This window comes from Cajanus cajan, chromosome 7 (genome assembly GCF_000230855.2).
Source record: "Cajanus cajan strain Asha chromosome 7, NIPB_CcT2T_4, whole genome shotgun sequence".
NCBI classification, from domain to species: domain Eukaryota; kingdom Viridiplantae; phylum Streptophyta; class Magnoliopsida; order Fabales; family Fabaceae; genus Cajanus; species Cajanus cajan.
In genome coordinates, this window is record NC_138523.1 from 59,141,058 (window position 1) to 59,255,851 (window position 114,794).

At 29.3% G+C, this 114,794-nt stretch overlaps 9 protein-coding genes and 1 pseudogene across 14 annotated transcripts in view; 4 read left to right on the plus strand and 6 right to left on the minus strand.

Moving 5' to 3' along the window:
• Nucleotides 1-5,171: 5,171 nt before the first annotated feature.
• On the minus strand, nucleotides 5,172-11,426 carry LOC109796798 (protein indeterminate-domain 4, chloroplastic). Of its 3 annotated transcripts, none has more exons than XM_020356600.3 (4): nucleotides 10,754-11,425; nucleotides 10,016-10,412; nucleotides 6,693-7,863; nucleotides 5,172-5,413 (listed from the first exon to the last, which is right to left on the minus strand). In XM_020356600.3, exons 1-3 carry the CDS (start codon nucleotides 10,905-10,907, stop codon nucleotides 6,735-6,737), a joined length of 1,680 nt encoding a protein of 559 aa, XP_020212189.1. In that variant the 5' UTR covers nucleotides 10,908-11,425; the 3' UTR covers nucleotides 5,172-5,413; nucleotides 6,693-6,734. The 3 variants fall into 3 exon arrangements, with proteins under 3 accessions (XP_020212189.1, XP_029126590.1, XP_082916438.1); XM_029270757.2 differs by lacking the exon at nucleotides 10,754-11,425 and adding an exon at nucleotides 10,565-10,745; XM_083060312.1 differs by lacking the exon at nucleotides 5,172-5,413 and adding an exon at nucleotides 6,132-6,354 and having other exon boundaries at nucleotides 10,754-11,426.
• A 14,748-nt stretch (nucleotides 11,427-26,174) lies between these two features.
• Nucleotides 26,175-27,985, minus strand: LOC109796164 (soyasapogenol B glucuronide galactosyltransferase pseudogene; annotated as a pseudogene).
• Nucleotides 27,986-41,799: 13,814 nt separating this feature from the next.
• LOC109796163 (soyasapogenol B glucuronide galactosyltransferase) lies at nucleotides 41,800-43,590 on the minus strand. The gene has a single exon (XM_020355822.3). It carries the CDS (start codon nucleotides 43,538-43,540, stop codon nucleotides 41,972-41,974), a length of 1,569 nt encoding a protein of 522 aa, XP_020211411.3. The 5' UTR covers nucleotides 43,541-43,590; the 3' UTR covers nucleotides 41,800-41,971.
• A 10,837-nt stretch (nucleotides 43,591-54,427) lies between these two features.
• Nucleotides 54,428-64,583, plus strand: ARC3 (GTP binding protein). Of its 3 annotated transcripts, none has more exons than XM_083060315.1 (16): nucleotides 54,432-54,837; nucleotides 56,957-57,015; nucleotides 57,373-57,437; nucleotides 58,245-58,379; nucleotides 58,687-58,735; nucleotides 59,031-59,143; nucleotides 59,223-59,294; nucleotides 59,428-59,538; nucleotides 59,800-59,981; nucleotides 60,384-60,662; nucleotides 60,768-60,847; nucleotides 60,959-61,344; nucleotides 62,479-62,583; nucleotides 62,704-62,841; nucleotides 63,127-63,298; nucleotides 64,285-64,583. In XM_083060315.1, the coding sequence occupies exons 1-16, from the start codon at nucleotides 54,518-54,520 to the stop codon at nucleotides 64,317-64,319; spliced, it is 2,301 nt and encodes a 766-aa protein (XP_082916441.1). In that variant the 5' UTR covers nucleotides 54,432-54,517; the 3' UTR covers nucleotides 64,320-64,583. The 3 variants fall into 3 exon arrangements, 2 of the variants coding, with proteins under 2 accessions (XP_082916441.1, XP_082916440.1); XM_083060314.1 differs by having other exon boundaries at nucleotides 54,433-54,837; nucleotides 63,127-63,293; XR_014428033.1 differs by lacking the exons at nucleotides 63,127-63,298; nucleotides 64,285-64,583 and having other exon boundaries at nucleotides 54,428-54,837; nucleotides 60,959-61,354.
• Nucleotides 64,584-67,213: 2,630 nt separating this feature from the next.
• Nucleotides 67,214-71,793, minus strand: LOC109798019 (uncharacterized protein At4g15970). The gene is made up of 4 exons (XM_020358206.3): nucleotides 71,182-71,793; nucleotides 69,529-69,894; nucleotides 68,069-68,550; nucleotides 67,214-67,947 (listed from the first exon to the last, which is right to left on the minus strand). The coding sequence occupies exons 1-4, from the start codon at nucleotides 71,410-71,412 to the stop codon at nucleotides 67,896-67,898; spliced, it is 1,131 nt and encodes a 376-aa protein (XP_020213795.1). The 5' UTR covers nucleotides 71,413-71,793; the 3' UTR covers nucleotides 67,214-67,895.
• A 7,637-nt stretch (nucleotides 71,794-79,430) lies between these two features.
• Nucleotides 79,431-95,954, plus strand: LOC109796070 (Sec23/Sec24 protein transport family protein). The gene is made up of 25 exons (XM_020355697.3): nucleotides 79,431-79,589; nucleotides 79,763-80,735; nucleotides 81,736-81,969; nucleotides 82,226-82,300; nucleotides 82,853-82,951; nucleotides 83,466-83,577; nucleotides 84,751-84,878; nucleotides 86,124-86,243; nucleotides 87,065-87,145; nucleotides 87,807-87,884; nucleotides 88,019-88,111; nucleotides 88,899-88,953; nucleotides 89,694-89,770; nucleotides 90,145-90,216; nucleotides 90,345-90,428; nucleotides 90,988-91,107; nucleotides 91,196-91,264; nucleotides 92,171-92,248; nucleotides 92,395-92,533; nucleotides 92,759-92,923; nucleotides 93,462-93,607; nucleotides 93,914-94,093; nucleotides 94,373-94,461; nucleotides 94,585-94,616; nucleotides 95,607-95,954. Exons 2-25 carry the CDS (start codon nucleotides 79,863-79,865, stop codon nucleotides 95,714-95,716), a joined length of 3,309 nt encoding a protein of 1,102 aa, XP_020211286.1. The 5' UTR covers nucleotides 79,431-79,589; nucleotides 79,763-79,862; the 3' UTR covers nucleotides 95,717-95,954.
• A 1,700-nt stretch (nucleotides 95,955-97,654) lies between these two features.
• Nucleotides 97,655-99,814, minus strand: LOC109797348 (kinesin-like protein). The gene is made up of 6 exons (XM_020357358.2): nucleotides 99,465-99,814; nucleotides 99,319-99,367; nucleotides 99,116-99,167; nucleotides 98,702-98,859; nucleotides 98,436-98,549; nucleotides 97,655-98,112 (listed from the first exon to the last, which is right to left on the minus strand). The coding sequence occupies exons 1-6, from the start codon at nucleotides 99,755-99,757 to the stop codon at nucleotides 97,954-97,956; spliced, it is 825 nt and encodes a 274-aa protein (XP_020212947.1). The 5' UTR covers nucleotides 99,758-99,814; the 3' UTR covers nucleotides 97,655-97,953.
• Nucleotides 99,815-100,116: 302 nt separating this feature from the next.
• LOC109796595 (mitochondrial pyruvate carrier 1) lies at nucleotides 100,117-102,603 on the plus strand. 2 transcript variants are annotated; one of them, XM_020356290.3, is made up of 5 exons: nucleotides 100,117-100,276; nucleotides 101,228-101,338; nucleotides 101,459-101,513; nucleotides 101,607-101,742; nucleotides 102,286-102,603. In XM_020356290.3, the coding sequence occupies exons 2-5, from the start codon at nucleotides 101,246-101,248 to the stop codon at nucleotides 102,323-102,325; spliced, it is 324 nt and encodes a 107-aa protein (XP_020211879.1). In that variant the 5' UTR covers nucleotides 100,117-100,276; nucleotides 101,228-101,245; the 3' UTR covers nucleotides 102,326-102,603. The 2 variants fall into 2 exon arrangements, with proteins under 2 accessions (XP_020211879.1, XP_082916442.1); XM_083060316.1 differs by lacking the exon at nucleotides 100,117-100,276 and adding an exon at nucleotides 100,410-100,432.
• Nucleotides 102,604-104,651: 2,048 nt separating this feature from the next.
• On the plus strand, nucleotides 104,652-109,750 carry LOC109796594 (uncharacterized). The gene is made up of 7 exons (XM_020356289.3): nucleotides 104,652-104,898; nucleotides 104,991-105,037; nucleotides 105,107-105,233; nucleotides 105,329-105,509; nucleotides 108,257-108,386; nucleotides 108,995-109,168; nucleotides 109,268-109,750. The coding sequence occupies exons 1-7, from the start codon at nucleotides 104,721-104,723 to the stop codon at nucleotides 109,424-109,426; spliced, it is 996 nt and encodes a 331-aa protein (XP_020211878.1). The 5' UTR covers nucleotides 104,652-104,720; the 3' UTR covers nucleotides 109,427-109,750.
• A 3,442-nt stretch (nucleotides 109,751-113,192) lies between these two features.
• Nucleotides 113,193-114,794, minus strand: part of LOC109797602 (myb family transcription factor MOF1) — a 4,162-nt gene continuing 2,560 nt past the window's right edge. Inside the window, exon 6 of the mRNA XM_020357696.3 lies at nucleotides 113,193-113,745. Within this exon, the coding sequence (XP_020213285.1) occupies nucleotides 113,458-113,745 (288 nt within the window). The 3' untranslated portion in view covers nucleotides 113,193-113,457. The remainder of the gene's footprint in view (nucleotides 113,746-114,794) is intronic.

A 114,794-nucleotide genomic window follows, 5' to 3' on the forward strand; every position in this document is an offset into this window, starting at 1 on the left:
CTTATAAGTAACATTTAATAATAACCATTAAATTTTTATTGGTTGGTAATGTATCGTATAATCATTAAATTCTTGTAAAATATACTTTAATTATAGAATTATATTTCTATAATTTTGTGATATTTTTTTATCTAACTATATATAATGTTAAGACTAATATATAGCGTTAAAAATTTATATATTGCGTTAAAAATTCGGATTGATATAGTCTTGTCGTATATGTTACTGGGTCTTAATCATGCTTAAGTTAAATGTGAAATCTGTAAATATTATATTTCACACTATTTTGTTCACTTAATCATTAATGCACGAATATTCCACGTCACAAGTAATGATAATTTTCCAAATTACAAGTTGAATACTTTTTAAAATCTCAATCCTCAACTATTCAAAATATATTTTAGAACTACTGAAACATCAGATTTGGAATATATTAAGGTAAACTCAGATTAGTTTAATATGTTGGCCAAATGGCAGTGTTGCTTAGCCTATGTTTGGTTCCATCATGTTGACCCACTTAGTACTAATTGCAACATAAAAATAAAAAATATATATATATATAAAAGCCTCTAATGTGGTGAATAGTGGTTTGGCTAAAATAAAGCAAGAATAAGTTTAAAGACAAACTTGATTCAATATCTTAAATGTGAAAGTTACAATTATGCCGCTTATGGGTGTGATTTTTTGTGCCTTCCAACTCTCTAAACTCTTGCTTTTTTTTTTTTTATAAATAATTTTCTATTTATTAAAAAGTGAAATAAAGAGGAAAAAAATAGGGGTGGGTTTGATAAAAAAAAAAATCTCTATTTTTTTTCTTCAAACAAACAATGATAATTAGTATTTTCTATCTTATAACATTTTTCTTCATTTCTTTTTTCTATATTTTACTCGACTTGGTTTTTGTAGTATTGAGATTTGTCTAACTGGGTTTTAGGGTACAAAACAAATGGATTTTTGTGGTGATTGTAATTCAATTTATACGTATATTGACAAAAATGTCATTTTTAAATTAATATTATATTATTATTTTAATAATATTTAAATAAAAGTATTTCTTTTTAAAAGTTATGCATCTAAACGGATTTTTATTTACAGCAATGTTATTTCTTTCACCATATTTTTATATTATTTTTACGCTCTCCTTTTCAGAGAGATTTTGTTAAAATTTTCTTTCCTCCTTTGTTTAAAAAAAATGCTGGTTATGTAAAAAGAGTCTTCGAGAAATATTAGAATACTTTCGATCTTATTAATTTTTTTTAAATGACAACATATTACGGGCCTGCATTTTATTTAATATTTTTTTTTCATGATATGTAATTTTTAATAAATTTTATTAATAAGTAAAAGTAGTGTAATTTTAGAACTTCTTTTATTGTTTTAGCATTTTATTTGATCCTTTTTATAAGAATCAAATTAGAAATATGGAGAATTAAATTAGCAACAACGCTTAATCTAAATAGTATTATACTCAATTTTATCAAGTAGAATTTTAGATTTAAATTTTGTTGATAGAAAAAATTTATTTAAGAAAGTAACTCTATTAAAGATGATTAGTTAAATTCTTTGATAGAAATTAATCATCCACAAAATTATAGTTATAAAAATAATTAAAAAAATTTTAAGAATCAATAAAAAAAAAATTGTTGCATTAGTTATCTTTTCAAAGTGATATTTTTGAGTTCAATAAATAGTAACTTGGATACATTAATATCTTTAATCTAACTTTATGTAGAGAGAAATTTAGAAATCTTAATTTTCTTCCCTCACATGCATACATAATTAATAAAAATTAAAGCATACATCATTAATTAGAGAACTTAAAATAATTAAACTCAATAAAGTAATAAACTAACATGTCGATGTCATTGATTTGGTGAAATTAATTAGTTGGCTTAAACCAAGTTTGCAAAAACTTCAATGCACTTTTGAACATGTTTCCCTATTGTTTTCTTCACGTTCTGCTACCACTCACTACCTACCAACCAACTTCGCCGCTCTCACTTTCAGCGTCACTCTCATTGTGCTGCCATTATCCACATGGTTTCTGTGTAAAACATAACAGGGGAAACTTTTTAAACTTGACCAAGATTATTCAAAAACCCATATGGATTCAAATTCAACAAAAGAAAATTAGTTAAGTATTTTTTTTTAAATATCTACTAACATTATTGAAGAAACAAAAGGTTTAATCTGCTTTGAACAAAGCTATGTTTGCAGGTGATCGGTAGATTAATGTCACACGACATAAAAAGACTGTGCATGCACCCACAAGCAAAAGTCAAAGGTACGTTGGGAGAAATATTATGTAGAAGTTCTTTTGCATAATGTTTTTTTTTTTCTAAAAAAATATTTTTAACTTTAAACTAATTTTAATGTACGGAAAATCTTATTTTATTTATTTTTTCCTGTAACTACTTTTAAAGAAACTCATTCAAACAAGCATAAAGACAAGACCAAATTGTTTTTTTTTATTTTATGGTGTTCTACTTCATAATCTAAAATCAAAACAGCTTGCCTCTTTTAATTTTTACTACATAATAAATACATATTAGTTATTAGTTAGTTATCAGTGTCCAAATTAATTAAAAGTTACGTAAAACTTTAGAATATAATTAATAAATAAATAAAATGATATTTAGAACTTTGAAAATGACAAAGAAATCAAATTAAACAAATTTTTACTAAAAAAAATTGACACTTGAAAAGTGAGGGAGTATTAGTTACTCCTTCTCCTCGTTTATTTTTTATGTTTTAGCTTTTTTTCTTAATTTATTTTGATGTTTGACACATTTCAATTAATATTAACTAGCCTTTTCTATTTATATTATCATTTAACAACTGTTATTCCTACTTCATAATTACGTAATCTTGTTAAAAACATCAAATAAGGATATTTTAGATTTAACATATTAATGTTAAATATTTTTTTGAAGAATCTGTAAAAATTTTAAACATTAAAAAACTCTTGTGGTAAGAAGGAAATACTCACTTCATACAATTTTTTTTATGTTTTAGACTTTCTATTTTATTTCAAATTTTTGAAATTTTATACGTTTCAATTAATATTAATTTATTTTTTCTTCATGTGTCTCTATTTAATAATTGTTATTTTTATTCTATAATTATTCTTGTTATAAATATTAAATGAGGATAATTTTTACTTAACATACTAATATTAAATAGTTTTATAATTTGTGGAAAATCATAAAAATCAAAAGTACTACATCTATTCTTTTATATAATAGCCATTTAAAGTTATTTTGCATATCAAAAAGTGTAATCAACTTGTCTATTTTCTATAAAATGATTTTGAATTTTTTTTATTATATTCTCTTTCATTTTGTTTCATCATAAATGCATATTGGTGGAGATATGTAAATTAAATATAAAAAAAGTGTAATTAATAATATAATAATTAATTTTATCTTAAAAATTAAAAATAACAAATTAATAAAAATAAAATTTTACTAAAAAATTGAAGGAAAAAAAAAAGAGAGTAAGAGTATATGACTACTATTCAAGAAAGGCAGGCGATAAGAGGGACATGCATCCCAAGTCCAATTAATGAAGAGACAGAAGACAGGTTGACCCAAAAGACTATATTTTTTTGGGGTCAAAAGTCAAAACTCAAAAGACTATTAAGTTGTCGTAGGTACACTATTTTCAGACCGAATACTCTACAATGTAAGTAATGTAATGACCCAAAGCTAAGAACCTCTACACATTAACATTGATTATTCCAATTCCGACCGGAGAATCAAATCAATCAATGAATTGGAGCTGTGTCTATTCAACTCACAAAATTAATTAAGCATAGAGAGAACTAGCTGAACCATTTAAAAATATAATGAAAATTAGTTTGAACCATTTTTCTTTAATTCAAGAAAAGACGTTTTTAGCCAAAAGGAACGACGCCCACGTATAAGCAAGATATGAGTGTTATTTTTAATATCTTCGTGTGTTTTTCTAAATGCATCACTTCATGTAGCATAGCTCGGGTTAGGTCAAGTTCCAAGAAAAAATGTTTAAATCAATGAATTGAATTCAAGTTTTTTTTTTTTTCTTCCTATTCGAACCCCTGACCTTACTTAAGCGTGGATCAACCTCTACCACTGAACCACACACTTGGGGTTGAATTGAATTCAAGTTGAGTTAGATAGGATTTATATTATCATTTTTTTAACTAAATCAAATTCATGTTAAGTTGGATGAGGTCATCGGATATGGTATATATTTATATTTTTAAAATATTGTAAACTTAATTAAAATATATAAACAATTTATGTAAACACAAATTATAATATATGATAAGATTGTTGATTTTTACTTAAAAATTACAATAGGATAATTTTTAATTAGTTCACTGTTTAAAAATTGTATACTATAACAAGTAACAATGCATGAAAGCTATAATTACAAAATTATAATGTATGATAAGGTTGTTGATTTTTACTTAAAAGTTAAAATAGGATAATTTTTACTTAGTTGACTGTTAAAAGTTTGTATAGTATAACAAGTAACAATGCACGAAAGCTAATTATCAAGAAAAATAAAAGTAGTGAGATAATTTCCTATTAAATATTTATATTTTCAAATAAAATTTAAAGGTATTCATTATAAAACTAATATAAAATTGAAAGAATAAAGATAACAAATAATGATGATGTCAAATCAAGTTGAGATCAACGCATTTAGAAATTATAATCCGATAATAATCAATTATATCACCTGCCTTAGATCTAAACGTACCATCCCGAGTGTACTTAATTCAACTATTTTATTTTATTACGTTAGGTTGGTTAAATTCACAGATTTAATTATCTGAATCACTATTTTCTGTTAACTTACAAGTGATATTTGATAGATAAATATTAATTTATTTTAATATATATATATATATATATATACATATATATACTTATTTTTACAGGTAAAAAATATATATACGTAATCATTACTAATTCGGTCACAATTCCATATATGCTGCGGTTAAACGAGGGTACCACAACTCAATAATGAACTTAGTTTTAAAAACATTGGTAAGAATTGAAGCATGTGACACAACGGGACCATCACGCTCTGAAGATGTCCATGCCCAATTATGCAGAAAAGGCCAAAGTATATATGAACAAAGTCATTACTGGCAGTCAAATTTAAATATAAGTAAAGCATTGTCGTCCAATAACAAAATCTATTAAATTAATCCATGAAAATCTTGAAGCTAATTTGTTTTATAATCCGAATAAACTTATAGAAAGGTAGGGACAAGGAAAAAGCAGAAATCAAGTTTGTAAGGGAGTTGAAGAAGCCTAATCTTGAAGCCTAATTTGCTTGCGCTAGCTATTAGTAAATTGCAGAAACTTCCACATTAGATGAGCTAGAGAGTCAAGTTTCAATGAACCATTTGAAATCCCTGCAAAAAAAAGCCAAACCAAAAACAATTGTGAATTTCATTGTTGCCAAAACTGAAAAGACGGATCCAAAAACTTGATACTTAATTACTCAGCTAAACTAGCACCTAATCGAGTTGGCCTATATATAGCGCGACAAACAGTAGACTTTTATCTTCTAACAACAACATAGTTTCAAACTGAAGAAGGATAATTAAAATACTATAGCTATCAAATTAGAGGACATGGCAGTGAAATGAATAAATATTAATAGTTAAATTTCATTATAGTTAATTAAAATTAAAGTACATAAGTTAGGTGAGTTTTTTTTTTATTAAAAAAAACACGTTATTTTTTAAGTGAATATATGATTTTATAAAAAAAATATTTTGATTCTGTACATATAACTGTATGAATTAAATTTATTTCTTTTGCTCCAATAAAAAATGAATTTCTCAAAAATAATATATATAAAGCATATAAGGTGGATTCTTATTAATGTGAGAATTTAGACCAATAGATATGAATCATTAAATGATCAAGATTGAATAATGAATGCACATGACTTATTTAAATAGTCACGTGACTATAACTATAATTATAATTTTTATATTATTTATAAAAGTAAAATATTCCCATCATATATATAAAGGAGAATTTAACATGTATCTTTATCACCATTAATAAAAATTAAGATTAATCAAATATAACATCAAAACAAGACATTAAAAAAAAGTAAACTCGATCAAATAAAACTTGCAACCATATATTTACTATGATGCAGCAACTAAACCTTAGGGCAAAACTTCTAATATAAAATTAAAAAAACGAAATGAATAGATCAAACATTCTCTGCAAGCTTTTAAAAAAATGATATATATATGACGTGGCAACAAGATGTTGATAAGAGCAGGTATTGGTTCAGTCACCCTCCACCAGTTTGGCACTCGTGACTCTCTCTTCTCTGCCAACCCAAAATATATCCAAAAATGAAAAAAAATGAAAAGGAGAAGACAATAGAAGAAACAAAGTACTGCATAACGTCGCTGTCCGCCCCATGCAAGACAACTTGTCAGAGCACACACTCTTTCCTCAGATTCTGAACAAAGAGAAAAAAAAAAAAAAAAGTAGTAGCATCTTTCCAACACTCATGAGTCACGGTTCAGGACCAATAACAAAACACGAAAAACTCAATCCCTAATCACCACTATCAAGAAAACCCTTCTTTAATCATCACAATAATCATTCCACAGCATGCATGTCACTAATTAATTAATATTATATTTTTTGTGGTTGACGTACCTTTGTTTGTACTTTGTTGGCATCAGATAAAGATGATTTTTCTCACTGAAAATTCCCCCCACCACCTCCAAAAGATTGACCTGACGGCGCAGTATTATTATTATTATTTCTTTCTGCCTCCAAAGAACTCAAGTTGAAGCCATGTTCTCTCTGCGGAACCCCTCCATTCCCACTCATGCTTCTCACTATCTGACCCACTCCCAGAAAATCGCGGGTGAGTCTATCAGATCCTCCAATGCTACTACTACTCATTGCATGCACTTTCGGGTCTTTATTGTTGCCATGATCATATGCTTCAAATCCCGCGACAGAAAACCCTCCTGAAGAACCACCTTCGAAAATGGAAGAATTTCCACCAACAGCGAACGAGTTCATTAGGTCTTGAAGGTTACTATTACTCTGTTCATTTACGTTCACGTTCCCTCCGAAAATTCCACCATAGTTGGCAGCAGCAACCAGTGGCCTGTGTTCAGATTTCGAACCACTGCTGGAAGAAGCACTTCCGAAGCTTTTCAACAAAGAAGCGGTGCTGTTGCTTGAAGTTGCACCCATTTGAGCAGCTTTCTGAAGCAGTGCAGTTGCGGACATGTGAGCGATGGCATTGCCACTGTTGTTGGTGTTGCTGTTGCTGAAGAGAGAAGGAACACTCGAAGTTGTGAAGAAGTTTGTGCCCTCATTGTTGTTGTTGCCACCTCCATTTGCACTATTGAAGTGCTCAGGAATGGTGTTGGTGGTGTTGTTTGTGAGGAAGGGAAGGTTGAAAGGAGAACTGGTCATGCTGTTGTGGTGGTTGTTGCTGATGTGGTCAGATAACTGCATTAACCCTTGTTGGAACGGTTTGTTTGGGACCAAACCTTGTTGTTCTGGGTGGTAGTTTTGGTTCGGTTCGGACATGAAAAAAGGTTGCTGTGAGGGTCTGAAGGGTGAACCGAGGATGTGGTCGAATTGACCGGTTCGACCGGTGGCGCCGCCTAGGCGAAGTAGTTCGGTTTGCTGAGTACTAGGGTCTTGCATGTTTGAGATCTGAGAACCCACCTGAGATAGGTTTAAGGCCATGTTGGTGGTTCCGAATAAGTGGTTTCCAATGCCACCACCAAGGTTTGGGGGTTGTCTTGCACTCTCTTGAGCCAGTGCATCGCAGAATGCCCTGTGGGTGATGAAACTGTCTCTCCTGCAGTCATGGTATTACAAATGATTAGTAATCTTATAAAGTTGAGTAATTAAAAAACATCATAATTATGATTTTTTAAATTATTATTACGAGAGTTAGTAATCTTATAATAGTTCAATGATATAGTGTAAATTTCTACTATGTGTGTATTATAATTAAATTTTAATTAGACGGTGTTAGTTAGTAATATACTCCTTAACATATTTATTTTAACAAGTTATTTATTATTTATTAAAAATTATAAAATTATAAGTGAGATTTTTTTATTTTTTAATTTTAAATAAATTTTAATTTATATAAACAACATATTTAAAATATTGTATTGGTAGTATTTTTCTTCTGATTAATATTGTTTAGATGTCTCATGTTACTAGATTTAATTAATTGTACATATTCACGTGAAAGTGTTACACTATTACTTAGGGGACAAAAGATATATGATTACTATAATAATAAGATGAAGAAGAAAACTCAAAGGAAAATAAATTATTTGAATATAGTTGTTGAAACTCAAAACTTATCGTGGGGTTTAGACCTTAATTTGCAAATATTAAAAGAAGAAAAAAAATATTAAATTGTCAAGCTGAGTTGTACGAAGAAGCATAAGTTTATCATCCAAAATTCATTAATTGAACCAAGTTTTGCTAATTAATTATAGGAATTAATAATTTTGTTTATCATTACTACAGAGAGAGAGAGGTTTTTTTTTCTTAGACGATTTTTAACATTAACTTAAAATTTAAAAAAGTTACATGAAATCATTCACTTTAGAAATACTATAACAATGATATTAATTTAAAGGGGATACGTATCCTATATTATACATAGATTACTAGAATTAGAACTCAACTTTTTCCAAGTAAAAGACAATAAAAATCTTAATCACAAAATCACTTAAAAATATTAACATCCAAATATAAGAATAAAAGCCTTAATTAACCCGAGGACAAGCATTTGCGTGTATTTATGAAACGAGTAATTGGAAAAAATAATAATGTGATAGCTCTACAAGCGAATGAGAAGATAACTAAAAATTTTCCAAAAGGATGCACAGCAAGTAGGTGGAATAATTTCACTAGAACTTGATAAAAAGATTAATGAATCAATTAAGAAGTGCAGTGTGAGTTGTGAAGGACTTCAGGGTCTGGTCTGGGTGTTCATTAAATGGAACCGAAGAATATATGTATTGAATGTTGAGATAGAAAAAAGAGTTGATCGTGGGATTGTGCTCAAACAGGACTGAGTTTGACTCCAATGCTTTCTAAATTGTCAACAAGGATGTGCCCACTTTGTGTTTAATCATTAACATTTATTAGGTACTGCAGATCTCTGATCGATGTGAATTCAGCATGACCACTCGCTCCCACCAAATTAAACTTCAAATCGTGTGGAAGAGAAAGAAAAATAGTACTACTTCATAGAAAGAGAGAGAGATGATTTACTTGATTAGGTCCTAAAGTTATCATGAAAAGGAGCACCTGCAAGAGCACAGTACTGAACACATCTAGCCAATCCAGAAGAAAACAAAGCTGCTAACAACATATCACACACAAACACACACCCACACTCTCTCTCTTCTCTTCATGGCATAGCAACACGTGAATAACAAAAAAAAAGAAGAGGAAATGGGAGATAAAAAACAGCGTTGTTTCCAAGGTGAAATGGGAAAGCAGGAGTGTTTTTTCCATTTGCTTTATGCCTTTAGATGGAGAGAGAAAGAGAGAGGGTGCTGTTCCTCCGTGTGTTTGTTCTGAAAGCCCTATGACCAAGGCAGTTTCCAGAGATCATTCACGTGGGGGGATGTTTCCTTCCATTTCACATCCAAAGATGACAAAGGAAACCATACGAGAGAGAAGGAACCAACGAGAGTGGAAAGAATCTTAATCAATCAATACCAAGGAAACCAGACACAGTAGATTAAAAAAGCATCTAAGCCATTTTCCTCACTATAGCCACACTGTGTGTGTGTGACTGTGTGTCTTGAACAAGAATCTAATATAAGCCTCAAGCCAAACACTGTTCACCTTCTTCTGTTTATGGCCATTTCTGGCTGTGTTAGGCTAAAATTAGAATAATAAGCAAAAATGCTATTTAGTGAAATAAGTGTTTGGAAAAAGGGTAACATATATGCTAATTGAATTGCATGTGTTACCTGGAGAAGAGGGTGCCACAGTCACATCTGTATTCTCTGGTGCCACAAGTCTTAGAATGGGCTTTCCAATCGGATTGAACAGCATACTTCTTAGAGCACTTGTCACACTTCCACTTCTTCTCACCATGTTTGCGAGAGTAGTGTTTCTTAATCCCTGTGAGGTCTCCAAGAGCCCTTGAAGGGTCATGGTGGACGCATGTGGGCTCAGGACACAGATAAACCTTTCTCTTTGGCTCTTTTGTAGTCTTCTGCTTAAGCTTCCAAGGCAGGTTGTGTCCTCTTCTGTGTAGCTGTAGATTTTGCTCCCTTTGGAACCCTTTGTTGCACACCTCACATATAAACCTGTTTGTTGCCATTAGGGTCTTGGGAGATAGTGCTATCACCTCCGCATCTGGATCTGTTACCATGGAAAAATGCCAAACAACAAATTATTAGAAAATTAATTAATTTACACAAGGTAAAAAAAAATGAAAACAAACAAACAAAACAAAACCTGGAAAAATCATATTCAGAAAGCTTCAATACAAAGATTTCCAAAGACATACATACCCGTTTAATTTCAGTTTCATCTGTCCGTTTCACAAATTAGGGTTCCCTTGGGAATTCATATATACCAAATGAAAAAAAAAAAATTGGAATAAAATCTATGAAAGGGGGCAAAAATTGTATCATTGATATAGGAAACGGTTCATTTAGAGATTAGATCTTAATTTCTGATAAAATATTGAAGATACTTGCATGGTGTTCCTGGTTGGTTTCTCTTTTTCTTCTGGGGTGGTGGTGCAGCTGGAGGTGTTGATGAAGGTGGGGTCAAGGAATGCTGTTGCTTCATCTGGTTCTGATCCTCTTCTCTAAATCCAAAAAGCGATGCTGAGGAAGATGATGCCGCCATCTCTTATAGCAAGTCCTATGTATGGTAATTAATTAACCTTCTTCTGCTTCAGCTGGGAGTGTGTTTTTTCTCCTTGAACCTCAAAACTCTATCAGAATTCTGGAAAACCCACATGCAATTTGAGTCCTCCTCAATTCACACCCCCAATCTCAGAAAAAAAAAGCAATAGAATGAATACTGGCAGATTAACAGCAAAAGAAAAATCTAGAGGGAGATAGGACAGAGAGAGATATTGAAGAGGAAGAAATTAACAATAGAAAACATTCAACCCCTCCATATGAGATTTTCCTCCTGAGGTTGGCTTGTTATAAAGGAGAAATGAGAAATTTGAGATGGTATTAATACTTCTCAGTTTCTTCACTGATTTGTTGTCATGCAGATACACCAACACATATACACACAACATTTTCCTTCTATCTCTTATTTCCTTTTTCTTTTATTATTCCCTGCCTTATTTTCCTCTTGAAAAGTTTTTCCAGATTTTGCTCACTTCTCTCTTGTCATAAATGAAATTTTTACAAAATGGAAAATTAATGAGAGAGAGAGGGTAAGGCCTACGGGTCGGTGGACCCAATCCTTAGCCACATAACGACATAGTATGTGTGAAAGCAGCATGAAACAGCTACACCACTCTCTCTCTCTCTCTATCTCTTATTTCGTATCTTCTTACTCACTCCCAGACAAACTTTCACTCATCACCCAGCCCCACTGGACCTCACACAAATTTCAAAAGGACAATCAATGAAACTCTCAAACCATAGAGAGAACACAAAATAAAGAATCACACAAACAAGTTAAACATACTAAGCAAATGAAAATAATAGTTAACAAGTATATGGTATATAATATGTATATATAGATGTTTTGTTTTTCTTGGTTTCATATATATATACATGGTAGGTTTGGTTTGTAAAGTGAAAAACAAAACACCTGATGGTTGATTGGGTGAGGGGTGAATGACACTGTTCGTCTGAAATTCAGCGGAGGCAGAGTGTACTGTACTGTTACCGTTTAGGGTCACTGACATGGAAAGGGCAAAAAAGGATTCTGAAACTCTATGTGCTGTGTTTGGCTGACTTGGGTTGAGGTCCTTCTTCCCTTCTGTTGTTGTTGTTGCATGCAAATGATGCAATGCAGTGGCTGGCTGGTCCTTCCCAAGAGTCACATCAAGGGAAGGGTAGTTTCGTCATTTCACTCAAAAGTAAGGAAAATCACAATCAGAAGACCCAAGAATGGACCTAATCCAACCACTATGGATAAACAAATCACAAGGAATTTTTTTAGAATCAGAGTGCACTTGCTAAGCTCACGGTCTGTCGCTTGAAACCGTGAGACAGCTGAATTCTAGACCGTGGATCAAAATCACTGTCAACTATGCACCTTTTTTCTGAGATATTACCATGGAATAGAATAAAGTGAAATGTGTGCTTTTCGGGAATTATGAGGTCTTTTGAAAGGGATAGTTAATAATATTATTATTGTGTTTTTTATAATTATTTTGTTCAAGACCGTTTTTATTCCATTTCTTTGCTGTCTTTTCTTTAAACATTATTATTTTATTAATATGAAATAAGTTTCAATAAAACAGCCAATTGTTTTCAAAGAATGACAGGTTAACCATAAAGAATTATGATTTTTGACATTGATATTAACAAGAGATAAAGTCAAATTTTGCCAGTCAAGTTTATGCCAAGGATTTCTATAATTTTAAGCATGTTGTCTAACTACTTCATATTGTAGCCTTATCTTTTTAAATACTGCATAATAACACAATAATAATATAATTGAGCCTAGCTATTTATGGAGAGACATTATATATTGGTTATGAAAGATTAGTCGGTTAAATCTACTGATTAAAATTTACAGATTAAAAGGTTGTTTACTCATCTAACAATAAATTTCTCTTTTTCAAAAAAAAAAAATTCCCTTGACAAGTTTTTAATTTTTTACTTTTTTTTTTTGATTGAGGAAGACAAGGTTGTAACACAATACTTGCTATTCATGTTTTTTTTTTAAAAAAAAAAACCAAATACATCATATAGAAACTAAAGAAATTTTACAATCAAAACACAATTAACTATAATTATACTAAGGTTATTTAAATTTCGAATGTTTAGTTTCATAATTAATTTGGCCTCCTTTCCTTAATATACACAAATAGGTATATATATATATTCAAACAATTGACAAGCATATAAACAGGCAAACATAACTTTGGTTTAGACACCTAATTTCTAGACTTGAAACCCATTTGGAAGTTGGTGAAATTATAGTGTTGCTGATATGGATATTAATCTTAACATCAATCAATCTGTATTTTATTTTATATAATTTGATTAATTTTTAGGTTGATCATATGAGAAGGGACCCCAGAACAAATTAAATTAATAAATTTTATTGTGCAAGGAAGTCCCAATCATCGTTTTCTTTGTTGGTTTGCATTTTGTTGCCATTCTTTTCGACAAAGATCCAAAGTACAAGAAACCAAACGAAAAACTTTAAAGAATAATGGTGTGTAATATAAAAGGATAGGAGCCTGCATCCATAACAGTACTGCTCTCTGCTTAGTCTTTAAGTCTTTAAAATATTCAAGCATAGGATACAAAAACAGTCAAACAAAATAACTAATGCTTGTTTTTTAAAAATATCTTTTAGTTTAAAAATATATTCATATTCAAACAAGAAACGTTTTATTCAACACCTAGGTCAGCAATATATAAGAAGTAAAACCAACAGTTACAAAAACATTGAAGAAAGACATACACATACATATATAGAGATGTTATTAAACGCCAAGTACCAACACATTGCACACATATATAATTGACACAACTATGCGAGTATATGAATTGAAACCAGTATTTATCAATGAAAAGCATTTAGAGACAAGGACTCTGGTGAGACTCTTTTAGACTTTTAGTGACAACTCATAGTTCATGCTGCTACACGAAGACCTTCATCAGAAGGACATGCACGCCCCCAATATGATTTTCAACGGGCGGCGGCATTTTCTCGTCACAAAAATTAGCATTGTCTTTTCTCAGTTTCTACCTGTCCTCATACCAACTACAATCCAAACACATTCATCACGTACATGACTAAGTATTGAAAAAGGTCAAATACTGTGTTGTTATTCTGGCTTTAAATGTAATAGGAGCTAGCTAAGAATCTAGAACTAAGGGGAAGAATATTTTGAAGCCTCACTAGTCTCTTTGTCTTTGGAGATGATAATTTATTATATACAAACTCAAAATAGTTAAAAATAAATAAAAATGAACCCAATCCATGAGTTGTCAGGTAAATATGTTAGGCTTAGAGACTCAATCGAGTTTGTTGGTCGAAATCCATCTTACGAAAATATTAATTACGGGAAGTGTAAATAAATAAGTATAAAATTGGAGTGAAACTTTTGAGTTTAAATTAAAATGAAAGATATAACATATTTTAAAACAGGTTAAATTACTTAATAGGTCTTGAACTATTTAAGAATTTTTAAATAGATATCTCTAAATTATAAATAATAAAAATTGGATTTTTGATCATGTAATTTTTTTTATTGAGTTCTTACTGTCTTTAAAATTATCACAAATACAATTTAGAAACCTAATCAATAAATTTAGTTTAAGAACCTATTTGAAAAATCTCAAATAGTCCAGTTGTCCACTTAGTAATTTATTTTTTAAAATATAAAATTATTCAACCTAAAAAAGTGTGAAATTAATTTTAGCATAGAAATTTTGGTGAAATGGAGGAAGAAAATAAACTATAGATTACATCAAATTTTAAATATATAAGTTGGACCTATTCTATAAAATTAAAAACTAAGTCTAATTTACATATTATCTATCAAATATTTTTTTTATAAGTTTAGCCTGATCTTTTTAAAAATTTTGATCTATTAGTCTATTTAAAAATTTATTTTACATTAATAATATTAAATAAATTAATAAATTTAATTTTAAATAAGTCAATACAAAACTATATTTAAATAGGTGTGCAAGTCTCTTTTAATTTTTGTGATAAAAAAAATAGCTCACTATATTATTATTAAATTTAGAGTTTAAAATAAAAATAAAAAATTATTGTAAAGGAGCCAACCCATGCATACTCATGTACACTAATGTACCCTCACGCACATATAATGGAAGAATATAATCTTATTCAAAAAAAAAATGTAAAATATTTAAGTTAATAAAAATGTCAAAAATAATAATAATTTAATTTTGTATTACAAATTTATTTGTTTATTATATTATTAATAATATAATATGTATATTATTTTTATTATATTATATAAATAAATAGGACTAGCCTACTGGGTCACTTTTTTAATAAATTTAAGTTCAATCTTTTTAAGTAAATAGATTTTTAAAAAAATCTAAATCTGACTTTTATTAAACAGATTAAATCATAGGTTTTTATTTAAGACCTAACATATTCTTATCTCTAGATAACATATACTACTATGTAGATTTACTAGCATAAAATTATTCTAATTTAATCAATAGGGTTGAGTTCAAGTTTGAGAATATAATTGAATCAAATACTTTGACAAATAATTTTATTATCCATAATAGTCTTATTGGCAGGACAAGAAGATTTAAAAAGTTAAAAGTACGAGAACTCCAAAGACTATAAAGAATTTAAAAACATAAATGTAGAGATTAAAAATATTTATTTAAAATAAAGACTAAAAAAAGTAAGCAAAATTATAAGAATTAAAAAAATATTTTAACTTATTATTTTTAATTTTTTAATATGTCTGGTCTCAAATTCTAATAATAATAAATTCTTAATCTCAAATTTAGAAAAAGAAGAATATCCCTCAATTTGTTAATTGTTGAGTTTAAATTTTTTATATTTTGATTATGATAAATCTTATTAACAAAACTCATAAGTCTTATGACCGATGAGTTTGTTTAATATATCTAAAATATCAATTAAAATAATCTCAATATTAATTCAAAATAACTCTTAAAAGATGGATGAAAAATAATAAACTTAAACCAAATAAAATAAAATCAATATAACATAAATAGTGGAAATCTTTAAAAGATTATGAAGTTAATTTGTATATCTTGAACTCTAAAAATTCATTTGAGTAAACTTTAGTGATTGTAAAAAACTTAAAGATGTATCTATATTTTTCGTAAAGAAATAAAAAATTTATATAAATTAGATCATGTGCAAAATTACAAAAGAAATCTTTACAAATCAGCACCTATCATCTTTTTTAGTCACATTGACAAATTCAACCACCGCAACTGACCAAATCATAATCACCACACCCCTGCAATTGAGAGTCCATTTAGAAAAATAATAATAAGGGAGCCAATAAAAGATATAAGGGACAGACAATTGCATGATGTATTTATGTATTTAAGCAATGGTGGTATTTCACTGTTCATCCACAAGCTCACCAACGCTGGAAAGGAATGTAAAAACCTTGATTGGAGCAGGGAGCATTTGAAAAAGTATAATCTGCAGGAAGCTGAAGTTTGAAAAATATAATTCATTTTCAATTATTTGTGCATGTATTTGTTGCAATTCGAGTTGATACGGGTTTAGATTCGAAAGAGTGGATATCTTGGGATACAGGTTCAAGACAAACTGAAATGGAAACCATAATATGGGGAAAGAAGAGAAATACACATATAGACTCGTGAAAATGAAAAGAAAAAAAAATTAGAATAACTTTTGTATGGATGAAAGGATTAGAAAGAGATCACAAACGAGAGAAGATGAAGCGGGAAATAGATTTTAGACAAAAGCAAAACATTTAGGTTACAACCATTAAAGTCTAATGGTGAAGGTTGACTTACAATACACAATGTTTTAGTTTCGTTTCGTTATTATAATTTTAGTGAATAAAAAATTAAAAAAGAAATTACACAATTATAATATTAAGTAGGCCAAAAAAATAATTTTGAAATTGAATCTAACGTGGGCCTGCACTTTTTTTTATCCATTCTAACATGTTGTTTTTACTTTTTTCAACAGTTTAACAGCAAGCGTTGGTGGGCTTTGTTTCAATGGCAGGTTCAGGTTTTGGTGGATTTAAAAATTTAAAATCAAATCTGCTCTTTACAATTCATATAAAATTGAATTTTTAATCCACTCTATCAGATTTATCTAGTCAAATTCACAAAAAAGAAATTTTATTTTTTATCTTAATTATAAGTAATAAGTAAAAAATTATAAATTAAGATAATTAATTAATATGAATATTTTTAACTAATTCTACTATAAATTTAAATTTTAATTATTTAAAATATATCTCTTATTTTAATTAGTTATAATATTTAATATCGATTATAAATAAATATATAACAAATAAAAATAAAAATAAATAAAAATAAGTAATTTTAAAAATTATAAATTATTACTTATAATTAAAAATTAATTTATTACTTATAATTAAAATTAAAAATTTACTTTTTTTTTTACGATTTCAGATTGGACATCGTGTTCAGGCCCAACCCAAGAAAAAAGATAGCGGATGGGAATTCCAAATAATGGGGAGAGAGAAAGTTTGTCAACGAGGAGAGGAAGAATGGGAATGAGTTGAAAGAAGAGAATTTCATTCTCAATTTTATCCTTCCAAGCTGAACTATCTGATTAGAAACTATTACATCCAACTACACATGATACATTGGATACAAAGTGTACTCCTTTGGTTATTTTCACAACTTTAATTTTCATCTCTTTTTTTTTTGTTACAATATTTATAAAATATTAATTTTTATTATATTGTTATCCATTTATGATAGAACAAGAATATTATTAAAAAAAAATAAGAGAGATTTTTTTTTGGCATTTTAAGTTGTATATGATCACTATAGGCAACAAATACTCCCTTATATAATTACGTATTGAGTGTTGCAAACTTGAGATCATTAATTAAAGTAAAATAATTTTATTTTTGTTGATTTACATGTTAATGATAATTAATATAAAAAATAAGAAATATATCAAAAGTTTCATAATCATTTTTATAAAATCTAAAGGAATTTGATGAAGTCGAGATATCTCTTAACCAAAAGATAGAATATAATTTTTAAGATAACATGACTCATTTAAGTAACAAAATAACTAGTCTTTCACAATATATATTTTTTCATCTGTATGAACCTGTATATTAATCCTCAAAGAATTTGATGATAGTGACAATAATAATAATGGTAATGACAATGACGACAGCAATGGATGTAATGATATTGATAACAGTAATGATGATGACAATTATGATAAACAATCATGATGTTAGTGTATGTGATAGTTTTATTTTTAAGCTTTTAATCTAAATTGACTATATTATGAAATTTCTTATTTTAAACATCCTTTATATATGTGTATAAGTTATCACCACTTATATTGGATTTCACATTATTTAAACTTTTCTGAATATATTATCCAAAATTTTGATATTAATACATGTTTAAAAATCATATTATACGTTAAAACAAATAATGTAATGAACTACTAATAATTTTGAAATAATGTGAAATGTAATATCACATAATTCAATGATTAGAACAATTAAATTTACATTATACAAAAAAAAATTGATAAAGATATAATATTTAATGTAATTCTTTAAACTTAGTTTAGAGTTTAGGATTTAAAAACCTATACAAAATTTTATATTTTTTATAATGTAAATTTATTAAATAACATTTTTAAAAGTTAAAATTATGTAAAATTTGATATACATAATATTGAGTATAATATTTTATGATTGAATTTTACACACACACACACACACATATATATATATATATATATATATATATATATATTGTTTAAATTTGAAAGAAAAGATATTTAAATCAAAAAAATTAATTGAGTGATTTTTTAAATGTAATGGGTATTGCTTTGGAGGCATGCCGTCAAGACACCCTAGGGGTGGTGTATGTTTATTTATTTATTTATTATTTCCATGTTGTAACCAAAAAGAAATAGTATGATTTTGATAACTGGACTAAACTGGTACGTTAGATTAATTTGACTAAAAACTGATCTTTAATTAATTGTATTGACCTCAAAATTCATTTTACATCAAATTAATCAAAAATCGATATAATAGATTTAAATTTAGGTAAATTGGTTTGAACCGGTTCGATTAAAATATGTTTTTTAATTTTTAAACTTCAATTTAAAAGATTTTTAATAAAAAGACATATTTAAAAAAATTATAAATTAGACCTTATTTTTAATATTTATTTTATAAATATATTTTAGTCATTTATATTAATTTGTAATTTTTAATATTTTTATTTTTTATAATTTATAGTATATTAAATTAATACCCTTTATTTTAAATATAAACTTGTTGTTATTAATGGATATTATTATATTTTATTAAAATTAAAATTTAAATATTATATTGCATTAAATTTTAAGAAATTATAAATAATGTTTTATTTTAATTTTTAAGATTATAAAATCATGATATTATATTTATTTAATATTATTTCTATATTAATAGTTATTATTATTATTTCATTAATATTTATTTAATCATAGTTCAATCACTATTAAATTTTAAACTAATATATAAATCAATTTAATAACCAGTTTAATTTTAAAAGCATTGCAAAATAGCCAATTTTTTGTTTAACCAATTTCCTGAATCAATTCTGTCAAGTTCAAGCTGGAAGACTCTGAATAAAAATCAAGTTAAAGTTCGATTGGATTATCACTTGACTGTATATTCATAATTAAAAAATAGTGAGAAAGTAAAATAAAAGGAAAGATAATATATATATATATATATATATATATATATATAATTCTATAAGTTTATTTTATTTTTTATTGTTATTTATCGAATATTTCGACAAACTAATAGCATGTGACATATTTTTTTCAACTCCACTAATCCATTAACCAAAAAAAAATTTATTTTATTTGTATTAAATTTGATAATCAAATATGATTAAAAACAATGTTAAAAAAATTTAGTAATAAATTAAATTATTCAAATTTTAATGAGACATATATGTTGTTAATAAGCTCATAAAAAAATTAAAATAATTTATAATACAATTAAAAATAAGTCTTTCAATAACAATAAAATAAATATGTAATAGTAATACAATGACAAATAAATTTTAATAAGGAAATAATTCACAAATAAAATACCCATAAGTCATTAGATAAAAGGCAAGGAATCCCTCACTAGTCACTCTACCCCTGTTTAACTCGTTTAATTAACAGATTAGATTATTGAAAGGTTGAAATTGAAAAGTATAAAACTTCTTAGATAGTTATGTAGGTCAACCCATATTGAATCCGTTAATTCTTGTAATATGCTTTTGTGGTTGACCTTATGAAGTTTCAACAACTTTAGCTCTTCAATTAAATCTTTCAAATTGTTGAAAAGAACCACCAACTTGGAATGCTTTCTTTGCAGCATCACTCGGAGTTTTCACTCTCCTTCTCATTTCTTCGCCACCTCATTCCCAAACTCATTCAAGTTTCTCCATTCTTTTGCTCCAATTTTTGGTACCCATGACTGTCTTGTAATGATCCACGTAAGCCCTTCAAATCGTAAAAGCTTTTGAACAATGAACCGCAGCTCTTTTACTCTGATTCTCTCATCATCATCAATTCATGTAAGTGTAGCCATTTGTTGCCCTAAGCCAATCCAGTAGCTGCGAACGTGACATCTCCAACTTGTGGGGCAACCCCGGAAGCTGAAAAGTCTCAACATCCTTCTTGTGAGGTGCAAACTGTTCAGTGCATAGTGAGAAAAGTAACTCGCACCGACATAAACCAGCCTTGGAATACCCAATTCAGCAATAGCATCAACACTCCAAGGGTAGAACATGTCAGTGACTATGAAATCTGGTTTCGTGTCACGGAACACTTGTCTCGGAATTGTCCTTCGAGACTGGACACTGGACAGTCCCTCCATGATGTCTTAAGAGTGGTTTCCACTCCTTGTGTAAACTTGATAATAATATGGGTTCGAATGGAGCGACTGCGACTACAATCACGGTCGATGGAGCTTTGGAAAACAGCAACGTTTGCTCGTGTGGCAACTACAGTGACATTCACTCACAAGTGTCAATTTAGTCCATGTTCAGAGGATTAACATATGCAGCTTTCCATAAAAACTCTATTTATTTTAACCTCATTTAGTGGAGGAGTTAAAATCTTCTGACTCACACAACTTCAAATAAAAATGGGGCTAGTTCGAAGGGGTTTATCCTCTATTTGTGACATTATTTTTTTTTCTTTTAAATAAAAAATAACAAAAAAAACTCTTGTTAATTTATTTTTATTTATTTTATATAATAATTTAGTTTTGTGTGTAAGATTTTACAAATAACATATGATGCTATATAATTTTTTAAATATAAATTTATATCCCTTTTTATTATCTTTTTAAAATTAAACAAGTCATTAAATTAAGATACTAGTTTAAGGTTGAATGATTCAACCATAATTCTATTCTAAAAGTTGTGTAAATTAATTAGACTATTCTCTTAGCATAACATAATTAAATATTAAACTTTTTTTTATACGACACATAAACAACAACATAAATCAATGATCTTTATCTTTTTTAACAATTTTCAACTAATTTTTTTTATGTTTATGAACTTTTTCTTTCCTTGTTTGTTTTATTTTTAAAACCACTAGAAAGTCAAAAGTAAAAAAAAATGAATTTAACATTATTTTTTATTCTATTTTATATATAAATAATAAATTGGCAATCATTAACTTTAATTTAAATCAATTTTTTACATAAAATAAATAATATTCATATGATGGTACACAATAGAATATATGTTAACAAAATCAAGCACTTAAAATAAAATACAAGATTTTAAAAGACAATACAATTTTACAAGAATTTAAATAAGCTTTTTTATATATTTTCATCCAATCATAAATTATATTTTATGATAAAATTATTTATTTTTATAATAATTACTTTAAAATTTGTATATTATTTAAAATAATTTTAAATCGATGATATAAATTTTTTTACATTAAAAATATATATATATATAAAAAAAAAAAAGTTAAGCTCATTTTACAAATTATCATATGTCTCCCATCTCCTAACTATCAAATTAAGAAATTTTACAAGATTTTCAAATGAAATGCAATTTTACAAAAATTTAAAAATTATTTTATTATTTAAAATAATATGACTAATTAGTATGCAAGATCATGACTCATTATTATATATAGGTCAAACTTAACTATTCTATAATTTTTTATCTGTTTAATTGGTATAAGCTATGATAGTTAATTATGGTAAGTTGTGTAAGTTATGTTAGTTAATTGCATAATTTTGATCCTTATGCAATTTTGAATGTAATTATTAATTAATTGATGATTATTCTATGTTAGTTGATGTTTTTATCTCAATTTTATAAATAAATAAAAAAACAATGTGGTTGTCTTAATTTTGGTTATAATAATAAAATTTTAAATATTAATATTGATTAAACAGATTAATTAATGTATGGAGTAAGTTAATTTGTATAATAGATTACGATCATTTTTTAATAATTAATTTATTATTTTTATATTAAAAAAAATTAACTTACGTACTAGTCCTAGTCCTAAGGATTTCATAAACTTTTTAACTCTGTAGACTTTTTTATAAGTGGGCCTTTTAGCCTAGTGTTGTTTTTGACGCTAGCCCATGTAGGTCAGGGCTTTAAAGAGTGAACTGGGTTCATTTGACTGGTCAACATTCATGGTGAAGAGTCTCGCGATGTCCACTATGTGAGTTATGTGACTAGTTGATATAAAGGGAAGAAAAATAGCCTTTAGCATTTCAGCTTCACCAATCAACCTATATGTCCTACCTAATCCACCAAGGTAAAAAATAGGTGGAGCAAGTTAATTCGTCAGATTAATTATATAATTTATTTCTAACACTAATATTTAATTTGTGTAAAAATAAATTTATATTCTTATATAATTAAAATATAATAATATGTAGATGTTTATACATAAAATTAGTAACGTGTTTGAAATAAAATAATTAATCAATAATTTTTTATTGATTTTTTTTAGAGTTTTTTTTTTGTGACAATATTTTAGTAGGTATTGATAGATCAATTTGCTATCATGTCATTTTATAACCTATCAATCCATTACTAAATGAGTAGTTTATATTTTTTATCTCACATTTTGTCAGTAAAATAACTCACTTTATCATATTTAAAGTTAATTGATATCATATATATATGAATGAATTAATCTATTTTATCTTTCAATCATATAATAAGAAGACTTGATTCCTCATTTTTCAAAAAGGCACACATAAAAAATTGGAAACAAAAAAAAAAATTATTTGTATACAAAATTAGGAGTAATTATTTAAGGTTTCGAGATTGTACCAATATTTTATATGTTTTAACTCTATAATAACCTCTTTAATTATTTAAAAATATTACATTATCAGTCCTTAAATTTTATATTAATCTATCTTAATTATTTTAAAAAAATTAATATGACTTTTATAAAAATTATAAATGTTAAAGAAGTATAAATTGCTATTTAAAAAAAGAGAGTAAAGAATATCGGTGTAATTTTGCGAACTTCAGAAAGTGTCACTTTAATTTTCTCCGATTATTTTGTATCAGAAATCTATATCAAGAGAATGCAAGTTAACTTTATCTAATTAAATAACTTCCCACTTTTAACTCATTATACTTTATTTTTGAGATAAAAAGTGTTATAAGAAATTAATATTTACTAAATGTTGAGAATAATATTCTTAATAATATATAGTACTCTCCGAATATCATTCATAAGAATGTATTTAAATATGTGAAATAAACGCCCCCTAAAGAATTTGTTTATATCAATGAGGTTGAGATACTTCATATTTATATATAATAAAATGTTTAAAAATTATTAATATTTATTAAATTAATCAATATTACGTTCATTTCTTAAATCTTAAGATCATTTTTTTTATTATTTAAAATTTTAAAAATAAAATTATCTAAAATATATATACCAAATCAAACGCTTTCATGCATAAAAATATTTTTTATAAATATAAAAAAATTATCTAAAAAAATAATTTATATATAATGGGATAAACATGAATCACATTCATTATTTATATTAATGAAGTTGAGATATTTCATATTTATATATAATAAAATATTTAAAAATTATTAATATTTATTAGATTAATTAATATTATGTTTAGTTGTTAAATCTTAAGATCATTTTTTTATTATTTAAATTAAAAATAAAATTATGTAAAATATATATACCAAATCAAACGCTCTCATGCATCAAATATTTATAAATAATTTTGTACTGTCTCAGTCGGATCCCGATTTGATACACTTTACAGGTTTTGATCCAATGAATCTTGAATATGAGTCTTCTCGGTTGGCAGGCGATCTAACCTCTCACATGGGTAAGATTAGTCGGACCGCGATCTCACCCACCCCTGGACGAACTCGGCCTGGGTATGGTCGGCCAAGGTACGCTCGGCCATGGTGAGATCGGTCAGGCTGTGCTCGACCATGATGAGATCGGCCAAGCTGTGCTCGGCCATGGTAAGATCGGTCAGGGTGTGCTCAGTCATGGTGAGATCGGCCAGGTGTGCTCGGTCATGATGAGCTCGGCCAGGGTATGGTCGGCCAAAGTCAGAGTGGGTCTCACCCTTTGGACTGGTCCGAGAATCAAGGATGAAAAACCTATCTTTGATAATCAAATATTCTCAAGGAAAATCGTTATGAAAATTCTCGCGCTCACAAGGCCCAGGTGGCCCATGAACATAAAAGTATAAAACCTAAAACTCTAGAGTTAAGACGACAGATTACACTTTTGAATGTTCTGACTTTGGAGACCTGACTTAGGAGAAGAACCCTAGACACTTCCTTGACCGGAACAAATTTATTATGACAATATAAAAATCGGTACATGCGAGAATTTCTTGCAACGTCTTTTTTCGTTGGTAGCTACCGACCCAAAAGATGCTTGCTTAGTGCTAACACAGTAATAAGTTATAGTTAATAAAGTAAATTAAATGAAACCCCACAAATACATGGCCAAGGTATCCCAGCAGGCACATCTCTTTTATGGTGTAACTTTTCACACCTTAATTATAATATTACAATATCCATGAAAAGCACTGGTGAGTGGCTAGTTTAATTTCGCAAGTAGTAGAATATTTAATTTCACAAGTAAGCAAACCTAAGGAAATACCCGAAGCTTCACAACTAGTATCTTTCATAACTTGCAATTAAATCCAAATTATTTGAGTGGAAGAAATACACACCTATCTGTATTCATATATATATTTTTTATAAATATAAAAAAAAATCAATCGAAAGTTAAATAAATGAAGAGAGAAAATAAAATTTGACTAGAAATAGAAGAAAAAAAATCAAATTGACACCTGTGATTTTCTGAAAGTTACCGTTAAAAGATAAGTAAGTAGCAGGGATCACTTATGGGACATGTTAGAATACGTTTATGACTTTATATGTTAAACCGAAGGGATTTAGTTTCATCGATTAATAAGTGTGTGAGTTGTTTAAAAAAATATTATTTAATTAAAACCTTATTAAAATGACCACATGTCCACCACTACAATCCAAACAAACATGCGTTAAGAGTTAAACAGGTAAAAAAAATGACAATTAAAAATTCTATTATATACCAAAAGATGACTATTATTAATTATTATAATTTATAAAGGAGGCCATTTCTTCCATAAACCGAGAGGGTGCTTCTAGGTGGAAGAAATTATTCTATCCTTTATGCCTGTCCCTCCAATTACATAGTATCACGTCATGAATATAGCTACGTTATTTTAATTTAGATTTAAAATAAAATTAACAAACTTTCACGTAACCTCTTATTCATTCTTACTCATGTTCTTCTTTTTCTGACTCATTCATGGAGTTTTACGTTTTCGTTAAACGGGAGAATCTTCAAATTTACTGTTCGTCGTAAAATACGTTAGTATGATCTTTACTACTGGAATGATTAATTAGATTAGGATCATGGTTGTTAGAATTCAATAATTTGCTGTCAGAGGGAAATATTCAATCAGTTTGGTTGCTACGTGTGATATATGTATGTATATAAACGAAAATAACCCACTCAGAATGCATAAACAAGAAATGTGTGTTTGGATAAATATATGAAAATTCAGATCCAAATGTATGCATTAACAATGAACACGTATCAAAAAGGAAATAGATGGTGTTGATCTGTCTGACATCAGCAGCAATTAATATTTAATTTATTTCTGATTCAATGGTTTGACTTGTTTTGCTGGTGGAATTCAATTAACGGGAATCACAAAACTATGAAAGAAAAAAACAGAAAATTACGTTAAAAAATTGCAAGAAACTCGATGGAAGCTTTGAACTATAAAAGGAAAACGAAACGGAAGAGTGACATAACCCATAACTTGTTCAATACTAGCTTCAGACGTAAATTAAAGTGACGTGACTAAATAAATGAGTTGGGTGTAAAGGGTGGAACAGGAATCATGGACAGAACTAGGAGACACAAGATTTTCATCCGCCTACGCCAGTGGCTCCTCCATTTTGCGATTAACCTTTTGAAGTTTCAACGACCTTAGCTCTTCAATTAACTCTTTCAAGCTGTTGTAAGAAGAGCCACCAACCTGGATTGCTTTCTTTGCAGCAACACTCATCGCTTTCACTCTCTTTCTTATTTCTAAAGACTCTTCTCCACCACTCATCAACAAAGCAATTGCCTTTCCTATGTCTTCCCTCTTTACTATCTCATCTCCTAACCCATTCCACTCTCTCCATTTCTTTGCTCCAATCGGCACTCCAATTTTGAGGACATCCACCAGCAACTTTTCATTGAAAAACTGCTCCGCAAAAAGAGGCCAAGTCACCAAGGGTAAACCTGCATCAACACTTTCAATAACTGTATTCATCCCACAATGAGTCACCACAGCTCCAACGGCTGGATGCTCCAGAATGAGAAGTTGTGGTGCCCAACCCCATATTAGATAACCCTTGTTGCTCGCTTGCACCCTCTTCTCAAACTCCTCCACAAAACCCTTTGCTTCACGTTCATCAACTTTCCTAACAACCCATAAGAAATCATGGCCTGAATCTTCAAGGGCATGGGCTATTTCCACAAGTTGTGTGCTGGGGAAGTTGTTCATGCTACCAAAACACACGTACAAAACAGAATCCTCTTTCTTAGAATCAAGCCATGCAAGCCAACCTTCTTTTCCTTTTTCTTCTTCTTCTTCTTCCTTGGCGTGTCCCCTACCAGCCTTATCCGAAGCATCTTGGTTCACCCATGACGAAATCGGTCCCACGTTCCAACTCTTAGTCCCCATGATCTTCTTGTAATGTTCCTCGTAAACTCCTTCAAACTCACGAAAGCTTTTGAACACTGATCCGTAGCTCTTTTTCGCTGATTCTTTCACCGCCTTCATCAAATACTCGTACTGATGATTCGGGTTTCTAAACCGAATAGGTAGCTGCGAACGTATCATCTCGATCTCGTGGGGCAACCCGGGAAGCAGAAAACTCTCATCATCCGAACCTACCTTGTTGTGAGGCTCAAATCTTTCGAGAGAGTCCATTGCGCAGTGAGCAAAGTAAGTCCCACCCATATAAATCAGCCTCGGAATATCTAACTCAGCGGCAACTTCGACACTCCAAACATAGAACATGTCGGTGACTATGAAATCAGGTTTCATGTCACGGAAGGCTTGTCGGAATTGTAGTTCCAAAATGGACATCCCCTCCACAATTTTGGAGGTCATATCTTTAGGAGTGGAAGCATTGATGCTTTCCATTCCTTCAGGCAAACCAGGTATTTGTGGAAACTTGATAGTATGGGTTCGAATGGAGCTGCCGCGGCTGGAATCACGGTCGATGGAACTTTGAAAAATTGCAGCGTTTGCTGGTGTGGTGATTATGGTGACATCCACACCGTGCATGGCGAAGATCCTGGCTATCTCCACCACAGGGACCAGATGACTGGGTGTTATAAGGGGAAGAAAAATAGCCTTTAGTATTTCGGATTCACCTTCAACACCAAAGGACTCCATGATCGTTATTCTAGGGTGGAGAATGGTCTTTGCTGGTGTCATACTCTTTATATATATATATAATCAGGGATGCCATTCAGAATAGGAAATTCCTTTGGTGCCCCTCGTCATTAAGGGATGGGATGCACTGGTCTATTATTGCCACGTGTGTTCAATTGTCCCGAGAATATTTGGAAGTCTACAAACGAAGCTTCTTTTTTTTTTTTTTTTTTTTTTTTTTTTTTTTTAAATAAAGGACACAGTATCTTTCTGGTTTTTTTTATGCTCTCTTGCTTGTGCTGTATTTGTTTGTTTTTTAATCTATCTGTGTTTCTCCATGTTTGCATATCTCATGTATGATTCTGTTTCTATCTTTTCTTTTATTTATTTATTTATTTTCTCTTCTCTTTATTAAAAATGGGGTGCACATTTATTAAAAAAAATTTAAATAATATGAGTTTTTTTTAAACGAAAAAACTTAGGTACAATTCATTTATTTGCGGTGAGCGTTATTTTCTTATTAGAGTGAGTTTTTCTTAGCATGTGTATAAGTATATTAATGAAATCAATATTAAATATAAATATATATTATTAATTTTTTGATTGGATTTATTCAATCCAATTTTAAACATCTCTAGTTTGAAATGTTAGTTATGCATTTCATACGCACACAACAATATAAACTGAGTAGAAAATTTGAAAGGTAGAAATATATTTAAATACAACAATGATACCGGTATGTTTAAAATAAAATCTGAATTTATATTTAATTCAAAATAACTAAATTAATTAAATCATTTCAAGGTGTAAGATATCATCTAAAGACTTTACAAGTCAGGGTAATAATCCTGAAAATGAAAAAGAATTATTCAATTTTCATCATGCGTTTTTAAACAATGTGATCAAGATAATATTTGATATTTTTAAATCAAGATTTATAATTTTTAAGTTAGCATCTCCATTTTTATCTGAGACACAAGTGAAACTTGTATTAGGTTATGCAGCACTACATAATTTTTTTTGTAAATAAATATTATTTGGATGAATTTCTAATTGAACTGATGGATGAACCTTCATATTCAACATTATTCATTAATAAAAATTATAATTTTAAATTTATTATTTAAACCCAGAAACAAAAGCGAAAAGATAATAATACTAAAAAATAAATATTTACTAAAAATGTTGAGAATAATATTCTTGATAATAAATAGTACTTTCTGAATATCATTCATAAACGCACCCCGAGAAATTTAAATATGTGAAATAAACGCACCCTAAGGAATTTATTTCTCCCATGTATACTCTGTCTGTGGAGTCTAGAACCTGATTATACAGAACCTTAATTAAGCATATATATCCGTATATATTATATATCATTGTATAAAAAAAATTATATATACCCTCAGCAAAGATTAAATCTTCAGTTAAGATTAATAATCCTCCGATCACAGTCCTCTAGTGTCGAAGGTCAAGCTGAAGGCTCCTTTTCTTCCCATTGTATCCACTAGACACCGACACCTAATTCCCTTTCCCATATGTTCAATTTAATCACATGACAATTATATTATTGTAGAATTAGGTAAATTCAACACCGTACACTTTTAAATCTATCAAATTAGTAATAACAAAAAAAAATTTATAAATAAGAATTTGGATGAATCGGATCACAAGAGCTCGTAGATCAAGATAAATCTCAAAACTTTGTAAAAACTTATATATATATATATATATATGATAAAAGTCAAATGCACGTGCTTTTCAATTATGAATTTGTTTCTTGTGAACTAAATCAATCTCAAAAAAAATTATATAATACTTAGAAGTTGTAACATCATTTAATTAATTCGTGTGATAACAATCAAATCAAATTTGGTGTTCTTTATTATTATTAAACCCAATAATCGTGTAATATTTTTCCTATAATCAACACAGGCGCGTTGATTTTTTTTTTTTTATGGGTAAATTACATTTTTTTTCTCTTAAGATTATATAATACTTGTCAGTTGTAACATCATTTAATTCATTCGTGTGGATACTATCAAATCAAATTTTGGTGTTTCTTTTTAATATTTTTCCTATAATCAACACAGGCGCGTTGATTTTTTTTAATGGGTAAATTTTAATTTTTTGTCTTAAGATATGTGTATTACAATATTTTTTATGTTAAAAATTACATCGAGATATAAATTATAATATTATATATTATAATATAGATATATATATATATATATTAATTTAGATTATATATATTAATAAAGTTCAAAAATTTTGTGTCTCTATATTATATTTAATAAAAATATTTAAAAATTACTAATATTTGTTAAATTAATTTATGTTGTGTTTAGATCTTAGATGTTAAAGTCTCCTATTAATATAGTCAATTTTTAATATTATTTTTATTAATTTAAAATCTAAAAATAAAATTATTTAAAAATATATACATTAAATCAGACTATTGTCTTTATATATGTTATAAATTATAAAAAAAAATCAACATTTTATTTTATATATAATTATAATAACTTTGATAATAAAATTTAAAGTATATTATTAAATAAAATATTAACATGAAAAAATATTATTTAAATGGTTTTAAATAGAATATTTAAATAAAAATTATAATTTTAAAATTGTTGTATAATTTTAAGAAAAGTAACTCCATAAATAAAAAATATATTTTCGTATAATATGGTTAAAAATATTTTTAAAATTTGAAATTTTTAAATGATTAAATTAAAACTTATTTTAAAAAAAAATTATGTGATTTTAATAAAAGGATTATCATTTAAACATAACTTATGTCATATCTTATTAGTTAATATTAAATATAAATTATATAATATAATAATACTATCTGATTTATTATGATGGTGTATATCAAATATTAGATATAATTAAAGTTTACTTTTGTCTTATTCTATTTTTATATCATATTCTATCTTATACGACTAATAATAAATGGGTCCTAATAAATTAAATTATATATTTTGATATAATAAAAATAAAAATAAAAAGTAATACTTTCATCTCTCGTAAAAAAATAATGTAATTTATTACACACCACAATGGAACACTTGCTTACACACAAGTTAGAGAACTAGGGAAGGGGGAAGAAAGGGGCAGCTTTGGTCTGCTGAAGGCCGTGCTCCGTACGTCTTGCTTACTGATCCAGCTAGCGGATCCCTCACCAGATGCTATGCTGAATTGGAAATATTTATGTATTGATTCATTATTTCAAATCTATTTATCTGTTCAGTATTCAACGCAGAGTGCACTGATAAAAAAATTAACAGATGTCGAGTTAGTTTGCCATGCGTCTTTGCGCATGTCTACTTAAATATTCACAATTATTTGGGACCAGTCAATCTACCAATTTTTTTTATTTATATAATTCTATTCCTGGATCTACGCATTATCAACATTTTAGTGTTGTATTTAGTTTAAGATTATTTTTTATTATTTAAAAATAAATTTATATATATATATCAAATCAAACTCTCATACATCAAATATTTATAAATAATTTATTATGACAATATAAAAATCAGTACGTCAATGGAATATGCGAGAATTTCTTCCCACGTCTTTCTTCGTTGGTAGCTACCGACCCAAAAGATGCTTCCTTAGTGCTAACAAAGTAATAAGTAATAGTTAACAGAGTAAATTAAATGGAACCCCACAAATATATGGCCAAGGTATCCCAGGCACATCTCTTTTATGGTTTAACTTTTCACACCTTAATTATTGTTTTATTAAGTAGATAGTAGCTAAAAAATCTTTGGTGAAATGTAGGGCTGACCTAAATATAAGGTTGGTCAAGCTCTAGTTTTAGATTTTTAAAATATATTTTTTTTTACTTATAAAATTTAATAAATCGGTTGTATCAATATTAACTTTGATTTATTGATCATTTCTAAGTCTAATATTATAAGGACTGGGGTTTAATCATTATATTATATTTTTTTGTTAAAATTTCTTTTTTTATGGATGATTGTTGATTTTTTTATCACTCTCTCATATTTAAAAATACTCAACTTCAAAACTCGCTTTAAGCTTTAAAATATGTTGGGCTAGCCCTGGTGAAGTGAACCCTAAGAAAATCTAGCCGCTATCCTGACCTAGAACATTCAACAATGAGAAAAACCTAACTTTCACCAGTCCCCTTTTTCCTTATTTATGTGGGTCTCATATACGTGATACTGATCTTTGATCCTTATTCCCTAAAATGCGCGCGAATCCCTCTCTGTAATGAGCCTATGAACTATATTTATAATCGTAATCAAACCTGCACAAAAATCACGGGAATTATAACCTTGATTAGTTTTATCAGAATTCACTCGTTAATATGTTGATGACTGACCTAAAGTTTGGGTTTCTCAATCGGATGGGGTTTTTACTTTCCATCTATTCCACACTTGCTTCCAAGGTTATCATTTGGAGTGGGGTCTCCGTCGTGTCGTCCGACCATCCTCTTCAATAATGATCCTTTAGTCCCCCACCTAGGTATGACTTCCTTTCTTGCCACATTCCTTCTATATATTAGTTGGTAGTACTAGGTACTGGCAAAAAACTTGAAGCTTTATTTATTTTAACCATGGAAGAAACTGCGAATAATGTCCAACTGTATCCTTGGGAGAAGCCACATGTATTAAAAATCCACTCTATTTGTTGTACATGGGACTATATGAATGACTTGAGGAGGGAGCATATGTGTTTACACGAGAAGGTAGAGAAAAAGATATCATATGCGAACCCTGTGTAGATAAGGAACTTGTGTGTATTGTCCCTCAATCGAGCAATGAAGTATTTACATTTTGTTATGAAACATTGATCACTAAGTTAAAGGTTAGGTGGCCGCTAACGGGGTACAAATACGATGTGTTAAGTGCCTTGAATGTTGCCCAACACAACTCCATCCCAACAGTTGGGCATTTGTTACAGCATTTGAAGTGTTGTGTTCAGGCTCCTCCATTTTGTGGTTGGTCTTTTGAAGTTTCAATGACCTTAGCTCTTCAATTAACTCTTTCAAGCTGCTGTAAGAAGAGCCACCAACCTAGATTGCTTTCTTTGCAGCAACACTCATCGCTTTCGCTCTCTTTCTTATTTCTAAAGACTCTTCTCCACCACTCATCAACAAAGCAATTGCCTTTCCTATGTCTTCCCTCTCCACTATCTCATCTCCTAACTCATTCCACTCTCTCCATTTCTTTGCTCCAACCGGCACTCCAAAAATTTTAAACTAATATATAATTATAAAAAAAATTAACATTTTAAAATCATGATATTATATTTATTTAATATTATTTTTATATTAATAATAATTATTATTATTTCATTAATATTTATTTAATCATAGTTCAATCACTATTAAATTTTAAACTAATATATCAATTTAATAACCAGTTTAATTTTAAAAGCATTGCAAAATAGCCAATTTTTTGTTTAACTAATTTCCTAAATCAATTCTGTCAATTTCAAGCTGGAAGACTCTGAATAAAAATCAAGTTAAAGTTTGATTGGATTATCACTTGAGTGTATATTCATAATTAAAAAATAGTGAGAAAGTAAAATAAAAGGAAAGATAATATATATATATATATATATTTATATATATATATATATATATATATATATATATATATATATATATATATATATATATATATATATATAACTCTATAAGCAGTGTTTTAAAACCCGGACCGACCCGGCCGGTCGGACCGGTTTGACCGGGAATCGGTGGTCTAGTCGGTCCGAATCTGAAGTTGGATCGGTTATGCAGTCGACCCGTTTCAAACCGGATTGAACCGGTTAATTTTTCGGTTCAACCTGTGAACCAGTGGGTCAAACCGGTTCAACCACTTTTTTTTTTAATTTTTTTTAAAAAAATTTTAAGGGACCATAAATCACAAAAATAATAATGAAAATTGAATCTCTTAATGAAAAAGCAAGGAGTCTTATTAAATATAATAATGAGTATTTGTTATAATATATTTATTTGCAATATATACAACTTAAATAACTTTTATAGTATATTATTAATTTTAAATTATATATTTAATAATTCAATATCTATGTAAATATTACATATATTATTTTGTGATATTAATTGCAAGCATATTATATATGTACATATTATTTATATTTTTAATTTGTATTAATATACCGTTTAATATGTAATTTTTTTTATGTATTTTTTTACAAAATAAAAATAAAAATAATTTTAAATAAGAAAAATTTAAATTTAAAATAAGATATGAATTTATTAAAATTTATAAGTATAAATATATTTAATATGAATATTTTTTAATAAAAATAAATAAAAATCGAGTCATGCGGTTCAATCAGTGACCCACCGGTTCAACCTTTGACCCACTGACCCAATACCTTAACCGGTTCAATGATCGGTCCGGTTTTTAAAACTATGTCTATAAGTATATTTTATTTTTTTATTGTTATTTATCCACGATGGAATATTTCAACAAACTAAATAGCTTGTGACATTTTTTTCAACTCCACTAATCCATTAACCAAAAAAAAATTATTTGTGTTAAATTTTCTTTAAATTTTATAATCAAATATGATTAAAAACAATGTTAAAAAATTAGTAATAAATCAAATTATTCAAATTTTAATGAGACATGTTGTTAACAAGCTCATAAAAAATTAAAATAATTTATAATATAATTAAAAATAAGTCTTTCAATAACAATAAAATAAATATGTTACAAATAAATCTTAATAAGGAAATAATTCACAAATAAAATACCCATAAGTCATTAGATAAAAGGCAAGGAATCCCTCACTAGTCACTACCCGTGTTTAACTAGTTTAGTTAACAGGTTAGATTATTGAAAGGTTGAAATTGAAAAATATAAAACTTCTTACAGTTATGTTGGTCAACCCATATTGAATCCATTAATTCTTGTAATATGCTTTGTGGTTGACCTTATGAAGTTTCAACAACTTTATCTCTTCAATTAAATCTTTCAAATTGTTGAAAAGAGCCACCAACTTGGATTGCTTTCTTTGCAGCATCACTCAGAGTTTTCACTATCCTTCTCATTTCTTTACCACCTCATTTCCAAACTCATTCAAGTTTCTCCATTCTTTTGCCCCAACCGAAACAGGTCCTACGTTCCAATTTTTGGTACCCATATGCATGACTGTCTTGTAATGATCCTCGTAAGCCCCTTCAAACTCGTAAAAGCTTTAGAACAGTGAACCATAGCTCTTTTTCTCTGATTCTCTCATCATCATCTTCATATTAAGTGTAGCCATTTGTTGCCCCCTAAGCCAATCCGGTAGCTGCGAACGTGACATCTCCAACTTGTGGGGCAACCCCGGAAACTGAAAAATCTCAACATATATCCTTCTTGTGATGTGCAAACTGTTCAGTGCACAATGAGAAAAGTAACTGACACGATATAAAATAGTCTTAATCTTAGGATAATAAATTTAAGATTAATTTAACTCTATAAAATTAGTTCAATATTCGAGGGTAGAATATGCCGGTGACTATGAAATCCGGTTTCATGTCAACGAACATTTGTCGGAATTGTCCTTCGAGACTGGACACTGGACAGTCCCAGTCCCTGGATGATTTTTGAGGCCATGTCTTGAGGAGTGGTAGCATTGAGGGAAAGTTGATAACAGCAGCGTTTGCTGGTATGGCAACTACAGTGACATTCACTCACCAGTGCGATTGGGTCCATGTTCCAGAGGATTAACCTAGCTATGCGGCTTTCCATAAAAACTCTATTTATTTTAACCTCATTTAATGGAGGAGTTTAAAATCTCCTGACTCACACAACTTCAAATAAAAATGGGGCTAGTTCGACAGGATTTGTCCTTTATTTGTCACATTTTTTTTCTTTTAAACAAAAAATAACAAGAAAAACTTTTGTTAACTTATTTTTATCTATTTTATATAATAATTTATTTCTGCATGTAAAATTTTATAAATAAAGTATGATGGTATATACTTTTTTAAGCATAAATTTATATCCCTTTTTGTTATATTTTTAAAAACACTAGAAAGTCAAAAGTATAAAAAAAATGAATTTAACATTATTTTTATTCTATTTTATATACAAATAATAAATTCTCATATTACTAACTTTAATTTAAATCAATTTTTTTTATATAAATATAAATAATATTCATATGATGGTACATAATAAAAGATATCTTAACAAAATTAACCACGTAAAATAAAATACAAGATTTTAAAAGACAATACAATTTTACAAGAATTTAAATAATTCTTTTTATATATTTTCATCCAATCATAGATTATAATTTATGATAAAATTATTTATTTTTATAATAATTAATTTAAAAATTATATTTATTATTTAAAATAATTTTAAATCAACGATATACATTTTTTTACAATAAATATATATATATATATATATATAAAAGTTAAGTTCATTTTACAAATTATTGTATGTCTCTCATCTCCTAACTATCAAATTAAGAAATTTTACAAAATTTTTAAATGCAACGTAATTTTACAAAAATTTAAAAATTATATTTATTATTTAAAATAATATAACTAATTTGTATGCAAGATCATGACTCAATGTTATAGGTCAAACTTAAATATTTTATAATTTTCCATCGATTTAATTGGTATAAGCTATGATAATTAATTATGATAACTTGTGTAAGTTATGTTAGTTAATTGCATAATTTTGATCCTTATGCAATTTTGAATGTAATTGTTAAGTAATTGATGATTATTCTATGTTAGTTAATGTTTTTATCTTAATTTTATTAAAAAAATGTGGTTGTCTAAATTTGGTTAAAATATTATTTTGTTTTGAAATAAATTTATCTTAATTTAAAGATTTGTTTAAAAAAATGAAAAATAATTTATGGAATATAATTTAAAGATTTATTTAAAAAAAATTAAAAAAAAATATTCCATAAAATAGATTAATTAATGTATGGAGTAAGTTAATTTATATAGTAGATTACGATAATTTTTTAATAGAATTAATTTATTATTTTTATTAAAAAAATTAACTTACGTACTAGTCCTAGTCCTAAGGATTTTATAAACTTTTTAACCCTGTAGACTTTTTATAAGTGGGCCTTTTAGCCTAGTGACTTTGTTTTTGACGCTAGCCCATGTAGGTCAAGGCTTTAAAGAGTGAACTGGGCTCATTTGACTGGTCAACATTCATGGTGAAGAGTCTCGCCGTGTACACTACGTGAATTAGGTGACTAGTTGATATAAAGGGAAGAAAAATAGCCTTTAGCATTTCAGTTTCACCTTCAACACTAAGGGAAAAGCACTCCATCATATTTTTTCTAGAATGGACTATGATTGCAGGATTATTAACAGGGGTTATAATTACACCAGTGTAACTTTTACTAAATATTATACCGCTCAATAACTTTATATTTATTGTAAATTTTGTAAATTCAACCGTTAGATTGAAAGTTCATATCACTTTATATGTGTATATCAAATTTAGTTAAAATTGAATAACAACTTGAAGGTAATCAAAGTATTTATATTTTAATGTATTTTGAAATGAATATATTACATCAATTTTATTTTATAAGAATGAAGTATCAAATCATCTTAGATTAATATAAAATTTTATATATATGATCTAAGAGATATGAACTTTCAATCTATCGGTTAAATTTACAAAATTCATATTTAATATAAAGTTATTGAGTAGTGTAATACTTAATAAAAGTTACACCGGTGTAATTATAACTCCCTCATATATATATATATATATATATATATATATATATATATATATATATATATATATAGATGATGTACTTATTCTAATAATAAGTATTTATATTTAGATTATTTAATAATTTATATTTTACATCAAATTTCAACGATCTAATCGTTGAATTAAAAGTTTTTAATACATAGTTTAAGAAAGAGAGAAAGAAAGAAAGAGGTCAACTTAGTAGTAAAAATTTATTGATACCCAATATTTTTATGTTGTATTACATTATTGTTTGTTGTCATTGTAAAAAAAAATTAAAAAATCGAAGGATCATAGTAAAATAATTTATAATTATTATAAACTTAGGATCTCATCATTTAAGCAAAGGAGAAGAAATAAAATTGAAAGAGAATAATAAAAAAAATTATAATTAATGTAAAAGATAGTTAAAAAATAAATAAAAACTGGTACGAAAAATAGGTTGAATTTGTTATGTCAACTCCACTTGATTTGTCAAAATTAGTGAGAGAGGTTAGGAACGAATCAACCTATGTATCCTACTTAACCCACCAAGATGAAAGTAGGTTGAGGGAGTTGACTCATCAAATTAATTATATAACTTATTTCTCACACTAATAATCAATTTCTATATAAATAAATTTATGTTCTTATATAATTAAAATAGAATAATATGTGGATGTTTACGTATAAAATGAGTAACGTGTTTGAAATAAAATAATTAATCAACATGTTTTAAATATTTTTCTTTTATTTTAATTTTTTTTCGGGGTTTTTTTGTTACAATTTTTTTAGTAGGTATTGATAGGTCAATTTATCATCCTATCATTTTATAACCTATCATTTTATAACCTATCAATTCACTGCAAAATGAGATAGTTTATATTTTCTATCTCATATTTCATCAGTAAAATAACTTCCTCTATTATACTTAAAATAAATCGATATCATATAAATTAATCTATTTTGTTACCTTTACTTTCAATCATATAGTAAAAAGACTTTATTCCTCATTTTTTAGAAAGGCACACATAAAAAATTGGAAACAAAAAAAATTATTCATCTGTATTCAAAGTTAGAGTAATTATTTTAGTAAATTACATACCCACTTTTAAGGTTTCCAGATTGTACAAATATTTTATATGTTTTAACTGTATAATAACCTCTTTAATTATTTAAAAATATTACATCTTATATTAATATCTCTCTTAATTATTTAAAAAATATTTAATATGATTTTTATAAAAATTATAAATGTTAAAGAAGTAGTAATTGCTATTAAAAAAATGTAAAGAATATTGGTGTAATTTTGCAAACTTCATAAAGTGTCACCTTAATTTACTCCGATTATTTTGTATAGATATCTATATCATATCAACAGAATGCAAGTTAATTTTATCTAATTAAAGAACTTCCCACTTTTAACTTATTATATTTTATTTTATTTTTATTTTTGAATTAAAAGTTGTTCTAAGAAATCAATATTTACTAAATGTTGAGAATAATATTCTTAATAATACATAGTACTCTCCGAATATCATTCATAAGAATGTGTTTAAATATGTGAAATAAATCGCACCTTAATGGTGTGTTTGGATGAGGAATTTATATAGGATAATTCATTTATTTGAAGAATTTCAAATTTCTTGAGGTGAAATGCTTTCTTTGGATGAGGAATTTACAGAGAATTTGAAATTCAAGCGTAAAATAGTAGAATTTCAAATTCTCTTAAAAATGGGAGAATTTGAAATTCCTCATATTTGTTTTTCTTATTTCACTTATATATTTTATTTTATCTTTTCATTCTTTTAATTATTTTGGATATTCAAAAATATTTTTAAAATTGTTAAATATTATCTAATATTAATTTTTAAAATTATTAAATATTTAAAAATGGATTAATATTTATTTTTATAAAATTTAATTTAAAAATCTTAACATATAAATATATTTTTAAAATCAATTTTACTAGATGGAATAAAATTATCATATTCAACCTAACAATTTAAAATTTAAGAAATTTAAATTGACTCATCCAAACAAAATATTTTAAAAATGATAGAAATTGAAATCAAAGTAATTCAAATACCAAAAATTTAAAATTCCTTAAATTTGTAAAATTTCTCATCCAAACACACTATAAGGAATTTGTTTCTCCTTGTCTGTGGAGTCTGGACCCTGAGTATACCGAAGCTTAATACGCATATATATGCGTATATATTATATATATCATTATATAAAAAAAAATTATATATACCTAGCAAAGATTAAATTGTCAGTTAAGATTAATAATCCTCCAATCACAGTTTTCTTCCCATTGTATCAACTAGACACCGACACCCAATTCCCTTTCCCATATATTCAATTTAACCACATGACAATAATATTATTGTAGAATTAGGTAAACTCAACACCGTGCACTTTCAAATCTATATCAAATTAGTAACAACAAAAAGAATAATAAATAAGAGTTTAGGTAAATCGAATCACAAGAACTCAGGTCAGATAAATCTCAACTTTGTAAAAACTTACATATCTGTGATAAAAATCAAATGCACGTTCTTTTCAATTATGAATTTGTTTCTTTTCAACTAAATCAATCTTTAAAAAAAATTATATAATACTTGCAAGTTGTAACATCATTTAATTCATTCGTGTGGATAACAATCAAATCAAATTTTTGTGTTTTTTTATTTATTATTAAACCTAATAATCCGGTAATATTTTTCCTATAATCAACACAGGCGCGTTGATTTTTTTTAATGGGTAAATTACATTTTCTTCTCTTGAGATATAAGTATTATAGTATTTTTTATGTTAAAAATTACTTCGAGATATAAATTACAATATTATATATTATAATGTATATAAGTCATGAAGTTATAAGGATAGTCAATTTTTAATATTATTTTTTATTATTTTAAAATTTTAAGAAAAAAATTATTTAAAAAATATATATATCGAATTAAACTATCGTCTTTTCATATATGTTATAAATTATAAAAAAAATTAACATTTTATTTTATATAATATTATAATAACTTTGATAATAAAATTTAAAGTATATTACTAAATAAAATATATATTACTAAATAAAATATTAACATGAAAAAATATTATTTAAATGATTTTAAATAGGATATTTAAATAATAATTATAATTTTAAAAGTGTTGTATAATTTTAAGAAAAGTAACTCCATAAATAAAAAATATTTTCGTATAATATGGTTAAAAATATTTTTTTAATTTGAAATTTTTAAATAATTAAATTAAAACCTATTTTTTTAAAAAAACTACGTGTTTTTAATAAAAAAAGATTATTATTTAAACATAACTTATGTCATATCTTATTTGTTAATATTAAATATAAATTATATAATATGATAATATTATCTTATTTATTATGATAATGTATATAAAAAATTAGATACAATTAAAGTTTATTTTTATTTTATTTTATTTTATATCATATTCTATCTTACACGATTAATAAATGGGTTCTAATAAATTAAATTATATATTTTAATATAACAAAAAAGTAATACTTTTATCTCTCGTAAAAAAACAATGTAATTTACTAAATATTTTATTTATTCACATGTCCCAGACCACAATGGAACACTTGCTTACACCACAATGGAAATATTTATCTATGGATAACAGATGTCAAGTTCGTTTGCCATGCGTCATGTCTACTTAAATATACACAATTATTTAGGACCAGTGAATTAATTCCAATCTGTACGCAATCTACCAATTTTTCTCAACACCAAAAAAATACAAAACAACACCAAAAAAAATCTACCAATTTTTCTATTTATACAATTCTATCCCTGGACCTACACAAGCTTAAGCAAATAAGAGATTAAAATTTGGCGACAAACTGATATCATCGGTTAAAATAACATATCGAAATGTTTTGACTATACTGATATATAAAGAAAGAGAAAGGAAAAAATGAAATTAACTTTTTGTAAAGATACCTTATTCTATAATTCACTGTGTGTATATTAAATTTTAATTATCAAATAGTTAAATTAATGTTTTGACCTGTTTTGTTGATGGAATTCAATTAACGGGAATCACAAAACTATGAAAGCAAAAAACAGAAAATTAGGTAAAAAAATTGCAAGAAAACCCGATGGAAGCTTTGAACTATAAAAAGAAACGGAAAAGTGACATAACCCATAACTTTTTCAATACTAGCTTCAGACGTAAATTAAAGTGACGTGACTAAATAAATGAGTTGGGTGTAAACGGTGGAACAGGAATCATGGACAGAACTATTACAATTTTGCCTACGCCAGTGGCTCCTCCATTTTGCGGTTGGCCTTTTGAAGTTTCAACGACCTTAGCTCTTCAATTAACTCTTTCAAGCTGTTGTAAGAAGAGCCACCAACCTGGATTGCTTTTTTTGCAGCAACACTCATCGCTTTCGCTCTCTTTCTTATTTCTAAAGACTCTTCTCCACCGCTCATCAACAAAGCAATTGCCTTTCCTATGTCTTCCCTCTTCACTATCTCATCTCCTAACTCATTCCAATCTCTCCATTTCTTTGCTCCAACCGGCACTCCAATTTTGAGCACATCCACCAGCAACTTTTCATTGAAAAACTGCTCCGAAAAAAGAGGCCAAGTCACCAAGGGTAAACCTGCATCAACACTTTCAATAACGGTATTCATCCCACAATGAGTCACCACAGCTCCAATGGCTGGATGCTCCAGTATGAGAAGCTGTGGGGCCCAACCCCATATTAGATAACCCTTGTTGCTCGCTTGCACCCTCTTCTCAAACTCCTCCACAAAACCCTTTGCTTCACCTTCATCAACTTTCCTAACTACCCATAAGAAATCATGGCCTGAATCTTCAAGGGCATGGGCTATTTCCACAAGTTGTGCGCTGGGGAAGTTGTTCATGCTACCAAAACACACGTACAAAACAGAATCCTCTTTCTTAGAATCAAGCCATGCGAGCCAACCTTCTTTTCCTTTTTCTTCTTCTTCTTCTTCTTCTTCTTCCTTGGCGTGTCCCCTACCAGCCTTATCCGAAGCATCTTGGTTCACCCATGACGAAATCGGTCCCACGTTCCAACTCTTAGTCCCCATGATCTTCTTGTAATGTTCCTCGTAATCTCCTTCAAACTCATGAAAGCTTTTCAACACTGATCCGTAGCTCTTTTTCTCTGATTCTTTCACCGCCTTCATCAAATAACCGAACTGATGATTCGGGTTTCTAAACCGAATCGGTAGCTGCGAACGTATCATCTCGATCTGGTGGGGCAACCCGGGAAGCAGAAAACTCTCATCATCCGAACCTACCTTGTTGTGAGGCTCAAATCTTTCGAGGGAGTCCATTGCGCAGTGAGCAAAGTAAGTCCCACCCACATAAATCAACCTCGGAATTTCTAACTCAGCGGCAACTTCGACACTCCAAGGATAAAACATGTCGGAAACTATGAAGTCAGGTTTCATGTCACGGAAGGCTTGTCGGAATTGTCGTTCCAAAATGGACATCCCCTCCACGATTTTGGAGGTCATATCTTTAGGAGTGGAAGCATTGATGCTTTCCATTCCTTCAGGCAAACCAGATATTTGTGGAAACTTGATGGTATGGGTTCGGATGGGGCGGCCGCGGCTGGAATCACGGTCGATGGAACTTTGAAAAATTGCAGCGTTTGCTGGTGTGGCGATTATGGTCACATCCACACCATGCATGGCGAAGATCCTGGCTATGTCCACCACAGGTACCAGATGACTGGGTGTTATAAAGGGAAGAAAAACAGCCTTTAGTATTTCGGATTCACCTTCAACCCCAGAGGACTCCATGATCGTTATTCTAGGATGAAGAATGGTCTTTGCTGGTGTCATACTCTGTTTATATATATATATATATGATCAGGGATGCGATTCAGAATAGGAAATTCCTTTGGTGCCCCTCGTCATTAAGGGATGCAGATGCAGCGGTCTATTATTGCCATGTGTGTTCAATTGTCGTGAGAATATTTGGAAATGTAAAAAGAAGCTTTTTTCTTTTTCTTTATAAAGGACAAATATCTTTCTGATTTTTTTATGCTCTCTTGCTTGTGCTGTATTTGTTAGTTTTTTAATCTCTTTCTATGTTTCTCGAAGTTTGCATATCTCATGTATGATTCTGTTTCTATCTTTTCTTTTATTTATTTATTTTATCTTCCCTTTATTAAAAGTGGGGTGCACATTTATTAAAAAAAAATCCAAATGATATGTTTTTTTCTAAAACAAAAAGAAGTTAAGTACAATTCATTTAAATACGGTTGGCATTATTTTTATTAGAGAATGAATTTTTTCTTAATAACATATATAAATGTATATTAGTGAAACTTATATTAAATGTAAGTGCATATTGTTGAGATCAAATTTTAATTATGATTGGATAATAATATTAATTACACATAAAGAATTGTACTAAGTTTTTTATCTTATACATAAGTGTACATTAATGAACCATGAACTAAATTTTAAGTAAAATTTTAAATTTGATTAGAACAAATGCATCTAACTATCTAAACATTTATATTAAATTTTATTCGTGTACATGTGATAAAATGTCCTTACATTTTTTTTTATATGTGATCGATGTTAGTTTTTAAAAAAAGTTAAATTAAAATTTTATCTCAGTAATATGCACTTACATTTAATACATATATCATTGTTAAATATTTACTCATGTAATTGAATTAAAACTTTAATTCTAATCAGAAAATAATTATTTTTTTTTGAACGGCAAATGTTAATGATTAGTTTGTTAGTGGGGAGATTTGAACCCACACCCTCTTAGTCACTTAACCCTATATCCCTCTCCCCAAACCACTTGGACCACCCTTATCACTCCGAAAACAATATTAATTAATCTAAAAAATTATATCTAAATTTTATTTTTATATATATTATTAAGATAAAACTATAACTTTAATTAAAAGTTAATATTAATTACACCTAAAACAATTTTACCTAAATTTTATCATATTGACTAATGTCTAAATGCACCTTGGAACACACTACAGCAAGTTTTATAAAAACGTAATTAACATCAACATCAATAATTAGCCGGTTAGCCCTGATCCAAGTGGCCTAGAATATTCAATTAAGGCATTTAAACATTTGCTTTTATAATATATTACAATATTGTAGTATTTAATTTAGGTAATCATAATTTTTTAAGAAATACATCAAAATTTTATAGTATTCAATTAAAAAAAATTTACTTTAAAAAAGTTTTTTAGTATTAAAAAATATAAAATTTTTATCAATATTAATATATAATTTATCAATATTTATTTTTAAATTATTAAATATTTAAAATTATTTTTAAATTATTAAATATTATCTATTGTTAAAATTTTAAATTCTAAAATTTTAACAAATATTTATTTTTAATAAAATTTAATATCAAAATATCAAAATTTTAAACATATTAAAATATATTTTGATAATCTTGCCCATTAATGAATATAATAAATTTGAACATATTATTTAAATTTAATAATATGAAAGAAAAAAATTATAGATACATAAAAGAGAAATGTTACTAGCATGAAATCATAATAATTATTTATTAAAAGATTAAGAAAAATATTAATTTATTTTCTTTATTCAAAATTTACTGTTTATATTTTTTTATTAATTATATTTATTTTTAAAAAATCATATTATTTTGTGAAATCTCGTAAAATCCTTTCAGACATTATAAATTTTTAAAATATAAATTTATTAAAATTTATATTACAACATTTTGATCATAAAAATATTTTTAATTTTTTCAAAGTCAACACTTTTCTACAGAATCTTTTTAAAAAATCTTAAAAATTATAAAGTTTTTAGAAAATCTTTTACAATTCACAAAAAAAAAAAATTCTAAAATAATCTTATAAAATTTCATTCCAATACATTTTCTTATTAATTTCATATAAGGTTACACCTATTAATTTATCTTCTTCAAGGTCAAAAACCACGACTATATTTTATTATGCAAGGGTAGTGGTTGTGAATAATTTATTAACAATATTCGAGTCTTAGACATATGAACATTCTGTTTAGAAGGTGAACCACTCCCTGTTTATACTTAAATATAAAAGGATACATAGATTGATAATCGCTTCACCCGTAACAATGAATTACTTCTAATTCTTCAAATTATTAATTATTTAACCTCAATTTTAATTTTATTTTAAAATTTTCAAATAAAATATAAATACACAAATGACCCAATTTAGTGGTATACGTAATTAAGGTGCATGTGGAGTCGGCGGGATTCAGCAATTGCAGTTCACGTGTTCATGAAGGACTGAAGGAGTGCTCCCTATAAGTAAATTACATTTTAATGTAGCATTAAATTTATTAATGTAATATTTATATAAACATTTAAATAATTTTTCTTTCTTATATGATTTTATTAGTAAGACTTCATATAAATAGTTTATAAAACATTATTTAATAAAATTATATATATATATATATATATATATATATATATATATGAAAATGATAAATATGTATAAATAGATAAGATCTGAATGACACAAGAGTGTGGACCTAAATGATTGTCTAGATTTTATTATTATAAAGGGAACAAAATTTGAAAAGAATGCTTACCAAATTTAATAATTACGTGAATATGTATATCACGTAAAGCTTGAGTTAGAGCTTTGCAATTTTGCGAATTTGCGTCACTCACTTCCCCCATTTGGACGAGTGTGCGAAAGATCGATTTGAAACGGGGTGTTTATAGGGTAGTTCGGTTTCTTTTTCTTTAAAAGTTATCTATCTTTTTCGGTAACTACTTTGATTTTTTTTTATTTATCATTATACATTTTTATTTAAAAAATTAGAAAAAAATATTTTTTAATTAAATTTAAGAACTCGAAATTAGGGATGACAAAAATACCCGTACTTGCGAATATCTGTGGGTAAAATTCATTACAGATAATAAATGAGTGGGCTAATTGAGTACCCGCGAATAATGGGGATGAATAATTTTTTACCCGTTTATAAATGGGGCGGGGGCGAGTATGATGGTATTCATACCCGCGGGTACCCGTTTAATAACATTTCTTAAATATCCTAATTATTCTTGTATCAATTAGATGGATAATTTGATTAATTTTCTAGCTTTGATTGGACCAATAAGATTTATGTATTTTAAGTTGTTTACTTTCGTTTGGAATTATGAGATTGAATTATTGTAGCTTTGTGATACGAGACTTTCACTTACTTGTGAGATTGATGTATTTTAAGTTATTGATTATCTTGTTTTTTTGTTATTATTTCAACAAAATTAGCGTTAATTACAAGTTCAAAATTAACATTAAATTTTAATTTTTAATATTTCAATGACATTAAATATAAACTTGAAATTATTTATAATTAATTTTTTTAATTTTTAAAAAAAAATTATAAATATCCATGGATATTCATGGATATCCACGGGTATTCAAGAAATTCATGGATACCTGCGTGGATATGGGGCAGATATGGAGCTAATTTTCATCTAGCGGGGCAGGGACGGGTTTACTATTACCCGCCCCCACAGGACCCCATTGTCATCCCTACTTGAAACTAATTGATTAATAATAATACCAATTAGATCAATATATTTTTATTATTTTATTTTTAATAGAGGCACGAAGTACTTCGATTCCACTAGTTTGAATTAAAAAATGTGATTTAATTTGAAAGAATTATACATTTAAATCAAACTAAATTAAATTTTTTAATTTGGTTTGAATTGATTTTGTTGTTTTTTTTTAATATTTAAAAAATTAATTAAAAATATATAATATTATATTATTTATTTAAGATTATATGTCAAAAAATAAAATAAAACATACAAATACTAAAATATTTTGATTTTTTAATATATTTAATATTGATTTTTATTTTATTATTTTAGTAAAAATATTATTTTAATATAATTTGTTAGCATATTAAATATTTTTGTATGTGTATAGTTTATCGCTTAAAATAAATATTTTTGAAAATGATTAATAATTTATATTTTTTATTCTTGTACATGATAGATCTCAGATTCTCATGTCAAACAATTATAGATTGTTGGCTTTATATTAAGGATGCATCCACACTTTTCACATGACAAGGCTATGGATAGTGCTCGCTTTGATCAACGAAGTATTCTTATAGGCTGAGGAGTGTTTGGCCTCGGGAATACATTATTCTATGATTAAGTTTTTCTCACCATTATATGACAATGAAAAAATCTTGAATGTATTTAAATAATCGAATCTTTAACGATAACATTTTCTCATTTATATATACATGCATTTCACTACAAAAAAATATTTTACTTAAAGGTGTACCAAACTCTCTAAACACCCGTTAACTTAAGTTTTGAAGTTGTTTTTTAGGTAAAACCATGACCACTGCTTGCAATCTTGTGAATCGAGGATCAAGGCCTTTAGATTAAAGATTATAATTAAATTTAGTAACTTACAAATTTATAAAATATCTTTTAATTATCAGTGTATATTTAGAAAGAATAAATACCTTTCAGTAGCTTACAATTTTATAAAAAATATCTTTTATATTATGTGTCAAACTATTAATTTATAACTTTCCACCAATTTTTGACTTTTAGAATCAGTTTACAATTTTTTGTTTGAATTTATTTAATTTAGGTTTAAACACTTATGATTTGAAATGCTAATTATGCATTTTGTACACATACAACAATGTAAGATAGAGTGAAAATTTTAAAAGATAAAAATAATATAATCTAAGAGTAAATAATTTTTAATCTAACAGTTAAATTTACAAAATTTATATTTAATATAAGATTATTAAGTAATATAATACTTAATAAAATTTACACTAATATTATTATAACCATTATATATATAAAAAGACGGCCTTGGCCGATCACATATATAAAATCTTGTCTACTATGGTTGTTGTGTCTTTATCGTTGGGTTCCAAGAAAAGGTCGATAATATCCGTCCTTGGCAACATTGTCTCTCATGTTTGTTGTGTTTATGCATGTATATTTCTTTTGCCGTCTAAGCTCAAACATTATTATATGTGAAAAATTAATATTTATACACTATATAAGATACTGAAAAAATGGCTGTACGTTGTCTCTAAGTCTGTAACAATAGTATCTTAATACCCGTATAATATAGTACTATATATATTGGTCGTGTATGAAAATCAAGCATATTTATACTATACATATAAGGTACTTTACCGTGTATTATATTAATACGTAGTGCTGTTGTCTCTAACAATTGTAAATTAATACCAACGTAGATTATAGGTGATATGGTCAAATAACTTTGTCTTTTATTTGTAAAATTAAAAATTTAATCCTTTAATTTATATATTTTAGAATTACAGTGACCATATTAAAATTTAAATTTAAGATTGTGTATATATTATTTTAACTTTTATTATTAAGTTACTTTATATATATATATAACTTTACTATTAATTCGATTTTAATAATTGTATTTTTACTTTATATATATATATATATATATAAACATAATTATTAGAATGATTAATTTTTTAAATCGATTTTAAAGTTTTGAAGGATTAGTCATTAACTATGAGCCGACATATCTTTAATCGAAAAAATAATAATAATACTGTCTGTTAATAGGTCCCAATCTCCCAGCTAAGTAGCATCCCTCGTGACACCGACACTCTGTTCGACTGTTTCGTTTCCTGATTTTTCCTGCTGTCGAAGCTCCAACGTTGTGAAGTGAGCAATGTTCATTGTTCAATTTTTTTTATATAATTTAAAACTACACTGATTTTAATCATTAATATTATAAATAAATTAAATATACACTATTATATGTTTTAAATTATTTTATGTATAATTATTATAAAAAAATATTATTTATTAAAGTATCATTATTTATATAATAAAATAATATGTTCTTAAATATTATTAGTATTTTATATATAACTATCATACATTTAAATATGTTTTTAGTCTCTATAAAATTATATAATGATCGTACTTGTAATCCTATTGCTTGTTTATAATGCCTTTGCTTATTTAAATTATGTTGTTTACTTTATTTGTTCTCTCTTAATTAACTAGACATAATTCTTAATATCGATTAGTTATATTTTAATCATGTTCAATTGGTCTGTCTTGATAAAACATTGTCATTGATGAGAGTAAGAATGTGGAGTTATGATTGTTAATTAAGCTATAACTTCTTTAATTGAAATATTCAAGTATACATATCCACTTTCTTTTTTTAGACTTTAGAATACAAGTGAGTTAAGTGACATCCTTTTAGATAATTCCTGAGTGTTTTATTTGATAACGTGTCTATATACCTTTTGGAAGAGATAAAATTTTTATATGTGGATTAAAATCATTCATTGATGAAAGGTTAGGAGTATGAATCATTACTAAAAACTTAAGAGACGTTTGGTACGTGTAATGTTTTTATATTCTTGAAAATTATAAAGTGGGAATCTTAGTTTCATATGTTTGATAACTATTTATAAAAAAAATCCTAAGAGTGTAATTTATTTGGAACCATTTTTATCCAACTTTTTCATAAAAAAAATTTCCATGAAAGAGGTGAGAATTGAGAATTCAACTTTTTCAAGTTAAAAAAAAAGTTTAATGGATATAAAAAATCATAGTATTAAAAAAAAAAACATAAAGCTATCTCCTTCTCTCTCTCATTCTATTTCTCTTTCTCACTTACCCTCCCACTATCTCTCTCCCTACCCCCATCTAGTTCTCTTTCTTCCTCTCGTTCACTCTCTTCCTCTCTACCTTTCCATCTCTCTCCCTCTCCCTTTGTTGTTGTTTTTTTTTTACATTTCATTATTTTTTAATCTTGTCAATTTTAATAATATTAATAAAGTCTGTCTAATAAAAAAAATAAAGTCTACTTTATTTTTATAGTTTAATAGTATTAATTAACATTTTTTAATTAATTGATTAATTTGAATGAAATGAAATATATATTCTTATCCTTCTTAATTATCATGTAACATTTTTTTGTTAAATTTTGTATTTAAATAAATTTTTAACTATAAATTTTATTTTATTTTAAATAGTTTAATGTTATATTTGTAATAAGATTCGAGTAGATAAATATATCTAATAAGCATATCTTAGTAAATGATATTTTTGCAAAAAAACATGTATATTTTTAAGAATATACAATTGTGCAATTAAACATGAAAATCTTTAATTCCTAAAAAATCCTATATATGAATATTCCTATAAATTTTTTATGAGTAACCAAATATATTTTAGTTATTTATAAGAATTATAATTCCCAATATTTGTAATTTCTAGATATAGAAAAACTTCTTCATTACCGAACGCTCCCTTAGTGTAAATTAAATACCATGCTTGTTGTCATTTCCCTAATTCTAGCAAAGTGTTTGGGTGACTTGAGGAAGAAATAAAAGAACTTTTAAAAAATAGTTATTATGCTTTGTTGGCTATTTTTGGAAGTACTTGTGTTGAGAATTAAAGAAGGTAAAGGGGTGTGAAGCTAAGTATAGATCACCATTAGTATTACTTTTATATATCTAAAGACAAATACTCAATTACAAAATAGGTATACATTATCATTTACTGTTAAACTTTCACTTTCAACCTCTTTTATTTTAGTTTTATAAAATAAATAATAATTATACATTCCATTAATTATATATACTAGACTTGTATCCGTGCGTTGCACGAAAAATAAATTATTATAGTCAATAAATTTTTTTAATAATTAATATATATAAAATTGTGAAAATTATTTGAACTCAACGCAACATGAAGAAAAATATCTGAATATACAAATGAAACGATAATGATAAACGACTGAAAACATGATAATATGATGTATTAAGAAAACTAAATTGCATTGTGTCTCAGCTTCAAAAACATTAACATATACACAATATGAGCTAATGCATGAACCTGAAGAAAAAAAAAACCTTATAATTAACTTATAAGATGTGTAATATTAAAATGCTATAAAGATGTAGTAATTCAAATAGAAAGGAAACAAAATTAAATTTTTACCTCGTAAAGTAATTATGTAATGACTCTTGAACACATCCATCATGGAAAATAAACTTTGTGAAATGCTTGAAAAATTGGTAAAATTAGAACTAAAGTAGACATGTTTTCCTTTTATAATGTTATTATAAAAAAAAATGCAAGTTACCTATATCAGAGTCTGAAAGATATTGAGTTTTTTTTAAGAAAGATATTGAGTTGTATGATTTGGTTAAAAAGAAAAAATTGAAAGATTTGAATCAGACTAATTTCATTTATTTTAAAAGAAGGTTATTATTTGAATTATAATAGGTAAAAATAATTAAAAGAATAAAGGAAAAAAATACATTAGCTTCTAAAAAAATAACATGCGTGCAGAAAAATTTATCGATGTCTTTACGAAGATCATTGATTCATTGTAATTGATTATGAAAACAATATCTTTACTAATCATATATTTTTTTGGTGAAGATGAAAATTTAAAACAAAAGCAAAAACAAAAATTACATTATCCAACAATGAAATTTATAACTATTATAATTTATGAAAAAAAATCCTCTTCATCCACGAAAATCATCTCCAAGGAATTTGTTTGCAATGGATTCTTAAACTCTGACAGTCTTCACAATCTTATTATATGAACTTTTATCTTTCAGTCAATTCTCTCCGCTGCAATGTTCTTTAGTAATGTAAACCTCTGAGTCATATCCTTTAAAAAGAAGATGAAAGTAACAAGGATAAATTTTTTAATAATATCTTTACTAATCATATTTTTTTTTTGGTGAAGATGAAAATTTATAATAGAAGAAAAAACGAAAATTACACTATACAACAATGAAATTTATAACTGTTATAATTTATGAAAAAAAAAAATCTCTTCATCCATCAAAATCATTTCCAAAGAATTTGTTTGCAATGGATTCTTAAACTCTGGCAGCCTCTACAATCTTATTATACGAACTCTTATCTTCTAGTCAATTTTCTCCGCTGCAATGTCCTTTAGTAATGTAAACCTCTTAGCCATGTCCTTTAAAAAGAAGATAAAATTAAAAAGGATAATTTTTTTAATAATATATTCACTGTACATCAACATTGAAACAACCAACCTTTAAAATTAATACTTCATACAAGCTTACCTAAAAAGTGGTTTTCTTATGATTGATAGAGAAAGTGTGAATCCTCATATTAGAAGTACAAAAGTACCCAAATCAGAAAGTGGACAATGTATATATGAAAAAAGTATTTTTAGAAATAGGAAGTATGATGGAACTGAACAATCAGAATAAAGTTTTAAAAAGAAAAATGCTTTAAAAATTAAAGGATAGTTGAGATCAATTGGCATTGAAAAACTGCAACCAATACATAGGAAATAAATATTCATAATTGCTTCTTTGAGTGGAAGACAAAATGCAAGCAATTTGATGAAAAACGTATAAAGCATAGAAGAAGAGGGATGGTTTTTCTTTTGTATAAAGCAAAGAAAAAGATGAAGGGTTTTTCTTATGTTCAAAATTTATTAAAATAAAAAATAAAATTTAGAATAATTATGATAAGATAAAATTACATAAGTACCCTTATTTTGAGCGGGAAAAAAGAATCGCATACTTCATTATTTTTATTATAATAAAGATAAAGATAAAGATAAAGATAAAAATACTAATAGATAAAGGGAATATTTCTTCCTGTAATCGTTTTTTGTCTTTCCCTCTCATCTATAAATGGATTATTGTGATACCCATTACGAGGGAGATATCATATATGTAACGGTTTTTTGTCTTTACTTTTTAGTAGACCGTTATACTCTTCAGATTAAGAATGACAATCTAACCCGGTCCCGTGAATACCTGTCTGAACTCACCCCGATTTGGACGGAAAAAAACCCGTGTTGACCGGCTTTGAATTTTTCCCGATTGATAAAATTGGAGACGGGAGCGGGGACAAAGATGTAAATACTCGCCTTGTCTTGCCATCGCCCCGTTTAATAATATAATTAAAAATTTATTCTTATTTATATATAAACCAAAATTAGACACCTTTTATATGTAAAAATTTGTATTACCTTGTTTTTATTTTTTATTTTTTTTCATATTTATTAGAAATAAAAAAAGTCCAAAAGCAGGGGTGCGGGTGGGGTGAGAAAACTCGAACCTCGTCGAGTACTCAAATTTTACCCTAGCGAATATCAGGAGCGGAGACAGTTCAAATCTACAGGGAGAGACGGGAAACATAAAACCCGCCTCATTGTAATACCTACCTCAAATGTTAAAAAAATATATTTTTATTCTCTCTGAATAACCACCCATAACTATCTAATATCATATATATATATATATATATATATAATTGTAAATGTTTTGACCTCTCTAATATGTATAGAGAAAAATAATACATTTTTTCCATTCATATATATTGAGTATGTGTATTTAATATTATAAAATTATATTATGAATTAATAAAAATTATTTTTAAATTACAAAATAATTATTATAAAAATAAATAAAGAATTCAATGACCATATAAAAAATCTTTAACATTATATAGTATTATTATAAATAATCAACCTTAGTACTAATATTATAATTAAAATAAAAAATTCACTCCTTAGTAAAATACATGTTATCAATTAAATTAAAAAAAGGTTTCTAAATATGTATTTGTTTTTTTTAATATATTTTTATTGTTTTCGCCCATAAAGGCATAAACAAGTCTATTTGCAATTTTGTTTATATTCGCCCACAATCCCCATCGCGGGACAGAGAAACATCCATTGCTCACTAATGGAAGCCTTATCTCTTGTACCACCTGTGCACCTATTATAAATGGAGCTTTCTGCATTCTCGAGCTTCAAAGCAGTTTCTAATGTTTCGTTATTCCCGTTTTCTTCCAATCAAGTTTGGTACCGAAGTTCTCTTCTTCTTCGACGCCGCGACTATGGCTTATGCTGGAGTCCCAACTCAAAACCGTTTGTTCGGATCAGGATGTGCTCGGAGAAAGGTTCTTCGTCGAACGGTTACGGCGGAATCGAGACCGGAGAACCGAAATCTGACTTCGTCGAAGTGATTGGCATTGGCTCTCGGAAGGACGCTGTTTTTGATTTCTGCCTGAGCTCGTCGTTTCAGTTACCGTCACTGCGGTTTTGGTAATCGTCTCGTCTAGTTTCATTCATCGTTTTAGTTTATTTATTTTAATTTATGTATTGTAAATTTCAAACTGTTGCGATTTTCGTGAATATTCTGCTTTGCTTGAACGCATTCGAGTTTTGGATTGATTTTTGGTGATAATCCTTGAGTGTACGGAACCGCAGCGTAAGGGAGGGCTCAATTAGCAACAAAGCTTTTCTACAGCGTGAGGCTTATTTGGTAAAGTGAAAAATCGCGTAGAACAATTGTGTTTGATATAAATTATTTGTAGATAATTAGGTTTCTAACTTCTATAGTTGTAAAGAATTATAAATCAGTGTGGTGTTGTTTCTGTCGTGCCATAACATTGTGATGATTTTCTAGCTGGTGCCGTGTGATGAGAAGTTGTCTGACAATTTGTTATTGTTCTATCACTGCTTTTACTGATTTCGTTGACAGGTTTTTGAGCTTCTGTCGATGGTGGAAAACATTAATACTTGTTTTGCTTTTGTCTTGAGTGTTTAAACATTATGATTCGTTTATGCTCTTGATGGTTAAACATCGGTAGCTTTTGCCTTACATGATGGTTAAGCCTTTCTCTTTCATGTCTCATCATGATGTTGATGGTTCTAACATAGTGGTTAAGTATGAAGGTTCTTATGCTTATGTGGTTAAGCTCGTTGGATTTACTTATGCTCTTGATAGTTAAGCATTTGTAGATTTTGCCTGTAGGTGGTTAAGCACTTAAGCTTAGCGTTGTTGGTATTCTTGGCCTGGGTGCGGGGTGCCTTTCATATTAGCCAATGTATTTCTGGTATTATCCATTTCTGAATACATCTGTTAGGTTTTGTTTGTTACTTTGTTTCAAGATATAAGAAATTATAACTGGGAAAGTGAACTTGGGAATATTACATTTCCATATTTGGTTTAAGTTTTGAAAAAACATATATAGGTATTGTTAATTCCCTGAAATGGAAGTTGAGCATCTCACATTCCAATGGGAATGGAATTTACCTTTTTAGTATAACTACTTATCCCGCTTCATTCTTCCACAATTATTTTTACAAATTTTAAATAAATATTTTTTTTTCTAGAAATTACTAAATACCAACCAAACATGTTAATGACTAATATTTCTTGGTAGAATATTCCGAGGAATGTGATTTTTGGAAATATAATATCATACGTTGAAATAAACGCCCCCTTGATACCTTAGTTATAAGCGCTCAATGAACCTAGAGAGGCTACCCTCACCTTTTGCAATGGAGCTATCATTTTTGACACATTTTTTATGCAAGAAAAAAAAAGAATGCAATGAAAACTATTAGAGGAAACGTTTTTTGATCGACAACTCCTGTATCTTGTTCAGCACTAATTATGACAATACCGGTATATTTATTGACAAATGCTATGTTGTAAATGCAGATTTTTATGTTTAATTTTTTATGTTGTGCAAGTATTATTTTTTTTAATGTAACACTTGAAGGGAATATAGATCAATACAAGTAGAAGTTCACTCTTTTGCACAGTTCAAAATTAAGAATTTGCTAGCTTGTTTCATTTGTTTAGTGGTGGAACACATGTATCTTTTAAGGGTGTTTGGGTGGAACACGTTTCTTTGCACTAAATTTATCATGTGATAAAAATTATGCTATTGGCTTCTCTTTGGTCTTTTTCTGCTTCTGCCCAGCACTGTTTCGATGGAATGGAATGCCATCTCCAATGTGTAGAGAGATTGGGCCACCTTGTTTTATTCATTATTGTTTTTATATTTATTTTCCTTTTTTTAATGCTTTGGATGATACCTTTCCTCCTTTGTTGTACTTTCCTTTTCCCCCCTCATTAATAGTTTCTTTTGTTTAAAAATAATTATTTACCAAAAAAATAGTATGCTTCGATAAGTGCATGGTCTTGCTGTGATAGATATTCTGGAATTTAAATTTGTTTTTACTTTTCATGTTTGCATTTTGAATTTCTTTTAAGATAGCCATCTTCTGCAGGAATGTCCTTATGAAAGAATCACAAGAGGTGCTTCGATAAGTGCATGGTCTTGCTGTGATAGATATTCTGGAATTTAAATTTGTTTTTACTTTTCGTGTTTGCATTTTGAATTTCTTTTAAGATAGCCATCTTCTGCAGGAATGTCCTTATGAAAGAATCACAAGAGGTGCAATTACAACAAAGGTCAATTGAAGAAGGTTTTCCTTTGATTTAATATTACAGTGATTATTTTTTAGCCTATAATTATACTCTATCTAGTTTAACATAGAATCATGTACTGGCGGATCTTGTACGGGCATATTTTTGTGATATCTATTATCTAAGTTGATAGAAAAATGTTAAATTGCTATTATGTTCTTTATTAATTTTTTTATTATAATATGCAATGCACTACCAAACATTAAGTTAGTTTTTAATGAAAAGAGAATAGAGAAAGAAAATGGGGGAAAGTGGCTTGTTTAGCATGAATTTCAAATCAAATATTCATACATATCCCTTGTTGTTCTCTGTGGATATAAGGTACTGATATTTTGGGTTGGGGTCATCTTTTGCAGAATCTCATCCAAGAATTGTCAAATCTCCAGTATTTTTGAAGTCATGCTCAAAGACTATTGTCCTTGTTTGTACATTCCTTACCTTCAAACTCTTGAAGTAAAATCTTTGTTTCAATAGTGATCATTTTCATCCATGGGTGTCCAAGTGACCTGGTTTGCTTTATCCATTTCAGCTGATGATTTTGTGAAGCATGCATTAGCCAACTGAGATACTTCAATTCATTATTCATCACCATAGAGTAAATAAATAATTTGATCAAATGAAATTCTGTCATTATGACGAGTTCGAATAATGGAAATGATCGAATAATATTGATGAAATAAGAGGATAACAGGAAATAGAAAGCAAAATTTGATAGAAGAATATCTATCAGCCCAAGCCTAATGGCCTCCCACACCAGAGAAGATTCTCGGTGATCTCACTTTCTCCACATAACAAAAAATAATATCCCCCCACTCACCCTCACCTCCCTTATTCCTTATAACCAACTCAATACATGTCATTTACTCCCTTTTCTGCCAGCTCAGCCCCCCTATTCTGTTTTTTACGTCTCCTATAATAAACATGCAAAACCTTGGGTCCATTTTCCACATTTTTGTATCAGGTGGCCCAAGTCTCCCTCTTGATTCCTATCACATTATGTGTTCTTTTTAGATATTGTAAAGCTATTTTCACCACAAAAAAAAAAGATATTGTAAAACTGGTTGGCATGGCTAAATGTTATATTCCGTGTATGGTTAAATATTTTATGCAAAATAAATCATTAGATGCATGATTCTAGCTAGAATTCATCAAAATAGTTTGACTGTGTGTGGCCTTCATCTCACCCCCCCCCCCCCCCCCCGCCCCCCTCCCCTTTTTTCCTCTTTAGGTGGCCAGTGCAGGATATGGCTTGTACCACACTGTTGCAGCTGATATTTTTGAAACTGTAAGGTCCAGGAATGGATTAACAGTTGCTATAGTTTTGAAGCCATTTAGATTTGAAGGGCTTAGACGACAAGATGAGGTATCTTTGATGCTTTGATTTATATACTTTGTTATTGTAATGATGTAAGAAATCACAACTACAAAACAATAATCTTTCATGTTTTTTAAACATTTCCACTTGCAATATGATAAATATTTATGTGGGTTTAACATCTTATCAATTATGATTACTTAGGAAAATTCCATTGAAGGTTATTGGTTATCTTAATTTTTTTAACTTTATGATTGCCTATGATTCCTTGACTAATGTTAATGTGTTGCTATTAAATCATTTTTGAGATCATTTAGTCTGTATGAGATGTTTATCTGGTGACATAAATTCTCAGGTGAAAGTCTTGATGCAGAAACTTAAGGAGAACACCAATTTACTTATTGGTGAGTTATACTTCATATGCTTGCTTGTTAAAAATATTACTGACAAACTTCTTATCTGGCTCATTGGTTTTTTTCCAATTAGTAGAATTTAATACATGATGGGAAGCTTTTCTTTTTCTGGAAAGTACATTTAGTTATTCTAATTCTAATGTCTAAAAAATGTCATTAAAAGGCTGATTTATGATACAGAACTGATCAGACAGTACAAAGTTTCTCTCCTACTTAGGCTCTTCGGGTGGCCTATAAAAACTATAAAAATTGCTCATTTCTGTTGATTTATAAAATTATGATACAGAAATTGATATTGATGCACTGCTCGAGAAAGACTTGTTGACTCTAGATGAGGCCATGAAGACTGCTAATGATGCAGTTTTGCTAGCTATTAAGGCTGTCTCTGTTCTAAAATCTGTAAGTTTAATTTTCTAGTATACTTCTGGCTATTAGTTTTATAGAATTATTGTATGGTTACAGATGGAAAGTTTTGCAGGAGGTGCACAGGAAATTTATAGATAGATTGAATGATAGCATGAAAGAGGCCAGGACTTCAGAAATTAATGGAGTAGGTTTCCATGATTTTTATTTGCCCTGTTAGTTTCAAACTTGAATATCAACGTGCTCTTTTTTAATCCACTTTTCATATTTCCACTTCCTTTCACCTGATTCATTTGTAAAACTGATGTTATTGTGTACAGATATTGAAATCCTATAAAGAAGCAGGGATTGGATTTGGAGCTGCATATAATTTCGAAGCTTCAATTTTGCAGTCTATATTTGATAGTCCTTTCCTGGGTGTTAGTTTGAAGGTATGACCTTTTCCATATGCATGCATGATAGGTATTTTTTCTTCAATGACGGTTCACAAAACTTTTCAAAACACATTGATGTTGTTATTAAATGCAATTGTTGTTGCTAAATCCTTTTTCAGAATAATTGACCCCTCTCGGCCATCAGTGTACTGCCCTTTATTTAATGTTTATTTTAAACATTTAGCTATCACTTTTCTAGTTGAGTTATGGTTCTTTTTCCTGTCTGGATAAACTTATTGTAATCACTATTTTGTTCAGGATCCAAATAGCATAGTTATATGCGTTGTTGCGTGTTCAGTGCCCATCAATGATAGTGATATAGCAATCTTTCTGCGAACTTTCCGTCAAACAACAGAATACACAAATGATATTATAATATCAACAGTACATGACCCTACTGTTGAGCCAAACCTGCTCATAACAACAGTACTTACACTCGGGTAAGTTTTTTATTTATTATTTTTTTTATTAAACTGTCTTTTGTGGATATAGAAGAAATTTATCATGACAAAAAGGAAGGAAAGTTAGGTAAATATCTTAAAGATATGAATATTTGTTGGTATTTTTTTTTTCAGTGTTAGGACTTGTGAAAACAGTGTTTTTTTGTTTTTTTTGCATTTTTTACATCTAGACATGAGAGTTCCTTTGATTTAGATGGAACTAACTTCCTTATTGACATAAATATCATGTAATTACTAATATCATGTATTGACATAAAGACTTATTAGCTGACTCAATTTTGAAGTGCAAACAATCTTGAATTACTAATAATTTCCTTTATCTGTATATTTTTTCGTATTCCCTGGATTATTTCTGCTAAGTTTCTCTTGTCATATAATTAGTTGTTCAGATGTGCAACGGTCTTCCCAGAATGTTGGTATACTGTCCAGACTTGCCATGCGTTTTCCTCTTATTTTTAACTTCTGGGGAAGACATAATCAGCAACAAGTTGGCACTGGGAAACAGACTGAAGTATTTCCTCATGAAGTGATGAGTTCTGATGACATTGACAAGAATACAAATAAAATTGCTACTGAGAACATGGATAACAATCTTGACAAATATTATGTAGAGTTGGAGCCACCAATGAGCAACAGCAGCTCAAAGTTGTCTGCATCAAGGTTTTCTCTCTTACTTTCTCTTTTTTTTTTGTTCTTTTTATTTTATTAAGAAAAATTTATCCTGCTGCGTCACTTGTTCTTATTTTTGCTTCCGAACTGCAATAGGGATTCTGGGAAGAATGAAGAAGTTTTATTTGACACCACATCCAGTTATAACATCCTTTATGACTCTATTACTGAAGGAGGTAATTTTGAGAACCAAAAAAGGTCTTTACTTTGTGTAGGTGCACTTAACAATTGTTGAGTAATTTCTTTCTCTGTTGTCTGTTGTTCAATTTCAAATCAATTCGCATTAGGTGACTCTGTTTTTCAAAGGGAACAACTTGAGAACTGGAATCTAGGTCCTGGATTTGAGGTGGCAAAGGAGTGGGCCCAAGAAAAAGCAGCTGATGCGACACCCATTGTTGATAACCTAAGCATCTTCCACCTTCCTGTTGGTGTGAGGTCTTCAGAAGGGTTGAAAGACTGTTTGGAAATCTCCTTTATAACCAAACAGCATGAGCTGGATACTGATAATGATTTGAAAGCACAAACATTAAATGGAGGTATGTCTCCTTGGAGTGCAGCGACTGATGCAGGTTTGGAAGCAGTGGTGGAATTTGCATCTTCAATTTTGAAAGGAAAGAATGCTAATAAATTAAAGAAACATGGAGTTCTATCTGTTCGTGCTGCGTCCATGTTGGTAATAATGAGTTAGTGACTCTGAATTTTGTTGATGATATATATTCTTGCATGTATTACTGAAAGAGAAACTGAGGCATGTTCTATTACTAGTGGTATTTGAGGGAAATGTCTTGCGTTATATATCAATAATGTGACACTTTAACAAGAGACAATTCTCCAAAATTAGATATGCATCATGTTGACATATTAGACTTTAGTTGCTCTATATGTACTTTTCTTGAGATATCTTCTTTTCAACTATCTTTGTTTGGATTTAATTTTAATTGCTAACTTGTGCAATTTATTGAAGTTCTTCATAATAGAATAAAAAGAGGGATCAAATAAACTGTAGCTTCGATACTAGCTCAAATTAATCTTGTTCAATTTTTGAAATCAGGCTATCAAGTTTGAGCTCCACTTTCTATTTACTGAAGTATGAAAGTACACATTTGAAAGTTTTTACCAACTGTACTTAAATATGCCTCGTGCTGGTTATATTAATTTGGCTTAAGTAACTAGTAGAAAGGTGAACTTCAAGTTTTTGGATATTATGGAATGTGTTGGGTTGGGTGTATTTCTTCAGTTCCTAAAGATTGTGGTTCATAGAACTGGATTTCGTTTTTTGCATGACAACATAGCTTTCCTAAGAAATGACCCCCGGACTGTAATACCTCTGGTGTTTATCTGGCGCTAGGCAAATCCAAGCTTTTTATGAGATCAAAGTATTCTTAAATGAATAACTAACATGTACTTTGTTTCAGTGAGATTTGTTAAAGTTTATTTATGATGATACTTATAAGCTATAACTATCATTGCTTCTTTACTTCTAAAACTATATTTTGATGTGGCATACTTTCATAGTTGGGTTATTGATTTTTTTTGTCCCTGGAAATTTTCAAATTATGGTTTTGTTCCCAAATTTAACTAACAGTTTTTGTCCATATATTTTTGAAAGCACTCAAACTATTGTCTCCATACCTAACAAAGTTTGCCTATTTAAAAGAAATATAGGGACTAAAACCAATGTTTTAAAAGTCAAGGATAAAAGCTAAAATTTGAAAAAATTTCAGAGACGAAAACAATATTAATCCTTAATAGTTTATTGCAATCTTTAAGTCATAAGGATTTTAAGTTTACTTTTTTTTTTGTACAGGAGGCAGAACGTGACGTGTCAAAAAAGTGGAGTCCTGTTGTGGAAATGCAATATAGGGGAGGAAGATACAAGGGACGATGCCAAGGAGGTCTTCCTGAAGGGAAGGTAAATTCTTAAAAATCTATAATAACAAGCAGGCTAGTCTTGGGAAGTCTTTTTTTTTTTTTCCCTTACACAGCTACATGCTAAAGATAACAACTATGTTAAATGAAAATTTACAACCAGGGGCGTCTTGTTCTCAGAGATGGAAGTATATATGATGGTTTATGGCGCTATGGGAAGAGATCTGGTCCTGGTACATTCTATTTCAAAAATGGAGACATGTTTCAAGGATCATGGAGGGATGATGTTATACACGGCAAGGTTTGTACTATTTTTTGTAGTTGATTGTACATCCTATAGCTAAAAGAAAGTGATTTTGGTCACTGTATCTATCCAATTATTAGTAATGGCCGCCTTCATCTTTGTACACCAATTTTCAAAATTTGATGATAATTGTGGGCATGCGGCTTATTGATTATGTAATCATATGGTTGATATAAGTGTGGTATTGTAAATGATTTAATAGATTACACAAAAATCTTTGACGGGGCATTAAAAAAATTCTATTATTGAATTGGATTGTAAATGTGGGTGTTGATTATGCAGGGTTGGTTTTATTTTCACACGGGTGATCGGTGGTTTGCAAACTTTTGGAAGGGAAAGGCTAATGGTGAGGGACGGTTCTACACAAAGTCTGGTGATGCCTTCTTTGGCAATTTCAAAGATGGATGGCGCCATGGGCAGTTTCTTTGTATTAATGCGAATGGGACAAGGTTGGGTAGTTCTCTGTCTCTCAATTATAAAAAAATAAATAAATGCTTGGGTAGTCTAGTCTTATTCTATTGTTGACATATGCTTTTTAATTTTAACGTCATGCTGATTATGTTTACATTAGAAAGGAAAGAGAAATGTTGGATGAACCTCAGTTTCAATGTGATAACTAAGGGCCTTAATTAAAAAAATTAACAATATTAATCAATTAATTCTACTTTATCATATATACCATATGTTTTGTTCATCTTACAATTATTTTCATATATTTTATTAAATATTTGTCTTTTCAATATTTTTATTGATAAAAATATGTTTTGTATTATTGAGATCTTTATTTGGAAATGAATATTCGGTGAGAAGTCAATAAGAAAATAAACTCATGTTGCATTGGATGAGTGCATTACGCAAGTTAGGGTAACACCTATAATATTATAGAAAAGAAGATAGAATTTTGTTTTCTAATCTAGGGTACGCAGAAAAATTCTGTAAAATCCCTCCCGCTAAGGAGAGCAAAGAAGATGGGAGGTAGTCCAACCTCTAAGTAGAGGAAATGTGAAAAAAAAAACTATAGGCAAAACAATAAGGAGAGGTCATTAAGTTGTCTATACACATGATCTCACATAATATTAGTCATTTAATACATGTACTGAACTACTGATGTAGCTTATCCCACTTAGTAGGAAAATGTTTGCTTGTTGCGTACTTTATACTTATTTAGTAAAAATAGAAGTTCAATTCTATAATTGTTTATCATAAAAAGTAAGTTCTAATTTTTAGAGGCAAAATTCTTGCAATGCATTCTTAATCATAAACTTGTGATTGACTTCTCCGAATCTCCATCATTGCATATTTGAAATGTCAAAATTTTAAATATTCTACCTGTTTTGCACTTGTGAAAGGACACATGCATTATATGAATTTTGTACAAACCATACCAATATTAATGTTTGTGACCGACTTGACTTGTGTGTGTAACTGCTATATGAACAGGTACACTGAAATTTGGGAACATGGTGTTCTTGTAGATAGCAAGCATTTAGACAAATGACTGAAGTGGACAAATATGGTATCCAAATTTATGATTAATGTGAATCTTATACTAATCTTGTCTCATTTTTTTTAATCTTTGTTTTATATTTCTCTTTTTGTGTTATGTAATGACTGTTTTGTCGGTATGCTTTGTGTTTATTGTCTATAATTTTTGCCACGAAACCAATCTGCTGTGTAACTCCCCATCTGTATCACAATTCATATTTTGGGTTTTTTAAGTACTTCAGAACATTTGGGAATTCGGAAAATAAAATTTTATAAAAGCATACTCATAAAAAATAATAGTAAAAAGAAAATTGAATTCAAATATAAAAATATACATTAGAAAGAGGTATTTTTGGGTGTACATGTGTGAAATATTAAGGAGTGAGATTATCTCACGTGGGAGCAAGATTACTCGCTCTCATGTGGGAGCAAGATTACTCGCTCTCATGTACCTCGATATACACTTGATTATGAATGAGGAGGGGATGTGCTCTTGAAACCTATATGTTCTCCTCTTGGAGGTCTTAGAAAAAGAGGGTGAGAAGAGGAACATAAATATGATCAATTTTTTAATAATCCCTTTTTAAAACAATTTTTTTTTTTAATAAGTAAAACAAAATATAATTAAGCATAATAAAAAAAATCTCTCCAAATAACCCTATATCAAAAACATATTTTTGTTTACCAAAAAAATTATAAAAAAAAAACATATTTTCACAAATTTTAATAATTAAATGAAAATTCACACTTAATTATTTAAAAGTCTCTATATTATTTTCTAAACACATTTAATTAATTAAAAATATTTTATTATTTTTAGAAAACTTGAAATATTACAAAAAATATGAAAAAAAATTAAGAGTGTCCATTAGAATAAAAAGAAGAAAAATAATTTTTTTTATATAATCATATATTATTTACAACATTTCATGCACATTGTTCAATTAACTAGTTAAACTCCCAAAATAAAATGATTACTTTGATTTGCTTTTATATATGTGCGTATACCCCCCACGTATATATGATCATTTTCGAACTAAATTAATCCAATTAAAACCATGTTAGTTTGCTATTGATTCTGGTGCGTAGGTGAAGTACGAGAATATTCAAAATGTTATTATATGATACACGCGGTAAAAAAAAAAAAAAAAGATTACGAAAACGATCCGAGTTTAATTAATTTTGTTAAATACTCTACCTTCTTTATTATAAAAAAATTGATTTTATGCATATTAAATAAATTATTTAATTACATTAAATTTTACTAATCACATTATTTTTCTCAAATTATCGTTGTTATAAATGTCGCAAAAAAATTGTGCAACTAAAAAATCATACGTTAAAAGAAAAATATTTTTAAAAAAATTATTAAATAAAGAAAAATAGTTATAATTTATTTATATTTAATAAAAAAAATGTGTATTTTTTGCTCCTTATAATAGAAAAGAGAGAGAATATCATTTTAACTTAAATGATGTTGCATACAAGCAAACAAAAGAAGAATAAAAACACACGGTCCATGTTGAATAACATAATGAATCATCATTATGTTTCAAATTGTGAGACCATTGCTCAAAGATGACTTTTGTTTCATCATCTTGTTTGATTTCTATCTAAACATGCAATCAATCTAAATCAATTAAATTGGTTTAGTATTTGGAGACCTTATTTTTCTAAACATCTAATTAATATTTATTACTTTTTTCATTTATTTTTTTATATCATATATATTATATTTATATTTTTCTCTCATCTCACTCACTGGATGTTAAATGAAGTTTTGAATGTCTATATTTTAAGTTCATTAGGTTGGTCTAAAAGGATAAACATTCATAAAAAAATCACACAGCAAATTTCACACACATACACAACAAAAAGAAAGTACACAGGAGTAATGAGAATTTTTTTTTCCTACATGTATAATATATTGTTTTAATACTATATTATTAAATAAAATCTTTTGTTGGACCAACTAAATAAGGTAGTGGACCCATATTGGATAATAAAATACATAAATTTACTAATAAATTTAAAAAATAATAATGAAAATTTTTTAGGTAGACAAATTTTAGTTATACTTATGGGAAATAAAAGAATGTGAGAGTAATGAAAAGAAATTATAGTATAAGTTAAATTATATTTTTAGTTTTTCTATTTTTATTAATTTACACTTTTGGTCTCTCTATTTTAAAATAGAGATATTTGATCCTCTAAGTTTAAAAATATAAAATTTAAGTCTTTTAATCAAATTGAATTTCTTAATAGTTAAATTTTAACATTTACTCATATACTTGAGTGATGTGATATTTACTAACATGATATTTAAAAATAAAAATAAAAACTAAAAAAATATGTAAATAAGATTTTTACAAATGAAGATCTGTTGTATGTTATTTTTGAATTTTTGTATGTATGTAACATTATTAAATTTTAGATCATTTAAGTCGTAACATATCATTAAATAATGTTAAATTTGTCAAAATTTAACGACCAAAACATTAAATTAGCAATAAAATAAATAAAAAAATTATTTTTAAAAACAACAAATTTAAATATCTCTATTTTAAAATAGAAGGACAAAAATTATAAATTGAAAAAAAAAATAAAGGACAAAAAATGGAATTTAATTTAAAGTATAAAAATGTGTATAACTCTAAATCTACCTATTTCAACCTATTTAGAAGTGGACATGGTTTGTGACAAAAGCAAGCATATTTAAAATAAGTGTAAATTCATCCATATTTAGGAGAGAAGATATTTTTTTAAAACAATAAAATTATTTAACTTTTTTTTTTACAAATAGTAAGAGAAAGATAGAAAGAGATATAAGATAAATAAATAAAAATAAAAAAGATAAATGGTATGACGAAGAGGGAGAAAGATAAAGAAAAAAAAATTGCAAGAATAAGATACTGTCCCAATTCAAAATACGAATTTCATCCATACCAACTTCTCCGAAAAACACTTTTAGCTGGTTCCCTTGACCACATGTATGTCTGTCTGCATACCTTCCCTCCGAGGAACTACAGAATTTAAAAGCATTCAATTTGGTCAAGAGCAGGGACAGGTAGGAGTCACTAACAGCATAATTAGTAAATGTGCTACAGAGCAAAGAAACGGAAGCAGAGCAATGGTTCAAGGCAGAAATCAGCCATCAACATGAAACATCACTTTCAACTATTATCTTCCAACTCGTTATCTTCGATTTCTAAACTAGTTAAAGACGGATTGGGTTTCTCTGTTTATGTACTTCTTCATTTGGGGGAAGCGATGAAGACATGGTGGGTGTTGAGGATCGAAAATAGTTCCACTAGAACATAATGTTGCACAAAATTGTGCAAAGCACAGAAAAATTGCACTAGGAAACACAAAAAATCAACGAATAGAACAGCATGTTACATCTTTCACATTGCCTGAGTGAGTTTTTACGCGGAAAGATTCTTCCTTCAAATTTTGGTTTAGCAAAATTGATTTTCTTACTCAAACCTTTACCAAACCTTTCATCCAAGAGCATTGCTGAACTCCCACATTTAAGTCAGAGAAATGTAACACATGCAATGAATACTTCATTCTTGAACACTCTTCTCTGGTGAATCAAGGTACCTGAGAGAATCAAGGCTGAGGAGAAATTTCACCCCATTAAGAACCAAGAAATTATGTCAGAGTGTAATTTCAGAAAAATAAGCAAAAAAAAAAGAAGGTTAAATTATGAATAGAAAGACTCAAGTATACGGCCAACCTGCATTTTGAAGGAACCCTCCAGGAAACAACAGACAACTTCTTCAAACTTGGAGGCAAGGATAGATAATGTTTCCAATCCTGAAGCATAATTCTAAGATCGTGAAGCTTGCTATCCATACCAAAGCAACAGTTTGCATGCATCGTACAAACTTGGTTTAAATCCCTACTTGGTTCACAAAGCCCACCAAAATTAGTTGTATCCAAAAACCTCATCTTCAGTCCAATAACAGTAATGAAAGGATGAACCTTGATGAAGTTAAGGACATCTTGATCATGGTATCCAGGATAGGATTCTCGTGAAGAATACCAGAATTTGTAAAACTCTATTGACCTATTATTGGACTTTACAAAGTTGAACCCTCCGTTGGGTCTGTTCTGTACATCATCAAAGCTACCTGTAAAATGATCACACGCTATCTGGAAATCTGCATCATGGTGAAACTGTGGAAATGGGTTCCTAAACCACATGATATCGGCATCCTGGAATAGGAACACCAACACGTAAGTATCTAATGATGACACTTCAGAAATTTATCTAGCTTCTTCTATAGATTTTTTTTCGTAGTCTTCTCTTTTTTATATTTCCCCTTTTTTGAAAAATAAAATACAGCGTTGGAAGATACAATAAGAACATCAACAATAGAATGCATTGCCTAAAATTAGCGGCAATGAAACGATGAACTGATATGGTTGTTCCTATCAGTTCCGAAAATGATTTGGTAAATTTAGTGGACATTTGCAAAAGCTTGGTATTGTTGTTGCATCAGTTCAAATGAAGAAAATAAAGTTGGAGGCAGAAGTTTAGCTTCAACATACAATCAGTGTTTACCACCTCTATACTTCGATGTGTAGAGATGAGAAAAACTTAATTTGTTGGGTTTGAAAAAACATTTCCTGTTTCAGTTAAAAATTACGGATTATTATAATCAATAAGAATTAAATTATTAACAAAAATAGAAAACGAAATGTTTTCTGAAATTAAACAAAACCTTGCACTAGAAGAGGTTTTCAATTTTCTATGGCCATAACTAAGGAGTAATATTTTTTCCGGAGATTTGATGAGAATTTTACATTGGCGGGTGAAGACTATCAAATCTTACATTTCCTTATCAAACTACACAAAAAAAGAATAGTTCTAAATTCCCCCACAACATTATTTATCTTAAATGATTTCTACTTTAGTTACAGTGTAAGTGTATCAAAATTAAACTCAAATAAAAATGCAGTATAATCCATCATATTCTATATTATTTGAATGCAAAATGCCAATAAACTACACAACTTTGAGTTAATTCATAAGCAACCCATTCCATCATACGAATTTTCCCATTAAGCCCTATCATGTGAACACACAGTTTTGATAATGTTTCCATGCCTGATAAAATTAAAACAACGTTAAGGTTTACACAATTAGTCCTTGTGAGCTTTAAGAGGTTAGTGATAGAAAAAATAACTTACCGTGAACACAAAATTGTACCCCAACTCAAGAACAGAACGTAGAAAATCAATCCTTCTCCACATCATCTTCAAGTAGCGAGGGGTCATAAAATACGCTTCTTCATTGAAGTAAGCTTCTTCACTAACAAGAAAAAAGCAATGAGTATGTATAACCTGACAGCGTGCAAACGCCTTTTCGTCCAATGCAATGATTACCAAATGATTTAAAAGAGTACGGGTACGATCTCCTATTCTAAAGCTCTCAAGGAAAAGATCGATGACTGAATTTGGAGCTGCCCATGCTTCATTTAACGTGGTCAATATTACAGTTTTGTCTTTCATTGCAGCCTCGTTCAGGACCTTTTCAAGTGGATATTCATTGCTTGTCTGCAGGGGAGTCAATTCAAAAAAGAATAATGAATATGATCACCTTTTCCGTAGACAAATTGCACAAATAAACCACAGCATACACTACAGCAGTGAATATAAATAATACTTCTGAGTGAAGCTGCAGATCAACATCAAGATAATTTCATGGTAAAATGGAAATACTTTCATGAAGGTTATGGTAATTCATTAAATTAAATAAATGGATTAGTGTCTATAAAAATAAAAATATTCACGTTTCGGCTATCTATATTCTTAAGACCAGAGAATGACTTAGTATGAAAACACCTTCATTGCTAGCACTAGCAGAGGACAATCTATCTATATTTTGTAATGATCAACAATTCATATGAACAGAGACTAAAAGAATTATATATTGGGAAATCACCGGCTGTTATAATTGTTGGTGTTTTAAATCAGTTAAATTAATATTTAATAACCTAGTTTGCCCAATTTTTGTAAGAAAAAAAATTCGCAGCTATCCCCTTTTATCTGTAGATACCAAAGCCGTGTACAAGCAGAATGTGAGCAACACTTGTGATTGAGAATACGCAAGATAGGCATGACGAACTTGAACGAATCAGATTACCCTTTTGCCTAGTCATGCATATTAGGTGATATTTCAAATTCTGTTATTAATTAAGTAGCTCTTCTTCCTCTTCAGACTATTCGACCTACACGTATTCAACACGCAGAAATTCCAAAAGAAATAAAAAAGCAAAAAAATAATTACTTATTCTCGATCTGTCTGGAATAATGCTTTCAAAATTATCTAACTAAACAGTGTCAATTCATACAAAATCACAAGTCTTCACTCGCAATGCTCTGGGACTTGCCAAAATATCGATTAAAGAAAGTTACAGCACATAATTTCAGTCGAAAATCATCGTAATTGGCAGTACACTATTAATTCCTCAAATTTCTGGTTTCTCTCGATTTTGTGCATAAAATACACTTTCTCACACAAAAATGTCTACATCTACAGCATTTGAATTCTCAGACGAAATTTGAGCTTGAATTGCATTTCAATCATAACACTGTAAAAGAATGTGAAGAGTCCAACAAATTAATATGTTCAAGCTAGCGCAACTACATTTACCTATATACGTACTCCGATGGAAAATAAATTTTGAAATTACTTTCCAATAGATAAGACAATGCACTAATTAAGCATGCGAAAACGTCTATGCAAAGTGAACTAACTCGATTCGCCTTAACAGTAGCAGGAAATGAAATGAAAACGGTGCGTAACGCGATAAAAGAGAACGAAGCAAGCACGGAACTCACCGCTACGGGATCGTTGTAGGCGGACGGGAAAATGCTAGGCAAACCATAAAACGTATAAGAGGAAGGGAAGGTGGAGAAAAATCGGTGGGAATTAACGTCTCTGAAGAGGACCAAGCAAGAGAGAGAAACGGTGGCGAAAAAGAGTGAAGCGGCGACGGTGCGCCGGAGATGGAGGACTTTGGCCTCCGGTAGCATGTCGGCGGAGGAATCACCGGCGGCGAAGCGGTGCATCGTCGTCCTCTGACGGCGCGTGAGAGGTCATGTTATGTTCGATGGCGGTGCGGAGAGAACGAGAGAGTGAGGAGTGAGGAACGGGGAATTGAAATTTGAAGCGTGCACGGGTGAATGAATGGGAATGGAGGTGAAGTGAGGAAGTGCGTGAGTTGAGAAGGTCGAGATTAGAGGTAATTCCGTTACGAACGCTGAACGCATTCTCGCGTTACTGGTGTGAGGTGTGCCCACTGTACTGACAGTAGGTTTCATTTTGTTACACCATTTATAATAACTGTCTGCCCACGTGGAATTTCACCCCACCAAAACTATGTGCCGCTTTCTTTTCAAGAAAAACCTCCTCAATCTTCGCCCCTCCACCGTCTACGATAGGGGATGCCCTCAGGTAGTCCAACTCCAACCAGCCTAAATTTACGGGTCCAGTTGGGTTAGGTATTTTAACTCCTCTAAGTGTGTTTGGCCGTTCTGCCTAATTCGTCGGTCTGGTGGATTAAATATTAAATTTATTTATTATATGCATATTTTGTAATTTTTTATACGTTTAAATATGAGTTTAGTTATTTAATTTAAGATAAATTTATTTTTATCTTTTAAATTTCAAACAATTATTTTTAATCTCTGTATTTTATTAAAATATTATTTTAATCTTTCAAATCACCGATAACATATTTAAAAGTGACAAATTAAGATGATCATGTAATATTAATTATATTTAATGTAATATTTTTACTAATAAAGACATCAATATATAGAATTTATGTAATAATATTTGGTAAATTTTTTTAAAAAAATTGAATATAAGGACTAAAATAATTTTTTTAAATTATAGGGACTAAAATAATAATTTAAAATTTGAGAGACTAAAAATAAATTTATGTTAAATTTAAAGGACTAAAAACATATTTAAGTCTTTTTTATATAATAAATTTGTTGTCGATTTGATTTATTTATTATATATAATTTGAGATTTATTATGTAATAAATTTGTTAAAATATTTATTAATATTATAATTACATATTTATTTTATTAATATTAGTAGGATTGAGGTACTTTGTGCCTCTATTAAAAATAAAATAGAAACAAAAATAGTCTAATTGGTGTTATGATTAATATATTAATTTCAAGTTCTTAAATTTGATATAAAAAATATTATTTTTTATAATTTTTTAAAAATAGAAGAGTACAATGGTCAACAGAATATAGAGACTAAGATGGTTACTAAAAATGGTATCTCCTTTATATATTTAACATAGTAATAATATAGTAATATAGTAATTTTTTAAAATAGAAGGGTACAATGGTCAACAGAATATGGAGACCAATGTGATTACTAAAAAAGGGTATCTCATTTATATATTAGTATATTATAATTTTTTTAAAATAGAAGAGTACAATGATCAACAAAATATGGAGACCAAGATAGTTACTGAAAAGGGTATCCCTTTATATATTTAATATAGTAATAGTACAGTAATATAGTAATTTTTTAAAATAGAATAGTACAATAGTCAACAGAATATAGAAACCAATGTAATTATTAAAAAGAATATATTTTTTATATATTAGTATAGATTTTAGTATGTACAATGTATGTTATTAAATATTTATTATATAAAACTAAAATTTAAAATAAATTATATATATAAATAAATAACATATTTAAATATATAAATTTTATATTTAAATTTTGAATAAGAAGATGTTTTTAATTATAAATTATATTTCACATTATGATAAATAATTTGTATTGTAGTAAAAAAATTATTTTTATTTATTGATAATTTATTTTAAAAATATCAAAATTTAATTTGTGAATAATTACAATAAATAAAAATTAAATTGAATATAAAGTAAAAAAAATCTTTAAAAACTCTTTCATTAAAAATAGAGTCCTTCAAAATCCTATCATGAAAGATGGTCTTTCATGTTTTGCACAAGATGATCCTTTATGTTTTATATATAAGAATTAATTATGCAACAAATTTGAGATTTCTTGTACAAAATATCAAACCAGATTTCTTGTAATTTGAGATTTATTTTATTTTACACTAATTTGTGTATGTCCTTCAGATATTGAATATATATATATATATATATATATATATATATATATAATATAACAAAAGAGGTACTCAAAATAAATATATTAACTTTTTTCTTTTTTTTTAAGTTTTTTTACAAACTTATCTATCGGTTTGTCAACCTACCTTTAGACAGAGTGAGTTTAGGCGTTCAACTTATTTTGCTTGGTAAGTCAGTTGACTTGTCCCATTTTTTGCGAGCTGATGATGGAATAAACCTAAATAGATCGAACTAACATGTTTTAACATCCTTTATGTATGAACTTATGTTCCAACCTTTTAAATGGATTTGAATCTTCTTAGTTTTGAAATAGTGTATAATTATGAATCTCACCTTTAAAGTTAATAAATTTTTTTCTAAAAATTAATTTATTAGGTAATAAAATAAGGAAATCTATGTAATCTTACTAGTAAACCATTGAGGATTGTACCCCTTTTAAATAATAGTAGTTTTTTTTTATACTTTTATTGTAAACAGTTAGTGTAGAAAAAACTCTGCTGTTATGCGTATTTTGATTAAAAAATATAAATTAAAAAATACACGGACAAATAAAATGGACGGTGTTCTTTTAAAAAAATTTATGTCATTGACTTCATATCCATTAGATATGGAGGTCACATTTTTTATCAACTATTATGTCAAATAAAATTGTTTTAGCTTAACCATTGATCTTGAATTCGAGTTTTAAATATATAGTTATGTTAAATACTCAAAGAATACGTTTTATTATTTATAATAATTAGATCAATGATCCATGTAATACATGAGATAATAGTTTAATCAACTTGTAATATCAAAATAATATTGAAATAAGATTTTAAAATATACATAATAACTACTCGATATGTAAATATTATATAATATATCAATAATGTAAAATTATTATATGAGAGATAGTTAAATTTTATTTTTGATAATTTAGAAATATAATGACAACATGTATATACTAATCCATTTCTTCACCACAACCCATAAAAAATGAACTTAATTAAGATGAAATAAAAGAAGAATAATAAAAATGAATTTTATAAAAGGATAAAAGGTTTAAATATAATTTTTGGTTTTTGTAAGTTTTTTTTTGTTATTTCATCCTTAATCTCTTATAACATGTCAAATATATTTTTTTATTGTCAACTACTGTGTAGCAAACAAAATGTATAAAACTAGTTAATATATTTTACTTCACTATTGTCAAGTAGGTAATTTAATTTTAATTTTTTTTAGACAAAATTTTGAAATGTACTTAATCGCACCCAAGCTCTCACGGTCACCCTCACCCTTATGATTGCACTTCCCCTCTCTAATCCAAATCTAATACTACAATCCCTAAACCTCCCAATCTAAACTCCAATCCTCCTGATGAGGAACAACTTCTCACAATCCATGATCTTGGAAATGGTGTTGAGTTCATCCTCAACGATCATCGTCTTTACAAGGTTGCCACTTCACCACGAAGAGGTTTGCCCTCACGCTCAACTACTCTCCCATTGTGTCGGAGTTCTTTTCCCACAAGAGCATCTACCACTTTACTAGCACCATTGCCAATGTTGTCTCCTCTTTTGTTAAGAAGAACTTGCCAATTGACTAAAAACCATCAAGATTGTCGTCGTGTGCCATGGTTGTCAGAATAATGACAAATAGGACACCTCATAAAAAAAAAGGAAGGTCAATGATCCAATTTCACCACCACCCACCAATGATAATCACGACAAACATTTCATAGTCTTGACAAATGTGTGCGAAAAGTAGGATGAAGTGACAATACTGAAATGTATTTTGAAACTGTCTAAAAAAAAATTAAAATCAATTTACCAACAATAATGAAGCGAAATATAACAAATATAACATGTATCTCATTTGCCACAAAACAAATTTTTAACAAAAGTTAATGACAAAAACTAGTTTTAAAATATTATTAAATATTAGGGATGAAACAACAACAAAAAAAATTACAAGAACTAAAAGAGAAAAAATGATAATTTACAAGGACAAAAAATTTTAACCTTAATATAACTAGCCAAAAAGAAGATATTTCGTACCTCTGAGGTGTCTTCCTTTGAATAGACACATATTAGTGGGGTAATATGTTGTTATTGTCGATTTCAAGAATAAAACTTTTATACAAATGACTTTTTTTAACATTTATTAATTATTACCATGCAGATTTTTATACAAGGTTAAAATTGTCAAAATAATGTATGTACCAAAACCGGGAATCCCTTTTTAAATATATGTAGAGTAAATTGCATTTTTGGTCATTATATTTTTGTTAATATTGCAATTTTTGTTCTTCTATTCTAAAACAGAGAGATATAGTCCCCTATTTTTAAAATACAAAATTATAGTTCTACCATCAATTTGATATTTATTAATTGTTAAATTTTGACGTTATTCAATGACTTATCATAATTTAAGTGACGTGATATTTAGTGACATGATATGTAAAACAAAAATTTAAAAATAACATAAAAAATATTGTTTATCCATATTTTAACAAGTGATTGATATTTAATTATTTTATTAATAAATTTTATATGCATGATTTTTTTAAACTTTTTTCATCTCCAAATATTACATTACTAAATATTACATAATTTAACTAAAAATAATCATTAAAATTTATCGATTAATTGATCTCAAGAAAATCAAATATTTGTATTTTTAAAATTAAAAGAATTAAATATTTTTATTTTAAAATAAAAAAGACCAAAATTACAAATTTATAAAAATAACACGTAAGACAAAAAAAATATAAATTAAAATAGTTAATATGCGTAAAGTAAAATAGCCATTGCAGTCGAATTAAAAACGATAAATGAGCTTAAAATAAAGTAGTCATATGTTGCAGTACATATTAATTACTGTCAGCTATGGAACGTTACTAATTATTTGTCGTCGCAATTAAAAGTAATGGTAAAAAATCATATTTATATATAACTAATGTAGTTTGGTTTTAGTTGGTTTTTCATTTTTAAATTATAAATCGAACCGCTTGATTTAGCAAAATAAAATCGTTCGTTTTTTATTTTATATCAAATTTTGACTTTTTTAAATTTATTATTTAAGATATAATACATACTCCTCGACTTCCGCAACGAGCCTAACCTTAAAAATATAAGTTTAATTATGCTTTTGATAATTATAATTTCATAAAATTTTAGTTTCATATTTTTTTTTTATTGTAGTTGTATAAATTTTATTTTTTCAAATTTTATAGAAATAAACATCAGGGAGTGAAACAGATAAAAAAAAAAAAACATGTACATAGATTATGAAACATTTTTACTATAGAGACTAAAATATAAAATTTATAAAATTATAGTGATAAAAAATGATTAAAAACAATTAAAACTCGTACAAACAATTGTAAAAGCAAGTAAAATATACTAATAATAATCCCAACATGTTATTATATTAAAGCTCATAAAATTTTACGAGAAATCTTACTTAAACTAATAATTTAATCGATTAACTTCTATATATAAAATATGAGTAATTATTTTATACAATATTGTTTTTTTATGAGTTTTTCTTTAACTAAAAGATTTTAAAGATTCTTTTAATTTTATATTTGATTTTATTTTTATTTATTATATTTTTTTATAAATTAAATTTTAATATCTTAAAATAAATTGTCAATAAATAAAAATAATTTTATATTAAAATATAAATTATTTATTAAAAATATAAAATATAATTTATATATCTAAAAATATCTATTTATTAAATTTAAAATATATTTTATATATTTAAATATAATATTTATTTATATACATACTTTATTTTAAATTTTAGTTATATATGTGATAAATATTTAACGTTGAACAAACTAAAATACCAATTATTATTTTATTTTAGTAAAATAAAAAATCAAACAAAATTATTATTTTATTTTATTTTCCATCAATCTTTGATTTTTTTTTTCAATTTTTTATTTTTATTAAGGTTAGTTCAATGTTGAATATTCATCAAGTTAACAACAACAACGATAAACTTTGAATTTAAGATATTATGTATACGGGTCAATCTCTACTATTAGGTTAACATTAAAAAAATAGATTTAATTACATTTTTTGTCATAATAATTTCATAAATATGACTATATTTCAGTTCTTTTTAATTAAAAATATTTTACTTTAGTTCTTATACATATAATTTTTGTGTATGCAGTCACGTTAAATATTGGGGCCAGCTATTCTACCTTTTGAGGTGCCTCCAACGTAACGAGGAGATTAGTCACTACTATCGACGGTGGATATTCTAGGAATGAAAAAAGAATACATACAATTTTTGTTTTTTTAGTCATTGTAGTTGAATAGTTTCTATAAAAATTGTCATAAGATACTAAAATGGATAAAAATATCATATGTATAAGGATTGAAATAAAATTTTTTTAACTATTGAAATTAATATATAAAGTTTATAAAATTATAAAAACAAAAAAAGTGATTAAAAATGTTAAAACTCACAAAAATATCATAAAAACAAGTAAAATATACTGACTCTTATATATTAAACATAAATTTATTTTTTATGCGAAAATATTTTTAGAGACTTGTCTTTGATGAAAGAGTTTTTATTTTTATTTTTTTAACTTATTATCTAATTCAATTTTTATTTATCATAATTGTTTATAAATTTTTTTATATTTTAAAAATAATTAATTAATAAAAAATAATATTGTACTATAATATACATTATTTATCATAAATTGAAAATATAATTTATATGCTCTTAAAAAATATAATTCATATGTTTAAAAATATTTATTTATAAAAATTTTAAATATAATTTATACATTTAAACATGTCATTTATTTATATATAATTTATCATGAATTTTAGCTATATATAATAAATATTTAATCATAAAATTTTACAACAAACTTTTTTGGACTAGTAATTTAATTATCATCTTATTAGAAATAAGTATTCTTAAAAAATAACAAGTTAAGTACAGAAGGATCGAGGTAGTTAGAAACATGTAGATCTAAGTTCAATTTTCATTACAATCATCTTTGTAAGTTTTCTTATATAAAAAAAAAACATGTTAGTGAATAATTTTAATTATAATTATAATTTTAAATGACTTAATTCAAGAATTGTGATCATTTTAAAATTGAGCAAAACCAAAAAGTAGGTTAAAATTTTGATGAGCCCCGATAGTTTTTGGCGCAAAATCAAAGTAATATATAAGTATTGATTAATAATATAAATAAATAAATATTTATCATATATATTATATGAGGATGGATCCGTTTACTTTAAGAATAAGTCTACATAAACTTTTTTCATTCAATAATTCATGTTCTACATCAAATTTCAATGATCAAATCGTTCAATTCAAAGTTCTTAATGCATAGATCAAATCTGCAAATTTTTAGAAAATAAAAAAGTTATTTGATACTTCATTTCATTAATTCAAATAAATATATAAAATAATTTTATAATTATTCGTCAATTTTGATACATTTATTTGAATTAATGAAATGAAATATAAAATAATTTTTAAATTTTCTAAAAATTTGCAGATTTGATCTATGCATTAAAAACTTTAAATTAAACGGTTGAATCGTTGAAATTTGATGTAGAACATGAATTATTGAACGAAATAAGTCTAGATAGACTTACTTTTAGAATAAATGATTTCCTCTTCATATTATATTAGTTAAAGTTGGATAAAATGCAAGTTAAGAAGAGCAGGAATAACTCTTAAAAAATATTTTTATTTAGTATAATTGCAAACTGAGTCCTAAAAAAGTGTATTTATTTAAGATTATGACAAAAATAAAGATTCACATCAATAATTAAGGTGAAGGTGAAAATATGATACAATAATTAAAAAATTACTGAATATTTAGAATCCCAAAAAATCTATTTGTACCTCTAGGCGATAAAAACATTGCGCAGGTTTGGAAATGGGAAATTACCCGAACCAAACGGCCCTTAAGCAGTTACACGTGACCGAAGAAACAAATAGGGAGTGGTATAATAAGCTCTATTTTCACGCACCATTTATCACTATCTAAAACCCCCTTCTCCGATCTGACTCCTATCCGGTCCCAATTTTGCAGATTCCACCGATCTCGCACCAGGTTTTTCCTTATTCCTTTACTGCATCGCAATTTGTTTCTGATTCGATCATTTGGATTTTCTCGATCCATTCCTTGATTGCACACTCTGCTCGTTTTTTTTTTTTGTTTTTTTGTTTTTTTGTTTTTAATTATCTGGAATATTGAAATGACTTTTGAATCTGCGTTTCTTGTAGATTTGGATCTTCATTTTTATGGTACCAGTTAGGTAATCTGGTGAAGCAGAAGGAGGATTATTAGGAATTGACCTTGGATTTGATTTGATTTGATTCAGCAATGGCTGCTCCTGTGCCTCCAGGGGCACCTAGACCCGGCAGTAACACAGCACAGCCACCTCCTCCTAATTACATCCCTAATATTAGGGGAACACCCGATGCACTAGCTGATAATATGCACAATTTGAATCTTAATCGCCCTCCTATGACCTCAAATCCTGTTTCTAGACCTCCACCCTTTGGCCAGCCACCGCCTTTTGCTTCTTCGGCTCCTACGCCAGGGATCCCTGGGGCCTCACCGCAATTTTCACGACCCGGTCCACCTCCTGGAGCGATGGTGAGGCCTGCAGGGCCTCCTACTGGACAGCCATTGTCCACATTACCATCAAATGTTGCCCCTGGAAGGCCTACTGGGCCACCGCCTGGTCAACCTCCGTCTTTTGTGTCAAGACCCCCTCCCAATTCTCTCCCACCATCCGTGGGTAGTGTTGCTGCCCCAATTTCTGGGGTTCCTCCTCCGGGTGGTTCTCCACAAATGCGTCCACTTGTGCCACCTCCATCAACTATTGGTGCTCGTCCAGTTCCTAGTCCAAGTCCTTTTACTTCGCCTCCGATGAATACTCCCCAAGGCCCTAGTCCAAGTCCTTTTATTTCACCACCAATGAGTGCTCCCCCAGGTATACCCCCTGCAAGTGCACCTGTTAATTTGCTGAATAATGGGCCACCTGTATTTTCTGCTGGGGCCATGCCAGGTCCCCAACGCTTTCCTGTTGGCAGTGTGCCACAACCTTCAGTTGGACCTCTGCCAACAATGAGAGCTCCTCCAGGCCCAGCTGGTCAACCCCAGCCCCCATATCCCATGGCATCTCAAGGAATAATGCAGCCTCCAAGTTCACCTTTTGGAGCACCTTCTTGGCAGATGCAATCCCAGCAGGTAGCTATTTACATCTGATCTTTATTGTATTTGAATGGTTATTATCCAAATTTTAGCTATTCTTTACATCTGATCTTTATTGTATTTGAATGTTTATTATCCAAATTTTAGCGACAATATTTGTTGAACGAATTGATAAAAATAATATAACCTGTTCTTGTACCAGTACTATAAGGAATATTCTTCTGCATTTTTAAAGGAAAAGATTTTGGTGATTGAATGGGCATAGGTTAAGCAGATGTACAAAAGAAGTTAAAGAAGAAAGTAAAAAAAAGATACATAGGACAAGATATTCTCTTATTACAGCTATTGATGAGCAATCCACATACTAGTATTGTTTATTAACCAATCACCCTAAGGATGCCAAGAAAAAAATTCACCGCCCTATGTAAATCCAATGGCACAAGTTCTGCTTTGAAACTGTTGAATTCACCTTTAACTAGTTAGAACAAACTATTAATGTGTCTTGCACATAATATGACTGAAACAAAAAAGGAAGCTATATAGCTCCTTTCGCCACTTGTTTCTCTAATTCATATATTTTTTTTTTTTTTTCGTTTCTTTTTAATTTCCAGCATGATCAGTGCTTGTGACTGGTCAAAGTAAGCACTTATTGTTATATGACTTTCTTCTGTTGCATTGGGTTTTAGTTTAAAGCACAGACACAATGTGATATGCTTTTTTTGTTGTGTTACACAGCTCTTCTAATTTGTGCCTCACATGGGTATGGTATATTGATGTCTGAAAATTATAAACCTTTAACTATCTTATGGTATTTGAGAATTAGTTTTTTCTTATTGGGGGTATTTAGACAAATGAATAGGCATTTGACAGTGATGAACATTTCATATGTACAATTGTCTGTGTGTGCTATTTAAGTGTTTTCTAACACCTTACCATGTCTAGTTCCCAAACTGTGTTTTCATATGCCCTATATGCATTTATCCACTTTTTGGAAATTGGTCTGGATTCTGATCATTCTAAATTATGTACAATGTAGGTAGGACCACCTCCTCCAGTTCCTGGTACTTCACAGCCTCCTAGGATGTTTGGCATGCCACCACCGCTTCCAAATCAATCTATGACTACTACTATATCACCTTCTGTTGGTCAAACTGGAGCCCCTATGGCAGGTCCTTCCAAAATTGATCCCAATCAAATTCCAAGACCTACTCCAGGTTCCTCAGTGATCTTGCATGAAACTCGGCAAGGCAACCAGGCAACCATTCCTCCGGTAGTCATCTGAATTATAAATGATTTTTTTTTTCTCTTAAAAAATAAATTAAAAAAAGGAAAGAAATGGCTTTATGTTGTTGTTTAGGCTTGCTAAATATGCTTGCATGTTCTTGGTCTTTGGTATTATAAGTTTCCTTTTCTCCTTTATTATCTTTTTCCTTTTATATTACTCATTTTTCAAAAGAAAAAAAAAGTGTAGTTTCTTAACTGATGCTTTCTGGAAGGTCATTTACATTGCATTTATTTTTGTGCAGCCTGCTACAAGTGATTTCATAGTAAGAGATACAGGGAATTGCAGTCCACGTTATATGAAGTGCACAATCAATCAGGTAATGTCTAACATAACATCTGCAATGTTTTTTAGCTTGAAATAAGGTCATGAGAAATGTTGGGATTTCTTGGCTTCTCACCTCTATTACTTGTTTGTATAGAGGACGAGCCTTGGTGCAGTGGTAAGGTTGCTGCCTTATGACCTTGATGTTATAGGTTTAAATATTTGAAATAGCCTCTGTACTTAAGGGTAATAGGATGTATACATCCATTTCCAGTAGACCCCACTAGGTGGGAGCCTTGCACCAAGTCACCCTCTTTTTTTATCACTTGATTCTATATAGTTGTATTTGCAGCCTCTATATTGTGGTTGCTTAGAAGGCTTTGTTCTTCTGAAGTCATTTTTATGATTTGGCTTTTGAAGAGTTTTTTTTTCTTTTTCTTAAGAAGATGCCTCATTCTATTATTCTGTGATCTTCTCTTTCTATAAAAATATTTGAAGTGAATTTTAGTCTTATAATAATTTTCTGATGTTTGTTACTTAAATTTGAAATTGTCATTTTTGTATTGATCTTCTTTCATTTGCTATATTCTTTTGTTGAATGGATCAGGTTCCTTTCACTGCTGATCTTTTGACAACGTCAGGAATGCAGTTGGCTATGTTAGTCCAACCTTTGGCCCTTCCACACCCATCTGAGGAGCCCATTCAAGTACTGGCGATAATTTCTTTCTTTGCAGTTTCTGCATCTGGTGTTATTTATTTATTTTTTTTGTTGAAGTGATAGTCATAGATGTTTTCTGTATTTGTATTTTGTTTTTGAAGTTAGGACTTTGCTTTATCTTTCTTAAATGTTTGATGGCCAGCTAGCTATTTTCTGTTTGGGGAAAAGTTGCATCCATTTTAAGGATTCGTGAACTCAGCCTTTGGGTTTCTTTGTTCTTATTGTAACTTTCTGTTTCCTTCTTATATTTGCTAGTATTCCTTAGGGAATGTTGAATTCTTTTTTTGTCTTTTATAAGGTTTTTCAACTGTTTAAACTTGAAACTAATTAGATCGGTGGCTGTTGTTGAGCCCATAACTACCGTCTTCAAATATGTTTTTGTACATCTATAGTGGTGAATGTAAACTATATTATACTGTTATTTTAACATATTGCCTTCAATGAGGAAATTGTATATATATTTTTTTAAATAATTTTTTGTGTTGAATGCCTACTACCATAGGTTGTTGATTTTGGGGAGAGTGGTCCTGTTCGTTGTTCACGTTGCAAGGCATACATAAATTCCTTCATGAAATTCATTGACCAAGGAAGGCGCTTCATCTGCAATTTGTGTGGTTAGTACTATTATATTTGCTATACAATTGTTCATCCTACTATTGTTTGTTGTCATATTCTATGGAACCTTTATTGTCATTGGCTGGTAATTTGGTAAAGTTAATCAGTGAATTTAGTGGTTGGTTGATAATCATTACATGTTTCAAAAGTTTATGCTTTTGATGCACTAGTTATTTATTTATTACATTAAGGGTGCATTTGGAAGAACTTATTTAGGCTAATCTTATGTCGTAAGTGCTTGTATAAATGTTTGGAGAAATTTATGAAAATAACTTATGATATATCAATAAGATGTTTTTAGCTTATTTTAATAAGCTCTCTAGGATAACCTATAAAACAGCTTACAACTTATATGAAAACAATTTAACCCTATTTCTTTCAGTTATAGAAACAACTTATACATAAATGCTTTTAATTAAGTTGATTACCCAAACACACTCTAAATGTGATTATTGTTGTGTATGTATCATTTTCCTTTTTTTCTTTTTGATAAAAGAAATCCTTCAAGAAAAAGAAGAAAGTGCAGTAAATGGAATTTTGGGATGATGAGTGGTCCTCCTTAGGGGGTAAAATGAAATATAATACAACAAAATAAAAAGAGAAAACATCAATGGAGTTGCTTTGTTCCTCTTTGTATCCGATAAGGAAAACCCTTTAGAAAGAGCTCGTGCCTTACTCCAATTAGTAGCCAATTGCATAATCTTGTTCCAAATTAGCTGCCAGGCCAATGAAATGTCATCAACTTATAGCATATATTGTTTGTTACCATAAAAATTTAGATTATTCACTTTTGCTAAAACCACTAAAACTAGTCACAAATATTTATTCAAAGGACTTAAGATCCATCATTCATCAAAAAGGATGAACAATTCCATTAAGAGACCACAGAAGAACATGTAAAAGAACAGGTTCTGATAAAGTATGCATGGCACACATATCAGTAAAATACATTGTGTTGCTTGTGATCCTACAATCTGCCATTAAGATGGAAAGTAGCTCTGATCAACCTTTTACTTTTAAAAAAAAAAAATCACTGGATCACTTTTACAAGTAACAAGGCCTCACTATTTCTCTCATTATAGCTTCTTTATGATAGGATTATTTAATATTTTTCTTTTTGTCATTATTGTGACATAATCAAACATTTTGTTGTTAATATATGTCTGTTACAGGATTTAGTGATGAAACTCCACGGGACTACCACTGCAATTTAGGTCCTGATGGTCGGCGTAGAGATGCTGATGAAAGACCTGAGCTGTGTAGAGGAACAGTTGAGTTTGTTGCAACAAAAGAATTCATGGTTAGTTTATTTGTAAAATGTACATGACTTTATGAATATCAATTTTTGAATATGTATTTCTTTTATTGGTTGTTTATCATTAGAAAAATGTTCAATTTAAATAGTTTAAATGTGCAATAATTGTTGAAATCGAGATTATATATAGTCCATCATGGTTTAAACCAGTGTCGTTAAATAGCCGCTATAGGCTATTGTATTGTGGAATTCCTTGGATCCGCAATGACAACTGTGTCCTCTATTGCGGCCGCTGTAGTGTCACGGTTGCAGCATGTATATCATATAATTGATAATTGATATATATCATATATTTTAACTACTATGCAACCTCCGTTATCTGCCCAAGATGCTATCCACTACATGATATAGCAGATTATTGGTTTTCTGCTATTTTCCGCAATCCGCAATTGATAACACGGGTTAAAACCCACTCATTAACCTGAAAACATGACTGGTTGACTGTTGTTCAATGACACTTTACCAAAAAGTTCAAGTTGTAGGAAAAGAAACTAAACTTGAATTAAATTGGCACTGCTTGGATGCTTAAGTGAAATATAAATGTATGCTAAATTGCTAATAAGATAGCAATTATGACTGCCTGAAAGTTGATATAGGACCATTTGATGATCTCATTTCATCAAAAAGGGTTACTGCAGTACCATAATATGATTAATTATGCACGAGGTATTCAGGTAAGTGAGTCCCTTTTAACAAAATAAGATAGTTCACTGGTCTTTGCCAATAAAAAGTTCCTGAATTTCTTTCCCGTGACTTGAGAACAAATTGGTGCTCTTCTGGGATTGTAGCTTCCCACTTATAATAACCATTAAGGGAGACCTAAATATGAAAATTAGGCCCAGTAGCATCTAAATAGCCTAAAGCCCAAATGGAAAAAATGAAAATTAATCCATTATTTCAACATCAACAACAGACTTATCCCACTAGGTGAGGTTAATCTTGTATTTTAACTTTTTAATATTAAGAAACCTTGGCTGAAATTATGAAGTTAACAGGTAGCAGCTTACTAAATGTTTAAACCTAATCATTATTGAGCAATTGTACTTTTGTAATATATAGAAAATCACTCAGTATGTGTTTGGCTTAATTTATTTTATCACTCTTTAACTTAAATATGAACTAAGCAGTTTATGCTGCAGTCTGGAATAAGTTTTACTTTTCTCTTATTCTTGTTTATTTTCATTCTTTAGTGTCTGTGATGACTGGTGTGCTATTCACTATTTTCTGTAGGTCCGTGAGCCAATGCCTGCTGTGTACTTCTTTCTCATTGACGTATCCATGAATGCTGTTCAAACTGGTGCAACAGCTGCAGCTTGCAGTGCCATAAATCAAGTTATTTCGGACCTTCCTGTGAGTTCTAATTTTAGACAACTTATCAATCATTTATTAATGACAGTTTGTTTGTTGCTCAACATTTTTGAAATTTTCTCTTATTTCTTTGGACTGAAACTCAGTGCTTCATTACACTCTACTCTGTTTAGTTAGGTACTTAAATTTCAAGAGATAAAACCTTAAAGATTCTTCCCTCCTTTCTCCACCTGCCTTCAAAACAAATAATGAAAGAAAATTACTGAATTGAGTGGGGTGATAGTAAAAATTAATTTCCCACTATATTAATCCTTGCACTTTGTTATAACAGCTTAATTGTCAATTTAATGATGTATTATTGTATCATTTGAGCTTTTTATCTTTTGTCCCTATATTACATGAATTTGTGATGCATATCTTTGATGGTGATCTGGTAACACAGTTAATGCTGGAAGCTTGTACGTCCATTTTTAAATGTTTACTGAGTTCAAGCTAGTTAAAGTCCAAAGTGCACGTTGGACATGCAGTGCAGGAATTGCAATAATAATCCTGCCTCCATTTTATGTGAATAAGAATATCTATATTTTTCTGCTTTTTTATCTTCATTATTTATAATTATATATACGATCCTAACTGAATGTAGAGCTTAAATTAAATTCTGTTTAGGTCCTAACTGAATGAGAGAGTAGGGAGATTAAAAGGGAGAAATGTTTGTGTGTATCAGATCTCAACATCTGACTGAATTTCTATTAGGAAGCTTTGGTTTTTTTTTTCATTTTAGTGTTTGGACCAGAGATTCTTACAAATATCTCATTTTGTTTGACATACACTTCCTAACTAAATTTTGTAATCTATTGCTACAGGAGGGTCCTCGCACATTGGTAGGAGTTGCAACTTTTGACTCAACAATTCATTTCTACAACTTGAAACGTGCATTGCAACAGGTAGCTCATAAGTACACAATTGAACATATTCCTATTTTCTGATTTGGAATACTTAGTTGTAAATTCATATTTTCATTTAGTTTAAATTAATATTTTATAAGGAAATATATATTATTTGTGAAGTGAAGGTGGAAAATTTGTTTAAAAGGCCAGTATGTTGCTTTAATTGAATGATTCTGCTTTTAGAAGGTAAATGACAGTGAGGATTTATATACCAGTTAATTGGTGATAAAAACCTTTAGAGAACCACACCATAAAAGCTAGCTATTATTGTCGGAGAAATCAAGGTCTTATAAACCCACACTTGAATCCCATACATCTAATGTGGAACTCCATGTTCCATACCTTGCATTTGGATCCTTACAGTTGGTGTCTAGGAAACTGAGCAATCATTTTACTGTTTTTGCATCAGTTTTTTCTGTTTCTGATTAGTGGAAACATTGGTTATCAATTATAAATTTGTTTGCCTTGCTTTTTTAACTTCTGATTGTTTTGTGATTTGTTAAATTTAGTTATGAAGAACATTCCTTCAAAACTTAATAGAGAAATTGCTATTTATTGTATTAACTAACTGGGTAATTAGTTTAGAGAAATAGCTCTTTGCATTTTACAGTTATAAGTAATTGATTCTCAGGCTGATTTTGAAATTTAAAATTTGTAGCCACTGATGCTTATTGTTCCTGATGTCCAAGATGTTTATACTCCCTTGCAAACTGATGTAATTGTTCCACTATCTGAGGTTAGTTTCAAATATTTCCTGCTTGCAGAATTTTCGCAGATAAATTATTTTTGGAGAATGTATTTACTTTGTTTTATTTTTCTTTGTTTAGTATGGTTTTTCACTTAATTGGTTTGCTTCTTTCGTATTTATAGTGCCGTCAACACTTAGAATTACTTCTGGAAAGCATTCCTACCATGTTCCAAAGTAATAGAACCTCTGAATCAGCCTTCGGTGCAGCCATCAAGGTATTGCATTTTGCTTTAAAGTTGTTCTCTTCTTTATTTGTTAATCGCTGAGATGGTTGTAGAAATGGGATAATTTTTATTTTATATTTTATGTTAAAGAAACATGGTAAAGAAAGCGTGTTTTATTGATTGATTGAAGGGAACAGAACATGGAGAGAAATTTCACCCAAGGATTTCCCCATTACGAAGGGTTTCTGAGTGATCCCCCTACCCTTCTCCCTAGTTATATAATTAATCCCTCAGAGCGAACTTACCGTTCTAACTGTTGAAACTAACTATGGAGATTGAACTTCTTACAGCCAAGGTAGTCCTCTGTAATCTCTGAGAAACAAAAGTAAGACAAGAACAGAATGAAAATGGTTTCCAGCTCTTCAATACCGTTGCTTCCTCCCTGCCCTAAGGCCCCAAATTATCACTCAATGACTAGATTCCTCTCACCAAGATCCTCCCCTCCCTTTTAATCTTGTCCCTCACCACTTTCTCATTGCTTTGCATTTCCCATTCATCTTGCCATGTAGGCAAGTTCATTACATCCCAAATCCCTTATTCCTATCCCTTACATTCTATTCATTGCTGAGTCTCTACTCTCTATCCCTTATTAACTTTCTAATTCTCTTGACACATGCTTTAGTAACCAAAGGATTAATAACAGGCTATTGGCATTTTCCATTATTTTTACTGTCCTCTCACTAAGTTTGACAATGTGACATGTTCATCTACCCTACACTGATCAAAATGTGTATGTGAAAATATGTTAATGCTTATACTGTTGTTTTTTTGCTTTTAGGCAGCTTTCCTTGCAATGAAGGACACCGGAGGAAAGCTGCTGGTTTTCCAGTCAGGTGAATTTCTCAGCTTGAGTATTTGTTAAATAATTTATCTTTTTTTTGCTGGCAAAAATAATTGTTGAAATCAGCATCCTAAGTGGGTCATGGTGGATGGGATATATAAAATCATGTTATATTAATTTTCTTGCTTGAATGTATTATGTATACATCTCCACATTGTTATGTGACCAATTCTTCTCCTTTTGGAATATGACTTGAGTAAAAAGTCAGCATCCAAGTTAGAAAGCTACATATGTTCTGAAATACACATTAGGGTTAAAGTGAAAGAATATATATAATTAAGAAAAGCTCTGTTTGGATAACATGTTAATGACAAAAATTGAATAATAAAAATTAATATGGTTGGTTGATGTGGCATGAAACGAGTCCTTAGTAAACAAACACCATTGACACTATGTAATAGCTTTTATTGTCATTAGAATCTACTCTTTCAAAAGTACTAGGTCCTGCCATTAATTGTTCATGCCATTAATTTTGATAAAACATCTTGAAACCTTAATATGATTATAGTAACATTGGAATTATTTTTGTTTGGCACTGGTTTATATTGTAACTTTTTTGGGTCATCCTTTAATCTTTTGTTTAGTTTATTGTCATTATATTGTTTTTATCTTACTCCATTTTCCCCCCCTTCTTTTTTGTTAGACTGTAGCGTGTTTTATTTTCTGGTTCATCATTGAGTATGTTTGGTTTTTCTCATGATTTTTTTTTTTTTTTTTTTTTAATGTTTGCAGTCTTGCCATCTATAGGCATTGGTGCACTTTCGGCACGGGAGGCTGAGGGTAGAACAAATATCTCTGCAGGTGAAAAGGTATTCATCTCGATTTGGTTGCTGAATTGTTAGATTCTTTTTGTTATAACAGAAAATATATCAATGTTATTTATGTCATTTCCTTGTTATAAGCTCAAGCTTGATAGATGGGTGACACAAAATGGGATTAATTCAAAACATATTTGCAAGTCCTATTGTTTCTAGTGATGAGAATGGAAAGAATACCGACTTTCATAGATGTAATATTTGAGATTGATTTATATTAGATAAAGTGAAAAATATTCATCTGTATAATATGCTATTCCATGATTTATCTGATATTGTTTTATCTGTTCTACCTAGTACCTTTTGACATTCTGGTGCTGATAGTTTTTGCATATTGTTCAATGAAATCACATTCTTGTCAATTTCAGGAAGCCCATAAATTACTTCAACCTGCAGATAAAGCGTTCAAGGAACTGGCAGTTGAATTTGCCGAGTATCAGGTTAATCTTGAGTACTTTTGCTGTGATTCAGGCATTGCCTTTTTTTCTGATTGATTTTTCTTGTGAGCTTGTTTGGTGGACAGCTTGATATGTGGATCATTTAAGTATAATTATTTCTTATGCTGCAGGTTTGTGTTGATGTGTTTGTCACTACTCAGACTTACGTAGACATTGCTTCCATATCTGTTATCCCACGGACTACTGGTGGACAGGTATACATGAATTTGTATAGCTCTGTTGTTGAAGTAAATGATTGAAGTGCTAGCCTTCACTGGTTTTCTTATACGAAATGAGTTGGAGCTCTGATCACTGTTTTTTCTTAAATCGATTAGACCTTTGCTACAAGGATGGAATGTTAAATGTTATTTTTTTTTGTGCTTTACTTGTATAAATCTCTCCTTTTGAAAATGCTGGAGATGTGTTTTAGCTACTTGCTGGAAATTTTCAATGAAGGAAATGGAGTTAAAGGGGGAAGTAATTAAAAATCATATCATAAATATATAACGAGTAGCAGTTGTTGTTTCTGAAGAAATGGGAAGCATTAACTATAAACATAAAGGGTTTTGCAATGGTAGCATCTTTGTTAAGGCTTCTATGATTGTTCACAAATCAAAAGTTAATTTCACCAGAAAATATTTATATACTTTTTAAATGTTCAAATATTATGTAATAATTGATAGTGTTTTAATTTACAGTACTTATTACATTCATATCGCCTATTTTTAATCACATGTTCTACATATTGAAGTAATTCACACTTTTTTTTTCCAGGTCTATTACTATTACCCCTTTTCAGCTCTTTCTGATACGGCTAAACTTTACAATGATCTTAGATGGAACATTACTAGGCCACAAGGTTTCGAGGCTGTTATGCGTGTGAGGTGCAGTCAGGTAGTCTGTATGTTTCACTTTCTTTGCTACCTTGTCACATGACAGACATATAAGCCTCACAATTTTCATTTTTTATTCCTTTTGTCAGGGTATTCAAGTGCAGGAATACCATGGCAATTTCTGTAAACGCATCCCAACTGATGTTGACTTACCTGGGGTCTGTATATTTTTCTAGATTCTGGATATAATTATATGCATGTGTATATAGGAAACCTTGAGCATATTTTTATCTGTGTACATGAACACATTAATGATTAAATGATATAGAGATCTGTTGATTTTTTAAATTGTATAATGTAACTGACAAGTTGATATATGCCAAATCACAATTCAGAATTTCTGATATAATTAAAAATATTTAAACTCCTAGAATTAATCCTCTTTGGAACAAGGCTATTAGAATTTGGGTTTAAGAGTTCCATAATCAATATTGTCACCAACTGTACTTTGTTGTGCTGCTGTTCAGGTTTAGTTAATATCTTTGGATTATGCGTGTAGATTATACAAAGTGATATATAATTGAAAGGGGATCCATATTTTGATTTGATCTAGTGACTTCCATTATTAATGAAAATTTTTCTCAGGTTTGTCATCAGGAAAATAATACTAACTTCTACTGAGATGATGATTCTTATATATATATATATATATATATATATATATATATATATTTCTTTTATTAATTTTCTTTTTTTATATGGCATGACATATAGAGATAATGTAACATTAAAGATTTCATCATAAGAACTACTAGGGTTGGCGATGCAGACAAACTGTTATTTTTTTTTTGGGTACTACATTTTACTGATTTGGCTTATTTGAGTGGATACCATCAATCAGCTAGCTAGGAAACAAAAAAAAAAGGATAAAAGAGGAAGGGATGGTGGTATTACTGAATTAGTTTAAATAGAAATATATAGAAACAAGATCTGATATGCTGTCCAGTCATATTTATATACTTACAAGTGGTCCCATGTCATTCATTCTTATGCTGACCCAAACTAGAATTCCTTAAATATATTTTGGTATGTTCAACCTGTGGTTTAATTTTTCTTTTGTACAGATTGACTGTGACAAAACTTTCATGGTAACTTTGAAACATGATGATAAGTTGCAAGATGGATCAGAATGTGCTTTTCAGGTATTTGGGAAGTTTACTGCTCTACTTTTTCCCAAGGGATTTATGATCTTCAGTTCACCTTATATCACTCTTGGAAACTTGTTAGTCACTTTGGGTGAAAATATTCTACCCATTTTGTTCTGATTATATATTCTTTTTTTCATTAGTGTGCCCTTCTTTACACAACTGTATATGGCCAAAGAAGAATTCGTGTCATAACCTTATCTCTGCCTGTCACTAGTATGCTCAGTAATCTGTTCCGCGCAGCTGACTTGGATACTCAATTTTGCTGTTTCTTAAAGCAAGGTATATGCATCATTTATTCTCAATATGCATCGCCATTATGATTATTCTGTTTTTGAAAATTGTGGTTGCCAGATATTGACTGTTAACAGCTCTATTTTGAATTTTGTTGACTTTATATATATTATATAAATGTTTCCATGGCGGTGTTATCCTCTTCATATTTTAGATCGTCTTTACAGGTATAATTTTTGGGTGGAGGAATTTAACATTTTTTTTTTCTTGTAGCTGCTAGTGAGATTCCTTCAAAGCCACTCCCACTTGTTCGGGAACAAGTGACCAACCTTTGCATCAACGCACTATTTTCATACCGTAAATTTTGTGCTACGGTGTCCTCGTCTGGACAACTGATTCTTCCAGAGGCACTAAAGCTTTTGCCCTTGTACACACTTGGTATGTATGAATGATATGCATTTCAGAGATTTTTGATGAAAAATGCTGTGGACCTAAAGATATTGTTTGTCATAGTTTATTCATCTGTTGCTTTCTACCTTGGATATCAAAAAGATCATTTTAACCAATTATTTATTTATTTATTTTTATTTTTTATTTTTTATATTTGTATGTTTTTACATTGCCACTCATTGATATGCCACTAACTAGTGTGATCAAAATTGGATAATACTGCATTTTAGAAGATACCATTTAGAAGAAATTTTCCTGCATTTTATTGGATTGTATTGTGGATATGTTTTCATGTGTTTCCTCTTAAAATGTTCATGGCCTTTTTGCATTATTTTCCTTATGCTGGTCCTTCTGTTTTGATGTAATTTTGTTTTCATGAATTGAGGATGACTTTCAAAGCTGATATACTTGTGCTTGATTTGTCAATAGACAATCTTGATTAATGAAATTCAAACTTCGATGATATGGTCTCCTTAAGAGGGCCTATACAAGTGGGTGCTAATTTCATTTTTCATTTATTTTTCAGCATTAACCAAGAGTACAGGGTTGCGAACTGAGGGAAAGATAGATGAACGATCATTTTGGATAAACTATGTTTCCTCTATCTCTGCTCCATTAGCAATTCCACTTGTGTATCCTAGGATGGTGGCTATCCATGATCTTGACTCAAAGGTATATTGGTTAATCATGTTAAAAGAATATATGATTATGAAAAACCATGATGTTCTTGTGTGAAATGCGTTTGATTGAATTGCATATTAGGAAGTACTTGATGAGAACTTGATAATGTATTGAATATTGAAAATGATAATGAATTCATATATTAAAAGTAGGCATGTGGTGCATGCTCTTTGATTAATATGAAATTTTTCTTGAGCATAGTAAGCTAGGTGAAGAAACGGGTTGCATGGTTGATGTTTCATGTATTTATATTACATCTTGAGAAACTGTTACTAATATAGTTTTTATATATTGCAGGAAGATGAAGAGTCTGTTATTCCTGCCTTTCTTCCTCTTTCTAGTGAACACATAAGTGATGATGGAGTATATCTTCTTGAGAACGGTCATGATTGTTTGATATATGTCGGAGACTCTGTGAGTCCAGACATTGTGCGGAAACTGTTTGGTGTTGCTACAATTGATGAAGTCCCTACTTTGGTAATTTTCATGCTGTCCTGTCTCTTTCTCTCTCTCTCTCTCTCTCTCTGCCATTGTCTAACAGCAAATTGTCTGTCAAATTCTACCCCTAGCAGTGGATGTTCTGAAAGGAATGTTCAATTTTCTATCATCATTAAATCATACCCTGGTGTATGTTAGGTCACATGACTCTTTAGTTTGCTGAAAGAAAAAGTTATTTTAATCTTGCTGCTCTAATGCTTTTCTAGTGCTTTATGGTTCAGAACTGGCAACGCTAAGTTAACAATTATGTTTTATCAGTTTGTATTGCAGCAGCATGACAATCCACTATCAAAGAAGTTAAATGAAGTGGTAAATGAGATAAGGCGGCAAAGATGTTCCTACCTCCGGTAAAATAATTGTTTTGACAACTATAGCATGTTTGATACCTTGTAAAACTAAAAAATAATCTTTCATGTGATTTAATGACTAAATAAAATGGAATATTTAAATAATCTTTTTAACTCTGGCAGGTTGAAGCTCTGCAGGAAAGGAGATCCATCAGGTCAGTGCATTAGAATGATTCTGTAAACCTGATTGCTTAACGCAGGCTGGATTTTTTTAGTATTAATTTAGAACATGAAACCCACATGGCTTCATTCTCCAATCTTATTAACAATGTTTCATTTTTTCCCATATTTTGAATAAGTTCACTGTTTGCTAGTTTCATTTGCATAGCCTTCAAACATGTTGCTTACTCTCTTTGGTAATATTTGCTTCTTGATCCGTTGCTCTATGTTTTCTTGTGAAGCATTGCTTCCTGGTACTTGGTGTCCGAAACTCGAGGATGTCCACTAGAGCATTAAGATATTCACACCTCCGAGCAACCTTTTTTTAAAAAAGAAAATACTAAACACTAATTGTTTTCTTTTTTGTTGATTTCAAATGAACATGTTATTTCACCATCTTTCATAATCTTTGGCATCAAGCATTCTTCCTGATTTTTAAACATGCTCAATGGTTCTACTTTTAGTTTCATGATTTCTTCTGAAGGTGGATGCTTTGCTATGTGAAATTTTTCTGGGTTGGTATATCATGAAACAGTACTTGTAATGTTGGTAGTATATACTGTTGATGGAATTTATGGTGTCCCCTTTTGCTAGGATTCTAGTTTCTTTGCAGAGTTACTTTATGCTTTTTTGTTTGGATTACTTTATAATAAAACATTAGCTTCAGTGTCAAAACACAATTTTGTTATGATAAAACACTTTTTAGCAATTTGAAATATTAGCTTCAAGTTCAGAAGCAATATGGTTAGCGTGCCAATCATGTTTTGACTCAATTTACAACTTGTCAGTTAAATTCTCAACGGAACATTTTTGTTTGCAATTCCTAAATAGATGCTTCACTGTTTACTAAGCTTAGTTGTTGGTATGCTGGACTAGTTTAGAATAGGAAGTATTCAAATAGAAGAAGGAAATTTGTAGACGGTTGTTATGGTTGTGTACATTGTTCTTGATTTTTGAACTTACAAATCTTATTTACTATCCATCAGGAATGTTATTCTTCTCATATATGATAGAAGACAAGAGCGCAGGTGGCTTCTCCTATGTAGAGTTTCTTATCCATGTTCATAGGCAAATTCAAAACAAAATGACATCATAACGAGTATATGGCAGCTTCAATTTTGCAAGCTTTTAGACCTAAATGATAGAGCAAGCCCCAAGTATAGGTGAAATTTTGCATATTTATATGCGCATTCAGATCCTCGAGTTTGTCAGAGGAAAACCAGACGATACCAGTTTTTGTCAAGTTTTGTTGATGTACATGTATAAGCTATAATTAATGTTGGTGATAGTTGGATTTTTCTGAGAAGTTTTTATTTATTATTTTTTTTGGATTATATAGTTACCTGACAAATCAAATTTTATGGGCAATTGTGTTTTCATGCGAAAAATTAAGAATGTCTTGCTGTCATTTTAATAAATTTAGAGAAAGACTGAGATAGGTTGAGTAAAAGAATTTAAGTAAGTTTGAAAATATTGTTCAACATGCATTTCATTTTTAGTTTAGCAGTGCTAGACAGTAGAAAGGTTCTTACACGAAAAAATACAAAATCAAAATGAACAAATGATGGGGAGAATAAAAATTGTTTTCTAATGAAATTGAAACGGGCAGTATTCAGATTAATAGATCACGGATTGCATAGATCTGTTGGTAGGAGAATATTTAGAGATCTTGTTAAAATTCTTAAAAAATGTTTCTATTAAAAATTCGGATGGAGGGTTTTGTTATGTGCGGTAGTGTTATCTTATTCTATTTGAATTAGTTGGATGTTAAATATAGTATTGAAAGTTGAAATACCATAATAATATTAAACTGAGTAATGTTAATAGTCACCAAATAGTCCATGTGAGGTGGGTTATAACGAATGTAACTTTTTCCTATTTTTATTTTTAAAAAATTACTTTAGGAGTTTAAGGAGAGTCTCACAAGCTTTTTATAAGAGTGAAGGAAAAAGAAGATAAAAGAATAAAAGTTCTCATGAAAAATTATAGATATTTTTAACATAAGTTAATTTATGTTAAAGAAAATTGATTATAAATTTTAATGACATCGAAAGTATTATAATCGTTGTCCAAACAAGAGATTTTGGCTGCCACCAAATCAACTGTGTTTTCTAGATAACAAAAATAAAAATACATCTTCCAGAAAATGACATTTCACATGATTTAAAATATTTTTTTAACGTTTATAGGTTTGAATTTCCATTCTTGAATAGTAGTTTTTTTTCTGAATTATTTTCATTATTGATAAGCCGCACAACTCTTCCTAAATTTAGAATTTTATTTTTCTTTGTAATATTTTTTATTTCTTGTTAAACCTATTTCTTAATTTTATTTATATTTTAAATCTTGATACCTTGTATCAAATTAAAAGAATAATAATAAACAATTTGAAAACTACTTTAATTTTAATCAATCCTAATAAATTTTAACATTGCAATAATAATAATGGTGATATCCTAATTTTAATAATTTATTTCTAATTTCTTTTGTCAGTGTTAAAAATCTTATTAATTTATTCATGTTTAATGTAATAAGGTTTTGTACTAATAATAAATGTTAATTTGTTTGAATTTTAAAATTTCCGTACAGTGTATAAAAAAACTAATTGGTATTTTGTTAAGCGCAAATTTTCATAGCTATTGACAATACTCTTTTAAAGAAGAGCTATTTTCTAATACATTTTTTTAAATACATTTTATTATTAATTAAAATTTAATGAAAACTACAAAATTACATTAGAAATTCACTAAAAGTAAAGTAAGATTCATAAAAATTTGTAATTTTCAACAAATTTAAATCAATAATAGTGTGTTAGAGAATGTCATTAACATTTATCTCTATTAAAATATTCAAATAAAGTTTCAATTCATACTTATTTTCCCTCTTGCCAGGTCTACAGCATAGATTTTGAATATTTCTCCTGCACAATACGGATATCAAGCGACTACAAAACGAGATTTCGGATGTGACTTCCATTTTTGTCCAATTCGCTCAACTCACTGAATTCCGGAGACTGGGCGGTAAAAAAACAAGGTGGACAAGAAAAATAAGCTGTCTGGCAGCAAAATTTATAAATAAAGCTCAAAATATAAGAGTATTCAAGTATTTAACCTAATAATAGTGTTTTAAGAGTACAACACTATAATTTAATGGTAAAAAATCTTAAAAAATATAGAGAATATTATTCATCACACAACTTTAAAAGAATAAACGGTTTTCCGTAGCATCTATCTCACCAAGAAAATGCATGGCTTCCCATGCCTTTCTTGCACTTTGATGAATTCTTTAAGCTGAGACACGATACATGAAAAATAAGATTGGTTAATTGATGTATTAGTAATCGTTAGGAATTCTCTTTGAAAGGCCACGAAGGAAACGGGTGAGAGCCTTTCTAGCCCCAATTGTTGCTGTCTCTATCTTTTTCGCCTCTTCTTCATCAGCAGCCTTCATTTCTTGAGTTAAGTGCACTCTACGTACAAGCTTTCGCAACTCCTGTTAAAGGTAGTTATGGTGTTATGTGAAGACAACATAGAGTGTGGGGACAAAATGTTCTTTTTAAACAGGGTTTCTAGTCTATTTAATATATAAAATACACAAACAAACACACATTAAAACTTCGGGAGTGTTTCTTTTGAAAAGCTGAGAGAGCAATCACCCATAAGTTTGCACAGGGTTCCGCTCCTGAATGGTTGATTTGAAGTAAGCTCTTGAAATTAATTCCCATATGATGTTAAGATAATGTATGAGTCACAAGCAATCGACATGATTCTGAAAAAATTTGCACTGTTTGATCAAGCATAGAGCCAAACTATTACCTGGCGATCAAATTCAACTCCCTGGACTGAAAAAATCTCATTGCTGATTTCAATGTTCTTACTGATCAAACCATCGAACCACCTTGTTACTTGAATATCAATCCAATCAGATTCCTGACAGAATGCTCCAAAAATAAGAATACACCTCGAGGACAAAATAATTAATACACAACCACTATTGTGAAAGAATGAAACGATAAAGGGTGTCATATTCAACTTAGTAGAGTCATGTCTAGTCAGCATAAAATTCAAGTATAAATGCATACCTCCTCATCCTCCTCAGATTCAGATTCTACCAAGTCATCATCTTCAGGGTCATCAGACCCTAAGCCTGTTAGAGCTTGCAGCTCCTTGTGATCAGAATCTTTTGTTGCTCTAATTAATCGATCCATTAACTCGGGATCCACTTCCCGCAGCAATTTTCCTGAGACAATTTATGTACGAAGAACATGAATCTGCACTGCAGAATGTACATGATATCAAATCAACTTACCAGATATGCATCGTTTGACAATTGTACAATAGTCTAAACTAATCGATCGCAACAAGTTAAGTTATCACAAGAAGCCAAGATGCATATATATCAAATACCATAAATGCATGACGCTTTCAACCGAAACATCTCACACAAAACATTACTGCTATTTTGGAATCGAAATGGTCTGAAAGTAATTAACTACCAATATAATTAAACTGCCTCCTCCTTCCTTCACGGACATCGGGTCCCAGTCTCTGCGGCAAAACAACAAACACTTTACCTTCAACAACAGACTCGTCCACCATCACATTTTCACAACCCAACTAACTAACTAAATAAAATATTCTGGTAAAACTAATTTCATGATGACTATGATAGAAAAGAATAATAATAAAAAAAAAATACCTTAACCAACATAAGAGCTTCGAAGACGACTTGGTCCAATGAAACGACCCTGCACCCGAAGAGAAAAGAGGGGAGGTTTTGAGCAAAGGTGGGGACTTTGTGAAGTGGGCACAGAGGAAAAGGGAAAAAGTGAAAGGAAACGAAACCTAAGGATGCGTTTGATTTGTGGGGCGGAGAAGGAAGCTAAGTCGATGCCCCACTTGACAGCGCGCTTGGCCTCTCGCTTCAATTCGTTGCGGCTCTTCTTGGCCTCGGGATCCGTGTCGGGGGAGGAAGCGAGCGTGGCAAAGGAGCAACGGTGAGAGGTTGACGGTGGCTTTGTGGGATGAGGGCTGAGAACGTGGCGGTGGTGGCGGGGAAGGGTGACACAAGTGCGGTGGTGCAACCATGGCCATTGCCATTGCCATTGCCTTAGAGGCCGTAACACTTGTTGGCTCATCACTCTTCAATTCTGCTACTTCAACTTCTGCTCACTCTCCATGCATTTTATCTATACATCTATTTTTTTATATTTTATTTTAATTTTATTTCTATAATCAAATATAAGCTTGAAAATTAATTATAATTTTTTTTTTTTTTGGTCCATGGAGTATCAGTGAAAATTAATTATAATTTAAACTAATTATATATTAAACTTTATTTATGAAAAAGAAAAATCGGCATAAAAAAAACACAGCATTTTCGGAGTGAGTGTTAATTAATTTTAAATGAATTCTAGATTAGTATGTGACCCAATTTCCTTCTGGGTCCTGAACAGGAGACACGTGCGTGCTTAGTGCTTACGCGTGGAAGAAATGAAACGCAAAAGGCGATGTCGTTTGAAAATGTCACTGTTCCAACAAATTCGTTAAGCTTAAGCCCTGCGCCATATCTACCCTTCACATTTGACCCCTTTCTTCTTCTCTTCCAAATTCAACGCTCTACCGTTTCTCATCTCTCTCTTCAATTTCGATTCCAGGTATCTCTGCGCTTCACAAATCTCTTTACTCATTATTCGCATAATTTCTGACCCGTGTAAAAAGTAAACCATTTTTAATAACTTGACCTAATTAAATCTCTTTATAATTACTAGGGAATAATGCTTCATTGTCTGTTTCCCTCGATTTTATTTATGGTAATTGTTTGAATCTGCTCGCTGCTGATAAGTGATAACTACTGCTATGTTTTTATTTATTTATTTAATGGAAGGGGTTGCGACAGTGTTGTGATGCCGTGTTTGGGCAATAGGAATTGCATATGAAAAACGTTTTTTTTCTTTCATTTAATTTGAATGGGCACTAAATAAATGAAAGAAGAAGCCAAAAAATCGTGCTTTTGTCTGATCTTCCTGTCACGTGTGTGCTTTGCTCTATAGAGAGAATAATCATTTAGATGGTCACTGTTTATTAGGTTTATTCTGATCATGGCTGCCCCTATGAATGGATCATTGTTTGTTTGGCTAGAGAAAACGTTTTCAAGAACTTCCAATATCTAAAGTTGATCAAATGATGTAGAGAAAGAGCGGTAGATAATTTTTTTGGGTATTCCTAGATTATGCATCTCGATAATCATCAATAACAGATTCAGAGGACTTATAAAACTATGGTAGACTTTAACGCAAGTCTCACAGATGAAATAGGTGATTGCTCATGCACAAATACGTGAAGCAAATTGAAGCATCGGTGTTTCATATTGTTTTTTCTTTCCTGATCTGTGAGTGGAATAGTGATGAGCTGCAACGGGGTGGATGATATTCAATAAGGAGAAGGATGCATGGTCATGAGCCTTTTTATGAAAACCACTTTGCTTTCTGATCTTATATTGTCATTATTTGGGTTTCAAAATTAAATAAATATCTGCATTTTATATACATTGGTAATATATTCCTGCTCTGTTAAAATCATCTTACAATTTTGTAATGACAAATTAGAAGTAGCAGTGGTATCAGATGGCTTCCTTCAGAGCATTCTTGAACAGTCCAGTTGGTCCCAAAACAACCCACTTTTGGGGACCTGTTGCCAACTGGGGATTTGTGGCAGCTGTGAGTTTCACTTATATGTTCATCTGTTTATATCGTTGAATAAGTCCCGCATTTATTTACGTGACAAGTTTATTCATAATGCAAAAGGGTCTTATCATTCATAATTTTTTTTATTGAAAGGGATTGGCTGACATGAACAAACCTCCAGAAATGATCTCTGGCAACATGACAGGAGGTTTATCATCTCTGTTCCCACAAAATTTTGAATCTTTTTCTTCACATATGGTCTGTTGCTTATTGCGTCTATTTTTTGTTGTTAATGTTGCAGCAATGTGTATCTATTCAGCATTGTTCATGAGATTTGCATGGATGGTACAGCCACGCAACTACCTACTTTTGGCTTGTCATGCCTCAAACGAGACTGTTCAACTCTATCAATTCTCCCGATGGGCCAGGGCAGAGGGGTAAGCAGCTTGCCTATAAGAAAAACTAAAATACTATGATTTTAATCAGTTATATTGGACGTTACTCTTTCTGATGTTAATTTTTCATGCATTACAAATGCTATTTTAACCTGTATGATATGAAACTTTTGCTACGAATTGCTCTGTTGTCTATGATTTAGATTTACCCGAATGTACATTTAGGAAACAGGGCCTTAGTTGGCAATACGTTGTGCAATCACAAATTTGCAATATCAACATGGCCATGCTCTAACATACAGTTTATTAGAATACAGTTGATTTTTTATGATTTTTCACTATCATTGACTCATTGTAGTTCTAGCGACTTCAACCTCTATTATGTTAGAAAGAGTGTATTATTAACCTTTCTCTTGCTATGTAGTTGTTTATATAAATTCACCCCCTACGGGGGCTGCTCCTTTCTGCTACATCTTTATTTGTGCTGGTCTTTTATGCATCATCAGACATTTATTTTATCTCAATGGAGTAGTGAATTTCAGTTTTTACTGATAAAATTTGCTTCTGTTACAATTTCTTTTTAAGGCTTTTCTCGGCTAAGAAGGAGGAAGCTTCATCAGAGTGATTTTATGCTGTCACTTTCCTCATTGAGAGTGATTTGAAAGATTTTGCATTTGAATTGCCGATGTATGAATAATTGGTTACTGATTGTAAGAAGGGGCTTGTGGAAATTGTAAAAAAGATTGTGGCTGTGCAAGGGTATTTGGATTAAAAGGATTGCACGAGTCTAAACTATTTGTTGACACCTCGTGGGTGGGTTTTATGTGTCTAACATATAACTGACCCAGAAATCATTAAACTTGAAGCATAAGCCAAAGATTTTTCTATTATATTATGCTGAAATCAGTTCCATTACAAACTACAAAGTTGGGGTGCTAAAAGTTGTACCGTGACTATTTATTATGTGTTTGAAAATCCGTTTGCTTTGATATAATCAGGAATTTCACTTTCTAATGCACAAAATTACTAAGCAAAGATTTGTAACTTTTATTTTATCGTTGGTTTGAGGGGCTTGAAACCTCATTCCAAACACACGCATACTCGTGGAAACTTGGATGTCATGGTATTAATTTTTGATGCCCTATTCGTTCTAAATTATAATTTGAGCACGAGGATTGAATTGGTTTCTGGGCTTAACCAAACTGCTATTCTTCATGAATCATGATCCTCTTTTAGCTGTACCTGCCGCATTAGCAGTCCTGAAAAGATGATTATTTGGTTAGGCTCATTTTTCTTTTTAGGCTTAATTGTGTGTGTGTGTGTTTTTATCTAGTTAAGTATTTAAATTGTGATTTTGCTTCTTAAATTTCTAATTGAACAATTTTTAATCTATCTGGAATCATAATTATGCAATTTTGACTTTTTAAATTTTAATCGAATAATTTTACTCTTTTATACAATACAATTATATTATTTTAATTTTTCAACTGTCATAATTATATAATTTTTTACCTATTTAAATTACATATACTATAATTTTTATTTATGTATTAAATGAAATGTGTTTATTATTATTAAAATTAATAATATATATAACATAAATAAGTAAAAAAATTATATAAAATCACATAATTTTTGTATTTAAGAAATTAAAATTATTTAATTAAAATTTGAAGGATCAAAATTTTACAATGAGAAACTAAAATTATTTAATTAAAATTTGAGAGATTAAAATTATATTGCAATATTTAATCAAATACACATTTAAGTCATCTTTTTTAATTATGCCGATAAATTGATATAAAAAAATCTTAAATGACTTTAAAATTATGATTATATGTATTGACAATGTTAAATTTTTTATGCCATCAACAATTAAAAAACATCATAGCTGTATTTTTTGAAGCACCTATCATAGAAGTTAATTTAATTAAGTGAGATAATTTAAAATTATTTGATAATATTTTTTTTTTTTTGCTATCAACGTAATTTAATTAATTTCCCATAATAAAATTATCAATTTTTAATTATTATATGACAATGACAGTGTAAATTTATATTGTCTATATCTTAATTAAATTTTAATATTAATGTGGATCTGGCCCCTAAGCATTGATTAGGTGTTGGTTATGTTATATACACTAAATAAACAATATGAAATTAGGTGTCAATAAATATTAGATAATAATTTAATAAAGATAACAAAAGCGTCTCAGGTTTTTTAAGTCTTACTAGTTACTACCCATTTTGTATTTTTTATATAAGATTAATTTTGTTAAGTATTTTTAATAGCCTTATAAAACGACTTATTAAACTCGATAAATAATTTAAAATTATCTTCAATGCTTTCATTTGTTTGAGTGATGCTTAATTTATTACAGTTTTTTTAAAAAAATATATAATTAAGTCCTAACGACAATTAAAAGGTAAATAATTTAAAAAAACTTGGATTTGATGTTTTCATTTTAGTTTCTGTATAATTTTATGACCACTTTTAATCTTTACATCTATGTTAAACCTTTTGTTGCGTGTAAGGTTTGATAAGAATATTAGCGTGAAGGGATGAAATATATATATCTGTAAATAATATTTAATCCGTCTTAATTTTGATGAAAAATATTCAAGTTGATGAAATAATACTTGATTTATTAAATTAAAAATGAAGATGAATATATTACATATTTATTTATTTATATTTATATCTACTTAAAATTTATAAATATTTAATTTATTTATAAAAAAATTATTTAAAAATTATATAATTTCTTATTATATTTTTATTTTATATCAAATAAAATTAATTAATATAATTTTATAATTATTATTTTATGTTAGAATTTTTATATTTTATATTTTTTTTTATAAAAAATAATATTTAACTGATTTTTAAATAAATACAAGATATAAATAGAAATACAAAATATGGGCAGAAACACAAATATAGAGTTGGAGAAGGGTGAGGGAATTGAATTGAATTGAAAATTAAAAAGGGTTTTAGAAGTGAGAGAGAGAGAGAGAAGATGGCGGAAGCTGCAGATGAAGCAAGAAAGGAAGAAGAGAAAAGCGATGGAGTGGGGATGACTATGAGTCCATGGGAGCAACACTCTGCGGTTATCAATCTCCCTCGCTTTGACTACAACGCTCCCTCTTCCCTTCTCCGTAACTCCCACTCTGCCTTTCTCATCACTTGCACTATCAGTTCAGTACCACTTCCTCTTCCTCAATCTCAATCTCAATCTCAATTTCTTCTTTCACCCTTTCCCTTATACCCTTTTATCTTCTCTTTCCAGAGCGCGAGAAAAGCGCCACAAAAGAAGCAATCACTATCCTTCACAAGGTACCTTTCTCATCTCTATCCTAACTCTCTCTATTTCGTCTAAATCTATAATTCTCTCTTACGTTGCAGTTCCTTCGCCATGACTCTTCAAACAACCCTAAAGAAGATACTTCTTCTAAGAGAAGAAGAATATGCACACAAGATACTGATCGGGAATGTCAGGAGACCAAGGAAACCGATTCTGCCTCTGAAGATGGTATTCAATTTTTCTAATTCACTTTTTGCAGTTTTCGGAGATACAATGTGGGATAGGGTTTATTAAACAGCCATGGTTATGGATTCTGATTGCAGGTAAACTTTCAAGTCCTGTTAAAGACAAAGATGGAGTGGCTGTTGCTGCTCTTTCTTTGGTTAAGCTCACTAGGAATGGCTTGCTTCTCTTGACTTTCCCCTCTAACATGTCGCCTGACACTGTTAATATTGTGTCCAATATCATTCAAGCTGTGGAGTCTGGGACTGTAAGTTTGCCAGCGTAAGTGAATTACATCGTGCTTATGTTGCTGGTTAAAGATGTTTTGTTTGTTGTTTAATGTTTAGTTTGTCTATGATGCTAGATTGCTAGGTCTAACCTTATTCTGTGCCACCCGAGGGAAAGAAGGGGAAATTAATTAGTATGAAGTGGTTAATAAAGTTGTAGAACTTGTTAACCATTTGACAATTATGTAATATGATTTACCACTTTTCGTTCCCCCTAGGTCCTACTATTTGGCTTGGCTGGACTTTCATGGAATTCTCCCGAAAAGAATTCCTGCTGTTGCGCTGTCTATTTTGGTTTATACATTAAGTGCATGGAAAGATGATGGGAAAGAAGTATTTCTAGCTTCAACTCAACCATCCTATGCAATTATCTTGCTTTTTTAGAATTTCCCGGTATGAGTTTTAGTATGTGCTCCTTAACCAACCTCACCGAGTGCATCCTTTATTCATCTGTAACTTTTTCACATGTTCGCTATTGCTTACTGAAGAGGAAATAGCTTGATGTTTTACATAGGTATTAAGTAGTCTTGAGGCTTGAAGCTTCTTTTTCTTGCTTAGGCACCTAGGTGAGGCTGGGTTAATAGAGGTTTAATGCCTCTCCGCAGCTTGGCGGAATGCCTTTGACCTGTAAACCTTAGACAGCTTTACATATTTGTCCATGTCCTGGTCTCATTTAAGTGCCTAATGGATGGTCAAGTACTCAAGTTATATATTAGGGGGAAATGAGGTTCATAGAACCCTAATCAATCTCAAACACAACCTGTTTATAAGGCCTTGGGCTCTCCAACTAAAACTTTTAGCTTTTGAGGTATGGTTCTCCTAAAGTTGTTATTAATTGGTATTTAGAAGTTAGAATTCTTCACCATGTCTCTTAGCCACAAATGAGCGGTGTAGGTAGTGAGGCTGACATTACAGTGTTCACTCAGGACCGATTAAAGGGCTATATGGTGCACAGCTGGCCATGTAGGTGCCAAGGCTACAGAGAGTGATGTTAGGATCCAATTGCAAAATATGAGACTTGAGTTTCATATTGGAAGTATGGGATCATAGTGTGGAGTTTATAGGACCCCTAACTCTTCAGCTACAATGACTAGATTGAGGTGTGGTTCTCCCTAGTTCTTATCAGAAAGAAAACAATATAACCTCCTTCCTTATAAAACTTTATCTAGAGATATCTGAATCTTCTCTCTCTCCTCTAGATGACTTCCCTCCTATTTTCTATACACGTTAATTTTCCTGCAAGGCAAGTTTAAGCCTGCAAAAGTAAACCAGTACTGCCATTATTTTGGCCCAATTGGATACATAATCCTTTCAGTATCATTCACCTAAAATAATGCTTTGTCCTCAAGGCAGAAGGAAACTGCCTGTGGATGCTGCTTTCCTCTTCCCAAGTTTCCTCCCTAGTAGACTTGGACTTCCACAAAATGAACCTTTTAGTAATAAGCTTCCCACCTTTCTTGGGTGGTGATGATTGTTCCAGGGCCTATTGGGAAATGATCGTTGGTTTCCATTCTTGTAAGAAGGAACGAAGGGTAGCTTCCACTGGTTGAGCAACCTATAGCCTTCTTCAGCTGGTGTCTTTGGGTAGTTCAGTTGCAACAACATCCAGCAAATCACTTCCCGTGCACGGTTTGTGAACTGGAAAGGACCCTAATTCCAAAGAGAAAATTTGAGATGATAAGAAATTATTATTTCCAACACTCTTCTCTGCCTTGTGTTTGAAACAGCTCCTTCCAGAAATCACTGAGGAAAGGAGGATTTCTATAACATATCACAGCTCAATGACACCTGTCTAATCTTATCACTACTTCAACAAAAATCTCAACAAGTCTTTGTGATACAAGGATGTTTCAAGGGAATGAAATGCATGTATTTGGACAAACAATCTAGGAAAGGACAACCACAATTAACTCAAGGCCTTGGGAACTAGGCAATTCTCTCATAAAGTCCATGTTTCCATTTGCTTTTCTATTTCATATTTGTGATGGTAGGAGTGCCTGTGTGGCTTGACACTCGGGTCCTGTGGACCTGTACCTACTGCCAACACATGGTCCCTCTTAGGAGGTGTACATGTATATGGATATTTGTTTTCTCTCTTTTCTCACTAATTTTCCCTTTTATTTTTCTGTATACAATTATACATGTTAATTCCCCAAGGTAGGTCTAGGTCAACAGAAGTATGCCGTTAGAGCCCTATTGGATTCATAATCCTATCAACACTCCACAGAGTTTTCATTGTATTAATGAAAATTCTCTTTCGTTTTCTTTTCTCTGCTCATGGTGGCAGAGCTAGACCAAATTTGAAGGGGCATGATTTTTATTGATAAAAAACAATATATAAAATTTTAGAAAAACCTACAATTTCTTTCTTTATTTAGAATTATAAATTAATCTTAAATGAATACTATAATTCTGTTATTTGTAAATTATGCTAAATTCATTTTTTTTGTTTTTCTCAGCTGTTAGTATGTTACCTGTGCTAAAAAGCTGTTTGTTTCTGTTTATTCAACGTTCAAGTTCTAACAACCATTATTGAGTGCCTCACTTCACAGCTTAAGCTTATAGAATGGTTGTTTTTGATTAATTGAAAATATGGACCTGCAAATTCTACCTGGTTCTCTTTCTTTTATATTCATTGAGTGCACATATATAGGTTTGTGGATGTATACTAGAAAAACCCTTCTCTCTAGATTTCAGTACCTCTATTTTTTATGCTAATAGTGGACATATTTTCTGCTGCAGTTGGTGCCATCGCATTTTTCCTATCCAGGCTACCTGCAGTTTGAACGAAAAAGAACTACAGGAAGTAGTATCAATGCTTGTTAAGAAGTTTTTGGCTGATAAACAGAACAAACTTGAGCGACCTCTAAAGGTCCAATACAATATTACCTTCTAGTTGCAAATCAGCCATTCTTTTCATAAGCTAACAAACTTATCTTGGAATCTCTTTTTCATTTTCATCACCGGAGATACATGATCTCCTCTCCCCTCCCCCCATTATCCTCATTGCCAAAGAAGAATCCAGATTTTAATAAAAATTTCAATATTAATAAAGTTGATCTCGGAACAGTAGCTGAATATTTATCTGCCTGCGGCTTTTTCACATCTTCACTGGTTTCAATATGTTGGTGTTGATGCCGCGGTTGAAATCAGAGCCGAGATTTTGTTTTCTTTGTCAGCCAGGACTTATGCATTATTTGGAACTTTCTCAACTTTGTATTGAGAACAACATATTTGAAATTTAAATTTGATATAAATAATATCAAAAGTTGGATTTACAAACATGAAATATGACAGTTTGATTTGCAAATGAATTGATTTCTTAAACAAATCTAGTTCCAAATAAGTTTCAAACAAGAATCATCTCTTAATATTAGAAATTTTCAGAGTTAACTTATATTTTTGTAAATTTCATTTTGTTTGAATTGATACTTCTCAGTTAGCAATCTTACATGAAGATAATTATAATTACCCTTGTAGTTTGCTGTTGGGTTCAACCGAAGAGGAATTGAAGAGACAACGTTTGCTAAGGAAAAATCAAATGATTCTAGTAATGCATTTCTTTTGCTGGATCGTAATAAATGCTTTGGCGTAGTGGCATCTGCAGTCAATCATGTTGTGGAAGATTCAGTAGTGGATCTCAGGTCTCCAGAGGTAAAGATGTTGTACCATTACCTTGGAACTAATTATAGTTGTAGGTATTCACTTTTATGCATACCGAGTCTGAGCATTGGCATTGGTGTTGCATTGCAGCTCTCTGTTCTTGTTGAGTTGCTTCCCCTTTCTGGAGTACCTAATAGGTCCATAATAGTTGGAGTCTCTGTCCTCCCAAGGAACCTTGTTAGTACAAAGCCTCGACTATGCATCAAGGCCTTGACTTCCAATACTAAGGAAGGGTCTGCAGTTCCATGAGGACTGGTGCCACTGTTTCACTTTTGTGTGCGTGGACAATGTTGCTGTGTCAGGTTGCTTATCTATTGGATTTCGTATCACCTTGCAAATGGAAATTGAAAGAACCAGCTAGCTAGAAATAAGAAATAACTTACCTTTTTGACCCTTTCTACCAGTGAAAGCTGTTGCCACAGCCACCCACTTTTGCTCCACTCCACCTGTTTATAATGAGGCTATCTTGGTATTTAATGTGATCTGCTATATCAAGTTGAATACTGTCGTAAATGTCGAACCTTATGTGCTTTATATCTTCATATCTTCAATGGTTTCTGATGATTTAGTTAATATAGCGGCCTCTTTTTTTTTTGGAATGGTACTGCATTAATTTAGATACATTTTGATGAAAAAAACGAATAGTAAGGATTAATTCGAATTTTATATACCATATGAATTATGGATATGAGATTTAATAAAATGTATGTTTTGTATTATTAACTACTACCATTTTCACTTCTAAAAATCTTTTTTTTTATATAATGAAAAATTTAGGTGAGTTAGATCCGGTGGCTGATTAAGTTCAAAACAGATTTTAAGAACGTTTAAAGAGTATTTATAAATTAATATAGATAAAAATTGAATTCATTATTTCTTTTTTTTTTTGAAATACGGATTCGTTACTTACTAATTTGACTAATTTTTGTTGGTCAAATCTCTCTTTTAGAACAAAGTATGAGACTTTTCAAAATGTTTTATTTAAACTTAAAAAAGGAATTTAGAAAGTTTACTTGATATTCTATACTTAAACAATTCAAGCTAAACTGACCACAAAAATTTGTTGTAGCATGCATTTGTATCAATTAATTCTTGACGTGATATCTTTTACATAATGATAGATATTTACGTTAGTAGACCGCCATTAAATGAAAAGTAGTAGTAACTACCAGCTCGGGTGTACATCATCAATACAAGGAGTTGTTGAATGAAACATGGTAACTTTAAAACTTTTAGATGAGGCACAACTCTAGCAACTTGTCAGCTTCCAAAGCAAATAGCTTCTTCTTTTCATTTATGAAGTTTGTCACCTTTTTCTTCCAAAGCATGCTAACATCCTAGGAACCAAAGAAGCAAAGAAGTAATATAATGGTCTATTGTAGCTTCCTACTTTTGGTCAAAATGCCAACACCTTAGCCAACGAAATGATGCGTTAGAAACGAGTCGCCATACAGATAACCGGATATTAAATCATGCATCAAGGCACTGATCTCCAAATTAATGGTGTTCATGCTATATATATATATATATATATATATATATATATATATATATAATTCATAGAAATTATAATAATTTGTTCTTAAAAAAAACAAGAAATTATAATAATGATGTATCAGTAATAGGATCAGAACATAAGACACCCTCTTAATATTACTCTAACTTTCCCAGTGTGGAATGTTCATGTTATATTACAGCACATGAATAAATTGATACAAAATTATTTTAATTTAATAATATCAAATTCAAGTTCTTGAAACAGAGTTATAGGTCCACAATTATTTTATCTAACTCGGATGTATATGATGGAAGATATGTGTACTTTATATAGTGAAAAATGGTGTTCTACTATCACAATCTGTTTGATGCAATGCTGATGGTCAGATAATTTAGTCATTTATCTAATAGGCTTGACATATTCACCTCAGATCACAATGAAAATCTTATATGAAGCTATGTGTCGTGTGTGTTAAACTATTCAAAAATAATAAAAATATATATATAAAGCATGGATATTGCATATAGGGAATGAGACAGAGAACACTCACTATAAAATAAGATTAAGAATCTACAGCGAGTTTGTAATGAAAACATTACATTAAAAAGTGAAAGTAATTAATTTTTTGAACGTAAAAATATTTTAATTTTTTATATTTAATAAATATAAAGATTAATATAAAAAAGATGTTCTGAGAGAATTTAGAATTAATATTACATACTAACTTTTATACGCACACCTTGTCCACGCAGATGTATAAAGTTTCCTCTTAAATGGATTGGAACACTGTTTGAAATTAATCCAGCAATTGAATTTAGGTCCCAACTTCCAACTAGAAATTTTTGCTACCTGCATTAAGTGTTTCACAATTTTACCCATTTCGGACTTAAGACTTACCTGACGACTAAATGGCAGGTCCACACAACCAGTTAATTATTAAAAATAACAGTAGAATTATAGAGATACAGAGGACAAAAAATTAACCTATGATTGACTTGCACATCTATATTACATTTATCTAGAAAGTAAAATCATTTTTCATCAAGAATGTTTTCTCACAAAATCAATCACGGAGGCTAAACATGTAACTATTTATGTTCTATACATCTTAAATCAATAAAACGATTACCTAGTCTCGAGCAAACTTTCTTAACCTTAAAAATATCATTAGATTTTAATTTCTAAATCTTAATATAACACCTTGTCTTCGATCTATTTTTTAAATTTTAAAGAGACATTCAATAACCCTAACTTTCTTAACCTTAAAAATATCATTTGATTTTAATTTATAAATCTTAACATAACACCCTTTCTTTCATCTATTTTTAAAATTTTAAAGAGATATTAAGAATAAGCATTCATAAAAACTTTTTTCTTTATCAAAATACTAAAAAAAAATGATATAACACGAGCATATCATATTAATAATTATATTTATCATAAATAGACAGAATTAAAAACATACAAATCATTTGAATTTTCTAAGCATCGCATGACTCTTTTCATTCAGCATATGATATTAAATCCAGAGCATTCAGTATGATCCGGATTTATTCATCTTACTCTCGTATAAAAGTGACCCACCAGATATATTTTCTCTTTGTGGCATCAGAAAGTGAGATTTGATAAAATATACTCACTTTTTTTAATAGTGTTTTAGCAAACTATACCTATGTGATATTTTTAACCTACTACATTATTCTCTTTTCTTACAAGTAGTGAAGGCTCGCCAACAATTTTTTTTATAAAATATGTGAGAATCAAGTCATTCCTTGACTCAATATATAACTATGTATATTGACTTATAAATATTCGACCAATAATATATATATATATATATATATATATATATATATATATATATATATCGAATAGATTGAATACAAAGTTTTATAAAATTTTAAAATAAATTTTTACATTGAATCTATTTATTAATTTAATATTATAAAATATTTAATCTTAACTTAGACCATCCACTCCATTTTTATTATAAGGTCCATTTGGCAACGTATTCAATTATTGTATTATTTGAACATAAAGTATTCATGAAAAGAACATCTTTAACAAAAGAAAGATTTTCTCATGTATTATTATTTAATTTATTCAAAAAAATATATAAGAAATATGCACTACTCTCTCCCTCAAATACATATATATATATATATATATATATATATATATATATATATATATATATATATATATATATATATATATATATATATATATATATATATATATTAACTTTTATATATTTCTTAAATTCTCAATTTCCCTTATGTAAAGTTTCCTAAGTTAGTTGCTTTAAAGAGACTTTGTATAAGATATTCCTAATTACATACAAAACCTTAATTTAATTCTTATAACATAAGACACTCTTGATTAATTTATTATATGACCAAATTAAAAATACATACCCATTGCTAGACTTCATATATTATTAAGAATTTGCTAGACATCTATATTATTAAGAATTTGCTAGACATAAGAGAACTATAAATTATAAGTTTAACTATATTTTGTTTTAAAGAGGATCATGATAATAAAAAATTATAAATTTAGTTTGCGTCCCATTATACAGTGCCACTCAACACCAATACGTGGTTTAATTCATCTCTTGAAAAACTGGACAATACTCGAAATAGATAAAAATTAACATGGTGATTGGAATTTGGAAAGATACCCAGAAGAAACAAGACATCCAAAATTGTTAGTGAAGAAAATGAAAAAAACCTACAGTGGATTATGCCTATAGTAGATTGATTTTACAATGAGCACCAAATCAATTACCACATAGGGCCAAAGATAGGTCCAAATTAATTCTTTCATTGAGAGTGGAAGAAGTAGAGAAGTCCTTGTAGTTGCTAAATCCAGGGCCATGGCATGATGAGATTGCTTCACTGATCTCACTACCCGAAGAAGCATTACTTCTCTGAGGTGAAGGATTTGGCAATGTGAGTGATAACGACAATTCATACCCTCCTACTCCTACTTCTTCCTCAGCTGTCTCAGTGTTCACAACTACATTTATTGCTTTTGAAGTACTCATTCCTTGGTTTAATTTAGTAACCTATAAACACACACACAAGAGAAAGTTACACACATAAGAAAAGGTAACTAAATATCTCAGAAAAATCGAGCAAAAGTGATCTCCCATTTGATGATTATTACTATTGCATATACTTACAAATAGAAGGAATAAATGAAGAAGGAAAAGAACTTAGTTTTTATTAATTTATTACAACAAAATATTTACCACATACGTTCCTAAAAAAATATTATATTTCAAATATACATTTGTCCAAAAGCGAGAATGAGAGAAACAAGAAAATAAGATAAACAAAATTTTAAATTTGCAATGAAGGAGAACTTTTAAAAAATAATTCTTTATTTTTAAAAATTGACTTTTCTTTCTCAACAAAAATAAATGCAATGATGTCCTTATCCTCCATTTTTCCAAGACATCAATTATAAGTTTTGGATTTTGTAGTGGGGGAAGAAGTTGAGGTTTAGTCCTACAAGTAGGACCTCTACCTTCAAAAGAAATATCCGTATAGAAGCAATAAAGGGGCTTGGATAAATTTCCATTTAAAAAGTCAGAATTTGAATAATTTGGGAGGACCACTGAATGTGAAAAAATTCAGAATATAAATTAGAAGCCATGATGACCCTTTCGGCCACAATGCAGCCCATGATAAATTATGGACAATCACACAAGCCCCCTCAATTCCCACCAAAATGCCTAAGTCGTACAAGGGGACCAAAACAAATCTAACCACTCCATAAGGCGATTAAATGTTACATAAAGTAATGTACCTATGTTCAACACTCCACGTTTTCTGATTTTAGCCACTTCATTTTGCAAATACAAAAGCGTGATTCTCAAAAAACCAACTTCGTGAGAAGAAAAAAAATACAGCTGCAAAGTGTAAACACACTGAGCAGATCTTTTAACGTAGGCAGAACCTAGCTTTCCAAAAGAAGTTAAAAAGAAATTTTTTCAAGACAATATATTTAATAATAACACGAGCTCTACCAAAAACAAGTTAATAATATAATATTTTTTTTCTTTTTAAAAAGAGAGAGAAAGAAAAAGAAAAGACACGAACAGCTGAGAAA

Coding starts and splice junctions, on each gene's coding strand:
- LOC109797348 (XM_020357358.2), bottom strand. CDS start 99,757: ATGAGCCAACAAGTGTTACGGCCTCTAAGGCAATGGCAATGGCAATGG. Junction 99,368..99,464: donor CAAATCAAACGCATCCTTAG/GTTTCGTTTCCT, acceptor CTTCGGGTGCAG/GGTCGTTTCATTGGACCAAG. Junction 98,113..98,435: donor GAGTTGAATTTGATCGCCAG/GTAATAGTTTGG, acceptor TACCTTTAACAG/GAGTTGCGAAAGCTTGTACG.
- LOC109796798 (XM_020356600.3), bottom strand. CDS start 10,907: ATGGCGGCATCATCTTCCTCAGCATCGCTTTTTGGATTTAGAGAAGAG. Junction 10,413..10,753: donor AAACCAACCAGGAACACCAT/GCAAGTATCTTC, acceptor CCATGGTAACAG/ATCCAGATGCGGAGGTGATA. Junction 7,864..10,015: donor TGTGGCACCCTCTTCTCCAG/GTAACACATGCA, acceptor CCATGACTGCAG/GAGAGACAGTTTCATCACCC.
- LOC109796070 (XM_020355697.3), top strand. CDS start 79,863: ATGGCTGCTCCTGTGCCTCCAGGGGCACCTAGACCCGGCAGTAACACA. Junction 90,429..90,987: donor CACGGACTACTGGTGGACAG/GTATACATGAAT, acceptor TTTTTTTTCCAG/GTCTATTACTATTACCCCTT. Junction 91,108..91,195: donor TGCGTGTGAGGTGCAGTCAG/GTAGTCTGTATG, acceptor TCCTTTTGTCAG/GGTATTCAAGTGCAGGAATA.
- LOC109796595 (XM_020356290.3), top strand. CDS start 101,246: ATGGCTTCCTTCAGAGCATTCTTGAACAGTCCAGTTGGTCCCAAAACA. Junction 101,339..101,458: donor ACTGGGGATTTGTGGCAGCT/GTGAGTTTCACT, acceptor TTTTATTGAAAG/GGATTGGCTGACATGAACAA. Junction 101,514..101,606: donor CTCTGGCAACATGACAGGAG/GTTTATCATCTC, acceptor TTAATGTTGCAG/CAATGTGTATCTATTCAGCA.
- ARC3 (XM_083060314.1), top strand. CDS start 54,518: ATGGAGCTTTCTGCATTCTCGAGCTTCAAAGCAGTTTCTAATGTTTCG. Junction 57,438..58,244: donor GCTCAAAGACTATTGTCCTT/GTTTGTACATTC, acceptor TTTCCTCTTTAG/GTGGCCAGTGCAGGATATGG. Junction 58,380..58,686: donor GGCTTAGACGACAAGATGAG/GTATCTTTGATG, acceptor ATAAATTCTCAG/GTGAAAGTCTTGATGCAGAA.
- LOC109798019 (XM_020358206.3), bottom strand. CDS start 71,412: ATGCACCGCTTCGCCGCCGGTGATTCCTCCGCCGACATGCTACCGGAG. Junction 68,551..69,528: donor GGTACAATTTTGTGTTCACG/GTAAGTTATTTT, acceptor TTCCTATTCCAG/GATGCCGATATCATGTGGTT. Junction 67,948..68,068: donor AGGGTTCCTTCAAAATGCAG/GTTGGCCGTATA, acceptor ATTTCTCCTCAG/CCTTGATTCTCTCAGGTACC.
- LOC109796163 (XM_020355822.3), bottom strand. CDS start 43,540: ATGACACCAGCAAAGACCATTCTTCATCCTAGAATAACGATCATGGAG.
- LOC109796594 (XM_020356289.3), top strand. CDS start 104,721: ATGGCGGAAGCTGCAGATGAAGCAAGAAAGGAAGAAGAGAAAAGCGAT. Junction 105,234..105,328: donor CGATTCTGCCTCTGAAGATG/GTATTCAATTTT, acceptor TTCTGATTGCAG/GTAAACTTTCAAGTCCTGTT. Junction 109,169..109,267: donor TGGATCTCAGGTCTCCAGAG/GTAAAGATGTTG, acceptor GTTGCATTGCAG/CTCTCTGTTCTTGTTGAGTT.